The sequence below is a fragment of the Myotis nattereri genome (assembly GCF_964212035.1).
Source record: "Myotis nattereri genome assembly, chromosome: X".
Lineage (NCBI taxonomy): Eukaryota > Metazoa > Chordata > Mammalia > Chiroptera > Vespertilionidae > Myotis > Myotis nattereri.
The window spans coordinates 141539430-141675604 of NC_138078.1; the positions used below are offsets into that span (position 1 = coordinate 141539430).

At 45.9% G+C, this 136175-nt stretch overlaps 2 protein-coding genes and 2 pseudogenes across 9 annotated transcripts; 1 reads left to right on the forward strand and 3 right to left on the reverse strand.

Annotated features, from left to right (window-relative positions):
- Positions 1–12001: 12001 nt before the first annotated feature.
- On the reverse strand, positions 12002–21900 carry IRAK1 (interleukin 1 receptor associated kinase 1; the record flags this gene model as incomplete). 3 transcript variants are annotated; one of them, XM_081081451.1, is made up of 14 exons in its annotated part: positions 12002–13077; positions 13471–13614; positions 14108–14519; positions 15656–15892; positions 17506–17571; positions 18437–18644; positions 19144–19262; positions 20133–20247; positions 20416–20480; positions 20686–20871; positions 21045–21148; positions 21264–21395; positions 21495–21662; positions 21765–21900. In XM_081081451.1, the coding sequence occupies 14 exons, from the start codon at positions 21898–21900 to the stop codon at positions 13016–13018; spliced, it is 2154 nt and encodes a 717-aa protein (XP_080937577.1). In that variant the 3' UTR covers positions 12002–13015. The 3 variants fall into 3 exon arrangements, with proteins under 3 accessions (XP_080937577.1, XP_080937576.1, XP_080937575.1); XM_081081450.1 differs by having other exon boundaries at positions 20686–20874; XM_081081449.1 differs by having other exon boundaries at positions 21495–21900.
- Positions 21901–34589: 12689 nt separating this feature from the next.
- On the reverse strand, positions 34590–93998 carry MECP2 (methyl-CpG binding protein 2). Of its 4 annotated transcripts, XM_081081453.1 has the most exons (5): positions 93878–93973; positions 89028–89151; positions 56000–56140; positions 37442–37786; positions 34590–35821 (listed from the first exon to the last, which is right to left on the reverse strand). In XM_081081453.1, exons 3-5 carry the CDS (start codon positions 56050–56052, stop codon positions 34735–34737), a joined length of 1485 nt encoding a protein of 494 aa, XP_080937579.1. In that variant the 5' UTR covers positions 56053–56140; positions 89028–89151; positions 93878–93973; the 3' UTR covers positions 34590–34734. The 4 variants fall into 4 exon arrangements, with proteins under 4 accessions (XP_080937579.1, XP_080937580.1, XP_080937581.1 ...); XM_081081454.1 differs by lacking the exon at positions 89028–89151 and having other exon boundaries at positions 93878–93998; XM_081081455.1 differs by lacking the exon at positions 56000–56140 and having other exon boundaries at positions 93878–93972.
- Positions 93999–96452: 2454 nt separating this feature from the next.
- Positions 96453–97265, reverse strand: LOC308511908 (ferritin heavy chain-like; annotated as a pseudogene). The gene is made up of 3 exons: positions 97234–97265; positions 96697–97132; positions 96453–96611 (listed from the first exon to the last, which is right to left on the reverse strand). The product of its transcript is annotated as a ferritin heavy chain-like (transcript).
- A 14-nt stretch (positions 97266–97279) lies between these two features.
- LOC308511909 (reticulon-3-like) lies at positions 97280–100008 on the forward strand (annotated as a pseudogene). Its single transcript has 2 exons — positions 97280–97289; positions 99501–100008. The product of its transcript is annotated as a reticulon-3-like (transcript).
- Positions 100009–136175: the final 36167 nt, after the last annotated feature.

A 136175-nucleotide genomic window follows, 5' to 3' on the forward strand; every position in this document is an offset into this window, starting at 1 on the left:
CCTGTAATACAGTTCCTCATGTTGTGGTGACCCCCAATTTCGTTGTTCCAAATGGAACATAATTAAAGCATAGTGATTCATCACAAAAACAGTATGTAATTATATGTGTTTTCCGAAGGTCTTAGGCGACGCCTGTAAAAGGGGTTGAGAACTGCTGCTCCAGAGCAATAACACAAGTGACACACTGGAAGAAGGTGAGAAAGGAAGGACGAAGAGCAGATGGGCCATCAGACAACAAATGTGCTCTTCTACACACCAGGACGGGGAAGGGGAGTTACTGTTTAAGGGGCCGGATGATGAAAGAGGTTTGGGGTACAGGTAGTGGTGACTGGATGACACTGTGACTGCATCTACTGCCACTGAACTATACACAGATTCTTTTTCATCGTTGCTGTTTCTATCTCCCTCTCCTGTCCTCTCTGATATCAATTAAAAATATTTTTTAAAAAAAGATGGACAAAGCCCTAGCTGGTTTGGCTCAGTGGATAGAGTGTCGGCCTGTGGATTGAAGGGTCCCGGATTCGATTCCAGTCAAGGGCACGTACCTCGGTTGCAGGCTCTTCTCCAGCCCAAGCCCTGGTCAAGGTGCATGCAGGAGGCAAGCAATCGATGTATTTCTCTCACATCGATATTTCTCTCTGTCTTTCCCTCTCTCTTTCACTCTCTCTAAAAATAAATGAAAAAAATATCCTCGGGTGAGGATTTGAAAAAAAAAGACGGACAAAATGTATTCTGTAATAAACCCTCTGAAGGCATTGGAGAACAAGCAGCAAAGGCATGACTCCAAGTGCTACAATCCTTGAGATAAGGGCCCACGTAAGAGGTGGAGGCGAGCACAGAGTCACCCTGGCTTGTCCCCAAGCAGCAGAGGAGAAAGGACAGAAGCAACGTTTAAAGAGATAGTGGCTGAGAATTTTGCAAAGCTGACAAAAAGCCATGAAAGCCCAGATTCAAGAAGGTTACAAATATTAAGCAACATAGATATAAAGTCAATCCCGTAAGTTACCATATGACCTAGCAATTCCACTCCTAGAGAGATTAAAACAAGGCCACACAAACACTGTTACACAAAAGTTCACAGTGGCACTATTCATTGTAGCTCCAAATGGAAACAGCCCAACTGTCCATGAACTGATGAAGGCATTTAAACAAAACGTGGTCTGTCCATACAATGGGATATTGTTCTGCCATAAAACGGAATAGAGTACTGCCCCAGCTGGCGAGGCTCAGTGATTGAGCATGGACGTATGAACCGGGTGGTCATGGTTCCGTCAGGGCTTCTGCCCAGGTTGCGGGCTCAATCCCAAGTGTGGGGCCTGCAGGAGGCAGCTGATCAATGATTCTGCCTTGATGACATACTATTATTTGATGTTTCTATCTCTCCCTCTCCCTTCCTCTCTGAAACCTATATATATAATTTTTTAAAAAAGGAATGGAGTACTGACAGATGCTACAACCTGCTTGAACCTTGAAATCATTATGTTAAGGGAAAGAAATCAAACACCAAAGATCACATTTGAATGATCCCATTTGTATGAAATATTCAGAATCAGTAAAACCATAGAGACAGAAAGTAAGTTAGTAATTGCCTCAGGCTGGGAAGAGGACGGGAGGATGGGGAGTGACTGCTAATGGGCACCGTGTTTCCTAGCAGTGATAGAAATGCCCCGAAATAGGTCAGGATGGTGGTTGCACAACTCTGCAAGTATATGAAAACCGTCGAATTGCATGTTTTAAACAGATGGACCTTAGGGGATGTGAATTATGTCTTAATAAAGCTGTGAAAAACTCTAGCACATCTGCGCCAGCCCTCTTAATAAACACAGGAAGGGAACATACATTTAAGGTGTTACTCAAAATATATGGACTTCTTTGGTGTCGAACCCATGGAGGGTACGGGTACTGTAGTCAAGACCAGGAAACAGCTGAAGATGGCTCATATTTGGTAATGTTTCTTGTAGTGATGTTATCCTCTGGTTATTTCCTTGACCCTATTTTCTGCCAAGAAATGAAGTAATTTGAGAAAGAAAAGGAAGGGAGGGAGGGATCCAAGATGGGAGAACATGGAGAGCACCAGAAAAGGCGTATATGTGGGTAAATGTAACCAAAAATAGATATTTAAAGCAACACCAATAATATCTTTTGGGCCTGGCTGGTGTGGTTCAGTGATTGTGCATTGACCTATGAACCAGGAGGTCACAGTTCCATTCCCTGTCAGGGCACATGCCCAGGTTGCGGGCTCGATCCCCAGTGTGGGGTGTGCAGGAGGCAGCTGATCCATGATTCGCTCTCATTATTGATGTTTCTATCTCTCTCTCCCTCTCCTTTCCTCTCTGAAATCAATAAAAATGTATATCTTTTTAAAAAGCCTTTGGGGTTTAAAATGTATGAAAAAAACAGTGTTAAAGTCAAGGGGGAGGGGTCAATGCCAGGATGCAAACCCAAATGTTAGGGTGACTCCAGAGCAATAACGCAAGTGACACACTGGAAGAAGGTGAGAAAAAAAGGACGAAGAGCAGATGGGCCATCAGACAACAAATGGGCTCTTCTACACACCAGGACGGGGAAGGGGAGTTACTGCTTAAGGGGCCGGATGATGAAAGAGGTTTGGGGTACAGGTAGTGGTGATTGGATGACACTGTGACTGTATCTACTGCCACTGAACTATGCACAAATAGTTCAAATAATAGTATGTCATGTATATTTTACTATAATAAACACACACACACACACACACACAAAACCATGTCAGCAAACACTTTTAAATGTAAATGGATAACCCACCTCCCAGCCAGTGTGTGTCAGTGGTTGAGCGTCGACCTATGCACCAGGAGGTCACAGTTCGATTCCCGGTCAGGGCACATGCCCAGGTTGCGGGCTTGATCCCTGGTGGAGGGTGTGCAGGAGGCAGCCAATCAATGATTCTCTCTCATCATTGATGTTTCTATCTCTCTCTCTTCCCCTTCCTTCCTCTCTGAAATCAATAAAAATATATTAAAAAATAAAATAAAATGTAAATGGATAAATAATCATTGCCAGGCTGGATTAAAGGGAAACCCCCCAAAAAAGATGCTGCTTAAAAGAGACACAATAGATATTCTAAATTTATTTATAGATTGATTTTAGAGAGGGAGGGAGGAAGAAACATTGATTTGTTGTTCCACTTATTTATGCATTCATTGGTTGACTCTTGTATGTGCCCTGACCAGACATGGAACCAGAAAGCTTGGCCTGTCGGGATGATGTTCTAACAAACTGAGCTACTGGCCATGGCTGAGACACAATATATATTTTTAAAATAGCTTTATTGAGGTAGAGTTCGCATAAAATAAACTGCACATATTTAAAGCCTACATTTTGAAAGTTTTATCTGTGAAACTGGCACCACAATTGAATGAACACATCCATCACTCCCAAGACTTTCCTTGAACCTCTGGCCCACCCGTCCCCAGCTACCCTTAGGCAGTCACTGATCAACTTTCTCTAAGGAGAGCTAAGTCTGCATTTTCTAGAATTGTATGTAAATGAAGTCATCCTGCCCTTATGCCTTTTTCTTTTTCTTTTTTTTTTTTTTTGGTCTGGCTCCTTTTGGCCAGTGTAGTTATTCTGACTCCAATAGACTTTTGTTATTGTGTTGTTGTTGTTACTAATCAGTCTTTCGATGTGTGAACACACAATTTGTTTATCCAGCCACCTGATGGCCATTTGGGTTGTTTGCACTGTCTGGCTATTGTGAATAGAGCTGCTGTGAACATTTGTGTACAAGGCTTTGTGTGGAACTATAAATCCATTCCTCTTGCATTGGAGTGGAGCGCGTGTTATCATAGTGTATGTCAGGGGTGGGGAATGTACGGCCTGAGGGCCGTTAAGGCCCAAGAAATCATTTGGGCTGGCCCTGCCAAGCCATTAGGGGTGAGTTAATTAAATGTTTGACCAAATATAGCAGGCTAATTTTTTTTAAAAAATATATTTTATTGATTTTTTACAGAGAGGAAGGGAGAGAGACAGAGAGTCAGAAACATCGATGAGAGAGAAACATCAATCAGCTGCCTCCCGCACATCCCCCACTGGGGATGTGCCCACAACCCAGGTACATGCCCCCGACCGGAATCGAACCTGGGACCCTTCAGTCCGCAGGCCGACGCTCTATCCACTGAGCCAAACCGGCTTCGGCTATAGCAGGCTAATTTTTAAAAATATATTTTTATTGATTTCAGAGAGGAAGGGAGAGGGAGAGACAGAAACATCAATGATGAGAGAGAATCATGGATCCGCTGCCTCCTGCATGCCCCACACTGGGGATTGAGCCCACAACCCAGGCATGTGCCCTGACCAGGAATGGAACTGTGACCTGGTTCATAGGCCGACACTCAACCACTGAGCCATGTAGGCTGGGCATACCAGGGTAATTTTTGTTGGGGTCCAGCCCCAGCAGGTCCAGGGGTTCCCAAAGGTGTGGACGGAGTCGGCGAAGAAGGAATGACACGGAGACAGCGTCCAGGTGATCATCATAGCGAGGTTCTCTCTTTATTGTCCTATTACATCTATATTTATACTTTTTGATCCTATAAGCATGCCTCTATAATCACATCATGGTATGTTTTAGGTGATGTTCTACAGTTCCTTGTTTCTTATCTGACCTTTGCCCAAAATCCTGTCTCTATCTAGTTCTGTTGATTTTAATCTTGTCTAGGTTAATCTCTGTGTTCCATTACAAGGGCTATTCCCAGGTCACTGCTCTACTGATAGGCTACAAGGAAGTGACTGAAGGAGATTATCCTACCCAGTAAAGGTTATGTCCTCCCAGCCCCGCTGCTTGCCTTCCCTGGGACTGCCCTGTGTCAGAGGGTCTCCAGGGGTATAGGTTTTGGTGCTTTCTCTGGTGGGCAGACCCCTGGGGATGTGGGCCCCACAAGTCCCAAATTTATTGCCAACAGTCTTAGTCCAAGTTCTTCATGCACATGGTATTTCTGTAACACTAGGGGGATTTACTGATTTATTCTCTTCCTTAGTCCTGTTAACCCCTAACCTGGGGAAACAACCTTTCTCGGGGAGGTGGTCCTGGTTAAAACACATAGTGCTAAGAGGGGGAGCAAACATATGCCATATACGCCAGGTCCCTTGAAACATAAGCTGTGCAGATGTTTCTTCCCTGCAGCGACTGTGTCAAGCAGCAAGGGTGGATCGGCTCCTGGCAAATTTTTAAGTGAATAATTTTGCATGGTCCGAGAATGATGTTATAAATATCCAAATGGCCCTTGGCAGAAAAAAGGTTCCCCACCCCTGGTGTAAGTGGATGATATTTTAAGACACTGCCAAACCATATTCCAAAGTGGAGGAACCATTTTACATTCCCACCAGCAGTGGATGAGAATTCCAATTGCCCCATCATTTATATGGAAATGCAAAGGGCCTATAATAACTAAGACAATCTTGAAGAAGAACAAACTGTTGGAATTACTGCTAACAGAAATTAAGCCTTACTCTAGCCCAGCTGGTGTGGCTCAGTGGTTGAGTGCCGACCTATGAACCAGGAGGTCAAGGTTCCATTCCCAGTCAGGGCACATGTCTGGATGTTGGGCTTGATCCCCAGTGTGGGGTGTGCAGGAGGCAGTCAATAGATTTTCTGTCGTCACTGATGTTTCTATTTCTCTTTCCTCTCCCTTCCTCTCTGAAATCAGTAAAAATATATTTAAAACAAAACAACAAAAAACCAAGACTTATTCTAAGACTAAAGTAATTAAGCTAGTGTTGTATTTTCCAGGGACATAAAGACTGATGTAACAGGACACAGGCTACAAACAGGCCTGTGCAAATACAGTCAAGAGATAGAGGAGAAAGTCCCCACGTTGATTCAGTGGGGAAAGATTGTCTTTTTAGTAACTACTGTGGGATAAATTGGATGCCCGTGTGGGATAAATTGGATGTTCATGTGGGAAAGCAGGACATTTTGATGCCTACCTACCACCAGAAACAAAAATCAATTTGAGATGTAGCATAGACCTAAATATGTTTTTTAAAAAAATATTACAGCTTTTTAAAAAATATGTTTTTATTGATTTCAGAGGGGAAGGTAGAGGGAGAGATAGAAACATCAATGATGAGAGAATCACTGATCGGCTGCCTCCTGCACGCCTCCCACTGGGGATCAAGCCTGCAACCTCGGCATGTGCCCTGACTGGGAATTGAACAGTGACCTTCTGGTTCACAGGTCAATGTTCAACCACTGAGCCACGTCAGCCAGCTGGGCTAGACCTAAATATGAACGGTAAAGCAACTAAGTCTCTAGAAGTCAAAGGAGAGTATCTTCATGGCCTTGTGACGTTCAAGAACATGCAAAACTAATCTGTGTCCCTGGTTCTCTTGCGTGAGGAACCTTTCCAGGGTGACAGAAATGCCCTTGTACTCCTACCATCAAAAGCTGGACTGTAGCCCCGACTGGTTTGGCTTGGTAGAGTGTCGGCCCTCGGACCAAAGGGTCCAGGTTCGATTCTGGTCAAGGGCATGCACCTGAGTTGCAAGCCTGATCCCAGCCCAGGTTCCATCAATTGTCTCTTTCACATTTGCCTCTCTCTCTCTCTCTCCCCTCCCTCCTTCTCTTCCTCTCTCTCTCTCTCTCTCTCTCTCTCTCTCTCTCTCTCTCAAAACAAACAAAAAAACAACAGAAGAAATATCCTCAGATGAGAATTAACACAAAAAAAGTCACTGAACTATACATGTACAGTTTGTGTACTTTCCTGCCTTTAAGTTAAACCTCCTTAATGAATTCTATTTAAAAAGCCTACCTTTTGAGGTCTGGCTCGGGCAGCTGGGTGGGAAGGTGGTGGTAGTGCCACACAGAGACTGCAAACTGTGGCAACTGGAAATCCCAAGTTCTGTTTTGTCAGTTAAGCTATGGCGCCTGAGAGACATCAGCAGCCATGCCTGCGCAGGCATGTGGAAGTATGAAAAGCTCAGAGGGGAGTTCATTGTTGGAGATGTTATTTGGGAATGATCAATAGATAGATGGTCTTTAGAGCCATGAGAATGAGTGAGTTCACTACAAGCGTGAGTGGAGGTAGCAAAGAGGGTCCGGGGTGAGCCCTGAGGGACTCCTACCTTGTAGAGGTTGATGAGAGGAGACAGGAGAGGGCATGATGGGAAGGTTGCCAGAGGAGCGCAGTCAGAGGGGGTGTGGGCGCCAAGAGGCCCATAGGATGACGTCAGGCAAGGGTCACTGGAACTGGCAACATGATCATTGGTGTCTTTGAAACCACTTTGGTGGAATGGTAGGGTCAGAGCCAGATTAGAAGGGGTTGAAAAGATAAGAAGTGAGGAAATAGGTAATTATTTTGAGAAGTTTGGCTATAAAGAGTAACATAGAATTAGGGTTGTGATTGGAGAGAGGTGTTGGGTCAAATGACCTCTTCAAGAATGGAACATCTTTGGCCCTAACCTGTTTGGCTCAGTAGATAGAGTGTCGGCTTGTGGACTCAAGGATCCCAGGTTCGATTCCGGTCAAGGGCATGTACCTGGGTTGCGGGCACATCCCCAGTGGGAGGTGTGCAGGAGGCAGCTGATCGAAGTTTCTCTCTCATCGATTTCTAACTCTCTATCCCTCTCCTTTTTTCTCTGTAAAAAATCAATAAAATATATTTTAAAAAGAAAAAAAGAATGGAACATATTTGATGAAAATAGATCTAGGAGCAAGGGGGGAATTGATCATGCAGGAACAAGATGGAGTGACCTGAAGAGTGAAGAATTACAATGGAACCTTGGCTCTCAGACTTGATTTGTTCCGGAAGGCTTTTCGAGAAACAATTTGTTTGAAAACCAAATCATCTTTTCCCATTAGAAATAATGTAAATTGAATTAATTCCTTCCAGACCCCCAAATGATTCCATTTTGACCTTTCTTATATACAGTTCATGTGTAATGTAGTGTTTAATCTATAAACAAACACTTCTTTCCTTTTTAAAAAAATTGGTTTTTATTGATTTCAGAGAGAGGAAGGGAGAGGGAGAAGAGAGAGAGATAGAAATATCAATGATAGGATAGAAACATGGATTGGCTGCCTCCTGCATGTCCCCCACTGGGGATCAAGACCGCAACCTGGGCATGTGCCCCAACCGGGAATCGAACTGTGACCTTTTGGTTCATAGGATGACACTCAACCACTGAGCCACACCAGCTGGGCAGAAAGGGGGCTCTTGAGCAGAACCAGTTATTAGAGTGAATAAGCCAATAGTGGAGAAAAGGTAGAACATCACAAACACTTGATTAACACAAAAGTAGTCAGGGAACAAGGAACAAAGAACAGATGGAACAAATGGAAAACAAATAGCATGATGGTAGACTTGAGCTCAACCATTACATGTAAATGGATTAAACAAACCAATTAAAGGCAGATATTATCAGACTGGTTCCAAAAGTAAGCTGAAACCATACGTTATCTTATAAAGTGCACTTTAAATATAAAGACACAGGTTAAAAGAAGAGAAAAAATTATATGGCAAAACAAATTAAGTATAAAGAAGTAGGGCTGGCCCTGGCTGGTGTGGCTCAGTTGGTTGAGTGTCGTCTTGTGCACCAAAAGGTCACTGGTTCAATTCTGGGTCAGGGCACATACCTGGTTTGTGGTCAGGGTACATTCAGGAGGCAGGGAGGTAGCTGATCGATGTTTCTCTCTTGCATTGATGTTTCCCCCTCTCTCTCCCTTCCTCTCTCTTTAAAATCAATAAAAAATATAACATAAACTGATGAACAGAAACAGATCTAGAGACAGAGAAGCATTGATCAGACCGTCAACCTCAGAGGGAAGGTAGGGGAGGGTGGGGGTAAGGGGGAGAGATCAACCAAAGGACTTGTATGCATGCACATAAGCCTAACCAATGGACATAGACACCAGGGGGGTGAGGGCATGAGTGGGGGGGTGGGGGTGCAATGGAGTGATGAGGTCACATATGTAATACTTTAATCAATAAAGAAAAAAAATTTTAAGAAAATATATATATTTAAAAAAAAGAAGCTGGAGTGACTATATTCATACCAGACAAAGCAGACATCAAAAGAAGGAATATTACCAGAGATAAAGAGGGGCATATCCAGATAATTAAAAGGTCAATTTCTGAAGAAAACTTAGCAATCCTCAATGTGTATGCACCCAATGCAAAATAGATGCTGCAAAATCTGACAGAATGAGAGGAGAAAGACGCATCCACCATTACAACTGGAGACTGTGATATTTCCTCTCAGTCTGCCAGAGAGAACTGATAGACAGAAAATCAGCAAGGATACTGAAGACTTGAACAACGCTATCCACCACCTTGACCTAATTGATACTCCACCCAACTGCAAAATATATACTCTTAAAATATACATGGAACAGCCCTAGCCGGTTTGGCTCAGTGGATAGAGCATTGGCCTGCAGACTGAAGGGTCCCAGGTTCAATTCCCGTCAAGGGCACGTACCTTGGTTGCAGGCTCCTGCCGGGCCCTGGTCAGGGTGTGTGCAGGAGGCAACCAATCGATGTGTTTCTCTCACATTGATGTTTTCCTCTCTCTTCCACTCTCTCTAAAAAGATTAATGGGAAAATATCCTCGGGTGAGGATTAACAACAACAACAACATATATATGGAACATTCACCAAGCTAAGTCTCAATAATTTTAAAAGGAACAAAATCATACAGAGTAAATTCTCTGACCACGATGGAATCAAAAACACATAACAAAAAGGTATCTGCAGAATCTCCAAATATTTGGGAACTCAATGTACTTCTATGTAAGACATTAGTGAAAGAAGTAATCGCAGGGGAAGAGAACATTATGAACTGAATGATAATTAAAATAGAACATATCCAAATAAGTAGAATTCAACTAAAGCTGTTCTCAAAGGGAATTTGTAGCTTTAAATGTTTATGTTAGAAAAAAAAGGTTTAAAACCAATTATTTTAAGGTTACATTTTAAGAAGTTGGAAAAAGGTGAGCAAATGAAAACCAAAATAAGTTCTATTACTCCAAAGTAAGTAAAAGAAAGGGTAAAGAGTGGTCATTAACAAAATAGAAAATGGGTAAACAATGGAGAAAAATCAATGAAACCAAAATTGGGTACTTTGAAAATATTTGATAAAATCGATAAGCTATCTAGGACAGCGATTTTCAACCAGTGTGCTGCCAAGAATTTTCAAAACATGCAGTACCTGACTATTTAGTCACGGCACTGACCTCTTTTCCCTTAGATTGTCAAATGAACACATGACAACAGCTAACACAATAGCTATTTAGTGTGAATGAATCAAAATTATACCTATTTTTTGTCAGTTTGGCAAAAAATATTTTTGGTGTGCTGCAGAATTTTAGTAATTAGTTTATGTGTGCCATGCGATGAAAAAGGTTGAAAATTGCTGATATAGGACGATGAAAAAAAGGAAAGACACAAATTATCAATATCAGGAATGAAGGGGGATGTCACTGTAGTATCTACAGGTATAAAAGATGATAAGGGGGGGATTACTAACTTTATAATTTAGATGAAATAGGCAAATTCCTGGAAAGACACAAATTACTAAAACTGACACATGAAGCAGAAAACCTGCCGAAACCGGTTTGGCTCAGTGGATAGAGCGTCGGCCTGCGGACTGAAAGGTCCCAGGTTCGATTCCGGTCAAGGGCATGTACCTGGGTTGTGGGCATATCCCCAGTAGGAGATGTGCAGGAGGCAGCTGATCGATGTTTCTCTCTCATCGATGTTTCTAACTCTCTATCTCTCTCCCTTCCTCTCTGTAAAAAATCAATAAAATATATTTAAAAAAAAAAAAGAAAAACAAAACCTGACTGAATGGGCTGATAATTAAAGAAATTGAATTTGTAATTAAAAATCTCCCACAAAGAAAACTCCAGGTCCAGAAGCTTTCACTGGTGAATCCATCAACCATTTAAAGAAATTAACACCAAGCATATACAAGCCCTGTAAGAAAATAAGAGAAGGGAACACTTTCGAATTTATTTTATGAAGCCTTGATACCAAAACCAGATGAAGATATTACCAGAAAACTACAGATCAATATCCTTCATGAACATAAATGCAAAAATTCTCGAGAGATATTAGCAAATGAAATGTAGCAAGTGCTCTTTTTATCTAGGGAATGCAAAGTTGGTTTAATATTTAAAATCAATGGATGTGTTTCACGTTGACAAAATAAGTGTTTGACAATCCTACAGCTAGCATCATGCTTAATGGGGAAGGAGAACACTTTGCACCTACAATTGTACTTTCACCACTTGTATTTAACATTTGATTAGAGGCTCTAGCTAGTGCTGTAAGGCAAGAAAAAGACCTAAAAGGCAGATTGGAAAGGAAGTGTTAAAACTGCCTTTCTTTGCAGATGAAGTGATTGTGTACAGACTATCCCAAGGTATTTTACCAAAAAACTGCTAAAGCTAATTAAGTGAATTTAAGCAAGGTTACAGAATACAGAGCTAATAGATAAAACTCAATTGTTTTCCTATACATTACCAATGACCAATTAGAAAATGCTATGAAGGTACCATTTACAATAGTATCAAAACCCAGAAACTAGCCCTAGTTGGTTTGGCTCAGTGGATAGAGCGTTGGCCTGCGGAAAGAAGGGTCCCAGGTTCAATTCCAGTCAAGGGCACATGCCTGGGTTGCAGGTTGAATCCCCAGGAGGGGGCCATGCAGGAAGTAGCCGATCAATGATTCTCTCTCATCATTGGTGTTTTTATTTCTCCCTCTCTGAAATCAATAAAAACATATTTTTTAAAAGCCCTATAAAATATATAGGGAAAATTTAACAACCCATGAGAGTACTGATGGGTAGTGGTGTTGTGGACCTGCCACCAGTATGGTGACTTACTGGGAACAGAAATAAGAGCCTCCAGAGGATTTGTGGGGAGAGGGGGTCTGGCGTTTTGTGCTGGGCAGTCAGGAACCCTGAGTTGAAAAGCATTGAGAAAGCTTGAAGCTTTCAGTGCAACAAACTCCACCAGTACAACCAGAGATTGAAACGTAAGATTTTATTGCTGTAGTACAACTTGGACTTCACCGATGCCTAGCTTTGTGGGGCATGTAGTGTGTCATGACTGTGGACACAAAATCATTGTAAGCCTGTGCTACAGCCCTGGGCTACTTTCGACGACACTCCTTTTCATGAAACTTCACTTGCTTCTAAAACTGCGAGTCCCGTTTTCTTTTTCCTCTTTCTCTGTCTTGATCCCAACTTCTCGCCTTGGGGCTTCTGTCTGGGTAACACAGGACTCGGGCCTAAGCGAACCTTGAGAAGTGGCCCCTTTGTTACAACCAGCCTGGGCCTGATGCCGAGCCTGCAGCCTCTGGAAGGGACTTGGTTTGGAGCCTGTCTGTAGCATCGAGGGGTGGCCTGGCTGGCAGGCAGTCACGTTAGGCTGGCTCCCAGCTCCTTGGAGAAGCCTACAGACACTGGCCTGATGTGGGGCGCTGCTGGACTCTCTGGGGTATCTCAGAACACTCACTTCTAGTGGATTGAACCATCGGGCAACCACACCTGACTTTTCCACGTCGCAAGTTGCTGGGAGGGCCCGGGCCTCCCCTGCACTCTTGCACAGAGTGCCAAGGGCAAAGGGAAGGGCTACGGCCTGCTGCTGTTGGCCTGGGCTGCATATGCCTTGCCCAGCCCTCAGGGGAGCCGGCTCCCCGCTGCATCCCATTGTACCAGTGGTCCCACCCACTCTCCTCTGGCCTGGGCAGCCAGCAGCCTTCAGACATGCACTCCTCCCACACACACCCCTCCCATGACGGTGGCTTTCCTCTCCCGCAAGTGCTGGGCTGAAGGCAGGCCTTTGAGATGTCCTGCCCTACGGACGGCTTCCGGCAGCCGGCCCGGGTGGCGCTGAGTCTGGCCTGTGCCCACACCCCTACAGCACAGGGGCCCCATCCCTACTGCCCACAGGCTGCTGAGGGTTTGTGTGTGCTATGAGAACTTCCAACCATGAGAACTTTGACTTCCGGGTTTGGGGGGATCTGTCTGGGTGAAGAGATCAGCTCTGAAAGTCATCACTCTCTTCCGGGCCCCGCCTGTTTCGATGGTCCAGGCCCAAGCCTGCAGGGGGAGGAAATGCCAGTTAATCAATGGGGGAGCCTCCTTGACTGCCACAGGGCTGGGCCATGGCTCCCCTCAGCTCCCAGGATGCTCTCTGGAATGAGGGGTTTCTACTCCTTGTTCAAATCGCACCTGCGTGGAAAATGCTTGCTGGAAGCAAACGGGGGCACTGGCACCCCAGGGCTAAGGGAAGGTGCTGTTCCAGAAGAAAATGAGGGAGGCACAGGGCCAGGCTGGGCTTCCAGCCATTGTGAGACGGGGTGGGTGGCCTGCCTCCGCGCTGGCCCACACCCTGGGGGAGCGGGGGCCTCATCGGTGCGCCATCAGAAAGAACACTGCTGTTTGGGGCTGGCACGAGGCCGAGCGTCCAGCTGCAGAGTGCACACAGGGTACCTGGGAGGGAGCTGGATGACAGCAGCTGCAGGCTGTCTAGGACCCCGTCCTCATACAAGGCCAGCTTCTGCACCATCTTCTGTCGGGCTGGGTTGATGACAATCTGTGGTGGCTGGGATGATGCGGAACTGCCCAGGAGTGATCCTGGGGTAGAGAGAGAGCAATGTCTTAGCTTCAGGGGCTGTTGTCCCTAGGCGCTCCTCACAGACACTTCTGTCTCTCAAGATTTCCCAGTCCCCAGCCTAGCTTCTGGCCCTATTCAGGGCAGAAGTCCTGGGTGCCCCGAGGGCAGGGCCTAGGAGGAGCTGCCCCACGGATCAGCTCCCAGACAGGCCAGGAGGCTGGTGGCCATGAACAGAGCCTTCCTTGTCCCCAGCTTTCAGGAAGTGAGCTCCTGGCCTCCTCTCACCACCTGGGGGGTATGGCCTGGGGAGATGACAGCACCGAGCTGTCCTGTGCGCCCCTTTCCAAGGCTGGGCAGGCCACCTGCCCTAAGACAGGCCTGGAGCTGGTCAGGGAGAGAGTGAGCTTATAGCAGGCCACAGTGGCCTCATCCCAGAGGCTGGGGGTGCAAGGTATGGGGTTTGCTGCCAAAGGAGGCCCCTGGTCCCCATTCTGGGCACTTGTCCCCAGTTACCTTCCACAGCCGTGGGTCGGGGCTCTGGGCCGCTCCCCCATGACTCTCGGGCGGCACTCGAGCTGGCTTGCCCAAGGGGTGCAGGGGTCCATGTGGCGGCCCCCTGTGCAGGGCTGTCTGGCAGGGCTGGGCCCGGGGGGCAGCCTGCGGTCAGGTGCCAGGAATGCAGGGTGGCAGACACGCCAGACACACTCTCGTCACTCTCCACGGGCTGGTTGGGGCCTTTCTGGAGCCGCTCTGTCGCCGGGGCCGGGGTTCCTGAGGGCACTGCCAGGGGCTGCCAGGGACTGGCATTGCTGGTGGTGGACATGTAGGAGTTTTCCTGTGGGGAATGGGGGTTGCAGCCGGCAGCCTCTGCCTCCAGGGGCGGCCCTGCCACTGTGGCCTGAAGCTTCTCCAACCTCTCGTATACCTGTGAGGAGAAAGAGGGGTTCAGGGTGCGTGGTGGGTGGGCTCTCCCTTGCTCTTGGGCAGGCCAGTTAGGCCATGATCAGTCACAGCCCTCACAGGAGACGCTCAAACCGGAAGGCTGCTCCAGGGCATCTGCGACCTGCCTTGGGGCTTGGGCTGCCACCCCAGGCCCCGCACAGCCACTCTGGAGGCTGCGGGGCCCACTAAGATGGTATATCCTGCAGCTGGGAAAGCTCTGTCCCTTGTCCCCTTGCCCCTGCCCCAAGGAGCGCTGAGTCACAGCCACCAAAGCTAAGGACTGAGAATGACTTCTCTCTTCTAGAAAGTGAATCTCGCTTGGCCAGCGTGGCTCAGGGGTTGAGCGTCGACCTATGAACCAGGAGGTCACGGGTCCATTTCTGGTCAGGGCACATGCTTGTGGGGGGGGGGGGCATGCAGGAAGCAGCTGATCAATTCTCATCATTGATGTTTCTTTTAAAAAAAAATTTTTTTAAAAAAAATTGATTTCAGAGAGGAAGGGAGAGGGAGAGAGAGATAGAAACACCAACGTTGAGAATCATTGATTGGCTGCCTCTTACACACTCCAGCTGGGGATCGAGCCTGCAACCCATGCATGTGCTCTTGACTGGAACTGAACCTGGGACCCTTCAGTTCACAGGCTGATGCTCTATCCACTGAGCCAAACCAGCTAGGGCTCATCATTGATGTTTCTATCTCTCTCTCCCTCTCCCTTCCTCTCTGAAATCAATAAAAATATATTTCAAAAAGTGAACGTAAATCTCACTGCCCTGGTGCCCTCAAATGGGGCTTCTCTATTCTCATCTGTCAGAGGGAAAGAGGTGGAGGCCAGGGAAGGGACAGAAAAAGGCAGGTGCAATGGTGTGGTACATCCAGAAGGGGGCGCAACAAAAGCCCTTAGCCTCCATACACGAGGCAGGGTTCAGTGGAGCTCCTGCCACCCCAGGCAGAACCAACGGCTAAGTGAGAAATATATGGAGACTCAGTCTCCAGAAAGATGTCTGGCAGGTGCTGTTTGGCTCGCTCCGGGCAGTGCCAGGAATGTGGGGTTCCCAGGAGGCCACCGCCCCCATGGGCAGGAGGTGCCTCAAATGCTTTCTGACCCCTCCCCTAGGATACCTGGGTCATGGGGGGTCTCCTCTTAGCCCGGCGGTGCAGGCAGCAGCAGGCCAGCTGGCCCAGGGCCAGGCCTAGCTCCGGAGGGCAGGGCCCAGGCCTGGGGTCCAGGTGCTTTTTGTAGATCTGGGAGGCGATTGGGGCAGCCCAGGCATCTGAGGCCAGATCCGCTTGGAGTGTGGTCTGGGTGCTTTTCAGGGCCACCCCGGCATCCTCAGCTTCCTCTTTAACCAGGTCTTTCTGTGGGACAGACACTGTGAGCATGGCCACTAGGGAGGCAGTGCCTTTGGCTGAATTCCCCAGGCCCGCGGTCACTGACTCCTGTGGTCTTGCTTCGGTTGGTTAAATACCCACTGTATGCCCACCACTGCCCCAGGCCCTAGGGATACAGCGACAAACAGAACAGCCTGGGCCACCTTCACAGAGCCGACTTCCTAGAGGGGAGAGATGCCAACAACAAGCCTAGAAAAGCAATGGCGGCTCATGAGCAAGTGGCACCTGAGCTGGGCTCTGAAGGCATGGGTTAACCAGAGAGGGCAGAATCAAGAAGGGGGACATACCATGGAGAGACACCCCAGGACTGGAGGCCACTTTGAGTTCAGAGAGAGGAAGGACCAGGAGGAAGCACCTGAGTTGGGGGTGGCTTTTGAGGCCCTAGGACAGGCAGCAGGGAGACTAGCGGACAGAGAGAAGGCTGGGGGCGGCGGGCCCCGGGGAGGTGAGGCTGCGTTCAGGCATCGGGCCTTCACCCCCAGTACAGTGGAAGAGCAAAGGGGCTTCCATGTTCTCTTTACATTTTCCCTCTTCCTACTGATTTTAGAGCAGGGGTGGGGAACCTTTTTTCTGGCAAGGGCCACTTGGATATTTTTAACGTCTTTCTCAGGCCATACAAAATCATCAGCTTAACAATTAGCCTGCTGTATTTGGTCAAACATTTCATTAACTCACCCCTAATGCCTTGGCAGGGCCAGACCACATGATTTCAAGGGCCTTATAAGGCCTGCAGGCTGGACATTCCCCACCCCTGTTTTAGAGAGAGAAGAAGAGAGGGAGGGAGAAGAGAAGGGAGGGGAGCAGGGGAGGGAGAGAGAGAGAAACATTGACCCGTTGTTCCAATTATTAATGCATTCATTAGTTGACTCCTGTATGAGCCCAGACTGGGATCAAACCCACAACCTCCAACTGACTGAGCTACAGGGCCAGGGCTCTTTATGTTTTTAAACGATAATTTGGCCGCAGCACAGAGAACAAATAGAAAGGATCCAAAGAAGAAGAAAGAAAGACCCCCTGAGGAGTTGGGGGTGGTAATGACAATAGAGAGCAGCCCCAGGGGGATGTGCCCACGGGTGTGGAAGGTGAGGGAAGGAGGGCTCCCGTCTGGCTCTCTGGTTCCTGGCCGACTCGGCAATGGACAGAAACAGCCCCGAGCCAGGAGCAGAAGCGGCCGGAGGTACGCCAGTTGGTAAAGTGCTGCTCGGGAATTAAGTCTGTTTCCGCATCGGTCCAGAAAGGGGTCCAGAAAGAGCAGGCATTTGCTGGGATGCCCCCTCCCCTCCCCCCAGCCCGGGTGGGGTCTGGAAAAGCCCAGAGCATCTACAGAAGAAAGACAGGTTTCTCTTCAGCAAGGTAAAGGAAGCTGCCTGAGCCCTGCCTACTTTCAAAGGTGAGTCAGCAGCAGCAAAGGTTGGCTTCTGTGGTTGCATTCCAGAACATTCCACCCTCCAGGGCTGCACCTGTTGGTTGTCAGAAGCAGCGCCTCCCTGTCCCCCCGCCCCCCCGCCCCCGCCTCCTACCCTGTCTGCCCCTCATACTTCCTGTCTGCCTCCCTCCTTCCCCTGCCTGAGGAGGCTCACCAAGTACTTGGTCTTGGCACCATGCATCTTCACAGCCCTCTGGCCAGCCAGGGTTTCCAGAACTACCTGGAGAGAGAGCAGGATGAAGGGCACAGCAGTGGCTTCTGGGATGGTGCTGCCCCAGGCCTTGGTGGGGAGGGCTACAAGGAGAGGTGGCTTGTGGGGTAGACATACTGGCCAGGCCCTTGGATGGGCCAATCAGGACCAGCACACTACAGGGACAGAGCTAGATGTCATGGGACTGAAGCTTTGACAGTATGGAGCACCAACTTGAAGAAAAAGAATGCAAAATGGCCCTGACCGATTTGGCTCAGTGGATAGAGCGTCGGCCTGCAGACTCAAGGGTCCCAGGTTCGATTCCGGTCAAGGGCATGTACCTTGGCTGCGGGCACATCCCCAGTACGGGGTGTGCAGGAGGCAGCTGATCGACGTTTCTCTCTCATCAATGTTTCTAACTCTCTATCCCTCTCCCTTCCTCTCTGTAAAAAATCAATAAAATATATTTAAAAAAAAAAAAAGAATGCAAAATGACAGCTCAGCAGGAGTGGCTCAGTGGTTGAGTGTGGACTTATGAACCAGGTCACGGTTCTATTCCTGATCAGGGCACGTGCCCGAGTTTTGGGCTCGGTCCCCAGTAGGGGGCATGTAGGAAGCAGCCGATCAATGATTCTCATCATTGATGCTTCTCTCTCTCCCTCTCCCTTCCTCTCTGAAATCAATAAAAATTTATTTTAAAAAAGCAAAATGACAAATATGAAATGAGGTAACAGGGCCAAAGAAGGGGCCCACGCCAGGGAGGGAGGGGCCTGCAGGTGAAGCTCCGTTAGCTTCCTGCAGGTTGGCCTTGTCTCCACATGGAATTCTCCAGGCTCTTCTGCCTTGGCTGGCCTCAGCTGCCCCCTTCCAGCCAGCAGAAGGGGCCATGGCTCACCACGCCAAAGCTGAAGGTATCGGTGTCCACGGCCAGCCTCCCAGTCTTGATGTATTCCTCGGGCAGGTAGGCCAGGGTGCCGCGCACAGTCTGCGTCCGGGCCACAGTGCTGCTCTGACCAGGGTTGGCTGCTGCAAAACGGCTGAGACGGGCCAGGCCAAAGTCTCCCAGTTTGGGCATCAGTCTATCATCCAGAAGGACGTTGGAACTTAGGGGAGAAGGGAAAGTTGTGAGCTTGGCCCTGGCCCCAGCTCGCTCTACCCTCCCACACCTGCCTGGCCCTGATGTCATTGGACTCAAAGCCGCCAAACCGCACCGTGCCCACACAAATTGGTTGGTACTGTCAGAACAATCCGCTACCTGGGGGTTGCAAGCGGCGCCCAGGGCGCCCTTGCACAGTTCAGCCCCTGCACACCAGTGGGGGGCCGGCCCTTGGCTTTTGCTTCCACATCTGTCCCATGCCAGGCACTCAGGGACCCTGGCCCCCAGCTGTGATGTCCCAGGCCTCAGGGCTGCACCTTGTCCCCCACTTCCACCTTGATCAGGAGAGGGCAGGCCCATTTTCATGAGGGGCACTCGGGGCGGGGCTCCCCTGGACCACATTCCCTGCTGGTGGAAGGTTTGGGAGCATCATTGCCTTGCCATAGACTCCACTCCTGCAGCTCTCACTCAGGGGACCCAGGGGCCTGGCTGTGTCCCCTCCTTACCTCTTGACATCTCCATGGATGAGGCTGGGGCTGTCCTGATGTAAAAACTGAATAGCCCGTGCCGTGCCCAGAAGGATGTCCAGGCGCTGAGGCCAGGAGAGAGGGGAGCAGGCCTGGGTCTGGAGCAGCAGAGGGAGCAAAGGGGCACGGGGGAGGCTGGGGGCCACCGTTCCTTAACCCCAACCCTCCCTCCACCTGTCACTGTGGGATCTGGACAAATACTTCACTCCATGAGCTACTTTACAAGAGACTAAGCTATTCCACTGCTTTATTAAAGCACGCTGGGCAAGTGGCTAGGAACACGCTCTCTGTCAGCATACAATTCGGCGGTTCTCAGTTCCTGAAGTTCATTCATGTGTCTCAGGATGATCGGGACATCGTTGGAGGCTTTCTCTCCACTTCCCCTAACACAGTGTGCAGTTCACCCCTGAGTCTTGTGGGCACCTCACTGGACAGGGGCCCAAATGTGGGTCCAGAGAGTGCAGCCTGCTGCCCACTGCCCTCTTTCCTCAAGGGCAATGCTGACAACACTCTTCAGCTACCCTGTTTGCAAAGAGGCGTGGCGTAGTGGTTGAGCATCGACCTTTGAACCTGGAGGTCACATGCCTGGGTTTCGAGCTCAATCCCATGTGGGGTGTGCAGGAGGCAGCCGGTCAATGATTCTCTCTCATCATTGATGTTTCTCTCTCTCCCTCTCCCTTCCTCTCTGAAATCAATAAAAATCTATTTTTTAAAAAAGAGGAGAAGGTTGAGCCAGGTTCCTGTGAGTCAGTAACTCCCTTTTTAGAGGCACCAAGGCCCAGCTTCCGGGCATACAGGAACAGTCAGGGAGAGGCCACGGAAAATGGTGACCCACCTTGGGCCAAAGACTGAGCCCAGGCCCTGCCTGCTGGTGGGACTCACTCATGGAGGCCGAGAGCCTGGGCCTCCTGCCCACTCTGCCCAGGTGCTGCAGCTCTGGGAAAGCGTGCCAGGCCAGGTGAGACTACCTGGAAGTGGAGGCGGTCTTCCAGGGAGCCGTTGGGCAGGAAGCCGTAGACAAGGCAGTAGTAGCCACTCTGAGCACAATAGCCAGCAAAGTCCACGATGTTTGGGTGACGAAACCTGCTTGGAAAAGTGGGGCCTGAGTGCTCTGGCCCCCAGCCTCCGTCTCGCTGTAGCGGGGGTGAGCAGTCCCTACTGGTCCCCCAGCCAGGCTGGGCCGGGCAGGTTTCCGTATCCAAGGGAGCTGGTCCCGTGGTGTGTGGTCCTGGAGGGCCGCCCCAGGCTCACCGTGACAGCTGCTCCACTTCGGTCAGGAAGCTCTGTTTCACAGTGGTCCACTCCAGGTCTGCCTCCTGTAGCCCCCAGGGAAAATGGGGGGGGGCAGCATGAATCTCTTATAGCCAAGGATTGTGGCCACTCCCAGTGCCATCTGTCCTGGGCCCAGAACAACCAAGGGGCTGGGGAATTAGAGGGCTGTGTGGGAAGCAGGGGGAAGATCAGAAAGGCGAGGGTTTGCTGTCAGCCTTCCAGGGCCCCTCGCCAGGATGCTACACCCACCTCCTTCAGCTTCTTCACAGCGTACACCGTGTTCCTCAGTACAGCCCGGTACACACATCCGAAGCCGCCCTCCCCGATCTTCAGCTCCTCTGAGAAGTTGTGGGTGCCCTGGGAAATCTCATGGAGGGGCCAGCAGAATGGAGAGGGGTGGTTCCCTTGCAGGAAGGACACGGGGTTCTCTGGCCTCTGCTGCGGAAAGAGACCCCAATCAGGTGACGTCCTGTCTCTTCCCCTCAGCGCTGGCCACAAGCTCCCCCGCATCACAGCTGCCTCCCAGCTGGACTGGCTGGGGCTCCCTGGTGTACCAAAGCCTGGGTTTCTTGTTCCTTGTCTGGAACCCTTCCGGGGGACCCACCTACCTTGGTAGAAGAAGAATCTAGAGACCGTGGTGGTGGCTGGAGGGCAGCAGGGCTTGGGACAGGCCCGCACTCAGGCCCAGAATGGGTCTGGAAGCCTGGAAAAGCTTCATAAAGATACCAGTGAGAGGCAGGTAGAGACCAGCGACAAGGTCTAGAGCCATGGCCATGGTCATGGTGGCCTTTCCCTCAGGTCTATCAAGCCCACCAGAACTATCTTACCTGGGGAGAGTACAGTTGAAACTGAGGACGGCAACTTCAGGGGGCTGGGGGCCTTGGCCTCAGAGGGTGCAGGGATGGAGCTGGTCCTCGGGGCCTTGGCGCTGGAGGGTGGGAGGGGGGCGGGAGGGTGCCCTGCGACGTTAAGGAAGGAAAGGCTGGTTAGGCCCTGGCAGGGGGAGGAGCCCCATGAGAGGCCTCCAGCTCCGGGGTCCCAGGGCTGCCCGCGCTCACAGGCCGTGATGATGTCCCTCGCACGGAGCAGCTGCAAGTGCGTGAGGATGTGCACGAGGTCGGCCACGCGGGCGTTTCGGTTGATCCAGGGCCACAGGACGCTGGCAGTGCGCTGCTCGGAGCGTTCGCACAGCCGGAGTTCGGTCTGGTCACGCACAATCAGGGCGGCTGCGGGACAGGGGGCATCAGGCCTGGGCGCCGGGGGCCGGGGGCCGGCGCGCCCCCTGCCCCGCCCCCCCTCCCCTCCCCTCCCGGCCCGCTGCCACGTACCAAACTGGCACCAGTCGCTGGGCTCCAGGGCGTCCATCACTTTGTAGAAGCGGCACATGACCCAGGATGGCACCTCGTACAAGAAGTGTTGGGCGCCGGGGGCCGCGGGGTCCCCCGGACCCGGGCCCCCAGCCATGGCCGCTGTTGCCGCCGCCGCCGCCAGGCCGGGGCCTCTTGGGGCCTCGGCCGGCCGGGTCCGCGGACACTGACTCACTTCCCCTTTAAGCCAGCCTCGTGCGACGCCCGTCCTGGCGGAAGGGGCGGTGCCCCGGGCGCCACCATCTTGCCCGCCGCCGCGATCGCGGCCGCTGCCGCCGCCGCCGCCGCCGCCGCTGCCGCCCTCGGCCACACGGGGGCGCCGCACGCGGTTCCTTCCTGTGAAGGCAGCGCCACTGTGCGGGTTCAGATGGGCAGGATGGGCTTCCAGGAGGAGGGGCCATTGAGTGGGGCTCTGGGGGATGGAGAGCGGTTCCCAGCAAGGAGGACGGAGGCTGTGGCGAAGGCATGGGGCGTTCCAGAAAGGGCTGGAGCCGGGCCTTGTTGACAGTCACAGGGAGGTCCCATTGAAATGTTTTGGCTTTATTTGGGAGGCCTGGAGAGTCCTCAGAGATGCCGGCAGAACAGGGTCAGATGAGGGTTACATATACAAAGGCCCCCGGGCTGACTCCTGTCAGCTGGCCGAGTGGCTGGGTGCAGGGAGAACGTTCTGGAAACTTGTACAGCAGCCCGCCCCAACTCGGAGCATTTTCGCTCACCTCCTGTGCCGTGGATCCCGTATTTCCCTCTCCTTCAGGAACCTGCACCAGCACGTGTTACCTCTTAGCAATATCTTCCACTTTTCCTTCCTTGCTGGCTCCTTCCTACCACCACATGAACTGTGTTTTTCTCTTAAAAAAAAAAAAGGATTTTAGTTCCTGCTGTCCCTTTGCCCTCTTGTTGTTACGTTTTTGGCTCGGTTTGCACTCACTCCTGTGAGGATGGCTTCTCCCACCCTCTTTTCTGAAGCAGTGGATAGGCACCAAGTTCAGTCCCCATCCTGACTGACGACTTGGCACATTGGTCTCTCTTGCCCATTGCCACAATGCTCTGCAGCCTCCAGCCCTCCACCCTGCATCATCAGCCACTGTTTTCCTGCTGTCTTCCTGAGCATCTCTGGAGTCCATCTCCTCCCCACCTGCCCACTGCCCTCACTACTACCTGGACAAACATGCTGGCTTCCTGGCTTCCCTGCCTGTCTCTCTACCCTGGTGTTCTTCCTCAGGCACAAATCAAACCACAGAGCTTTCCTGCTTAAGACCTTTCTGTGCTTTCCGAAGCGCTTTGATGGGTCCCAGCTCTTCAGTGCAGCCTCCACCATTGTCACAATGTGGCCCCTACCCTCCCACCTCATGTCTAGCTCTCTGCACATGTCAGCAGCCTTAAGCCATCCAGAACTCCTTAGGGTTCGGAGCATGTGCCAGGGCTCCTGCAGAATTTGAACTTGCAGTTTCCTGGCCCTCATGTGCCAAGGTTGAGCTCAAACAGCTCCCAGGGTGGAAGTTAAGGTGAAAGCTCCCTAGGCCTGACAGAGCTGCCTGCAGCCTCTGCTGTGCCTGGCATCTAGGATGCATCTTTCTTGGGCCTCCCCCACTAGAGGGGGGGGGAAACCCCCACAAGCAGCACCAGGTGTGTAAGTCTTCTTTTGCTTCTCCAGATAGATGAACGCTTGCCAGGCACTAGGTCTCCTTCACTCACTATCCCCCTTGTCCTCTTGGTCCTGACCCCAGAGGGCTTTTGCCTTCCCAGAGACTTAGGGCTGTTTCCAGAAACTAGGTCCAGTGTGCAGCTCAGCATTGAGTGTTGAGCCAGGAACCCAGAGGTCACTGATTTGATTCCCAGGAGGTCATGGTTCCATTCTCGATCAGGGCACATGCCTCGGTTGTGGGCTTGATCCCGTGTGGGGAGCGTGCAGGAGGCAGCCGATTAATGATGTTTCTCTCTCATGGATGTTTCTATCCCTCTCCTTTCCTCTCTAAAAAATCAATAAAAAATATGTTAAAAAAACAAAACAGAAACCAGGTCCACCCAAATATGGGCCTCCATTGGAACCCCTTCCCAGAAGCCACAGCCACTCCCCAAAAGGCAGCCAGTCACACCCTGAGTATGGGAAATTATCATGCACACACACACCAAGCTCTAAGGGAACAGGCACTTGGTCCTACTTGCTCACTGCTGGACCGCAGCACCCGACAGGCCTGGCACACAAGAAACACTCAATACACACATGCTGAATTTTAACCCTTTAACATTCAAGTCCAGGACTTTCCAATGCACCTTCTAATGGATATACCCACATTTGCATGTGAAGCTGGACACTGAGCAGTTGTCCCCTCCAGCCCTGCTACCTGGTGAGGATGACTGTGGCGGGGCAGGTAGCTCCTGAGAGCCCACAGTCTTATGCGAAAGCCAAGAAGCACAGGCAGGGTGTGATACCTGCCAACGCAATGACAGCGCCCCCTTTGGGCAGGGAGGCAGTTCAGCAGAGGCCATGGGAGGGTCTCAGGTGATAGTGTTATACTGTATAGAATAGTAAGAAGCTGGGAAAATTCCAGAACAAGTGGAATAGAGAAATTAAGACAGTTAATCAACAGTTTGCAGCCACCTAGTAAATCCTATCTTCTCTAAACCAAAGATACTTAAGAGTAAATGGTTTGCCCTGGCTGGTGTGGCTCAGCGGTTGAGCATCAACCTATAAACCAGGAGGTAATGGTTCGATTTCAGTCAGGCCATGTGCCTCGGCTGCGGGCTTGATCCCCAGTGGGGTACGTGTGGGAGGCAGACAATCGATGATTCTCTCTCAACATTGGTGTTTCTATCTTCCCCTTGCTAAAATCAATTTTAAAAAATGTTTTTAAAAAAGAGTAAATGGCCATATCCAGTTTGGCTCAGTGGATAGAGCGTCAACCTGCAGACTGAAGAGTCCCGGGTTCGATTCCAGTCAAGGGCATATACCTTGGTTGCAGACCCCCTGGTCGGGTATGTGCAGAAGGCAACCAATGGATATGTCTCTCTCACATTGATGTTTCTCTCTCTGTCTCTCCTCCTCCCTTTCACTTTCTCTAAAAATCAATGGCAAAATATCCTCAGGTAAGGATTAACAACAAAAAAAGAGTAAATAGTTTGTACTTCTCCCCAACCGGAGGGTATATAGCTTAAATCACCCTACTCAGGGAGAAGATAGAAATCCAATTAGTGCCATTTGCCAACCACACCCAAGGACAGACAAGAGAATAAATCTGTTTGGTACATCAGCATTAAGCTGATGAATAGTCTATTGATCTGCCCTTAAGACCTCCCCTAAACACCCAACCTTTAAAACCCCTGAAAATTAAGGTCCCAGAGCTCTCCCCCCAAGAAGCAAGCCCATGCTATTCCCTCCCCCCTCAGGCATGTATCCACTAAAGTCTAAGGGACCCCAGGATATTTTTGCTACGGTCAATACATTCTTGCTTGCTTTTCTACACTTAGTCTCTTGATTGAAATCTTTCCCTCAAGAAGATAAGAAAGAACAGCCCAGATGGTGTGGCTCAGTGGTTGAGTGTCAACCTATGAACCAGGAAGTCACAGTTCGATTCCTGGTCAGGGTACATGCCTGGTTGTGGGCTTGATCCCCAGTAGGGGTGTGCAGGCGGCAGCCAATCAATGATTCTCTCTCATCATTGCTGTTTCGATCTCTCCCTCCCTCCCCTTTCCTCTCTGAAATCAATACAAATATATATGAAAAAAAAGGAGACAAGAAGGAGCCTGAGCTGGGGGGAGGGGGGAAGCGAGGTTGTATTTGCAGAAGCACCTTGGCACATGTAGACCTAAGAGGTGCCCCCTACCATGTGCTACTGTGCAGAAGGCCTGCAGCCCACCTGCCTCTGGGCCTAGGGCACAGTGGGCAGATTTGCACGCAGGAGCAGTGTGCCTGCAAAGTGTGGCCTCGGGGGACCCAAGGGGCGGCAGTGTATGGAACTGCAGTCCTGAAAGCGGTGGCTCTCCTCTTTGTTCAGGGACAACCAGACCGAATCAGGAGACACACCACCATGCTGTCCTGTGAGCTGTCAGATAATGAAAGCCCAGACCTTGAGTCACTTTCACAGAGAGATTTATCGAGAATGCTAACAGCAAAGGATACAGTACTTCCCAACAAAAGGTGCAAACGCGTCACTTAGAAAGGCATGCTGAGTAGTCTTTGCTTTCACACGTATTAAAAAACTTACAAAAATAAAATAAAACTGCGTGCTGCCCATCTTTTCAAATAGTAAAAGAACCTTATGAAAAAAATCACTTGATTTTACAACAAAAGACACAAACGGACATTTTTATGTAAATTTATAAGGCAAACTCTTTATATAATAAATAGGTTACAGGGATTCAGTGGGGGGGGGGGTGTTTTGAAACGTATACAGGTACATTCAGACAGGTTTACTGAAATGGTACAAATTTCCTTAATAAATTGCCTTTTGTTTTTAAATATATCAGTGCTTTCAGTCATTTGGCTATACACAAAGAACCTTTTTTTGAACACTACAAAAAAGCAATCAATATTTTTTTTTGTTTTAAAACGACCTACTTATTTCCTAAAGTAATTGTCCCAAAACACAAAAACTGAAGGTGAATGCAATAGAGGGCTTGTAGAGACATCTCCAGCCAAGTCTGCCCTGGGCAGCTCCCCGCGCCCCTTGCCTACCTCTCCTGCCCTCAGCAGGGCTTCCCTCTGCACAGGGTGGCTGGCTTGTGTCACTGCAACTCGAGAGGGGGCAGCCACCCTGCCTGGTTCTTCCTGCTACTAAACCCCGTGTATAGTGGTCACTACAATCGGCACTGTCATTGCCTTGCAGATGAAGGGCTGCCAGGCACTAAGGGAGCACACATCTGTCCCTGTTCTGTGAACCCAAAACAATGTCTGGTGGGGGTAACGGCTTCTCTGAGGAGGATCTGGTTTTGTCATGGAAAGGGAAGGGGGTTTCTCACATCCAAATTTTTTTTCTGGGAATCTGATGACAGCAAAGAGAGTGCACCCTCCCATCCCACCATCGTATCGCCCGGGGTGGCTGGGGATTGAGCGGTCACAGTAGTGTGGTGCACTCCAGGTAAGGGGTGGGATGTGATGGAGGTGTCCTAAACGATAATGCCCTCTGCCTGGCCTGTCTAGAAAGAGCTGCGTCAGGTGAAGAGTGGCCAGTCCGCCCTGTCAACATATACCTGACCTGTGGTTACAGGGGAGATCTCCAGGGAGATGCCCACCTTTTGTTTGAGCCACTTGGTTCAGGCCCGCTTCAGGTTGGCCCTGCTCACACCCCACCTGGCTCCCCTCACAGGAACATAAACCTTGACTGTCCTTAAAAATATCAATGATGCTAATAATCTCGGGGAGGGGAGGGGAAGGCAAAAATGTCCACTGGGTGGAACAAGATCTGGTTTTGCTCGGAATTGGAAAATGGCAACAAATCAGCTATTCGGTCTGTTGGCTTAGGCTGAATTTCTTGGGTGGCTTCTGGCTGATCTGAGCAGGGGTCATCTCTTTGGGTCTCCCCTCCTGGGGAAATAGGACAGCCCCTCTCATCTCAGTCACCATCCCCTCCCTCTGAATTCTTTTGTTTGTAAAGAAAAGGTGTCTAGAAGCATTTGTCTCTGGAACAATTACTTTAAACATGGTTACAATACAAACTTCAGTTCAAACACAGAAGAGATTTACTTAGCAAAGTTCCTTTCACCCACCAATTACACAAATATAAGCCTCAACACCACAGTTAAGAGGACCAGTAGAGAGAACCTCATGTTTGGAACACAAAAGGGGAAATAAAAACCAAACCAAACCCAAACAGAAAACCCCCAGAAAAACGAGGGGAGGGTGAGGAGAGCTAACACAGCACACATTACAGTGTCCGGGTACACAGGAGCCCAGCGCGATAAAAGGGCTCGGCACACATTGAGTAACAGTCCTGGTGATATTTGGTCATATATTCATCAACTACTGACTCTGGAGCGGCTGTTATTGATTGAAGCAGTGACAAATCAAACGGAAAAGGAGGCCTTGGTAGCAAAGGAAGGAGCAGGCTTCAAGTTCTGCAAGCCTTGTGCACTCCACTGTCCAGCTCCCCAGAAACACTGAACTGGGCGGGCCCCGCTCCAGCCCGGCGGGGCGAGGTCACTGGGTGAGGCTAACTCGGGTGCTGATTTCACATTTCAGTCAGAAAGCATGCACGTGGACACATGCGGACACCCACCTGTTAGTGGCCAAGCATCGGTGGCAACGGCCTCCTCACCTCCTCGGCCCCATTCCAGGCTGCGTGGGCAAGGACGTCATGACCCACCGCTAATACTGAATGTGGGCTGGAGTGGGCCCAAGACCAGGTCCTCCGAGGGGCCCGAGGGTAGCCCAGCCACACAAAGAGCCTATGAGTGTTTCTCTCTTGGATTCAGGCCTCAGAAGAAGTATTGACGCAGGAAGGGAAGCTTTTGGCCCTGGTGATTATAATGCTCTCTGCTTTGGAAGAACAAGTTTCTGAATTTTTTTGGTGTTTTTAATTACGTAAAAAAAAAAAACACCAATCAAAAAGAATTGTTACAGCTAAACTCTAGCAGATATTGCTCATTAAGAATTACAAAAGCAAATGCAATTACTCGCAGGATGTGGGAGAAGAGAAAGGGACATTTCTGGAGTCTTCGCTACCTCCTAGAGGGAGACTGGACTCTCTATGTGGTTCTGGGTCCCTGGCATTCTACCTGGTGCAGCTCACACGTTCAAGGACACGACAGGCCTTCTGTCTTCCCTCCAGACCCTGGACTCGGCAAAGTGGGAGCCCTACTGGTGGGGAGGCCTGCTGAGCTGACTCTCCACACATGATCACTCTGACCGGTCACTGGAAGGGGTGGGGGGGTCAGGCCACCCCCATGGACTCCAGCTGTCCTACCCAGAGGTGGAAGAGGACCAGGTGGTGCCAACTACATTCTGGACTTCGCCAGGGCAAGGGAGCACTCTCGCACCCACCCACTGAGGTGAACTGTCCTGCACCAGTATCCCCGGACCTCTCTCACAAGCACTGGAGAAACAGTGCAAAACCTGGGCGCTGCCTGGAGCCTCCTTAGCTTGGCACAGGGAAGCCCTTGAAAGAAGCGAGGAAAGACCATGGATCTGCTTGGACAGAAGAAGTGACCAGCAGACGGATTTGTCAGGTGTTTTTTTTTTGTTTGTTTTTGTTTTTATTTTCCCTTGTCCTATGCTACGGTTATCAGAAATATTGTAATTAAGCAACAGGTATTATTTTAACAGTGTGTGTGTGTGTATGTGTGTGTGTGTGTGTGTGTAGCCACAAGCAAAATGAGTTTATAATTGTGCAATATACAGATATATATATATAAAAATTCAACTGCTTTGTGTGTCTAATCGGTGCATTAAATAAAAGGGACAGAAAAACTAAAAGCAAAACTAAAAAGCAAAACAAAAGCCCAGAACAGAGAGGACCAAGCAGGCCTATGCTTATAGTCTATAAGATACTGGATATAATCAGGGTCACCAGGAAAAACAGCTTTGTCACTTGACACACAAACACTGCAGGGAGGGACTACCAGTGATCGGAGCCAAACCTCTTGGCCTTTTCATCTTATTTTCTCTCACTGCTGAGCAGGACCTGAGAAAAGGTAAGATAGAAGGGGGAGCTAGAGGAGCAAAGACAATTTGCAAGTTTCTAAAATGCTCTGAAACTCAAAGGCCAGATTTCCCCTGTGAGGGTCTCAGCTCTGCCAGGGGTGCGGACACCCATCCTCACACACAGCCTCCCCTTCTACCCCAGGGGCTGTCAAGGGTGAGGGGCGAGTGGGGCACACACCACAGTGAGTGCTCAGGCCTCTGTCCTCACCTCTGAGTTCAGAAGGAATGCCATTTCATCGGGCCCTAGACCCTGAGAGCAGAGCAGGGAATGTCCTCAGGGGACAGGCTGTGCCACAGGCAGAGGCCAAGGGGGAGACATCACCCTTTCCTTTCTAGTTACCTGGGCCCTAGTTAGAACTCATTTTTTTTTTCTTGACAAATCAGAGCTTTGGGTAGGCTCTGTGGAGATAAGAACGAAGCAAGAAACAGGTGGTGCTGGGAATGAGACTGGTGTAGGCCTTCACGAGTCCCTGTGACCACTCCGCTTCCCACACCAAGAGCTGGGCTCCTGCAGCTTTGGGCCCAGGCGGGCCACTAACCTCCAGGCCACCCCAGAGGACAGAGCTGAGGCCAAGTCCTCAGGGATGCTACCCAAGGAGATGTGGGTTCTCCAATGACAGAATGGCCCTGAGTCTCAGATCCAGTGGCTTGGGGCTGGAATCCCCTTTGCCTGCAGTGCTCACCACACATCAGGCCAAGCTCCAAGTATTTTTAGATCAGAATTTTCACAAAAGCTTGCTTTTCTTTGTTCAGAAACATTAAAATGTATTCTTTTTGCCAAATATTTTCTAGGTTTTCCTTCTGAATTGTTGAGAGTGGGTTTCAGTGTTCACTTTCCCCCCCTAAAATATGTAACTTCAGACCCTGGGAGAGGCAGTATCCTAGCTATTTATAACAATTAGGCCTTTTCTAAAGATTGATCTAAAAGAGAAAGACACAAAAATGGAGACTCAACAAAGCCCTCCAGAGTGGACGGGCTCACTGACCAAGAGCAAAGATGGACCCTTGCAGAAAGCAGAGCAAGAGCAGGAATCCAACACAGCAGGGGCATGGCCACAGGCCTGGTAATGCTGTGCTTGTCCACACACCAGCAGCTGGCACTTGGGGGACTGACACCCATTCGGCTTTCCACACAGCTTGCTTCCTGAGGTCTGGGCCACTGGTCCTAGACTTTCTGCGTGAAACTCGCATCAGGAAGCAATTCGGGGCAATGACACCAGCTAGGAATGGATGTACAAAGGTCTCCAAGAACCAGTACCTGTGACCTCCCCTGATCACGTCAGTCCAGAGAGCCGGTGGGAATGCTCCCCAAGATCCAGGCAGCCCCCTGGTGGGTTTAGTTCATAACCTTTGCTCCCTCCTGGGTTCAATCTGCTTATTAAGAGTTACTTAAAATCCAGAGGGCTGTCAGCTAAGAAACTCCTTTCCCACCAAACATGGAAGCTTGTTTCTGGCTAGTACCCTTTCATGATGGCTGTCATGACAATGACAAGCTGGGCAGAGGAGCAGCCAACAACTTGGGGCTGTTGTAGGTCTCGCTGCCACTGTTTTTGGCTCTAGCCTGAAATGATGCCACTGAAGACTGTTGCCCACACTTGCATGGGGTCTCAGTAGAAGCCAGGTGCTGGCTGTGGCCAGTGTCCCCAGGCCACCACCATGACTTTCACCTTCCAGGGAGCTGAGGGGCTGGGGTCCTTGGCTACTTTGGCACTGATGGACTGGGGACATGACATTTTTAGGTGTCTTCTATGCCAACAGAAGGGCACTGCACTAGAGCCTGGTTGTGGCCCAGTTCCCCAGTTCACTTAAGTGTCAAAGCCAGCAATTCCACTGGTAAGGACAAGCTCACCAATGGGCAGACAAGTAGGGCAGGGCTGGGCCGGGCATTGTGGGAGGAGCTCAAGGACACACAGAATTCTGTCAAGAAAGGAGGTAGTAACTAACAACTAGAATGACGGTTGGGGAGACGGAACATGATTCTCTGTGACCTAGACCCATGGGGATCTGAAAGTTGTCGGTCAATTCCTGTATTCTTCACAGTCCCTAAAAGATGCACCCCCCCCCCAATCTTCGTGGTGTTCAAGTACACACAAAATCAAGGTCACACCCCGAACTGGGCTGGACACCGCTGGTGAGAATTCCAGGGCTTAGGTTTTCCCTCCAAACTTCCACCCACCTGACTCTAGGAACAGGGGCGGCATGGCACGGGCCTCTGCCTGTCGGGGTGGCAAACCACCAAGGTGGCCTGTTTAAAGGTCACTCACTCATGATGCCCTTATTTGGGGAAGAAGAGGGAATACGGAAGGGGGGAGAGAAAACCATAAGGAGCCTCAGGCACTGCCTGAAGCTCTGGAACTCTAGGGGAAGGAGCTGGGGAGTGAGGGGGCTGCAGGTCTGGCCGGACAGAAAGAAAACGACCCTTGAAATGCTGTGTTCTTGACCATCAATGCCCAGTCAGCCCCCGAATAACTGTCATGGGTGAAAGCGGGGCCTGGTGAGCCCCACACTCCTCTTCCCAGGACCAGATAAATGAGCTGATGGGGAGGCCAGCCAGCTCCTGACAGTGGTCCCAGGAGTCACATTTCACTGGACTAGGTATATAACACATAAAAACCTGACCGACCAGAATGGACAGCGTCTCCATGACAAACTGGCTGAATGCCGCGCTCGCACGGATAGGTGTCTTTTGGGGATGCCAGGAGTGCAAGGCCACTGTGGGGTCAGGAGCCTTTTGTCCTTGGAGGAAGAGGGGTCCCGAAGGACTCACTCCCTCCTCCGACCCCTCTTCCCTCCTGGGGAGGAGTCAGAAGTGAAGCCCGGGTAGTCGACAGCAGAGTGGGGTTGCTTGTGGGACTTGCTTTTGCAGCATAAGGAAATGGATACAAAAATGCTAGAAAGGCCAACTATGACTCTACGAACAGAATGGGCAAACTCCCTTGCTTCTAACCATTCCGGAAGAGACAGACATGGTTTTTTCTTAAGCTACTGATCGGAACTGTCAACTATAGTTCCTGATCACTAAGGACTGGCAAGGAAGTGCTAGACAGTTTCTAGGATGTTTCACTCCTTCATGGTTACACCAAAGTAAGGAAGCCAGGGGACAATAACTGAAATACACGAGACAACACGCACTTGACAGTTCATGGCAGCAGCTCACATGGGACGTGCTTGTGGGTATTTCTGGAAGCATAAGACTGCTGTCTCATTTGCTACTTTGATAAGGTACTTCTCAGTTGGACAGATTTAGATATAAGAGACATCTCTGTAAACACAGAAAAGGATATACCAATATGATGAAGATATGCAGCTAGATAAGGACTTCCTGAACAGAGAGATTGAAAGGATGGGATCCCACAGCAAACCCAAGCCTCTAAGCCCCTACACCAGAACCCTGGCGTAGACGTGAAAATGTGTGCTACACTGGCCCCACCCAGTCTCCAGTAAGCGAAAGCCAAATGTTTTCCATTTGAAAAGAACTTGTGGTTAACAGAGGAGCCTGGGTGGGCTGGGGGGGGGGGAGGGGGGCCGCCCTAGGCACTGGTCCCAGCTCAGGTCTGGGGGCATCTGCATTTGTTCTGCCTGCTGCCCTGCCACATTGCACTGCGCTAGCCAGGCCTGGCAGAGGCCAAGGTCATGGCTGGGCCGCGTGATGACTGTGGCAGACCACGGGGGGCCTCTGTTCTGCCCTCAGCTCCCAAATTCAAATCTGGTCTGATTCCTCCCACCTACTTCCCTCAAGTGGAAGGTTGAGGAGGCTCAGTGTCTTGATTCTGACTTAGGAGAGCAAGACCCTGCTGGTCTCTTGCCCTTCAGAGAGACTGAGGTGCTAGGGTCAGGTAGGCTCAGCAGAGCCCGGGGCTTCCTCAGGGCTCAGGATGGAGTGAGGCTGGGCTGGGGTTGGTGGCGGGAAGGCCAAGGGTGGGGTGAGTTCTGGGGGCATGAACTAAGCAGAATCAATTTGGGGTACAGCTGTGCACTGGGGCTGCTTGGAACAGAAGGGATGAATGAGGAGGAAGGAGGGGAAGAAATGAAAGGATGAAATGACAGAAGGCAGAAATGGGAGAGAAGAGAAAGCAGTCAGGAAGTCCTTATAAAATTGCAGCAAACACTTAGAGTTTCGGAGCTTCGTGGGAACCCTATGTGCTGAGCCCACTTTAAAACAAGCGCAGGTATCTACAGATCCAGGCAGTTCTAAACACCATCGCGTCTGGTGACTTGAGGGACAAAGTGCCACCAATTCAAGCCAGTTTGCTCTCAGAGCGTGTTTGTTTTGAAGTGGGAACATGAAGACTCAATAGTGCAAATAGTTCTAAGCTGTCCCTAAGGAGTAGAATTGGAAAGTTTTGGAAGAACATTCTCCCCTCCTTCCCCTTGGCCCCCACCCCACTGAGCCTCTAACTGCCAGTCACAGATTGCTCTGAGCGACTAAGGAGTCCCTCCTGCCCCGCTGTGCTCTGCTGGCCCGGAGCTGGGCCAACCTGCCTACACCTTGTCCTGCTGCCTCCATGGCCTCTCTCTAGTGCCATCCACTGGAGGCCGGCCCCAGGCCAGCCTCTCCTCTGGCTCAGGCAAGTCTATACCTAGCAGCTCGAAGGATGACTCCCTCTGAGCCATGCCAGACTGGAGTGAACAGGTGCTACTTTCCTGTCCTGTGAAATGTCCTTGTCAGTTTTGGATTGGGGCTGGAGTGGGGCCAGATTTGTGCCACCATGAGTGGGATCACACGGGCTGTAGCCACTGGCCATCTCCAACTTCTTCTCTAAAGAATACAACTGTCTCTCCTGCCTCACACCTCCTTGGCCCAACTTGGGTGAGAGTGGGGGAGGTGGGGAAGCTGGGGCAGGGTGGGGGGAGAGGAGAGCTGAGACTGGGGCACCAATGGCACCGAAAATGGAGTGTCCTCTTAAGTGCTCTGTCCTTAGCGACCACACGAGGGGAGGTCTGGGTGGGAGGGGAGGTGCAGGCATACCCTAAGAAGCCTGGTCAACAGCTTGTCTGGTCAGTAGTATCTGCAGCAAGCCTTGTTGAAGGAGCCTAGATTAGAAAAGTGCAAAGCTACTTCTGGCCCTGGTTAGGTCTTCAACCTGACTGTGCTTGTCGGTAAGAAAAACATCCCCAATGCTCCAACTACTCCCACCCTGAAGCCACGAAACTCTAAGTTTACTGAAAGAAAAAAAAATATTTTTTATTTCAGTTAATCGGGAAGCTTTGTCAGAGCCCTACCCATAAGGAGAAGAGACAACAGCTGCCTTTATTCTTGTTGGTTTGCTTTGCAATCCACTCTGTGTAAAGTCAGCTAACTCTCTCGGTCACGGGCGTCCGGCTGTCCACAGGCTCCTCTCTGTTTGGCCTTGGCATGGAGGATGAAACAATGTCTTTGCGCTCTCCCTCCCCTCGGTGTTTGTACTTTTCTGCGGCCGTGGTGGTGGTGGTTGCGACCGTGGGCTGAGTCTTAGCTGGCTCCTTGGGGCAGCCGTCGCTCTCCAGCGAGCCTCCTCTCGGCATCTTCTCCTCTTTGCAGACGCTGCTGCTCAAGTCCTGGGGCTCAGGGGGGCTGGCGGGGTCCTCGGAGCTCTGGGGCTCGGGCGGGGGCGGGGGCGGGGGTGGGAGCAGCGGTGTGGGTGCCTTCTGGGGCTCTGAGTGGTGGTGGTGGTGGTGGTGCTCCTTCTTGGGGGGTGAGGAGGCGCTGCTGCTGCGCCCTTTAGGGCTGCTCTCCTTGCTTTTCCGCCCTGGGCTCTTGCAGGTCTTCAGTCCCTTCCCACTCTTCTCACCGAGGGTGGACACCAGCAGGGGCTTCACCACCTCCTTCACTTCAATGCTGACTGTCTCTCGGGTCTTACGCTTCTTGATGGGGAGCACGGTCTCTTGCACAGACCGGATGGATGACTCCTTCACGGCTTTCTTCTTGGCCTCAGCGGCAGCAGCTGCCACCCCACTGCCTGGCTTTCGGCCCCGTTTTTTGGGAATGGCCTGGGGGTCAGCTTCGGCTTTTCGCTTCCTGCCAGGGCGTTTGATCACCATGACCTGGGCTGATGTGGTAGCCCCAGCCCCTTCAGCCTTGCTTCCTGGCGAAGTTTGAAAAGGCATCTTGACGAGCAGCTTCCCGGGACTTTTCTCCAGGACCCTTTTCACCTGCACGCCCTCTGATGCTGTTGCCTTGGGTCTCGCGGTGCCACTCCCTTTGGGGCGTCCCCGACCTCTGCCAGTTCCTGGAGCTTTGGGAGATTTGGGCTTCTTAGGTGGTTTCTGCTCTCGCCGGGAGGGGCTCCCTCTCCCAGTTACCGTGAAGTCAAAATCATTAGGGTCCAGGGAGGTGTCGCCTACCTTTTCGAAGTACGCAATCAACTCCACTTTAGATCGAAAGGCTTTTCCCTGGGGACTGTGGGAACAAGTGGAGAGACACAAAAAGTGATTAGAAGCTTCCACAGCAATGCTGGAGATAGGGCAGAGCAGAAGGTAGTGACAAACTTTAACAGAAGAGATTCTGCAGCTGATGTACCTGATGATACTATTGAGCCAGAGTCACATTTAAGAAAAGCCAAGATGAGCTAAAACTTGAGGGGCACAGCCGCGGTTATACATGAAGCAATCAGGTTGCCGGGCAGTGGTGGGCACTATACGGCCTGCTCCTATACCAGAATAGCTTGGTGCTAGCTGCTCCACAGCTGCCACCGGCATGCCACTGAGGCCCCTTCTGAACCCCGAAGTGGTCTGACCTGGGGACCCTGCCTAGCCATTAGGCCAGGGCCCATTCTTGCTGGCTGGTGCCCGGGCATGACCTGCCAGTACAGCACCCTGTCTGAATCTGGGCATGCTGTTTAGCACTTCTGGGAATTGGTTTCCTCATATGTCAATAGGATAATGCTTTGCTCAGTCTTCTCAGACTTTCTGGGGCCAAACAAGGTTGCAAATGTCCGTAAATGTCCTTTGAAAACTGCTAACCATTTTGGGATTGTCTAAGGGGCTGAACTGAAATGTACTTATTCACTCCTCTGAAGCTCAGGCTTGGAAGTTACTGTTTTAATAGAAAATACCCAGGAAAAAAAACCACCCAGGACCTGGCCAGTGTGGCTCAGTTGGCTGGAGCATCAACCTATACATTGAAAGGTAGTGGGTTTGATTCCTGGACAGGGCACATTCCCAGGTTGCGGGTTTGATCCTATGGTCAGGACGTGTGTGGGAAGCAACTGATCAATGTTCCTCTCTCACATCAATGTCTTTCTCTCTTTCCCCCCATCTCTTGCCTCCCTCCCTTCCTCTCTCTAAGATCAAAACAAACAAACAAACAAAAACATCCGGTGACCCTCCCCTAAGGCTGGACAAATGCAAAAGGGACAGTTGAAAAGGTACATGGGGCCTATCTGTGTCTTTCCTCAGAGGCCCTGTCCGAGAGCCCCCCTTTCCCAGCACAATTCAGAGTGTACTGAGCTCTACGACTCCTCTATTTTATTTTTTCTGGTTCATGAAGCAATGTTACAGAACAACTCTCCCAGAAAGAAGATGAGGGTAACAGGTTCTGAGAAGAGCCTCTCAGCTGGATGCTCTCCAGCTGAGAAATGGCAGGAACCCCAGGGAACTCTGCTGGCCTCCTGAGCCCAGGGCTACTACATATGGCAGATCCTGTGGCCTCAGCACTTCCCAGGTGACCTCTCTTGGCATTCTCATCCCGACCCCGGGTAGGTCCTACTGCTATTCCATCTTCACACAAGGCCTCAAGGGCTGGCAGGGTAAACCACACTGTTACCCTGTGCACGTTTCACTCAGGGCAGTGACTTCCATACAGTCGTTCCAAGCATACCTAGTGGTGCCTGCAAGCAGTGCTCATTACTGAAGCCACCTTACTTAACCCAGATGGGGTTATGCACACACATTTTCTTGATCAACTAGCAGCAACTAGCTCCTACTTTAAGGGACCCCCATTAGTTTTTAGCACCTGTCCCCAGCTTCCCACCTACCCAGGGCTCCCAGCTCTGTAGAGGCAGGAGTTGCCCTTACTTACTTGATCAAATACACATCATACTTCCCAGCGGAGCGGCCAGATTTCCTCTGCTTAAGCTTCCGGGTCCAACCTTCAGGCAGAGTGGGGTCATCATACATGGGTCCCCGGTCGCGAATGATAGAGCGCCGCTGTTTGGGGGAGGCAGAAGCTTCCGGGACGGCTGGGGCTGAGCCTGACCCTTCCGAGGTCTCCGCTTTGCCTGCCTCTGCTGGTTCAGCAGAGTGGTGGGCTGGCGGCTGCAGGGGTTCATGCTTGCTTTCTTCTTTCTTATCCTTCTTCACCTTTTTAAACTTCAGGGGTTTGTCCTTGAGGCCCTGGAGGTCCTGGTCTTCTGACTTTTCTTCCCTGAAGTGTTAAACAAGTATGTAAGTATCACAGAGGACACACCAGTTTGCAGAAAAAGTGAGCATCGGAAGGCTCAAGCCGGGGCTGCCCTGCTGGTGGCTCACTCAGGTCTTGATATTCTTCCCTTCACAGATTTCTTTAGGGGCTTTGGGCTGCTAGTGGTGGTGGCCAACTGCACTCTACCTGCACTGTGGCCACCCTGAGTCCCATTCCTGGTGTGCAGGAGAGTAAGTGGCCTGCACAGGTGGCATTTTTCTGAGAGAAACACTATGTGGCTTCTCTGCATGCTGCCTTGGCAGAGGCCACTTTATGAGCGGCACCCGAGGGCTGACTTGACCACTGGGATAGGGAGCTGTCAGCCCCAAAGGGGGTGGAGCTCCTTTTCACAAAGGCCGGGCTTGGGTGCTACTATAGCTTCTGTATTTTGGGTTTTCTCAAATGTGTACTCAACAAAGAACTGCCGTGGGGCACAGTACAACTTGCTGACAGGCACACAGCGCAGCACTGCACAAAGAGCATACAGGTTTGGAGCCAGCTAACCTGAGCTCAAATCCTGACTTTGCTATTTCCAAACACAGACCTGAGCGGGCCTGTTTCCTCATCTCAACGATGGGTACCAACACCCCAGAGGAAGAAAAGTCACAAAGGCATTATATAAATCTTGGCTAACCTGGGCAACCAGAAACCGCTGCACAGGGTCCTGGCATAAGAAAAGTGACCCCAGGTCAGGTAAGCCTTGATCACCAGACCCTCCCTTACAACGCAAGGCAATAGCACAGCCTTGCTGGTGAAAGGAAAGAGCAAGGAGAAAGGCACAGAGGAGCATTCCCCATTTTCCACACTGACAGAGCAGTGCCTTCCCTACACTTCAGTTGCATCCGGTAGGACCCCTTCCTTGTATACTTCAGAAATGCTTACTTGAGGCCCTGGACCCTAGGATCAGAGTCTGACCATGATGCTCTCATGGCCGGGCTAAGAGGACAAGAACACAACTGGGGCCAGGGAAGGCTTAGGAAGAATTGTGGGCTCAGAATTAGCCATCTGCTAGTCCCTCAGTTGGCAGCTCATTATGGAAAAGGGCAAGACTATTCCTGTCCTTTGCCCTGTCTTATATAGCTCATGTGGCACCGATCACTGTCCCGTGGCTCGTCTATCCCTAGTGATGTCCCTTCCTGTCCACACTGTGGAGACGTCAATGAAGGCACTGTGGCGTGCACTCGAAACGACTCGAATGATGTGGGTAAGTCACTGAAAGCAGGTTAGCACCAGGACTCACTGGGTGCCATGAAGACATGGCCTCCCTGAACAGCTCAGGTCAGGTGTGGGGACGGATCATGGTGAGGGTGTGTCCCAGCCCTCCTCAGGCTTACTGAGTTCCCTGGACCTTCTTCAGAAGTTTAGGGCCCCAAGCATGGCTGTCAGTGTCACCCAGATTCAGCCCTTGGCTCACAGGAGACCTTTTCTTGCTGTAAAAGTGGGGTCCCTAACCTGTTCCAGCAGAGCTTATTTTTCAATGCTCCCAGTCTTAGGGAGAAGGAAAACTCTGCCAGCAGCAAAGTGGTGAATAGACTGGAACCACCACTTCCAAATAGTTCACAGTGCACTGCTGAAGTCTAGGGCTGCTCCCGGAGTCGGAGAGAAACACTGCACTGACGGAAAAGGTCTGGTTTCCTCAGAACTCTCATTTGTATTCCCTCAATACTTTCACCACCATGAGGTCAAGTACAAGCCATATCACCCAGGAATGCCTCTTAGATACAATCAGGGGTGTTGACGCAATCCCTTCTAGAAATCTACCCTGAAGAGACACCTTCAGAAAGTCAAAACAACAGAGGATGATGTTATTTACAACAGCATTGTTTTTACTAGCCCGGGACTGTGGACAACTCAGACAGCCGTCACCAGGGACCTGCTGACTAGATGACAGCAGGCCCGCACCACGGAGAGTGCCCCAAACCACTGGGGAGTGATCCCTAGAATCTACTGTAAGGTAAAAAATGTATACCGCAGGCTGCCTTTTGTGTGAGATAGAAGGGGACTTTAGGAAGCACACAGCAGAAACTAACAGAACAGCCAAGGCCTCTCTGGGTATGCCAGAACATAATTTCAACTTCTGAATCAGGTAAAAGTTTACATAACGCCAAATAAAATGAAAACAAGAGGTAACAAAATGTCACGACACTGTATATAAACAGAAACTAATAATTGTATCAAATTGATGACATACCACAGGAAAAAATGATTTATTTCAAATACTTTTGTCCCCATTGCTCTTATGTCCTTGGTGGGACATAGTCTAAGGCCAACAATGGCACCCCAGGGGCAGGGAACAAGCCTAGTGCCCATGGAAGGGGACCAGGGTGGCCCCTAGGAGAATGAAAAGGACGCAGGCACTGAGTGGAAGGGCTCCTTGTCTTGTGCAATGCTGTGACCAGGTGAGTGTTCAAAAGAATGAACTGATTAGAACACAATGAAGAAAATAATCCATGTGATGATATTAGGGGAGAAAAGAGAGAAAGACCTAAATGAAGTGTAACGGATGGTCACGTGGCCATGTGGGGAAACGGCTCCAGACAGTGGCGACATGGAGGGGCATGGCGGGCTCTGTTGGGTTTTATTCCAAGTGTGATGGAGAGCTTTGAGCAGGGGGCAGCGACAAGGGCTCTTGAAAGGATCACCCTAAACGGACTACAGGAGACCTAAGAGGAAAGCAGGGAGGGGCCCTGAGAAGCCTTTTGCAGTTGTCTTGGTGTGGCCCAGGATGGGGACAGCAGAGGATTGGGGACAAGATCCGGAAGTGAAGCGACACTGCTGGCTGATGGACTGGTGTGGGGGTGAGGGATGAGTTAAGGGCCTCGGCAAAGCCTTGAGGGTGGAGTTCAAGAGGAGAACATACATCTTTGGCTACGAAGGTGGGATATCCAGCTGTGCCCAAACTCTGATGAAATGAACTATTGGTTTGTTTTTAAGTTTTTATTGTGATAAAATGTACATAACATTAATGAACTGTTTTGTTATTAAATATTTCTTTAAAATATATTTTTATTGATTTCAGAGAGGAAGGGAGAGGGAGAGAGATAGAAACATGAATGATGTGAGAGAATCACTGATTGGCCCCACACTGGGGATCGAGCCTGCAACACAGGCATGTGCCCTGACTGGGAATCGAACCGTGACTTCCTGGTCCAGAGGTCAGCACGCAACCACTGAGCCATGACGGCCAGGCACTGTTAAATATTTTTAATTGATTTTTAGATAGAGAGAGGAAGGGAGTGGGGAGAGAGAGAGAGGAACATCAATCGGCTGCCTCCTGCACACTCTATACCAGGGATGGAGCTAGCAACCTGGGCATGTGCCTTGACTGGGAACCAAACCGGCAACCTTTTGGTGCACAGGACGATGCCTAACCAACTGAGCCACACCAGCCAGGGCAATAAATGAACTTTCATAGCACTGAAGATGATGGGGAATAAAAGGACCTTTAGCTCTATCTGTAATATTCTAATTCTAATTGAAATTACTCAAAACTACTATGACAATATGGTGATTTTCAATTCTGAGCATTAAGGGATACACAGGTGTTTGATACTTAAAAACAAATAACAAAATCCCTAAAGCCTGAAAGCCATTATGCTGGGTGTGGAGGTAAAAATGATGCAAAACAGGTAATCCAAATGAGTTTACCCCTGGCTCAGATGCCTGCTCAGTCCCAGGGGGACCTTGAAGGAGGCCTGGCAACTCCCTAAGCATCCCTCCCACACGTGCACCAGGACGTTATGGGGTTTGCTGAAGCATACACTTTTTCAAAGAAACCAAATAGCCCTCTTCATCCTCCCTCTAATCACAGCATATATATGTGCATGTGTGTGTGTGTGTGTGGACGTACGCATGCACATGCACACACATAATCCTGAGTATGAGGAGAACTGAGCACCTAGTTCACAAGTTCATATATTTTAGAAAAATCACCTATTTAATTCTTCAGTGTCACAGATGGAAAAAAAAAGGAAGTACAACCAGACAAGAGAACTTGTCTGAGGTCACAGTTGAGCCAATGTGTTTTCATTGATACCCTTGACCTGAAAGACTGCTAAGAGCTGAGATGCCAGAGCAGGATTAGCATAATTCTTTGGTCTTCTAGAGCTCCAAGTTTAGTGTACGTGTGGGGGGGAGGTGGGGAGACAGACAAAGAGGTAACAAAGAAATAATGACATCCTCCCCTGTTCCAGGCAGAGGGGAAACCCAGAGATGGGGATTCCTGGAAGAGGAAGTTCTGAGCTTGGTTTTTAAGACTCATGAGGAGTTTCACAGGCTGGTCAGGAGGGCTCAAGGCAAGCCAGGTCAGATGAGCGGAGGCAGCAAATCAATAGTCCCTCCTGTCCTCACTATGATGCCCTTCCTGGGAGGGAGACCAGAGCCGCTGGGCTGGCCCTCTCTCCCATCTTCATTTGGGTTAAGATGGTGCTTCTGACCAGCCTTCCCTGGTCTTTCCTCCCACCTCCCATGAATAGGAACACCCTATGCCCCCCTCCCCGCCCCTGTGTACTTAAAATATCCCCTGGTGATGGGCAACTCCCCCTAGATGTGTGCCTTCTTTACTGTCATTTCCCTGCTCAACACACAGTGAGTGCCAGGGACAGGAATAGCATTTAAGTCACATGCCAAGTGGCAATCACAACTCACATACTGTGGTACCTTTCCTTCTTCTTTTTAAAAAATATATTTTTATTGATTTCAGAGAGGAAGGGAGAGGTGGAGAGAGAGATAGAAACATCAATGATGAGAGAGAATCATTGATTGGCTGCCTCCTGCACGCCCCCTATTGGGGATTGAGCCCGTAACCGGGGCATGTGCCCTTGACTGGAATTAAACCCAGAACCCTTCTGTCCGCAGGCTGAGGCTCTATCCACTGAGCCAAACCAGCGAGGGCCCTTTCCTTTTTTTGATGGCTGTATCCCTGGGGCCATTAGCTTTGAGGAGCAGGGGCTAGCTTAGGACCCAAAGCAAGCAGGCTCTCAGTGACCAAATAATGAATTTCGGCACTAGCAGTAGCCTGGTGATCACTGGTGGTTTGGGGTTAGCAGGAGACGAGGCTGGGGCAGTCACCGAGGGCCTTGGTGTCACACTTGCCCAAGAGCACAGTGATATCTACAGTGATGGGGAGGGAGGGCTCACGAGGGCAGCAGCATGGGAGATGGTTGCACTGGGAGGATGGGTCCCAGGCTTCTACAGATTGCATTCCAGCAATGAGGTGGTCAGATCCACAGACACTCCTTCGAAAATTACCAAAAAGGCTGGACTGAACATCTAGAAGATGCTATAGAAGAGTGTTTAAAAACTCTTACCTACACTCACAAGCTGGCAAGAAATGAAGGAATGCATAGGCTAAAGAATAAGGGAAGGTGTCCTATTTGTTGAAGAAACCTGGCAAATGCCCCTTGACAAGAGATCAAACTGAGCACCACTGACTGTGGCCAGCCTGCAGAAGTGCTGTGAAGAGTAGGAGCATGGGCACCATCCCATCTTGGAGGAAGGGGGAACTGAGGCCATGAAGAAACAGCCGGAAGAATCCAAAGAAAGGGTCCGTTCCACACAACAATGAGCCTGGACTCTTCAAAATGGTCTGTGGCATGAAAAAAAAGGGGGTGGGGTGGGGACTGGTTTTGTTTAAAGGAGACTGAAGAGACAGAACATGCAACATGCAATCCTGGACTGGCTCCTGGGTTCGAAGGTGCTAAAAGAGGCAGTAATGAGGCATTTGGGGAATGTAAATATGGTTCCATGTTAGCTCAAAGTGAAATTCCCTCGATGTCATAACTGCATCCTGTGCTCTTAGGAAAGCCATGCTTAAGTACTTAGGAGGGCAATGTTACAATGACTGTGACTAACCCTCCAATGGTAAAGGGTTCAGGGAAAACATATGTTTAAAAGGGAGATGACATCAATATAACTGGAAGCTGTGCTGGTTGACAGTAATATTTTGAAGCAGTTTCAGGAAAGCTTTCTAACAATTAAAGAGAAAGCCTTCACGTTACACAAGTACATTAAGAGAAAAAGCTGGAAACATTGCAGAAGTACCTTCTTTTAGTGGCTCAAAGAACATCTTCCACAGCGTTAGTTCTATATGGTGAAGCTGTATGAATGAACGTATCAAGGTATTTCCCTGTGTTTAAAATAAAATCACTGCTGAAGGAAGCCTTGCTTAGGACCTGACTTTTTAAAAAATATATTTTTGTTGATTTCAGAGAGGAAGGGAGAGGGAGAGAGAGAAACATCAATGATAAGAGAGAATCATTGATCGGCTGCCTCCTGCACGCTCCACACTGGGGATCGAGCCTGCAACCTGGGCATGTGCCCTGACCAGGAATCGAACCGTGACCTCCTGGTTCATAGGTCAACACTCAACCACTGAGCCAGGCAGGCAGGGCAGGGCCTGACTTTTAATGTCAATGAAACAACTCATCTGTGCATTGTGTGGGAGGAAGCACAAGTCAGGGTTATGGTGAAAAATGTTTGGCTGATGGAGATGTTGGGTGCAAATGCCAACAGACTTCAATGGCATGGTGGTCTGTTTTTTTATACAGAATGGTAACTGGTTTTGTTAGTGAACTCTGGGTACCAAATCTCCTAGAGTAGGCATGGTCTACCCTACCTATTTTTCCCTTAACAACTATATTTTATTGTGTGATTTGTAAAACACAAGATTTTTCTCCCCCAGGAATGCATATATCGCATTTAAGCAGAAAGGTTTTCATAAATCTTAAGTATCTATGAAGCATGAGAGAAGGCTCTTGGTAATAAAACACCACTCAGTGATTCTGCTGCTACATTAGACCAAATTCTTCCTTAGAGTTGCAGAAATCTTGTTTGGGGGCCAAATCATTTTATCTCAAGGGGTCTGATGGTGAGAACTGCCTGTATTTTAATAATGAAAGTAACCTACAGTAATCCTGCAGAAGGTAGCCTTGGGAGGCTGTACCTGGTGCTCATTTGACTCAAGCCTACTGTACATTACAGGGGAGCAAGCAACCAACAGCTGGCAGGTACAGCTGGCCAGACAATGATGGGAGGACGGACTACTCAATCCCCAAGGCATTCAGATTAAAAAAAAAGGGGGGGGGCTTAAAAGCCAGGTGAAAACAGCAGCTGAAAGTTTTTCACTTGAATTGGAATCTAGCCCCTCCCCAAGTGAGCTTCATAGAAATTTCCAGAGCCCCAGCAATATCCTGACCTTTCCCAATTCCAGTCATGTTTGCATCATGCCAATTCCAGATGTTATTTCTCAGCACCTTTCATTTCCAGTCATCTATCTCATGGAGCTGCATCAAGAGCCCAAGTACCACAACAAGGTCATGAACTACAAGGGCAGGTCAGTGGCCACTTCCCCAAGACAATGGTCAGGCACCAGAGGAGAGAAATGAACTCCTTACAGTGGCTGCTTCCATCCTGAAGTGTCATTCACTTGGTGCTTCCAATTCTTTCTACTTCCTATATGAGCTGCACAATCTCAGAATCAACCCAGAGGCTGCTCTGCACAAATCAATAAAGGCAGCAGCACTTTGAGAAGCCAGCTTCAGTCCCTTTAAAGATTTGCGAGAAATCAAACTGCACTGACAGAGTCTCAGTGGTCTTTTTTTTCCCCCTCAGTGGTCTTCAGGAACAAAAGAGGGGATGGTGCTTCAGCCTGCAGGCTACAGTGGTAGAACCTGAAATTCAGTGGCCCTGCTCTGAATTCAGTGTACTTTTTAATACCCCAATTTTAGAAGACGCAAGAAACTGTCTACATTTTAAAAGCTAAATAAAACACAGTTTTTGCCACCCAAAGGTAGATCCCTCCCCCAATGAAGGCAACCAGCGCCATACGGTAAGTCTCATCTTTATACTAGGAGTCCACCACACACGGGGAAAGACAAGCAGGTTTAAACAAACAGTGCTGATGTGGAGAATAGTCAGGCAGTTCCTCAAAAGGTTACACACAGAGTTTCCATATGAACAAACAATTTCATTCCTAGATATAGACTCAAGAGAACTGAAAACAGGGACTGGAACAGATGGATACTTGCATGTCAATATTCAGAAAGGAATGATATACAGTAGCCAAAAGGTGGAAATGACCCAAGTGTACATGGACAGATAAATGGAGAAACAAATGTGGTCTATCTATGCAATGGAGTATAATTCAATCATAAAAAAGGAAATTCTGACACATGCTACAACATGGATAATTATTGGGAGACTTTATGCTCAGTGAAATAAGCCCTTCACAAAAAGACATATTGAATAATTCCATTTATATGAAATGTCCAGAATAGGAAAATCCACACAGACAGAAAATATATTAGTCATTGCCAGGGACTAGGGGTAGTATATAACACGGAATGACTGCTAGCAGGGTACAGGGCTTTGTAGGGGTGATGAAAATGTTCTGGAACTAGATAGAGGTGATACTTGCACAGCATTGTGAATGTATTAAATGCCACTCAACTGTACATTTTAAATGGATGAATTTCATGGTGTGTGAATTATTTTTTAAAAATATGTCTTGATTTATTATATATATAGAGAGGAACGGAGATGGAGAGAGAGAGAAACATTGATGAGAGAGAGAAACATTGATCAGCTGCCTCCTGCATGTCCCCCACTGGGGATTGAACCTGCAACCTCTGGTTACATGAGATGATGCTCAACCAACTGAGTCATACAGGCCAGGGATCATGGTATGTGAATTATACCTAAATTTTTGTAATACTCCACTAAAATGACAGTTGACTTCACCAATTACCCTAAATCATAAAGGTAGGCTTTATGATTCCCATGCAGTACTCAGAACCCACAGCTGGCTCCAAGGGAGCCTGTCTGGTTGCAGGCACAGAGACCAGGCAAGCAGCCCTACCATTTATCCCAGAGAAAGAGCCAAGCCCAGCATGGGGACCTAGGGTGACACGTGCTAGACTGGACCAAGCCCAGGACATGGTAACAATGCCAGTCAGAAAGGAATTTAGCTTAAGAAGTTTAATGACAAGGCATTTAGCCAAGTTGAAGGTTGTTGGCTAAATTTTCTGAGGGCATTTGATCAATTTTTTTTTATTGTGGTAAAACACACATAACATAAAATTTACCATTAGCAGCACTTAATACTTCACAATGTCGTGCAACCATCACCACTACCTAGTTTCAGAACAGTTCATCACCCATGGAGGAAACCCCAATTCCATTAAGCAGTCATTCCCCCAGTTCCCCTTACTCCCAGCCCCTGGCAACTACTAATCTCTTTTCCATCTCTATGGATTTGCCACTTCTGGACATTTCATATAAATGGAATCATACACTATGTGGCTTTTTGTGATGGGCTCCTTTCACTCAGCATGTTTTCAAGGTTCATCCATGTTGTAGTGTGCATGAGAACATCATCCCTTCTTATGGTTGAATAACATTCCATTATATGGAAATAGCACTTTTTAATCCAGTCTTCTGCTGATGAACAACTGGGTTGTTTCCTATGAACATTTGTGTACAAGATTTTGCACAGATGTATGTTTTCAATTCTCTTGGGTCTATACCTAGAGTGGAACTGCTGGGTCATAGGGGAACTCCATGTTTACCTTTTTGAGGAACTGCCAGATTGTTTCCCATGAGGTTTCCTTTGGGGGTGATGAAAATGTTCTGGAACTAGATAGAAGTAAAATGGGGCAGCAGAAACTGCTTTCACTCTGGAATGCTTAGCAGACAGGGGCAAGCTTTAAACAGAAGTGATTACAGCAAGAATGCTGGGAACAGTGCGGGGGTGTTTCATTTCACCTACTCACTCATTTAATAGCTAACATTACTAGAGCACCTTCTAGGTACCATGTAGGAGATGTGCTAGAGCCAGGGGTGTTACAGCAAGACACGCTTTCTACCTGCATCCATTTCTTCTTTCTCCTGGTGTGGTCACTCTTCTACGGCAGATAGTCAATAATGAAATCATAACTATTTTGATTAATGTTGTGAAAGGGGAGATACTAAAAACTAGGAGAACCCAATAAGGAGCCAGGCAAAAGCCCCAGAATATGGATGTGATGGTGACACTGTGACCTGAGGATGTGGGACCACTGTGGGTGGAGGAAGGATCAGGCCCAAAGCTGATAAAAGTCGTGGATCACAACTGAAACCCAAGCAGGGTGGCTTCCCCAGCTGCCCCACAAAGGCTTGTATTGCTAGACTTTGCTTTCCATTTTCTAGCCTCCCCTCATAGCAACTTCTCTTCCATCATGTTCCCCAGTGCCGTGAGCACACCCTTCAGCATGCTCATGGAGATTCTCTGTCCCCATGACAAATATCTAGTCCTCAAGGTCCCAACAGCTGGTCTCCATAGGCACTTACATGTGCCGGCCCTTTTGGTCCCCAGCAATGCATACCCACCGCTGATCCTCCCTTCACCATTTTCTGTTGACACCGTTTTCTTCTTACTTTTGTATTCTTTTATGTAAACAAATTTTACAGACTTTTATCAAGTGTCAGCTGCTTTTACTAAAGAACAGAATATTTGCCAAAATAAAATTTTAATACAGAGGCAACATATTTGGGGGATGGGTGGAGGAAGGGGCAGAAAGGAGATCTCCAGTAACAGAAGAGAGAACTCTGCATAAGAGTCAGCTTACTTGGTCTGAATATCTCATAACTAACTTGAAGTGAATGGCCTTGTTTTCATTATTGTGCCTTTTACTAGCATAGGTCACCCCACATCTGCATGCTTGGCAAGCTTTTGTTTTCTGATGATGATATCTGAGCCCATTGAAATGATCAACAAAATAGAAAACAGGGAAAATCTCTCTATCAGTGTTGGCAAACAAGAAGGGTGCCACCAATGACTGAGGCACTTTTTGAGAAACTGCTGTAAGATGTGATGCGGTAGGAGTCAATGTTAGAGAAGTTCTGCTCTCACAGTTCTACCACACTAAAACATTGGGGGGCAGGAGGACCCGCTAGGGAGGTCTAGGAATAAGACTCCTAACAGAGCCCTAGGAAATCTTCAAGGTCAGAACAACAGGACCTCGGAGCCAGGCTGGCTGAAGCGCAATTTGCTGGTGGCAAATGAAGGGCCTGGAGCCTGATAGTGCCATACATGGAAAGGATGGTGACAGGCTGAGGGGTTCCCCTGGGCACTGCTGAGAGCAGGGGAGGGGCAGAGAAGGGTTGTGGCGCTCCAGTGACTCTGCACTGCTGGAACACCCAGAAAGAGATACACAGATATGGATCCCACTTGTCTCAGCAACCTCCACAGTAGCATCCTGGGGATCCATTCTACCCCCAACCCAGCTTCTGACAACAGGGGTTCTAAGCCACTAGGAAGCAGCAGGCAAATAGCAGGGACTAGGTCTCTGTCCCATAAACAGCTCTGGGGACTGGCTAAAAAAGTAGTAACACGCTTGTGACAAGACAAATATAAACATATCAGTTACTTGTCTGTGTACAAACACTAATTGGGTAGAAAATACAACAGGAAGATTGTCCTTCCAGTCAAGATCCCAATGGAATTCCCTTTGGAACCTGACATTTACCTAGAATAAGTATCTGTGAACGGCCAAAGAAAATACGGGGGTATGGGGCTGTGAATTGCTTCTTGTGGTCAGTGCATCCAACATCACACAACAAACCTGATTTCACATGGATCAGAGACTTAGAATCAAATGACAGGTTACAACTTCCCACAGAACTGCTCTCCTAATCTCTCTCTCTATAAAAGTCTAAGCGACCACCACAACCGAAACAACCAAACGGACCAAACAGGCTGTGTGGGGCAATCAGGCCAGCAGGGGGGCAGTGAGGGCCGACCAAACGACCGAACAGCAGGCTGCATGGGGCGACCAGGCTGGCGGGGCGGGGGGGGGGGGGCAGTTAGGAGCGACCAGGCCAGCAGGGGGGCAGTTGGGGGTGACCAGGCCAGCAGGCAGGTAGGTGAGCGATTAGGAGCCAGTGGTCCCAGATTGTGAGAGGGATGTCTGACTGCTGGGTTAAGCCCAATCCCGGCAGTCAGACATCCCCCGAGGGGTCCCGGATTGGAGAGGGTAGAGGCTGGGCTGAGGGGACCGCCCCTTCCTGTGCACAAATTTCATGCACTGGGCCTCTAGTCCCTAATAAAATAAGAAATAAAACAAAGGTGGGGAGGAGGAATGTGAAGGGCAGAATTCATCACACATAGGAAGGGGTATAAAATCGAACTCAGTACATTTCAAAACCCAGCAGCCTAGAAAAGGATTCCAGAGGACAAAGCAGCAACAAGCCTGAGCTCCTGTCCTTGCCTCATCCCCAGAAGCCATGCTAGGGAGTCAACAACACCCCGAGACCTCTAAGCCAACAAAAGCTGGAAAGAAGCAACTGGGTGGGAATCAGTAACTTTTTCCTTTTTGGCCAAGGAACTACTGCAGCTCCTAACTGGGAGGTGCGGGACAAATGGGTCAAGTGCCTGTGAGCCAGGCTGGCTCTGGGGGAAGCAGCTGCTCTTGGGTACACATGGACTCAGGGAACCACCTGGAGCCTGAGGTGTCCCCATTCCTCACCCCTACAGGAATGGCATACATGTCCTTTAAGCAGCTGGAGTGAGCCTTTGTGTAAGACATTTAGCACAATTTTTAGGACAGAGAGAAGAATCTAGATACTGCCAAAGACTATCCCTCACTATAGCACCTGCAGTGTGCAGCTTCTCTCTCACCACAGGATAAAGAGCTCACCATAGCCCAGGGGGAGAAGCACTGAGAGCCGATGCCAAGAGTCTGGGAAGAGAGGGCCAAGAATTTCCCCTCTGTACCAAAGCAAACAGAATGACTGCATGGAGCCATCCAAGCCTGAGCCCAGATGACAGGACATGACATGGTAACTCTGCAAACATATTATGGCCAGAAGGGGAAAAAAGGAGACAGGGAAGGAGATGGCTCAGGAAAGGCAAAGTCCTCCACAGGGAAGAGAAGGAAAGCCCCCACCACTTTATAAGAACATGTTCTCAATAGAAGTTCAAAGATGAGATGATAAAACAGTAAGGTGAAAGGGCAAATTCCCAACCTAGAGAAACAAACTGCAGACCAAATCCCTTCATTATGGAACTCATAAATACATTTTAAAAGATCATATAACGGAATATACAGAACTGAAAATCAAATCAAACAAATAGTGAATGCAGATGAAAAAATAAAAAGCAATTAGAGCCAAGCTAATAGCTTGGAAAAAAGGCAAAGCCAATCTAACAGAAGGATAACTTGTATTCCCGTGGTAGGAGACCTCCAAAACAGAAAAGATACCATCAAAGATATTTTATAAGAGAACTGACCTGAAACGAAGACCAGCTGCATATGCAGCTCGAAAGAACACATCGTGTTCCCATGAAAATGTGATAAAGAACACTCAACAGTGACACTCTGGTCAACTTCCTCAACTTGAAGGATAAAAAAAGAATTCTTCAGGCACCCTGAGGGAAAAAGCAAATGACTTCCCAGGGGGGGAAACATCAGAAGACCAGAAGTATGTAACATCTACGAAGTTCCAAGATAGTTCAGTGCAGTGGTAAGGAACACACACACACACACACACACACACACGGTCAGAGGTGAGGTCTGAGAGATGGGCAGGGGCCTGATGCCTGAGTGAGGCCTCCCTGAAGTGAATCTGAAACCAGATCTGAAGGAAGTGAGGGATGAGGGAGGAGGTCATATAAAGAGGGGCCTAGGCATAAGGGGCAGCAAGAGCCAAGGCCCTAACCCCAGGTACAATCTGGCATTTTCCAAGAAAAGCAAGAGCGAGGGGATGGAGCAACATGATCAAGGCAGAGAAAATGCACTCAAAATGAGCCCAGCTGGCGTGGCTCAGTGGTTCAGTGTTGATCTATGAACCAGGAGGTCACAGTTTGATTCCTGGGCAGGGCATACGCTTGGGTTGTGGGTTCGATCCCAGTAGGGGGCATGCAGGAGGCAGCCGATCAATGATTTTCTTTCATCATTGATGTTTCTATCTCTTTCTCCCTCTCCTTTCCTCTCTGAAATCAATAAAAAAATTTTTTAAAAAAATGAGCCCTAACCGGTTTGGCTCAGTGGATAGAGCGTCGGCCTGCGGACTGAAAGGTCCCAGGTTCGATTCCGTCAAGGGCATGTACCTTGGTTGCGGGCACATCCCCAATAGGGGGTGTGCAAGAGGCAGTTAATTGATGTTTCTCTCTCATCGATGTTTCGAACTCTCTATTCTTCTCCCTTCCTCTCTGTAAAAAATCATATCTGTCCAGATTATTGGCGGCAAGCAATGGAGATCAACTCTAGCTGATTTAAAGACAAGGACTTGATTAAAAGGCTATTGGAAGATAGAAGGTGGTGATGTTTGCACAATATGAATGTACTTAATACTACGAAACTGTACACTTAAAAATGGTAAATTTTATGTTATATGTATTTTACCATAACAACAAATTGGGGAAAAAGGCTTACTGGGTGGCCAGAGAATCCCTAGTGTTGGAGGAACAAGTTTTGAGCTAAGTTGGCTGGGAACAATATTCCAAATCCTGCTGCCAGGCTGGCACAGGGCAGCCAGTACGGCGTCTGCCATCCTGCAGGGGCAGCACTGGCCACAGGCCACTGGGGTCCTTCCTGCAGCCCTGACACTGAGCAAGGACTTCTCTTGCTGCCCACCCTTCTTTCCTCAGGCAGGTAGGTCTGAGTGGTAGAGCCTGGGCACATGCCCATACCCTCCTGTAGGCTCAGATCTTTTTTAAAAAAAAATCTTTTAAATGTTTTTACTGATTTCAGAGAGAGGAAGGGAGAGTGATAGAGAGATAGAAACATCAATGATAAGAGAGAATCATGGACTGGCTCCCTCTTGCACACCCCCTACTGGGGATGGAGCCTGCAACCTGGGCATGTGCCATGACTGAGGATTAAACTGTGACATCCTGGGTCATGGGTAGATGCTCAACCACTGAGCTACACTGGCCAGACTGAGGCTGTTTTTTTGGGTAAAGGACCAGAGAGCAAATATTTTCTGTTTTGCTATCTGGTGCCCTGCAGGTCACATGGTCCTTGTCACAACCACTCAAATTGTGGTGCAGTGGGGAGCAAGCACGGGCAATGTTAAAGTAAGGGGTGGGGCGGGACTGCAATACATTTTGTTTTACAAAAACAGGTAGTGGGCCAGATTTGGTTTTGGGTTGTAGTTTGCTGATAGCTGCCCCAGCTGAAAGGGAACCTAGGAAGAGACTACAGTCAGAGGTCACTTGGCCTCCCATCAAACTCATAAGGTAAGATGATTCCTTCAAACACAGAATGGGGCTCAGATGTGAGATAAGGTGGCCAAGGAAAATACAATCGACTATGCCATTGATGCTGTACAAGGTGAGGGCCCGGAAGAGACACAAGGTTTCCGGGAGGGAATAACCATGTCAAAAGGAGGACTTGCCAATGGCCACAGCAATGCGGACATCCACTGGGGGCTGAGACTGTTCTGTGGAATGTGGGGAAGAAAGCCTCTGAGGAGTGGGGCTGAGCAAGAGTGGGAGGTGAGGCGATGGCATGGTGAGTAGCCAACTCTTGAAGAGCATGGCCAATGTGGGAACAGAGAACAGGGCAGGAGCGGAGGAGGCAGCGCTCAGTGAAGACAGGAAATTCTAAAACATGTTTGTAGGGGTGATGGGCATGATTCATGAGAGTGAAAACTGACAGAGTCCCAAGGAACACAGAACCTGAGAGCTAGGAGCACAGGAAGTCTTTGTCACTAGCAGAGCTATTATAGCTCCGTGGGTGGAACAGTTTCCAGTGATGACAAAGTTCAGGCTGTGACAGTGGCAGTGGGTGGCTGAGGTCACAGGAGCAGAGATGGTCAAAGAGATGGGGAGCCAGGTGTTATGAGGGCCATCTATGCGCACACTTAAGTCACCTGTGGGATGGAAAGGACTGGGTCAGAGAGACAAAGACTGTGGGTCTGGCACTGAATCCTCAATGGAGGGGACTGTTTGGGGCGGTGAGCAAGCCTATGACAGGGAGTGTGTGGGCTTGGAAAGCTGAGTGGAATGAACATCTGAGCATGCTTTAAAAAATATATATATATATTTGATTTCAGAGAGAAAGTGAGAGGGAGAAAGCGATAGAAACATCAATGATGAGAGAGAATCATTGATAGGTTGCCTCTTGCATGTCCCCTACTAGGGATTGAGCCCGCAACCCGGGCATGTACCCTGACCAGGAATCGAACCGTGACCTCCTAGTTCATAGGTCGATGCTCAACCATTGAGCCATGCCAGCCGGGCTCAGCATGCTTTTTTAAAAATATGGTTGATTTTAGAGAGGGAGGAAGGGGGAGGAGAGAAGAGGAGGGAGAGAGATAGAGACACATTGATGTGAGAAACATTGAGCAGTTGCCTCTGAGACCAGGAATTGAACCCGCAACCTAGGTATGTGCCCTGACCGAGAATCAAACCCGTGACCAGTGGGATACACAGACCATGCTCCAACCAACTGAGCCACCCAGCCAGGGCTCAGATGCTTTCTTGACAGCATGTATCATGAACGTGGAAGACACAGCTTCTCCTCCTGCCTGGGGTACATGGGCCATGACAGTTAATAGGCTGCTCTCTTGGTATGAAGTGGGAGCAAGGGAGGAGGGATCTAACCCGGATGGGGCCTGGGGGCTTGGGAAGGGCTTTCTGCAGGAAGAGATACCTGAGCTGAGTCTTCAAGAATAAATAGGAGGAGGAAATGCAGCTGGGAAAACACAGATAGAGAGTAGTTCTGTGTGGCTGAGGGGTACACCTATGAGAAAAGGGGAGGCAACAGGAGCCAGAAAGAGGCATGGGTCACATTAGGGGCCTCAACACCATTTGAAGACATGGATGCCACTCTCAGGTTTAAAGCAAGGGAGTGATATTTGACTCCAGGGACTGCATGGAAGACAGAAATGTGTAGGAGAGTGAGCAAGTTATTGTAGGAGTCCTAGAGAGAGATGAGGGCTTGAACCAGGTGAGTGGAGGAGGGATGAAAAGAGAAGTTGGAGAAATAAAGAAACATAGGGCAGGGCTGTCTGGCTCCTGGGATGTGGGCAGTGATGGGCAGGTCAGGAGACTCGGGTTCTCAGCGTGCATGACTGGTGCTGCTATCAAGTGTGACACAGAGCAAAGGACATGGGGTTTGGCTGATAGGTCTTCTGATCTAACCACCTTATATAGGGAGAGGCAGGGATGTGGTAAGGCAAGCAATGAGTTGAGAACGGGAGGGAGAAAAACGGACAAAAACCGTCAAATTTTACCTTGCAAGTAAAATATGACTAAACTGTACATACACCCCATAAGCCTTTTTTCTTACACGAAGCAAAACAAGTTCTATTTCCTTCATACTTCATTTTAGTGCTCTCTGTCGCCACCTAATGGGATGTCAGCTGAAACCCCAAGATTCACCTGGGGACTGTCAGGTGGGCAACAGAAGGCTCCTGACAGAGTAGCCGCCCAGGTCAGGCAGGCGCATGGGACAGTGCCCGGGTGGAGCTAACTTTAGACATCTGACAACACCTCTAGGGTCCTCGGACTATCTTATGGAAGATCAGAGGTACCTGGGGCTACCAGAGACATTCACTTGTTAATACCTAGTTCAACATAAGGTTATTTTCCACAGATGTGCTTCAACCTTTACTTCTCTGTACTCTCAGGATCAACCATCAAACTGAGCCATGCTCCGGGAACCACTGTGTAGATGTGCATGAAACTGGTATACGGTGGGACAAAAATTCCAGGACACTTGAGCCTCGTTGAGCTCAGTTTTTGGTTCTAGTATTTAACGTGCCACCTCTAGGTCTAGATGGACTTACTCCTTGCTGCTGCCTTCTTCCCACAGTCCCGCATACCTACAAATGTTATTCACTTGAATAAGAAGTGTAATAAAGGCCATTTTACTGTTACTAGAGGTAACAAGGGGAAGCTGTAGTGGACAAGCAGAGGCAGTCACTGCTCTCAGTGGCTTCAGCCGAGCAGGGGGCACACGCAGCAATAGTAACTTCACCATCATCTGGGACTGCTTGGAGAGAAGTTCACAGGAGCCTCAATGCAGGACACAGAGCCCAGTGCAGGGGAGGGGACAAAGAGATGAGGGCCAAAGAGTATGACCTGGTTTAACTCCCCTTTTAGCCAGTGAAGAGCTGCAAGAAGGAAATCAACATTTTCACATGCCAAGGAAAGGCACTAAGGTAAATGCTTGAGTCTGGTTAAGTTCTCACCTGCGGAGTTTGTGTAAGGATGAGTCTGCCTCTTGAGCTGGTGTGGATTCCATGAGTGGATCCTGATCAGGCAGGCAAACAGCAGCTCGTCCAGAACCACACTGCACGTGGAAGGACAGAGTAGAGAAGCGATCCTAGGGGCTGACCAACGGGGAGATGGAGATCATGAATATAAACTGGAAAGTTTGGCACAGAGAAGATGCAGGGCATCCAGAGGTAAGGGGTAGGGAGCCAACAGAAGGCCAAGATAGAAGATACGCTAAATTTGCAATGGAATTTAAGGTACATTTAAAAGGATGTTTACTGTTTTTCATAACATGGATATATTAGTCTGCTTGGGCTGCCGTAACTAAATGTCACAGACTGAGTGGATTAAACACTATAAATTTATTTCTCACAGTTCTAAGGCAGGAAGTCCAAGAGAAACGTGCCGGCAGATTTGATGTTTGGTGGACCCTCTTTACTGGCTTGCAGACACCTGCCTTCTCACTGTGTACTCATGGCACATTAACAGACAGCAAGCGAGCTCTGTGTTGTCTCTTCTTATAAGGACGCTAATTCCATGATTAGTTCCACCCTCATAACCTCATATAGCTTTAATTACCTTCCAAAGGTCCCGTCTCCAAATATTATCCCATTGGGAGTTTGGGTATCAACTTGTGAATTTGAGGGGAACATAAACACTTTAGTACCTAACAATGTTCTATTATTAAATGAAAAATATAACTGCAGGGTATGGCACTACATATACTATGTGATACCAATTAAAATTTAATCCTAAAGATGATAGTATAACAATTTGAATTTATTTAATGCTAAACTGTATACTTAAATGGTTAAGGTAAATTTTATGTTATGTGTATCTTACCACAATTTAAAAAAACCCATCTAAGAGGAGGCAAGAAAGAAAAGAAAATGTAGAAAAACTGGAATGCACAAAATGAAGTGGTATAAACAAATATAAATGCATCAGTAATTAAATACATGTCAGTGGATGAAAGACAGAATGGATTTAAAAAAAAAATCTAGCTATTTATCACTTTTCAAGAGTTACATCTAACGCATAAAGATACAAAAGGGAGGAAAACGAAAAGAGGCAGTGCTGACCAAAAACACAGGTAGTGCAGTGCTATTATTATCCAACAAAGGAAAATTCAAAGCAAAAGCACTGTTAATTATAAAGAGGGTTACTTCATAATGCCAAAAGTTCAATTTACCAGGAAAATAATATAGCTCCTAAAAGGCCTTAAAATAAATAATAAAGGCAAAATTAACAAAGCCCACGGAGAAACTGATGTGACCATCAACATGCCAGGAGACTCTGACAAATGTTCCCCAGCCATGGGCAAATCAAGCAGACAAAAATAACAGAAGAGAGGATGGACAAGGCGAGGTGATGAGCTGCAGGCTTCTACATCCCTGCCTGGCAGCTGTATGATCTATTCAAGCAGTCACGCACTTGTCAACAAGTTGCGAGGGCTGGTGTCACACATACCAAGTCCTCAGACTACAGTGCAGTTTAGCTAGAACTTGAGTTTTTAAAACAGGAACTAGGAAAAGACTACAAAGCCATGTGCTTAGAAATTTAAAAAATACATTTTTAAATAATTTGTGGTTCAAAGAGAGAATCATAAAGGAAATTATAAAAACCCTTTAAGCTGACTTAAAGTGGTAGTACTACACATAAGAAAACTTGCTGGATGCAGCTGAAATAGTTTGAGGGTCAGCTTTAAATGCTTATATTTGAAAAGAAGGCTGGAAATTAATGAGCTAAGTTTACAATTTGAGAAGAAAAAGGCCCGGCCGGTGTTGCTCAGTGGTTGCATTGACCTATGAACCAGGAGGTCATGTTTTGATTCCCGGTCAGGGCACAGCTCCAGGGTGGGGGCTCAGTCCCAAGTGTGGGGAATGCAGGAGGCAGCCGATTAATGACTCTGTCAGCACTGACGTTTCTATCCCTCTCTCTCCCTTCCTCTCTGAAATCAATAAAAAAATATTTTTAAAGAAAGAAGAAAAAACCAGAGAACATACCCCAAGAAAGTAGAAGATATAATACAGATAAAAGTAGAATTTAACAAACTAGAAAGCAGACATAGAGCAATACAGGACAATAATGCCCAAAAGTTCACTCTTAAAAGATAATAAAACTGACAAAGTTCGCCGAAACCGGTTTGGCTCAGTGGATAGAGCGTCGCCCTGCGGACTGAAAGGTCCCAGGTTCGATTCCGGTCAAGGGCATGTACCTGGGTTGCGGGCATATCCCCAGTGGGAGATGTGCAGGAGGCAGCTGATCGATGTTTATCTCTCATCGATGTTTCTAACTCTCTATCTCTCTCCCTTCCTCTCTGTAAAAAATCAATAAAATATATTAAAAAAAAAAACTGACAAAGTTCTACTAAGACAAGGAAAAAAGGGAGAAGGTGCAAGCAAAGAATTCTAGAATGAAAGAGGAGACATAAATACAGATATTACAGAGGTTTGCAAAAAAGAGATACAACTTCATGCTAATGAATTTAGTAACATAGACAAAATGGACAAAAATATACCTGACCCGAGCAGTGCAGGGAAAATAAAAATAGGTTTCCAAGTGTGTGTACATGCACATGCACAGAACATGTCAAAAACATACAAAGGATCCTGGAAGCAGCTGTACCCTAAAGAGGGGCTTGGGTGGTAGCAGGGACACTCACAGACCAATCATTACTCTAGAGTTTGCACTTTCTGAGTTGTGAACTGTGTGGTGAGTCACCTGCTCAACAGTGGATCCATATGTGCCCGCAGACAAGGAAAGGCCTCACCTGGTTGCATGTGCAGGCCGGCTCAGTAGGTGGGGAGCAAGCTGTGCAGCAGGAGCAGATCCCAGCATTAGCTGGCACTAGGTCTTTTCTTTCTGTCTTTTTAATATTTACAAATTTGGTAGGTGATAATGGCATCATCTTTGTTTTCATTTGTGTCTCTTTGATTATCACTGAGGCAGAACTCTTTTCCTACATCTTCATTAGCCACCTGTATCTCTTCTTTTATGAATTTCTTGTTCATTAGTGGTGACTAATGGTAAGTCAGTAATAAACACTGTTGCATTCATGTTTAGACTAAAAAGGAAATTTAAAAATCTGCACAAATATACTCACAATAAGTGATTGTTGAATAGCCCAAGATAACTGTCCCAACTGCTGGGTTAGAGGCACTTAATTAAGCCTAAGATGAGTCGTTGAATGGTGATATGCAGCTGAATTGTTTTCCCCAATCCAAACACTTCAAACTCGCCCAAATCCCATGGAATTACACCCAAGCATGCATTCATTCATTCACAGAACAGCCTCTGTTTGCCAAGCACTGTGCTTTGATGGGAGGCCAGGGTCTGTTGGAGAGCCTCGTTCAATGGGCACCAGCGGCACTTCCCACCCTTCTTTACCCCCTTTCCAGAGGGCCATTTTAGCTGTTATCAGTACTGCTAAATTACTAGCCCATTATTCAAATGATATAGAACCAATCCAAAAGCTCAGACCAGGACATTTTCCCAATACTTTCACAATCACTGCTTTACATACAGTCTCACTGAATGCTCAGCAACATTAAAGTAGTTAACCAAAGGCAATACAGGCTCAAGGACAGAAAAAGCACTTGACAACTAGTAGGTATAAAAGCTGAGATTTAATCCTCAGGGCAACATGGCTCAAAAAGCCTATGCTCCTCTTCTATCCTGAGATAAAAATTTGAAAGCATGTTTTTTTTTCCTTGCCCATACATCAAGGACCTGGGTTGCAAGCAACAGAAACCAACTCTAGCTAACTGCAATTACAAATGAGTTTTGTTTTGTTTGTTTTTTTGTGTGCAGATCTGGAGCTGGAGAGAAGACTAAGCCCAGAAAAGTGTTTTCTTTTTTTCTTTCTTTTTTTTAAAATATATTTTATTGATTTTTTACAGAGAGGAAGGGAGAGAGACAGAAAGTTAGAAACATCGATGAGAGAGAAACATCGATCAGCTGCCTCCTGCACATCTCCTACTGGGGATGTGCCCGCAACCCAGGCACATGCCCCCGACCGGAATCGAACCTGGGACCCTTCAGTCCACAAGCCGACGCTCTATCCACTGAGCCAAACCGGTTTCGGCCAGAAAAGTGTTTTCATAACTGAAAACTAAGCTCAGAAAAGCAGCCACACAACTGAAAACACAGCCAAGGTGCACTAAAGGCACTATCTGGTTGGGAAACCCATCCTGGGCATCACCAGATCATCTCTGGGCATTAGCCACCACTGCTTGCTTTCTGATGCATACCAGTAAGAAGAAACTGTCCCTGGAAGTTGCTTTCCCTTCCTGGGTTCAAGAACCATAGGCTAGCGAACAGATCTGAACCCCATCTTGCATCCAGAACCATTAGAGAGAAATAAATGATTGCTTTGTTATAGGCACTACTTGTTCCTCAGTTAAAAAAAAGATAGATATGGAAATGGAAATGATTGAATGGTCTGTAGGGTAAGCTGGCAAGTCCCTATTGCCCATTCCCCATGCTCTCCTTCTTTCTACCTGGAGAGGAGGATGCAATGGCTAGAGCTGCAAGTGCCATCTTGTAACTATAGGCAACCTTGAAAATGGAAGTCTCTTGCTCAGGGTGATGGAGGAAGACTGAAGGGTTCTGGATCCCAGATACTGACAGAACCACTGCAGTGGCCATGGACAGCCTGCCTCCAGACTTCAGGGCACATGAGAGAAGAGGACACCACAAGTCTCCAGTCCCATATTTAGGCTTTCTTAAGTAGAAGCCAGGGTCCACCTGTCTGTTACCTAAGATCCACACAATGTGGGTTTCTTTTCCAAAATTGTAAAAAAATTGTTGACAGAATTACAGATGTCCCCCATATCCCCTTCCTTTGCCTCCCCCCCACCCAGTCCCCGCCCTACCCCAGGCCTTAGACTATGCATATCCTATATAATAAAAGCCTAATATGCTAAGTATCCAGTCATCGGTTGTCTGTTCAACCAATCAAAGCATAATATGCTAAGGCCACTCAACCACTAGCTATGATGTGCACTGACCACTAGGGGGCAGTCAACCAGTTGCTATCACGTGCACTGAACACCAGGGGGCAGACACTCCGACTGGTAGGTTAGTTTGCTGCTGGGGTCCCGCTGATCAGGACTGAGTGAGATGGGCCAGACACACCCTGGAGCCCTACTACAGTCCCTCCCTGGCTGGCCAATCTCCTGCATTCCTCCCCGGCCCTGATTGTGCACTGGTGGGGTCCCTCGGCCTGGCCTGCACCCTCTCGCAATCTGGGACCCCTTGGGGGATGTCAGGGAGCCGGTTTTGGCCTGATCCCACAGGCCAGGCTGAGGGACCCTACTGGTGCACTAATTCGTGCACCGGGCCTCTAGTATACATATAAGCTCTTTGGTTAATCTCTTTCCATCCCCGCTCCCTGCTCCTCTGAGATCTGTCAGTTCCATGCATCCATGCATCTCGACCTATTTTGTTCATCAGTTTACTGTGTTCATTAGATTCCACATATAAGTGAGATCACATGATAGTTGTCTTTCTCTGACTGGCTTATTTCACTTAGCCTAATACTCTATAGGTCTTTTATCTCCTTGGCTAAGTTTATTCCTAGGTATCTTATTTTTGTTGTAATGGTAAGTGGAATTGTTTTTTTTTAAATTTCTCTTTCTGAGAGTTTATTATTGGTGTATAAACATGACATCGCTTTCTAGATGTTAATTTTGTATCCTGCTACTTTCCCGAATTCATTTATTAAGTCTAGTAGTTTTTTGGTGGAGTCTTTAGGGGTTTTTATGTACAATATCATGTTATCTGTGAATAATGACAATTTTACTTCCTCCTTTCCAATTGGATGCCTTTTATTTTTTCTTCTTGTCTGATTGCTGTGTCTAGGACTTCCAGAACTATGCTGAATAAGAGTGGTGAAAGAGGACATCCCTGTCTTATTTCTGTTCTTAAGGGAAACATTTTTAGTTTTTGCCCACTAATTATGATGTTGGCTATAGGTTTGTCATAAATGGCCTTTTTAAAAAATCATATATGCGCGTTTATTCCAATACTGCTGGCAGTATGGGAGAGCAGCAGGTCATCCACAAAAATCTGCTCTGCAGCCCCCCATAAGCCAGCTGCTTATATAGGATAGGACAAGGATTACATGGGGAAGCAGGGACTACAGGCATGGGGAAGTAGGAGGCTGGGATGGGACTCCATTGTCTGGGCAACAAGATTGTTAATCTTTCTAAATGACCTTTTTAAGAAAGTATATTTTTATTGATTTCAGAGAGAGAGGGAGAGATAGAAACATCAATCATGAGAAAGAACCTGCATACCCCACACTGGGGATTGAGCCCACAATCTGGGCATGTGCCCTGACCAAGAACCAAACCGTGACATCTTGGTTCTTAGGTTGATACTCAACCACTGAGCCACACTGGCTGGGCAATATGGCCTTTTTTATGTTGAGGTATATCCCACTATTTCAACTCTGCTGAGAGTTTTCATCAAAAATGGGTGCTGGATTTTTATCAAATGCTTTTTCTGTGTCTACTGATAGGATCATGTGATTTTATCTATTTTAAAAAAATATTTTATTGATTTTTTAGAGAGGAGGGAGAGGTAGAAACATTGATGAGAAACATCGATCAGCTGCCTCCTGTACACTCACTACTGGGGATGTGCCCGAAGCCAAGGTACATGCCCTTGACTGGAATCAAACCTGGGACCCTTCAGTCTGTAGGCCGACACTCTATCCACTGCCAAACCGGTTAGGGCTATCCTTCATTTTTTTATGTGATGTCTCACATTTATTGATTTGTGAATATTGTACCAGCCTTGCATCCCCAGAATAAACCTGCGTGAGTCTTTTAACACACAAAAAGTATCAAGGTGCTTAGAAGCAAAAAAAAAAAAAGGCACAACAAAATGTTCATGATAAACCATATGTAAGCTTTACTCTCTACACAGTTTTTTTCACTAAGTTATCACAATCACTATAACTCAAGCTACTGAAAAATGACAAAATAAATTCTGAAATTCTTTCTTCCTATTTCTGGTGGCTAAAAATGCAGCCTTTGAGTTGTTTATAAGTGAATACAAGAGACAAAAATAAACCTATATAATTCAGAATGTACTGAGGACAACACAAATGCCTTCTATGTGATAAGCTCCCAGCATTATTTATTCAAAGAAAACTTGCCTCACTGCAAAAATATGTAAAACTTAAAAATAAAACAATTAACAACACAACACACCACCTCCTACAATACCAGACTGCTTTCCTTTCCTTCACAGTATGGGTGTCATAACCTGACCAGAACAAAACAAAACAAAACACTGTTTGAACTGCTGAGACTCAGAAAGTTCGCTTAACTGGCCAGAGCATTTTGCTCTTCCTAACTACATCTGCCAAGCAGGGAGACAAGTGGCTCAAGCCTGCTGAGTGAACCTGGAAGAACCAGGTCCAGATAGCGGAGGTGTGTGGAAAGTCATGTCGTGAGCCAGAAACCCTGCCCCTTACTGGTCTCAGGAGAAACTCCATCAGCCACTCATGCCAGATGCCATACTATGGCAGGGGAAGGCCCTCAGAAGTTGCATGGGGTCTCTATTCCAGAAGCTCATAACCCACTAGGGAAAGAGCAACATGTGAGAAAACCATTGTCCTTTCTGGCTACAGGGGCTGCACCAGATGTCTGTAGGGGTCACTAAGGGCCCAAGGACAGAGTCAGGCCTGGGAGCTGGGGTGGGCAGTGTCAGCCTCCTCTCAGGAATCAGTTCCTGAGGTTTCGTCCAGTCAGGCGGAAAACTACAAAGACCACTCTCATGGGTACTTCAAGCAACACATCTGTTGGCAAAACACAAATGTTGTTACACAAATACCAAGCCACAGATTGGAAAGGCACCTGACAGCCTTTAAATTCATTTCTCCTGTTTTTCAAAGCTGCATTGGGAAATCATGCTATTAAACTGTACACTCATAAAGGATGTATGTTTAAAATGTGGGGCAAACTGTGTCAGTGCTATTTAGACTCTCATCAAATTATTCCTTGTTTTTTGATAAACGCAAATCCCCCAAAAGTAACTCTAACCCCACATATCTGCCCCTTATGTGTACCTTCTGACTCCAGACTGCAGGTTTGATTAACCCACAAACAATATTGTTCCTTTTGGCCACACAGAAGCTAATGGGTCAATAGCAGAGCAGGATGCAGTCTACTCTGCCCCTCTTAGCATAAGATAAAATCTTAGGACAAGGTCCCACTTCAGAATTCACTCATCCATCCATCCATTCATCCACCATGCCAATTTTAGGTGCTGGAGATACAGCAGACAAGAGGTGAAAAAAATCTCTTCCTTCATGGGGCTTAGATTCTCGTGGAAGGGAGAGAAGGAAAGGGAGGGAGGAAGGGAACACAAATAAAACCAATGAATAAAACAGCATATAGCAGATGATGAGAAGTGCTAGGCCAGGCAGGGGGAAGTGGTGGGGTAGAAGCAGGCATCAATCTTCAGGGAGGGCCACACTTGGGCAGACTTGAAGGAGACCCAAAAGGGCCCTGCCTTGGGCAAGAATGTCCCCAACAGAGGGAAGGACCCTGAGGCCAAGACCTTGAGGCAAGGGTGTACCTGGAGGTTCCAGGGGAAAGCAAGAAGGCCAGGGAGACCTCAGTGGGTGACAGGAGAGTAGCAGGAGAGGTGACTACAATGAGCCTTGTAGACCACTCTAAGGACTTTGGCTTTGACTCTGAGCAACAGGGGAGCCAACTGGAGGGTCCTGAAGAGAAGAGAATCACGTTCTAGCCCAAATATTGCAGGACTGAACAGAGACACAGGGAGCAAGGGCAGAGGCACGCTGGGTGCTTGGACCAGGATGCGACCAATGGAGATGGGGGACACCTTTTAGGGAGAATGAACAAGGTTTCTGGATAAATGGATGTGGCGTGACTGAAAAGCATTCTGGGTAACCAGCAGCAGGTTTCTGGCCTAAGGAGTAGGAAGACGGAGTTGCTGTTTAATGGGAAGTGGAAGACCAGGGAAGGAGAAGAAGGTGTGGGGGTTTGGGAGCTCAGGTTTGACATCTCTGCTCAGTTGGAGGAGCCCATTAGAAGCTGAGCAGAGATGTTAAGTCAGCACTGGGAGCACAGGTGGACCTGGTCAGCATGGAGACAAATTTGGTAGCCAGTGGTTTGCAGATGGAATAGAGAGACATGGGGCTGGATAAGATCACCTTGGATGTTAGGGTGAAGAAGTCTGAACCCGAAGCCCTCCAACACCATGTGGGGCACTGAGGAAGATCCAGACTCCATTCTAGGTACCTCTGTGAATACAGTGAACAATCCTGCCCTATGGAGTTCTGCCCCAGCAGGGACGACACAGTTAAGATAAACATGATTAGTCACCTATTTTGTTAGAAAGGGACCAAAACTGTGGTTTTGGGGAAAAATAGGGCATTCTGGGTAGGCCCCACTGAGAAGATGCACACTGGTGCAAAGGGACAGACTCATATGGTTACTGGGATCACTGATACTGATAGGTTGGGGAAGAGAAAAAGTGACAACTGGCCTCCAGGTTTAACAACACAAAGGTCATCATTCGTATCAGCAAAGGACTGAGTAGAGAGGGCTCAAGAGAGCATATGGAGAGACATAGTGGAGTCTTGCTGGAAGAGGGAGGCAGAGAAGCTGGAAGGGTGGTGGGGCCAAGAGAAGCTTCTGTCAAGGTGGGAGAGATAACAGCAGGCTTTTAGGGGGAGAGGAAGGACCCAACTTTGAGGGAGAAATCTCTAATGCAAGAGAGGGCTGGAGATGGCTCAGAACAGGAGCAGGAGTAAGGGCCCAGGAGAGCGCTGGGGAGAAGGAACGGGGCAGATGCTAGTAAGGAGATACAGGGCCTGCAGATGTTCTCTTCAGATTGCTTCCCTGCCTCTTTGGGAACTAAGAAATGAGATTATTAGCTGCAAGATGGTGTGACAGCTGATGAGGAGGGTGGTAGAAGCAAGGAGAGTTTGGGAAATTGCAGTATGATGGCTGGGCAGTGTGAAGTTCTCCTGAAGTGGACGTGAACTTGAAATGAGAACAGTCAGGGGGCCACATTCAGCTATATAGCAGAACAGGTATGGGGCAGATGGATGACTGAATTTCAGCAGGGGTGGGGCTTCGCTGGTTGAATATGACAAAGTAAGAAAGTGGTGAGGCTTGGAGGTGGTATGCCAGGAAGCATTAGGACTGCCTGGGAAAGAGATGAGGGTACGAGGGGAGCAAGGACCAGAGAGAAGATAGAACCATCAATAGTGTCTGAGTGCCACTGAAGGCAAAGGATTATGGAGTTGGGTATAGAGGCTGTGAGCTGAACACATAGGAGAACTCTTATTTTGCAGATGATAACAATGACTAGGGCTAAATTTTCTGGCACCAGCACCAGCCACTGTAAAAGTTGTTTGACTTTGAGAAAGAATGAATAAGATGTGGTTATTCTTTGGGAAAAAAAAACACAACCACATATTTTTATTGATCTCAGAGAGGAAGGGGCGAGGGAGGGAGAGAGAAAGAAACATCAATGAGAGAGAGAGAGAAAAACATCAATGATGAGAGAGAATCACCGATCGGCTGCCTCCTGCACACCCCACACCAGTAAATGAGCCCACAACCTGGGCATGTGCCCTGATCGGGAATCGAACCGTGACCTTCTGGTTCATAGATTGAGGCTTAACCAATGAGCCACATCGGCCAGGCAAGATGTGGCTATTCTTCAGAACATGTGCATCTTTTTTTTTTTTTAAATATATTTTATTGATTTTTTACAGAGAGAGGAAGGGAGAGAGATAGAAGTTAGAAATACCGATGAGAGAGAAACATCGATCAGCTGCCTCCTGCACATCTCCTACTGGGGATGTGCCTGCAACCCAGGTACATGCCCTTGACCGGAACTGAACCTGGGACCCTTCAGTCTGCAGGCCGATGCTCTATCCACTGAACTAAACCAGTTAGGGCCATGTGCATCTTTAAAAAGTTGTCCTGAATACACAGTTGTAAGTACTTTAACTTGTAAAAATATTTCATTTCCATGTTGAGTCACAGAACAAGGTACAGAAGTACAGAATGGATTTAAGGGAATACTTAATGTTTTTCTTCCTTTATTTTGTTTATATTTTATTTTGATTTTATTAAAATATATTTTTATTGAGTTCAGGGAGGAAGGGAGAAGGAGAGAGAGATAGAAACATCAATGATGAGAGAGAATCACTGATCAGCTGCCTCCTGCACGCCCCCTACTGGGGACCGAGCCCACAATGTGGGCATGTGCCCTTGATCAGAATCGAACCTGGGACCCTTCAGTCCATAGGCTGACGCTCTATCCACTGAGCCAAACAGCTAGGGCTATATTTTATTTATTTTTTTTAAATTAAATTGAATTTTTTGGGATGACAAAACCATACAGATTTCAAGTGTACAACTCAACAAAACATCATCTGCACAAAGCATCCTTCGCCCCAAGCAAAGTCTCTTTCCGTCCCCATTTATCCCCTTTGCCTACCCCACCTTTCCCTCTGGCTATCACCACACTGTTGTCTGTGTTTTACATATATGTTTTCTTGCTAAATCCCTTCACCTTCTTTCATCCAGCCTCAACCCCCTGCCCCCCCACCCCGACAGCTGCCAGTCTATTCCATGCATCCATGCCTTTATTTCTATTTTGTTCATTAGATTCCACATATAAGTGAGATGATATGATACTTGTTTTTCTCTGACTGGCTTATTTCACTTAGCAAAATAATCTCAGGTCCATCCAGGCTGTCTGTCACAAAAGGTAAGATTTCCTTCTTCCTCTTTTTTTTTTTTTTTAACAGCCAAGTAAGGGAACACTTCATTTTAACTACACAAATTTTCCAGTGAATAATGAGTTGTCCTATTATCGCTGCCAGATTGTGACAACCAGACGAGTTATGTGGGTCCTAAGGAGAAGACCACTTAGGACAAGATGACCATCTCATTAAGTCTACTGTGAACTCCTTTAGCTGAACGACTGTGGCCATGCCACACAGAATAGGACTGAATTGTCACTGCCCATCAACTTATAGCTCGGATTCCACTGCAAACAACCATTCGGTGGGGATCCTGGCCTTCCCTGGGCCCTTTTATCCTGGAGATGGACGGGCTTCTATAGTGGATTCAATGGTAGCCCCAACAAGGTACGTATATGTCTTAACCATCAGATCTATGAATGCAACTTTATTTGAAAAAGGGGTCTTTGCAGATGCAATTAAGTGAAGAATTACAAAATGAGACCATTTAAACTTAGGGTGAGAAGACACACAAGAGAAGGCCAACTGAAGATGGAAGCAGAGATTGGGGTGATGTAACCACAAGCCAGGAATGTCTAGGATTGCCAGGCAGCTGCCAGCTGCTCAAGTGGCAAGGAAGGATTCTTTGCGAGAGCCTCAGGACTGAGTGGGCCCTGTGACACCTGGATTTTGGACATCTGGCATCCAGCACTGTGCAAGAATATGCTGCTGTCCCTTTTGCAGCTGTCACATAAACTCACCAGCTTCTACTTGAGCTCTGATTCTTGCTAGACTCCTGAGCTTTAACAAAGGATCCATGTGCCTTCTATCCTCTTGCTTTTACCAAAGAGGAAGTGCCTACCCCAAGCCCGCCCTCAGGTGGTCACTCTTCATGCACGGACTCTACTCTGCAACTTCATAGGGCCCCGTGTCTCCTCTTCCTTTTTTCCTCCTTGTGCAAACACGCTCTCATAGCCACCCATTTGAAAAAGACCCTCTGCAACCCCACATCACTTTTGACCCCACCCCCATTTTTCTGGTCCTCATTACAGCAAAACTTTTCAAAAAGAGTTGTCTATAACCAGTCTCCATTTCTTCACCTCCCACTTATCCATTTATGACCTAACTCTTCAAACCTCAAAGAAACAAAGTACACAGATGTATAAAGAGGAAGAAATATTCCACAGAGATGACAGTAGGAGGGGACTTGTGAACAGATGAGATGTATTTCACAAATTTCTAGATGCTGGACGTAAGAGGAACATGTTGACTAACAGAATAGAGCAGAATGTACTACACAGGAGCTACAAAGGAGATGAGAACACCAAAGAGGTTCTTAGATCAGAGCAGACTAGGGGCAAGCAGTGCCCCTCAAACTCCCTCATGTCATACTAGTCACCTGGTGAGCGTTGCTGACCATCATATTCTGACCCAGTAGGTTTGGGATGGGCACTTCCAGCAAGCTCCCAGGTGAAGCTGATGGTACTGGGGCTAGTCAATGGAGCACACTCTGAGTGGTAAGGTGCCACTTCCTCCCACGGGCAAGAAACCAAAGGGTCTTTTCTCAATCAATGGCTGGAACTTTCCCTTCCTCCCAAGACTCCTGGTGTGGCTGGGAGCAAGCAGCCCAGGTGAAGTCCACCTCTTTCTGGTCTCTGAGGGCTGACCCGTCTTATTCCCCGCAAAGCCAAGTCTGATGGTCAACCTGCTCTGTCCTGTTCCTCACATAACTCCTACTGCAAACCTCTGCTCTGGGGAGGGACCCTGCAGAAAATGGGCAACTCCATCAGAGCAGAAGCAGTGTGCCAGATAACCAAGCCTCTTGTCTCCAACCCAAACGGCTCTTCAAAATCAGGGGAAGAGACCCAGCAACATGGAAGAAAAACTCTGTCCACAGAGTAGAAATTCTAGAAGATAATACAGCCATAAAACCAGAACAAAAACGTCCAGAACAAGAAAGAAACAGACAGATGATAAAATAATTCAGAGATTAAAAACGGGTTAGTTACAAATACAAAGAACCAGTGTGGCACTGTTTACAATAGGAAAAGACTGAAAGGGACGGAAATGTCCATCCTCAGGGAGCTGCTTGACTAAAGCATGGTTGATCTATACAATAGAGTCTATGCAGCAGGAATAAAAGAAAAATGAAGAAGGGAAAGTTCTACACTGCCATAATAAGGAGTGTATCTATGCTGATACGGAGTGACCTTCAGGACAGACGAAGTGAGAATAAACTGAAAACAAGATGTAAGCCTGACCACGTGGCTCAATGGTTGAGCATTGAAGTCAAGGTTTGATTCCTCGTCAGGGCACATGCCCAGGTTGTGCGCTCAATCCCCGGTGGGGAAGCGGGGGGGGGGGGGGGGATGCAGGAGGCAGCCAATCAATGATTCTCTCTCATCATTGATATTTCTACCTCTCTCACCCTTCCTTGTTGAAATCAATAATATATTAAAACAATCAACAACAACAACACAAGATGCAAAACAGTATATCCAGCATGCTAACTTTGTAAGAAAGGAGAAATAGAATTACTGGCTTATCTTTGCAAGAGGAAACCATAGAAGGATGAGCAAGAAACCAATAAAAATAGTCACCTATAAAGGAGTGAGGGAAATAGGATCAAGGGGATAGAGATGGAAATGTGACTTCTGAGTATACCTTTCTATTTTGGCTTGGTGTTGTGTGTTGTTGTTTTTTTAATTCAAGCCTATTATACTAGACATCAAATTACATTTCAATAAATATAATCAGGACAAGTATAACAAAAGGTAATTACAAAAACCATACACGTTTACATGTACATAAAATGTGTGTATAGGGTATTAATATAAATAAACACTAGTACAATCGTAACTTTTTGTTACTCCACTAATATAAAGAATCACTACTATAATCATAACTTTCTGATATTCCACAAACTAAACAAAGATCAATTAGTAGCAATTCCCTGTATTACATTAGGCATGATTTCTGAACCATTAAATACTTTATGTAGCCCCAAAATAGGGATAAAAAGCAAACCACAAAATAACAAATAAATCTAACTATATATCAAATCAATAACATAACCACACAGAAAAGGATTATTCCAAGTGACTTTCCCCCAACATATTGTAAAGAAAAATTCAAACATACAGAATAATTGAACAAACTGTATAAGAACACCCACATACTCATCACCTAGATTCTACCGTTGTTGACATCATTCATCCATCCATTAATTCTTCTTATTCTTTTTTTTAAAAAGTATATCTTTTTTTTCTTTTTTAAAAATATATTTTATTGATTTTTTACAGAGAGGAAGGGAGAGAGATAGAGAGTCAGAAACATCGATGAGAGAGAAACATCGATCAGCTGCCTCCTGCACATCTCCTACTGGGGATGTGCCCGCAACCCAGGTACATGCCCTTGACCGGAATCGAACCTGGGACCTTTCAGTCCGCAGGCCGATGCTCTATCCGCTGAGCCAAACCGGCTTTGGCTTAAAAGTATATCTTATTGATTTTTTTACAGAGAGGAAGGGAGAAGGAGAAGGATAGAGTTAGGAACATTGATGAGAGAGAAACATCCATTCAGCTGCTTCCTGCACACTCCCTACTGGGGATGCGCCAGCAACCAAGGTACATGCCCTTGACCGGAATCGAACCTGGGACCCTTCAGTCCACAGGCCGACGCTCTATCCACTGAGCCAAACCGGTCAGGGCAATTCGTCTTATTCTTGATGCATTTCAAAGTTCATACACCAGTACACTTACACTACTACATGCATATCATTAATTAGAGTTGAAAATTCATGTCCTTTTTTCAGGTAAAATTTACATCCACTAAAATGACAAATCTTAAGTGTATAATTTGATGAGTTCTGTCAACTGCATGCACCTGTATAAGCTAAACCCTGATATCAAGATAGATGTCACCATAGCCACATTAAGTTCCCTGGTACCACTTCCTAGTCAGCCCTACTTCACATCCCCAACAACATTTGGTGATTTGATGTTGTCAGTTTTGGCCATTGTGGTGGGTGTGTACTATTATTTCATTGTGCTTTAATTTGTATTTCTTTGATGACTAATGTTGAACACTTCCTCATGAGTATATTGGTCATAATTCAGAGGCCATAATTTGTGAAGTATCTATTAAAATCTTTTCACCTTTTAAAAATAGGTTGTCTTTTTACTATTGAGTTGTAGGAGTTCTTTATATATTCTGATACAAGTCCTTTGTCAGATATGACTTGTCTCAACTATTTTCTCAATGACTTTTTGTTTTCTTTTTTATATGTTTTTATTGATTTTTAGAGAGAGAGGAAGGGAGAGAGAGAGAAAAAAACATCGTTCAGTTGCCTTCCGCATGTACCCCTACCAGGGATTGAGCCAGCAATCTGGGCATGTCCCTGACCGGGAATCAAACTGGCAATCTTCCCATGCACGGAATGACACCCAAACAACTGAGCCACACCAAGGCTTAAATTCATTTTTATGTATGTTATGAAATAGTGTTGTGTATTAAATTGTGTCTTCCTTAAAAAAGATACGTCCTAATCCCAGTACCTATAAATGTGACCTTATTGGGAAATGAGGTCCTTGCAGATGCAATTAACTAAGATGAGTTTATCCTGGAGTAGGGCAGGCCCATATTCCAATACAACTGGTATCCTTAGAAGAAGACAGCTATGTGAAAACAGACACACACAGAGAATGCCACATGATGAGGAAGGCAGATACTAGAATGATGAAGCCGCAAGTCAAGAAACACCAAGATTGTTAGCAAACCACCAGAAACTAGGAAGAGGCAAGAAAGGATTCCCCTTGACCGGAATCGAACCCAGGACCCTTCAGTCTGTGGGCCGATGCTCTACCCACTGAGCCAAACTGGTTAGGGCCAACAGCAAATATTTTGCCACCATTTGAGGTGCTCATTATACCAACTCCTTACTCTAGAATTTGGTAATTAATTTAGTAATTAAAGGCAAAGATTTAGCATTTATACTGCCTTTTTAGAAGGAAAAATAGTTCCTCCTTACCTAATGAAGGAAAGTTCTTTACTGAATGCCAATATTAGAAGTAGAAGAGATGACAGAATTAGAAAACCCATCATTTTGTAACACCAATGTAATAACAGCTGCAGGCAAGGATCATCAATGAATGCTAAAATCATTAAGTGAATGGCTGTTGGGCAACAGGATCTTCATACGGTGCCAAAGCATCACACCACAGATTACTTATCAATTACAATAGGAAAACTGTATATCTGCAATGGAGAGATTTGGCAGTAACCTCCTTCTTCAAGCAAGTGGTAAAATGTTGCATCAAGAACCACAGGAGAACCAATCAGTCTGATGCTATTACAAAATATTCTTACCCCAAATGTTTACCTAAACAAACCCGCAGATATAACCTCTCATTTACAATTAATGTAAGGAATAATCAGCAAAAGAAACACATCTAAAATGTGGGCCTTCTGTAAGACAACTGGGCTGGTACTTCATAAAGTCAATGTCACAGGTGGACTGGAGGTAGGGAGGCTGTTCTTGTTAGAAGTGACAAAAGAAGCATATGCAAATGCAAGGTATAAATCTTAATTGGTTACTGCCTGTCTGCACCCCCCCCCCCAAAAAAAGCCCCTACAAAAACACACCACAGCTATAAAAGACACGGGGTAAATTACAATTTGGAATGGCTGTCTGGTAACATTAGAGAATTACTGTTAATTTTCCGAGATCTGCTTGAGACATTATGCTTATATTGGAAAATGTCCTGATTTTCAGATGTTTGCTGAAGTACTCAGGGATGAAATGCCATGCTGTCTGCGAATTCCTTTCAAATGGTCAGCAAAAGGATATAAAAATACACATAGCAATGCAAACCAAGCAAATATGTCAAAATGTCAACAACTGATTCTATGCAGTGGACACACAGGCTTCGCAATAAGTTAGAAAAAAAAAGATTGGGCTGAAATAAAGAATTTAACAGAAAAGGTAGAAAATAAAGTCTAGGAGATATTAGAAAATCCAGAGCAAAAATTAATAAATGCAAAATATGAGGGAAGATCAAGACAGAGGACCAATGTAAGAAGTCCAAAATTAAGCGAACAGGAGTCTCCATAAGAAAGAAAATAAAAGAATGGAAGCTAACATATTTTTAAAAAGACTTGACAATAGACAAAAGTATTCTCCAGGGAAGAAGAGAGTAAAGAAAACCACCTACAAAAGAACCACAACTAGTTTGTTTCATTAGTGACTCTGCATGCTAGAAGACAATGGTAGCAATGTCTTCAAAGTTAGGAGGGAAAATAACTTTTTTAAAATTTTCTAATATTGTCTTTATTTATTTAAAAATCTTTATGGTTGAAAGTATTATATATATGTCCCCCTTTTTCCCCCATTGACCCCTTCTAGCCCATCTCCCCCCCACCCCCAGGCCTTCACCCCACTGTCTGTGTCCAAGGGTTATGCATATACAAGTTCTTTGGTTGATTTCTTCCCTCCTGCCCACCCATTCCGGTCTTCCTTCTGAGATTCGACAGCCTGTTTGTTCCATGCTTCAATGTCTCTGAATCTATTTTGTTCATTAGATTCCACATATGAATGAGATCATGTGATACTTGTCTTTCTCTGACTGGCTTATTTCGCTTAGCATAATACTTTCCAGGTCCAGAATGGAAAATAACTTTTAACCTTGGAATCCTATTCTTAGCTAATCAAGTAGAAGAGCAAAAGAAAGGCATTTTAGACATGCAGTTACTCAGAAGACATGTCTGTTATAATGCTTTTGGGCGCAAGTAAGAGAAAAGCAAATTCAAAATAGCTTACAAAATTCAAAAGTGTATTCTTTCACATAACTGGAAGCCCAGAGCTGGGGCAGGTCCCAGGTCCCTCCTGTCTCTCTACTCCATCATCCTTGGTGAGGAAGTGCTGAACCCAGGCTTGGTCCCTCAGTCTGAGGTTACAGAGTTGCCAAGAGCACCTTCCTTGTTTACATACAGTGAGGGAAATAAATCTCCTCTGAACATGCCACTGAAGCCCCTCCCTTCAGTCTGAGTGGACCAACTGAGATCTCAGGTCCAGCCTTAATCAATAACAGTTCCTTGCCAAGGGAATGCAATGTGTGGAATGACTTCAGGATCCTTGCTGGAGTTGGGAATAATATAGAAAGATGAGTAATATCAGGGTTTTATAGAAACTGGATATGGGTAAGCAACAGTGTCCATTTCAGTTTACTACCCATGCACCCTCTCTTAGCAAGTTATTTAAAGATGTATTCCAGAAGACAAGAAGTAAACCAAGTAAAAGATATGGATTTTGCAAAACAGTAGTTCAAACCCCAGAGCTCAGAGAAGGGAAGATCCAGGTGGCAGTGTGTACAACCTTACAAAGCAAGTACTTGTCCAGATTGCAGGCCAACAGAGAGCTCTGAGAGGGAGGCCTTTAATGGTGAGCAATGCAGAACCGCAGGCAAGAAATAGCATGGCTGAGAGGATTTTTACGAGATCAGGAAATAGTAGTAAACGAAAGTGAAAAACAATCAGAAGCAGTGGGAAAAACAAAGAACTGTACAAGAAAGCCAAGGTCCAAATATAAAGCAAGAATTTTAAGCAGGTGGTAGAGTCTAAGAAAGTGAGATTGTGATTCTATCTAGACCTATAAAGAAATGTAATCTTCACATTCATTACCAAGCCTTATGGTGAACAGTAGTTACATATGTGTAATAATGTCAACGATGTTGACTTGCTTTCAATTTTAGAATTAACCTATGACCACTGGATGTGGTTGCAGGGCAGGGCATAAGCTTAACAACTGTAAGAATGGAACTGATCCAGTATAGCTTTTAGGAGGTAGAAGTGGGGGGACATGTAGAAGGAAAATCGGGTAATTAATATCCTCATCTTATACAGAGGGAAGTGCCATATGGACTAAAATAGATGGAACAGGAACTACTGTTTAAAGTTAAAGAGAAAATGTGATTATGAATCTCAACATGGGAGGTGATGTAAGCTAAGTCATCCTCTTTCATTAATCCTCACCAGAGGATATTTTTCCCCCCATCGATTTTTAGAGAAAGTGGAAGGGAGGAAGAGAGACAGAGAGAGAGAGAAACATCGATGTGAGAGAGACACATCTATTGGCTGCCTCTCAAATTCACTCCGACTGGGGTTGGGGATTTAGCCTGCAACCAAGGAATGTGCCCTTGACCAGAATCGGATCCGCAACCCTTCAGTCTGCGGACTGACGCTTTAACCACTGAACAAAACTGGTCAGGGCGGTCATCCTCTTTCACTTCAGGGAGCTAATATAATCCCCCAAAGTTGGCAAGTGAAGAAAAATGTATAAGCATATAATTTAGTTTTAAAGGTAACCATCAAAGAAACTAAAAGTAGAAAACGGTTAAAAGCTGTCATCTCTGGGTCATGGAACAGGAATGGGAAGAGGTAGACTGTTATTTTCACCATAACCTCTTTTGAGAGAGGTTATGTTGTTATTGAGTGGCTGTAATATTTTGATAGAAACTCGAAATCCAAACCTAACCCTCAATAGTTTCCTACTACTCTGACATTAACATAAAAAATCCTGCACCAAGCCTGTCAACCTTTCTGCCTGCATCTGTCACCGCCCCCCCCACCCCCCTAAAATCCTGCTCTGCTCCAGCCACACAGGGCTTAAAAGCCTCTGATGGCCAAGCTCCTGCCAGGCTTGAGGGGAGAGGGTGCTTCACACATGCATTTCTCCTTTGGAAAAAAGCCCTCATCCACTCTGCACCCTGCCCAACACTTCTGTCCCCCCTTGATTTCCAGCTTTGGCATTGCCTCCTTATCCCTCCCAAGGCTGGGCTGTTCCTCCATTACACATGATCACAGTGAGCACCGTGTATTTTTCCTTCAGAGTACTTAACCCACTGTAATGACATAATTACTTGTGAAATATTTAAAGTCTGTCTCTCCTGCCAAACTTAGGCTCCATGAGGAAAGGTACCACTAATCTCAGTGCCTGGGGTACCATACACACCTGACTCTGTCATGGAACGAATGGCTGATGACAGCCTGATAAACTGCAGATCCTTTGGCATGGAGTGGCAAGGAACTCAGTACTCAAACTGAGCTGTATTGGCCAGATGAAAAAGTTACTAAATGTGGAACAATCCCATCATTTAGAATTGAGTTTCATTTTAACAAATAATCTTATGAAACGTGTGTAGGTGAGGAAGCTGTTCAATATATCACCCAAAGTCCTACTGCATCCATCTGAGAGGTGACCTGTGGCTTGGATGGAGGTCTTAGAAGTAGAGATGGTTCTGGAGTACCTTTTGAACGTAAAGCCCCACAGGACTTGCTGGTGAATTAGAGGAAGGTGAAGGAAAGAGCAGAATCAAGGACAACTACTAGAACTTTTTATTGGTAACTGGGTGGATATTGATGTTGTTTACTGAGACAGAAAAGACAGGAGGTGAAGTAGATTTAAATGGGGGGGGGGAAGCAAGAGTTCTGTTTGGGACTTGTTAAGTCTGAGATGTCTATGAGCAACTCAAGTGGAAATACTGAAGAGGCCATCCAATGTGGGGCTTAAGAGGGAGGTTAGAGATGCAGGCAGAGTGAAATCATCAGCACACAACTATACCTGTCATTCAGAGCAATGAAAACACAGACACAATGGAAATGCCTCTAATTAAGTCAAGGCATAACTATCAATGAAATGTCAAGTGGTCATTAAAAATGATGGTGTAAAGAAAGACATTATCCAGATGTTATCTATCTGTAGATAGCAGATTTATGAGCAATTCTTAATGTTCCTCTTCCTACATTTTCTAAAAAAATTTTTTCATCAGGTATTACTTTTGTAATTAGAAAATACAACTAAGTTATTTTCCTTTTAGGGAAAAGTGATGATACAAGCCTATTTTTACTGACATGGACAGATACAACATATCATCGAGGAAAGAAGGCAAGTTACAACTGCACATACTATATGATCCCATTTATCTAAAACAATAGGCATACTAAGAATTCTTAAGCAGTTTTAGTTGCATTACATTTTACATAGTATCTGTAAAAAAACAAACATCTTCATAAAAATGTTTGATACAATAATTGGAACTAAGCTTTAAATGTCATCTTATCTCCTTTTATTGCACCTGTGCTTTAGGGATTTCCTTGGTCTCTTTTTTTTTATTTTTTAAATATATTTCATTGATTTTTTTTACAGAGAGGAAGGGAGAGAGATAGAGAGCTAGAAACATCGATGAGAGAGAAACATCGATCAGCCGCCTCCTGCACATCCCCCACTGGGGATATGCCCGCAACCCAGGCACATGCCCTTGACCGGAATCGAACCTGGGACATTTCAGTCCGCAGGCCGACGCTCCATCCACTGAGCCAAACCGGTTTCAGCTCCTTGGTCTCTTTATCCCCCACATACTGACTACTCAGTGCTGGCTGTTCTTCTATTTGAGGTTGCATGGTATAATGTACACAAAAGGTGGTTTTTTTTAAACAATGTATTTTTTATTGATTTTAGAGAGGAAGGGACAGGGATAGAGATAGAAACATCCATCGGCTGCCTAATGCATGCCCCCACTGTGGATCGAGCCCGCAACGTGGGCATGTGCCCTGACCGGGAATCAAACTGTGATATCCTGGTTCATAGGTCAACACTCAACCACTGAGCTACACCAGCCGGGCACAATAGGCATTCTTAATCTCTTTTCTGCCATGATCCTGTTGGCCCTCTGGAACCCCCTCCTGAAGAATCTATTATTTTTTAAAATATATTTTTATTGATTTCAGAGAGGAAAGGAGAGGGAGAGAGAAACATCCATGATGACAGAGAACCATTGATTGGCTGCCTCCTGCACACCCACTACTGGGGATCAAGCCCGCAACCTGGGTATGCGCCCTTGACTGGAACTGAATCCGGGATCCTTCAGTCTGCAGGCCGATGCTCTATCCACTGAGCCAAACTGGCTAGGGCAAGAATGTTTTGAAATGCATAAAATAAAATGCAGAAAAGTTTGTTAACAACATACTTTGAGAATTGGAGCTAGAGTAATATGGGCTTCTTTAGTAAACCATTAAATATCCAGATCTAGAGGTGGATCAAACAACTACCCCAAGTTTGAAGGAGTGATGAGCACAAATGATATTTCAAAACATCTGCAACCATAATACGATAGCATCTTTGATCTCTATTGGTGACAAAGTCACAGGTACTCCTAACACTACCATAGTCTGTTGCTTACAGTCACCACTGAAGGAAATCTGAATTTTCAATGAGAGGTTGGTGAAAATAAAGATGGAATGTTTTTCCCATTCAAGGTCACAGAACCCCTGAATTCTCAGAGCCCTCGGTCTAGAAAGATACACACCAAATAGTAACAGCAGTTTTCTCTGCATGGAATTTCCAGAGTAATGTCCATATGCATCTTCTTCTTTTTTTTTTTTTTTTTACAATGTTTTACTTGTGTAATTAAAAAAATAAATACCATATTCTGTTTGCTTGCTTTGTCTTAACCTGGAAGAGTGACTAAGAAATTTTATACAGTTGCTTACAAGCTACATTAACGTTTTTTTAACAGGGTGATACCACTGAAAAAAGACTTTCAACCTTCCCTCACCACTTAGGTATTGAGGACTTTAATCATTCTCATGTTCTTACAAATCTAGAAAAAAATTCACTAGAATTATTTAGAGTTAAAAGGAACAAAAAGACAAACTGTCACAACTGCAGACGTATGTCTATTTTTTTTGCCAAGTGCAATTCTCAAAACAGCTGAAAATATTAGAGCAAATTAGCACTTAATATGGACTAATACCTTCTGTTGTTTACAAAAAACACAAAAACCAGAAACACACGAAAATTTATATTTAAAAAATAAGTTAGTAAATATGCATAAATTTAAAATACAACCTGTCAAAGTAATGTCAAAACTTGACCTGGCTGGTGTGACTCGGTTGGTTGAGCATTGTCCCATGCACCGACAGGTTGCCGGTTCAATTCCCGGTCAGGGCACGTGGCCAGGTTGCGGGCTCAATCCCTGGTCAGGGTGCATGCAGAAGGCAACCAATTGATGTTTCTCTCTCACATTGATGTTTCTTTCTCTCCCCTCCTCTCTCTCTAAAAATCAATAAAAATGTATTTAAAGACAAAACAAAAACTTAACTACCACTAGAAGTCTCAGAAAAACCAAAATGCTTTAAATATTTTCAAAAATAACTCACACATACAAAACCAGTTCATGCTTAAAAATGCTCAAGTTCATATTTTAGCAGTAATGTGCAGTGTTGCAAAGGAGATTAAAACAAAGAGAAATGTGCATATCTTAGAAGCCGGCTTTGCTTTCTTTCAAATCTAAAAATAAAACCTTTAAACTGTCCTATTAATAAGTCTAGAAAATGGATGCCTTTTTTGAGGAAAGCTTTAACAAATACAGAAATAAAAATATCTTCTCGGTTAACAGGACCAAAGGACGTAAACATAAACCAGATGTCAATCCTCATTTCTCTACAATTCCATTCAGGGCTCTGGCGGGGCTTCTGCTGTAAAGCTGTTTCTACAGCACAAGGAGACACACTAAATGAATGTGTGCATAGAGCAACATGGACCAGGCTCAAAAGCTAAGTATTAGTGAAAAGAATAACTTGCAAAATGTTACATCTATAATACCACCCTGTAAATTTGCAAAAACACTTTCGAATGTTATATATTGGTTATGTGTAACAGCATAAAGCTTTCACGGAGCGTGGAGACTATCCCCACCATCTTTGGGGAACAGGCTACCTTGGGGAGGCAGGGCAGCAAGTGTAACCACAGGCTGGGATTTTGCAGTTGTCGTCACATTTGAGTTTCATAAAAGGAGGCTGATGTAAATTGGACAAACTGTTAATATTTCTAAAGTCCGAGTGAAAAGTACCCGAGTAGCCACCACTTTGAAGTCCTGCAGGATAGCAGGATAGCAGGACTTCAAAGGCAGGCACACGGACGGGCAACGAGGAAGGCTCCGATCATATCTCCTTAGTCCCTGCTCACAGGGATTACAGTGGGCCATCCACAATGGCTTGTCAGGGTGGACCTGGTCCCTGACAAGCCAGGGGCAAGCTTGTTTAAACACTGCTTCCTTCACAATGAAAGTCTTGGGTAAAAAAAAAAAAAATTCAAAATTCAAAAAACAACAACAGAAGAACTAAGCGTGAGTTTGGTACCATAGTTGACTCACACATCATACAAGCTCTTGCCCTCTCAGTATTAAAGATCAGAAAATAAAGTGTGTCGAAGAAGGGAAAGCCTTCTTTTCAAGAGTCTTCCAGGGTCTCCGGGGGGAGAAGTGGAGAGATGGAAAGTTCCATGAAGGGAACCCTCAGGGCCTGATGGGTGGGTGGGATGTCAGTTCAGGGCAGATGGCCTCCAGAGCACTGAGGGGTAGAAAGGGGACATGATGGATGGCCAGAGGGCCTCACATTACCTTCTGAGGCTTGGGAACATCTTCAAGTATGATGCAGCTTGGAAGGAAAGCTGAGACTATTCAGCACAGTTGTAAGGCTGTCTGATTTCCTACCAGCACACTGCAAACAGAACCACTCCCAACCCACAGCTTGACTTGCTCTGCCTGTCTCATTCACCTCCACACTCCGAACTCCTCAGACCCATCCAAAAAGTTCTCTCTGGCCCAAGCCTCCATATATACTGGTCTCTCCTCCACCCGGAACTAAGCTAATGTCTTGGGGGTCACTTTTCAAAGAAGTAACTTCCCTCACCCCACTCCCATGTCTAGATGGGACCCCTCTTAAATTTATATGCTTCCTCAGTGGCCAGTACTTCTCCATTGTAGCATTTAGCCCCTTGTAGAGCAGTGGCCCGTTTGTCTGTCTGGATCTTCCCCAGTGGTTCTCAACCTTCTGGCCCTTTAAATACAGTTCCTTATGTTGTGACCCAACCATAAAATTATTTTCGTTGCTACTTCATAACTGTAATATTACTACTGTTATGAATCGTAATGTAAATATCTGATATGCAGGATGGTCTTAGGCGACCCCTGTGAAAGGGTCGTTTGACCGCCAAAGGGGTCGTGACCCACAGGTTGAGAACCGCTTCTTTAGACCATTAAGATTACTAAGGGTTGTCCTGACCGTGTGGCTCAGTGGTTGAGCATTGACCTATGAACCAGGAGGTCACAGTTCGATTCCTGGTCAGGGAACATGTTTGGGTTGTGGGTTCAATCCCCAGTGTGGGGCATGCAGGAGGCAGCCAATCAATGATTCTCTCTCATCACTGATGTTTCTATCTCTCTCCCCCTCTCTCTTTCCTCTCTGAAATCAATAAAAATATGTTTATTTTTTAAAAAGATTACTAAGGGTTAGAGGCAGTCCGTAGCATCTAGGACAGTAACTGACATCTAATATATGCTCGATTAGCATAGGGAAAATGAATAAAGTATTGCAATATAAAGAGTACAATAGTGAAAGAGAAATGAAGCAACAGCAATCTGGTCCAGCAGCCACGAAGACTTTTCAACCTTGAGTCCCAAGGAGCCACTGCAACTTAGAACAGTACCAAAATTAAAATGGTCCATTTTCTTCAAGATTCACAAATGAGAACTGGCTGAAGTTCCTCTTGCCAACTAAAGGGTCCTGCCTCACAGGTTCTGCTCACATCTGATGAAATGGAAGCTTCTGACTTTACTTTCTAGTGCTGTTATAAACTGTCTTCCTAGACCAGCGGTTCTCAACCTGTGGGTCACGACCCCTTTGGGGGTCGAACAACCCTTTCACAGGGGTCGCCTAAGACCATTGGAAAACACATATATAATTACATATTGTTTTTGTGATTAATCACTATGCTTTAATTACGTTCAATTTGTAACAATAAAATTGGGGATCACCACAACATGAGGAACTATATTAAAGGGCCACGGCATTAGGGAGGTTGAGAACCACTGTCCTAGACTAATTAACAACTCTCTAATCTCTACAAATGGGCTTACAGTCATAAATTTGCATGTGTATTTACTCATATGTAGTCTTCTCTTTAAAACTAAGCAATTAAAAGATTACCCTTGATTTAGCATTATCTATTAAAGTTTAAAATGCATATACCTTTGATCCAGCAAGTCCCATCTCTAGGAATTTCTCCTATACATATACTTGCTATAAGCAATATGGTATATGTACAAGACTATTCACTACAGCATCAACGAAGTTAAAAACACTGGAAACAAAAATATCCACCAATAGAAAACTAGTTAAATTACAGTGCATCCATATAATGGACTACTAAACCAACCCTTTTAAAAAGAATGCTACGAGCCCTGGCCAGTGTGCTCAGTGGTTGGAGCATCAGACCACACACTGAAGGGTCACAGGTTGCAGGTTCTCATTCTGCAGTGCTCATTCTGGAAGATTCAAGAAAATAGTGGATCTTCACAAAAGTAGGTTTTAGATAATCTAGGAGGAAATTTAGAGGCCGAGTACAAGAGGCAACCAATCAATATCTCTCTCTCACATCAATGTTTCTTTCTCTTCTGGTTTCTCTCTCTTTCTCTTTCCCCTCCCTCCCTTTCATTCTCTCTAAAAATCAATGGAAAAAACATCCTTGGGTGAGGATTTAAAAAAAAGAAGAGAATGATATGGGTGTATAGGAACTGATACCAAACAATCTCCAAGATACATTAACTAAAAAAAGCAATCGCAAATGTGCACAGTATTTATAGTGTAAACACACACACACAAAATATATACATAAACGCACACCTGTCTATATATATAAAAGGCTAATATGCAACGTATCCCCGCAGGAGTTTGACCAGGATTTCTATCGCTCACTATGACATGTGCTGACCACCAGGGGGCAGTGCGGAACGAAGAAGGCCCCGGCTGGCAGTCGGAAGGCCCCAAGTGGCCCTGATTGCTGGCCAGGCCTAGGGACCCTACCCTGCATGAATTTCGTGCACCAGGCCTCTAGTATAATATATATAATAATATGAGGTATCCAATTTCATAGAGACAGAAAGTATAAGGGTGATTGCCAGGAGCGGGGGGAGGAGGGAGGAATGGGGACTAATGGTTTAATGGGGACAGTTTCACTTTCGCAAGATGAAAAGGGTTCTAGAGATGCACATTGGTGATGGCTGCACAACAAGAATGTACTTAAGGTCACCAAATTGTACACTTAAAATATATAAAATGGTAAATTTGATATTATGTATTATACCACAATTTAAAAATCACACACACACACACAAATAGAACTGGTAATGATGGCTGCCTCCAGGGACAGAAATGGATATCCGGGAACAGGATGGCAAGGAGATCTTTTTTTTTTTTTTTTTTTTTTTATTTAATATATTTTATTGATTTTTTTATAGAGAGGAAGGGAGAGAGATAGAGAGTCAGAAACATCGATGAGAGAGAAACATCGATCAGCCGCCTCCTGCACATCCCCCACTGGGGATATGCCCGCAACCCAGGCACATGCCCTTGACCGGAATCGAACCCGGGACCCTTCAGTCCGCAGGCCGACGCTCTATCCACTGAGCCAAACCGGTTTCGGCGAGATCTTTTTTTTTTAATGGTGTTGGTGTTTATCTCTTTTTTAAAAAAATATTTTTTTATTGATTTCAGAGAGGAAGGGAGAGGGAGAAACAGATGGAAACATCAATGATGAGAGAGAATCATTGATTGGCTGCCTCCTGCATGCCCCCTACTGGGGATCAAGCCCGCAACCCAGGCATGTGCCCTTGACCGGAATCAAACCTGGGACCTTTCAGTCCATAGACCGACGCTCTAGCCACTAAGCCAAACCAGCTAGGGCAGCAAGATCTTTTATCATATAACCTTTAATACCATGTTTTTCATTCTGTACTATATACTCAACTATTCAAAAATCATTTTTAAAAAACCCAGCCTTATATAAGAAGCCTTTTCCATCATCATTTATATACCCTTTTTATTTATTTATTAAAATATATTTCATTGATTTTTTTACAGAGAGTAAGGAAGAGGGATAGAGAGTTAGAAACATCGATGAGAGAGAAACATCGATCAGCTTCCTCCTGCACACCCCCTACTGGGGATGTGCCCGCAGCCAAGGTACATGCCCTTGACTGGAATCGAACCTGGGACCCTTGAGTCCGCAGGCCGACGCTCTATCCACTGAACCAAACCGGTTAGGGCTATACCCTTTTTAAATAAAAAATATTTTCAATACAAATCAGGATTTCACTTCGGTTTTGTGGGTATTTATTAGATTTAAATAATGCAAGTTGTAAAAAATTACACTTGTTCTCCTAAGATTATATTCACCAAAAGGCTGTCTTTATATTTATCAGCCTCTACAGGAAAGCTTCAAAATCATCATAGAAGAAAATTACCATTTTTATCAGTACGTAACTTTTATTCTATCATAACAATCAAGCTCGCTGAATATAGAACTGTTTCAACAGCAAAAAGCCCTCATCATAATTCAAGACAAAAATCAGCCTGCAATTACATGAGTTATAAAACAAACTATGCTTTATGTTGCAGTCTACCCTAAAGCTAAAACTTATATGTCAGAATCATACACACACACACAAGCACAGCCTCTGAATTTCCTCCTAGATGATCTAAAACCTACTTTTGTGAAGATGCACTATTTTCTTGAATCTTCCAGAATAAGCGCTGCAGCCAGTCAAGAAGGCAGCACTTGCAGGATCCAGTACCACCCCTGGCTCAAAGCAGGGGCTCAAGTATTTGTTGGGTGAATGAATAAATGATTATCCACTGACAGGCTTGCCACCAAGCCTCACAAAGAAAAAATTCAGAAAGAAAAAAGTAAGAGATACTTTGTTCACTTGAAGTCAGCACATGATAAAGGTGAAGACTGTATTACTGGTTCACCAAATAACTATGGCATAACTGGCTAAGTGGGCTCTATACCTCATCCTATCCTAAAGTTAAATACAAATTGTTATTTTTAAAAACCATACAAAAAACATAGGACAACTTACCTATAAGATCCTTTTGTACAGATCAAATATGCATGTGTGAATACAGCATATCAAGCTTTTTTAAAAATCAAGAAAATGTTTTTATTGATGCTAGAGAAAGAGGAAGGGAAATGGGGGGGGGGGAGGTATCAGGGGACCAAACCTGCAACCCAGACATGTTCCCTGACTGAGAATCAAACCGGCAACCTTTTGGTGCTTGGGACGATACACAATCAACAGAGTTACACTGGCCAGGGCTCAAGTTTTTTATGAAGAAAGATAATATAGATGAATATTGATGTGCTCAATAGTACGAAAGGATTTCTAAGTATAAAGTAAAAGGAGAAATCATAACAGAAATCTTATATATCAAAAAGACAAGCAGAATCAAAAGATATATGATAAAGTAGGAAAAAATATCTGCATGATGGAAGAGAATTAATATCCTTAATACATAGAGAGTTTCTACAAATTGACTTAAAAATATCTCAACGGAAGATTGAGTGCAGAACACGAACAGGCAATTCACAAAGACCAAATACAAATGACCAATGATTACTGAGGTTCAGCCTCAGTTAATAACCCAAAGAGCACAAATTTAAATGATGGCTAGCCAATCCTGGGAAGGTATGGGGAAGTGGCACCTTCTCAGACTGTCATGGGAACTGGAATAGCCATTTAGGAAGATAATGTGGTGGTACCGACCAGCAAGTTCAAGTCTAAGCAGTGGTTCTTCAAAAAGACTGACAGCCCTGACCAGTTTGGCTCGGTGGATAGAGCGTCGGCCTGCGGACTCAAGGGTCCCAGGTTTGATTCCGGTCAAGGGCATGTACCTGGGTTGCGGGCACATCCCCAGTAGGGGGTGTGAAGGAGGCAGCTGATCTATGTTTCTCTCTTATCGATGTTTCTAACTCTCTATTCCTCTCTCTTCCTCTCTGTAAAAAATCAATAAAATATTGCTGAAACCGGTTTGGCTCAGTGGATAGAGCGTCGGCCTGTGGACTGAAAGGTCCCAGGTTCGATTCCGGTCAAGGGCATGTACCTTGGTTGCGGGCACATCCCCAGTAGGAGATGTGCAGGAGGCAGCTGATCGATGTTTCTCTCTCATCGATGTTTCTAACTCTCTATCTCCCTTCTTCTCTGTAAAACATCAATAAAATATATATTTTTTAAAAAAAATCAGCCGAAACCAGTTTGGCTCAGTGGATAGAGCGTCAGCCTGCGGACTGAAAGGTCCCAGGTTCGATTCCGGTCAAGGGCATGTACCTGGGTTGCGGGTACATCCCCAGTGGGAGATGTGCAGGAGGCAGCTGATCGATGTTTCTCTCTCATCGATGTTTCTAACTCTCTATCTATCTCTCTCCCTTCCTCTCTGTAAAAAAATCAATAAAATATTTTTTAAAAAATCAATAAAATATATTAAAAAAAAAGACTGACATATGAGTAAGTTGAATCCAGTAGTATCTTTAATAGGGAACCATTGGGAAAACCAATAGGGGGACAATGCATGGCAGAAAGTTAGTATCAGACTATAGTGCTATTTAACAAAAATGAGGCAGAGAGATAAATATGTACAATACTAAATATGTATAATACTAACCTCATTTTGTTAAAACACAGAAGGTGCATATTTGTATAGCCTGAGAAGAAGATTCAGAAGGATCTACGTTAAGCTATTAACATGGTTACTCTGAGTAGCAGGCACAAAGAGTAACAGAAAGCTTTCATTTTTTACTTGATATACTTTAAAATGTATGTATGCATAAAAGTATGTATTCTTTTTATAGCTTCTTTAAAAAGAAGAAAATTAGTAAGATGCAAGCACTCATCTACTAAAGACAGGTTCTGTCCTTTGAGTATTCCCTTCAAAGTTCCTTGATGCTCACTCAAATCGCTGTCTTTCCCATTCATAAGTAATAAGAGATATTTTTTTAAAAGATCTCTTCCTTTCTATACTTTTTAGAAGAAATTGTAGAGTCATCACTGCATGTTTTATAAAATCCAGAAGAAACCCATTTACCGCCCATATTACATTTAGTCCACACAATTTCCGAGACAATGCACAAAGCGCCAGCCACACAACTCCCACCAGCATAAATACATGGAGTACAAAGACTGTCCTGTCAGCAGGGCCCAAGGCATACCCCACAGCAAAGGGGAATGACAATTTGAGTCATAGGATCAGGAGTCAAAACCAAATTTGGGACTTGGCAGCAGTGTGATGCTCTTCCCTTCCCTTCCACACCTTCTATTCTCCTCTGCCCAAACACTGCCCCTCACGTAGTCTCTAAACAGGCTAAGATGTCCACACAGCTTTAGAGTGAGATGTCAGAAACCACTAGAGACACAACAAAGTGCTACTTGGGAGTCTCAGCTGGAATCACAGTGGCAGCATATGTGTAAACTCACGTTTTTTTCTTAAGAAAAGAAATGGAAAAAATCAATTAGAATGTTTTGCCTTACCACCTGGAATGTTTAAAATACAGGTGTCAAAACATCAAATGTGGAGTGGCCACGGATTTTTAAAAAGCTTGAGATACTGAGCCTGACAATTGAGAAATTAAGGAACCACTCATTTTTACAAAACTTAAGTCCACACAAGGGCACCAAAGTAGCCAAAAGTGTGGCTGACAGAGCACCCGAGTGTCAGACCTCCAACAGCTTGGATCCCCAGCTTTTCAAAAAGCATTCATTCTGCTCTAGAGTCTCAAGAGCCAGACATGTGTCTGAGTGTTCTCTTTAGTTCCCATGGAAGGAGTGTGGCAAGTACATGCCATGAGCCATAGGCTCCACTGTTCTGTGACAGCTTTCAGGAGGCTATCCTTCCAGGGGACCATACACCAGTTCCTGTATCTGAAAATACATTACCACTGCTCACTAATGTTGACCAGAAGTCATTTACCCAAAACCAAAGCAAACAAAGCACCATGCTGAAGACCACTGGGCAACAGCAGCAGCGGCAGGTGAAAAGCTCAGTCAAAGCGCTCTCAGCTCAGCTGACCTGCCTCAAGGTGAACTGAAGTTGCAGATCACCAGTTCCGGCTCTAATCTGACGCCCGCCCCCAGATCACGCTGTGGCTACCAAGTAACCCTACCCAAACTGACCTTTCAGGGCTCAGGGAAGTGACTTTTTTTTATTATATGGCACAGTTTGGCACAGTTATGTCTTTTGTCTTTGGGGTACTTTTATACTGTCCAAGAGTAGTATATCTTATTTTTTTCCTTGTTTTTATTATTTTTTTAAAAACAGATGGCCAAACCAGGACATATACTAAAAAAAAAAAAAGGAAGGTTACTTACCTGAGCCCTAACATTCCAGCTACCATGGAATCCTGTTGGAGCTGGTCTACAGAAGCAAGATGTATTCTGGGGAGTCACATGTCACATCAAAGCAGGAACTGGTGAGTCTGTATTTTTATGGAGCCTAAAACAAAGAAAATCGTAAGTTGAAAGCCCCCATTGTGCTGCACGACCTTTTTCCCAGGGCTATTTGTGACAATTTGAAGATAAACATATAGACAAAGTACTATGCTATTTCCCAGCTTACCTAGCTAGAAACAAAGGATAAACTGCAAATTACTGGCACATAAAACACAGTGCTAAAATAAAGGAAAGATTCATGCGTTAGAATCGACACTATCACAGGTCCTTGTCACTTCTGAAGGACACTTTGACACTATAAAGCATATCATTAGTGATGATCTCCGGTAAGTATTTCTTATACCATGTCATACAGAAACACTCAGGGATAGAATGCATGTTCAAGAGAACACGCAACATTAATATCTCATCCTCAAAAGAACACGTGAAACCCAGAGGCAAAGTCTCCCTTCGTTTTCAAGCAGCTGAAGCTGCAACAAGTTGCTGTAACATCATGTAAATGGGGCTGTCACCCTAAGAGAAAAAAGCAGCATCAATGGAAACCAAGTGCCCTGGGGGATCCAAAGCCAACCTCCAAAATACACAAGTCTGACTCAGAGCAATCACTTTTTAAAAGCCTCTCGGATCAGTAAATTGCAATGTTCAACAAGCTGAGTTATTAGTTTGACAGTTTCTCTTTTGCTCTTGAACACATGTTCAAAAAAGGACTTTTGTCATCACATTTTTATCATTAAGATAACCATCATTTCCTTGTTAAAACCTAAACTGGCCCGTATTAGCTAATCTTGGATATCTCGCTGGCCCAAAAGTAGCACTTTCATCTTTACGATAAAAAAAGCCTAGTGTGTACAGCTTAGAGAGACTATTCACACTATTACCTGTTTAATCAAACGCAGAGGAAGGGCAACACAAACCAAGTCTTTTACTTACGGCTGGTCTGTAACTACCAGGATGGTTCCTAAAATTATCTATTGAGGTGCAGTGAGGCCTTACAATTCTCTTAAACAGTCGAGTCATAGAATGCTTTGAAATCCCCAAAGTCGAAGTAACAGTATTACTCAGTTAGCTATATCATAAAAATCAAACTGGTATCCTGGCTGGGAGGCCCTGGAAAAGCCACAATTTCTCACAGCCACAATTGTTTTTCTACTTATACACGGAGGGAGCTGGACTAGGTTCCTTCCAGCTTTGAAAGTTTTAAGATCTTTAATTAACCGAAGATTTCATGGGGGAAATAAAAGAGCCAGCAGATGAGAGCAGTTAGGTGAACACCCAATAAAGCAGTGATTTGCAGGTCCATATATATCACACCCCCAGCTCTTAGGCAAGGAAGACAAGTGACCGCTTCCTCAGGCTTGCTCCCGAGAGTCCAGACTTCTGCAGTAACAGCAAAACAGCTCCAGTGAGAACACATCCATATGCCAGCAGACCCACACAAGTGTGCCTTGAAAAAGCTATAAAGGCCAAGGTTTTATTCTCTAACAGAATAGTCACTTCGCCCTTTGAGTGGGGATGCCCTGCCCACCCCCAAATTCCCATTTCCGGTCAGGTCCCCTACACATCATACCTACCATCAAAGTGGTGGAACCAAGTTTTTAAGCACTGGCATGAAAGTCAAGTTTTCAATAGGTAAAGGTTCCTTGCAAGAGAAAGGCAGAAGAGAGCAGGTAAAGGCAGAGAAGCACAACCTTTGTGTGAGTGAGCTCAAATAAGAGGAACCCATTTACGTCTGTCGTAACCAAAACAAGGTAGAAGCACAGTGGTGACAATGGCAGTTTGCCTGAACAGGGCCGGTACGGAAGCATTGAGGACAAGGTCCTTCCATTGGAGCGGCAATAATGCTCTCCCCAAGAAAAAAGATTGTGCCTGTCGGCCATAGGAGGCTGGTCTCATGTCACCATAACAGAGGGCAGTGAATACAAGGAAGTGTCCTGCCAAACTCCCTGAAACTTGCCTCCATTCTAGGACTGTTCTTTACCCCCGTTCGTTTAAAATACTAGTTACTACAAACGCCAAATATCTTCTGTGATTCTCCCCTCCTCACAGATACTCAGGCAACCTGCCAGCAAACTGCTCTTAGCCATTTAAATATTTCCACTGGTATTCACCTTTATAAAAGATTACTAGTTTCAGGACACAACATTTATCATGCAAATAATCCCAGGCAGGTACATTAGCGGTGGAAACCGGCCTTGAGACCGGGACTAAAAATTTTACCTCTGCTCTTCTTTATTCTAAGTTAAAGAAGCGAGCTTCTCACTCCATCTCTATGTGGGGGAAGGAGTATCTGGGTGGGGGCAACTTAATGCTGCAGTCATCTAGCCAGTTTTGTCAAACACCACAGCTTGCCTCCCCGCCCCACTAGATTCAGCCACTCAGAGGCAGGGCAGACAGGGAAACAATGACTCTGGTTAGAAACTGCAAATAGAATGCAAAAATTGTATTTTAACCCCACCAACACAAAAACAGTAGGGTTTGACTGCATCGCGCTCTGTCAGGTGCAACAAAGTACTCTAGGTTTAAAGCATTCCAGGCAAATTTGTAACAACAAGAAATAGGACAGTGTGATAAGCCAGTACTAGCAAGAAAGCCGTCAAGCTGTTAGGACATGCTGACTTCAGATGCCACCAGGAACTTTGCAGAGAAACTATATTCTGGATGCTGCCTGTGCTGTTTAAAGGGCTGGGGGCATGACAAACAACTAGCTGGAGCGCATCTGAGGAGGCAAACACATTGCCAATAAGGACAAAACAAAGCAGAGCCCTTGTCCTGTCACATCTCAGGTTTATAAGTGCATACTTTGGAATCTTTGTCAAGTGAGGCTTGTCTGTCTGTCTGTGTGCGCGGACAGTATGCACCTCAGTGATCAGCCACCTAGCTAACATGCTACAGATGGGTGCTCTGTGGCGACTTACTTAATCAACTGTACTTGTACTAGATTGATGTGCCCTTTAAAAGGAAGTGTTTCCTAGGCTTCCTGACTAGGATTTTAAGTAGAAGTCCTAAAAAATCCCATTTCCCTGAATCCCAGAGGGAAATTCCCCGAAGACCTAAAAATCCAGACCCTGCATTTTTCATAAGGATCCAGCATATTTCAAAAGACCCAAGAGATCAGCTCAATCTTGTTATTAACTGTAGTCACTGAGATCCAGTTGAAAAGTCCAGCCACAAAACCCAAATTTCCCCTCTAGAGTAATAAATTCACCTATTAACAGCGAATTTTTACTACCAAGGTCCGACTATGCTTCGTTTTTCTACTACGCCTACAACTTGTGAGAGTTCTAAAAAGTCTAAGCCACTTAGCAACACACACGGTTTGGCTCCACGATCACCAACCACCCCCTTAATTTGATCCTATCATCTCATTATTTAGGATAGTGATCCCACACAGCAGACACAACGTGTGAACACAGCAGACACAACATGTGAATAGCTCTGCAAAGCCCATTCCTGTTCCTGGAAAAATAACCAGAAGCACACATCTGCCTGACCATGAGTCAGGAATATCAATGTTGTGGTGGAGCCCATTTCTGCTGGGACCAATCCACACCGAACACACAACAGAAGCGACTGCCACAGAGATATTCAAGAGCAAGCTTCCCCCTCTCGGGTCCATACTTAGCAATGTCATACACGGTCTCCTCTGTAAGAGCACTCTTTTAAGACTCTTCACAATGACCTCTTAAGTCTTCAGTGCAAAGCCACAGACACATTGCCACGCCACGTAAAAGTCACCTGAGTTTCAGTTTGGGTGATTCAGTCATAACCACACTAGAAAGAAAATAAACTTTCAGGGACAAGTGACAGGAACCACAGCGATGAGATGAACTTGCCCCATCTGGTATTGGTGATCTTCGCGATCCAAGACTATGGGAGCCCGTTACAGACTAGGTCCCATTCCACTTATGTAACTGGAAGATCGCCGGCGAAGGGGGGAGGATGGAAGGGCACTCATATTCTGAGGCCACAGCATCCCCAAAGACCCCGGGGACGCGCTTCCACAGAAGAGCCTCAGGTGCTGCCGGACACGCAATCCCCTACCCACGGCTCCTGATGGGAACTAGAACAGCCTCTTTAGGATGAGTTGTGGGACCAGGAGCACAATATCCAGTTCCTTTTGTGGGATGACAATAATTCGCACCTACTTGTTCCTGCTAGATAGCAAAGGAGATGGTGGACGACTCGCTCGCAACGGGGGCAGAAATTCATGGAATGGGCGAGAAGGAGGGGGAGGCAAAGCCTGGAGATGGGGGTGAGAGCGCAGGAGCCCTTGTGGCGCACTCTCTCGACAGGAGACGGACTGCGCACGCGCGCCGGTGGGGGGGGCGAGTAACGGGAGAGGGGGCGCGCGAGGAAGGGAGAGGGGAGAGCGCGAGGAAGGGAGAGGCCGGGGCCGCGGGCGCGCGACGGCGCCGCGGGCCCGAAGCCCCTAGAAGGGCACGACGCACACGCAGCCCGGACAAGTGAAGCTCTGGCGAAAGAGGCGCCCAAGGGGCTCGGGGCCGGGATGCGCACCGACGGCGGGAGGAAGCGGGACGCCAGGCGAAGGCGGCCCTGGGAGGCCGCGTCGAGGACGGACACCCGCGAGTGTGGGTGACGGGCCGGGGGGGAGCCGTCACCGGCGGCGGCGGGAGGGGGAGGGTAGAGAGGAGGGACGCCATCCGCCAGCCGTGTCGCCGACCCCGCGGGCCCCTCCCGCGCCACGTCCCGCCCCTACCCCCCGCCCCTCGGCAAGGGTCCCCGCCCGCGGCTGCGGCGGTCCCACTCACAGTCTCTCCTCCTCGCCTCCTCCTCCTCCTCCGCTTGGCGCGGCAGCGGCGGCGGCGGCCATTTTCCGGACGGCTTTTACCACAGCCCTCTCTCCGAGAGGAGGGAGCGCGCGCCTCCGACGCCGGGACCCCGCACGGCCGACGTCGCGCCCCGCCCTCCCGGCCGGCATGCGCGCAGCTGCACCTGCGCGCCTGCGTCCCGCCCCTCGGCCCCCGCAGCGAGCCCGCCCGCAATTGGGTGCGATGGCCGGGGTGGGGCGGAGCCTCAGCGGCGACGCAACCAATTGGCGGGAGTTTGTGTCCATTCTGACCAGGGAAAAGGGGGCGGGTACCCTGTCCAGCTGCCTATTGGCTGCCATTGGCCATCATTTGGTGAAAAGAGGTGGCTTCGGCACGAAGGGGCTGGTTTAGTGGGCGGAATTTGAATATTAAGGATTAATGGGCCCCTGCGGATGCTGGGGCAATTGAGGGCCTAGGCTCCGGACTCCTGGTTGCGCGGCCCTCCCTGGCTATTGACATGCTGTCCACAAATGCACCAAGTACGCTGCAATAAATGTTCCATTGCATCCACTTTTCCTAAATACCATTACCTTCAGTAGAAGCAGCAAAGTTGCCTGCCCTGGACCCTGATGTTGTTCCAGCCAAGGGATCTTGATTTAATAGGCACATTGCATTCTTTCATCTGAGCCTGCCATGAATCACATTCTCATTGAGGCAGGGAGTAAGCTGACAACAAATCACAGCCTTGGCCTTGGTGAAACACTCTCATGGGGGAAGAGGGTACATGCCAAGCTGCATGACACTTGTCATTGTTGGATCAGATGGTTTGGTGGAGGTGTGAAGAAGGGACAGTGGGATCGCAGGAGAACAGACTAAGCTCTGCCTGGAGCAGAAAGGGAAGACTTCCTAGAAGAGGTGATTTGGGAGCTAAGATCCAGCAATTCTGTTTTGTAAAAATATTTAGGAGTATGAGAAAAGTTTTAACCAATGGGGTGTTCGGGACAAGACTGCTTGTCAAAGCGACCTTACTCTGATTCCAGCCAACACCCAACTCATCCAATGCTCCTTGTGCTAGTTCTATGATTAATGAGGAACCCTCTGATTCTGAGTTGGCTCCAACCCATTCATTTATTAAACAGCCAGGCACTGTTCCAGGCTCTGGATGCACAGTACTGAACAAGACAGGAAACTAACATTATATCGAAGATTCATACTAAACATACAAATAAGTGTATACTATAATGTCACATAGTGATAAGGGCTTTGAGATAGATAAAACAAGGGTGCAGGGGTGTTATTTAGATATCCAGCCATAGCTGGTTTGGCTCAGTGGATAGAGCGTTGGCCTGCAGACTTAAGGGTCCCAGGTTCTATTCCGGTCAAGGACTGCAGGCTCGATCCCCAGTAGGGGGTGTGCATGAGGCAGCTGATCAATGATTTTCTCTCATCATTAATGTTTCTATCTCTTGCTCCCTCTCCCTTCCTCTCTGAAATCAATAAAAATATATATAAAAATATTATAGATATCCACAGGCTTTTGCCCTCATTTTATTCTCCCATATGGATATCTGGGGAGACAACATTTCAGTCAAATTCAAATGTCCTGAGGAAAGATTATGTCTGGCATGTTGGGGGCTAACAAGGAAGCTTATGTGGCTAGAGAGGGGTGGGGTGTGCAATTGGAGAAGAAGCTGGAGCAACCATGGGAACTGGGAACTTATTCTGAGATGAGAAACCCCTGGAGAATTTTGAACTTGGAGCTGACATTATCAGATCTATGTCATAAGTGCAGCATGGAGAACTACCTGTGCTAGGACAACAGTAGGAGCAAGAGCCCAGTCAGGGGTTCTGACAACAGACTAGGAAAGGTGATGGTGGCTTTAATTAGGATGGTAGCAGTGGAGGTTCTGAGAAGCTGTGAGATTCAAGGTATATTTTTAAAATCAAGCAGAAAAGATTGGCTGTAGGGTATAAAGAAAGAGAAAAAACAAGGATGATTCCTGAGTTTTTGGCCTGAGCAATTGAGTAAAGGTATGCCTTTCACCACAATGTGCAAGTGGAGATGTTGAGTAGATGGTTGGGTCAACAAGCAGTCAACAAGTCAACAAACTGAACACCCAAATCGAGAAGCTATAAAAGGAAAAGCATAGTAAACCTAGAAAAAGTAGGAGAAAAATAGGATGAGCAGAAATTGATGAAGCAGAAACAAGTGATAGAGAGAATTGAGAACATCAAAAGTTGAATCTTTGAAACGCTGAAAAACAAAAGCCAACCCTTTAAAAACCTAGATATTAGGAGAGAAGAAAGAAGTCAATTATGTATATTAGTAATGAAAAGGAGACATAGCCTACAGATACAATAGATTATACAAGAGATGATTGATAACACAGATATGTTTTTTTTGGGGGGGAGGGGGTTACCAAATTACTAGTATTTGTAGGAATGGTACCAATGAAAGACGTGAATGGATGATTTGGTACAAGTTATAGAAAAGATAAAAGTAACTATGACACGCATGTACTACTTTGGTGACCAGGGAAGTCACCCCCGTGGCTATGGGAAGCCAGCCTACAGCTTAGCTCTCATCACTGTCTCCCAGGGTGTGCTTATCAAAGAGAAACTCTGGCATGCCAGTTTCAGGGGCCCTCAACCTGCTCAAGTTGGTTTCATGGTCACCCAATTCTTTGACGGATTTCACCTGTTCATTCAGGTAGTGAGTCTTAATGAAGTCACACAAATGAGGGCCATTTTTTAAAAATTTCTTTATTGATTAAGGTATTACATATGTGTCCTTATCCCCCCATGCCCCCCCCCCATGCCAAATGAGGGTCATTTTTGTCAGTGGCCAGTTTGTACAAGTCCAGTAGTGACTGACTCATGCTTTTTTTCCAAGTGCAATGCACACTCCATTGCATTCAACCCATTCTCCCAGTCATCACGGTCTGGTTTTTTGATATCCCGAAGGAAGATTCAGCCTCATTGGTTCTGCAGCTTCATCAATTTCTCAGCACATTCCCTCTCCTCATGAGATGGTGAAGAAAATATGTTCAGCAAAAGTTCTTCAAAGCCACATCGTCATGGTCAAAGTAGTAAGACATGGACAGGTAGACATAGGAAGCACAGAGCTCCTGGTGGATCTGGCAGTTGACGGTGGCCTCCGAGTTCTGGTGGTAGTTCTGGCGCACCTGCGAGGTGGACCCAGCTTCATGGAGACTCTGCTGCACTGCGCTAGAGCGGTGGCAGAGGGCGGGCACTCTGAGGAGGTGGCAGAAGGCTGGATTTGGGCAGCTGGCTGGGATGGATCAAGCTCTGGGTGCTCTGGGTTCCGCCCAAGCACTGTTGAAGCAGGAAACTACGGCGACTCTCCGCAATGATTGTCCAGATACATTTTTAAAGGCTATTATGCATAACTGTATGTCAGTAAATTGGAAAACATAAGCACAAGGTATAGATTTCTAGAAAAGGCACAGCTTACCAAAACTGATTCTAGAAACAGAAAACCTGGATAGACCCTCTATAACCACAAAAAAATTGACTATATATTTTTAAAATCTACTTCCCAAAAAGAACAAGCTCAGAGAGCTTTATAGATGAGTTCTACAAATCTTTAATGAGTGGGCAATTCCAATCATAGGAAAGAAAGAAGTCTCTTGAAACTTTTATGAGACCAATATAACTATTATAATGAGCCAATGAAAGTATGACACAAGATGTGGAAATAGGGGTAAAAAACCTAGAAAATTAAATCCAGCAATATATAATGGTATGTCATAACCAAGTTGAGTTTTACCCTAAGAATGCAAGGATGGTTTAAAATTAGAAAATCAAAGTTAAGAGATTTAAGGGGAACAAATTATGTGATTATTCCAATCAATGCAGAAAATGGACCTGGTAAAATTCAACACCTACTTATGATTAAAAAAACCAACAAGTGCTAGCCAGCGTGGCTCAGTGGATAGAGCATCAACCTGGGACCTGAAAGGTCCCAGGTTCGATTCCAGTCAAGGGAATGTACCTCGGTTGTAGGCTCCTCCCCGGCCCGGGGGGGGGGGGGCCTGGTTGGGGAGCGTGCAGGAGGCAACCAATCAATGTATTTCTCTCACATCGATGTTTCTCTCTCTTTCCCTCTTTCTTCCACTTTCTCTAAAAATCAATGGAAAAATATTCTTGGGCGAGGTTTAAAAACACACACACACACACACAAAGAACCAACAACAACAACTTAGAGAACTATGAATAGAGTGGAACTTCCCTAATCTAATCAAAGGTATCTATAAAAAGACTTAGAGCAAACATCATATTTAATGGTATCAAGTGGAAAGAAAGCAAGAAACAGAACAAGATCTACAGTACAACATCATTCATGTAAAATAAAACACATATGTGCTTTTCCTCCCACTCTTTTAACTTTCATCCTTGGAGTTTCACCATGAGGAGAAAGACCCATCAACCCCAAGTTGATTTTCTGGTTTTTAGAATGCAGAGATGGAAATCCAGCTAGTAATTAAAAGCTGGAAAAAGAAATGGGGGAGGAAAGATTCAACTCACTCTAATTACAAAAATTACAAAACAGTTGGGAATAAACTTAATAAAAAAAGTTAAAATGTCTATTAAAAAACTCTAAAGCTTTACTGAAAACACAAAAGAAAACCTGAAAAAAAAAAAAAGAAAAGAAACTACTAAGGGAAGAGTCTACAATAATAAAGATGTCAATTCTTCATAAATTAATCTGAAAATTCTTTGCCTGAGTAAAAATCCAGGAGTTTTTATAGACTGTAACAAGTTAATGCTAGACCCAGAAGAGTAAGTATATAAGACTAGAAGTCAAGACATTTTTGAAAGAGAAAACCAATGAAGAGGGTCTTGCTAAAAAATCTTTAGTTTGAATAAATAAGAGTTAAATGATACAATTTCACCCTTTCCATCGAAAAGTAGGAAAATAAATAGAGTTTAAAGCATTTGCTAGTAGAATAAAAAATGGGTTATTTAAAAAATGGGACTATAACATTTTAAAAATGGCTCTCCTTAAAAATGGGACAATAGAAGATAAAATCCAGGAAAATGTCATAGAGATAGCAATTATCAGAAAACCAACAACCACAAGGTTTTTATGGATATGGCAGATAGAGTGCAAATTTCTACTCCATCTGTCTAAAAATTCCTTGAACTGATAGAAAATATACATTTTTTTGCCCAGTTGGTGTGGTCAGTGGTTGCGCATTGACCTATGAACCAGGTCAGGGTTCGATTTCCGATCAGGGCATTTGCCTGGGTTGTGGACTCAGTCCCAGTGTGGGGCATGCAGGAAGCAGCCGATCAATAATTCTCTCTCAACACTGATGTTTCTATCTCTCTCTCCCTATCTCTTCCTCTCTCTAAAATCAATATATATATATATTTTAAATCTCAGGTCCTACTTGAAGCCTAGCCTTGAGATGTGCCCTTGGACTGAACCCTTGGTTTCACCAGCTTCAAACCCTTACCAGCCACACTTCAGATGGTTTTGGTGTTTAATGCTGGCCAAGGCCATAGGACTATCAACAGAGATCTACTGAAATCCATCCGATCAGGAAGTGACCAGCAAACACTGATGTTACATCTGTCTCAATATGGCATTATCAAGTGCACGATCTGATTTTCTGGCGAGATGTGAAGGTTTGCCTTTGGCACCATGCTGGTCATTCTGCCTTCCCTGGCAGCTTTCAGTGTCATCAGTGTGATTTCTTACCGCATCCTGGCTCTTCTCTCTGTCACCATCAGCTTCAGGGTCTACAGGTTTGCCATCCAAGCTGTACAGAATTCAGAAGAAGGCCATCCATTCAAAGCTTTCCATAATTACGTGGGTGTACATCAACAGGGCCTTGAAACTCATTCTTTTTTCTTTCTGGTAGAAGATCTGGTTGACTCTTTAAAGCTGGCTGTCTTAATGTGACTGATAACCTTTGTGGTGCCATTTTCAATGAAATCACCCTTCTGATTCTTGCTGAACTGCTCATTTTCATGTTTCGATTGTCTGTGAGAAGTACAAGACCCAGACTGATCACTATGTTGGCATCGCTCATGGTGAGACCAAGTTGACTATTGAAAAAATCCAAGCAAAACTACCTGGAATTGTGAGTTTTGCAGAATAAGTTACATGGAAACCAGAAATGCCACAGTTACTAAAATGTCATTTAATAGTCATAATGTTGTTACCTGTACTTTAAATCAGAAAGCAGGTCTAACAAAGTAAGTCTATTCTATATATATATATATAAAAGGCTAAGTTGACTTGGGCATGTGTGATACATATAAAGCTCTCACTGGCACCAATCACATGTGTGTGTTTTGATCTGTCACTGTTGATCATAATTTGGTTGTTTTTGTTGACATTCTGAAGCCAAAAGAAAGTGGCATCATTGACAGAATATATCTGAAGACCAGCTATTGGTACAACGTACCTCTGAAGCTGAAAGAAAGTGTCATCATCATTGACAGCGTTGTCTGAAGAACAATCATTGACAAGTACTACCAATACTGGTAGGAACTGCCTTCATAGCAAAAATGAAGTAAATGAGGATGCAATTACCGAACACAGTTGTGGTAGAATGACTATTAGATGTCAATTTTGCCTATCCCTAAATTTCTCCAATGAAAAACCATCTGATGGAAAATTTACTCGATGTTGTAGCAAAGGCAAAGTTTGTCCAAATGATATAAATTTTCCAGAATACCCAGCATATGTTTAAAAATTAATGATAAACAAAGATTCTGACAGTAAAAATTTCATGGAAAATATTTGTTGTTATATCATGTTATTATTTATTTATTAATCAAGTTATATATTATTTTCATGTACATTTTACTAGTTTTCTTTCATCTCTGACAGTTCTATTACAAAGGGCAAATAGCGATATTTAAATATTTCTTCTAATTAATTTCCTTTCAATGTGCACGAATCCGTGCATTGGGCCACTAGTAAAAATAAATTTTAAAATTTTTTTCGCCGAAACCGGTTTGGCTCAGTGGATAGAGCGTCGTCGGCCTGCGGACTGAAGGGTCCCGGGTTCGATTCCGGTCAAGGGCATGTACCTGGGTTGCGGGCACATCTCCTGTAGGAGATGTGCAGGAGGCAGCTGATTGATGTTTCTCTCTCATCGATGTTTCTAACTATCTCTCTCCCTTCCTCTCTCTGTAAAAAATCAATAAAATGTATTTAAAAAAAAAAAATTTTTTTTCAAGGACAAGTCTTACATACCTTCCCATCATAACTTTGTCCTCATTTAAATTTTTTAAAAAATTTATTTTAAAGAGGAAGGGAGAGGGAGAAAGAGAGAAATATCAATCTATTGTCTCCCATACACACCCAGACTGGGGATTGACTGAAAGCTGAGTATGTGCCCTGACCAGGAATCAAACCTGTGACCCTTTGGTGCACAGGATGATGCTCTAACCAACTGAGCCACACTGGCCACTCTGCTCTTATTTTTAAGTTAAGAAATAATGGTTAACTTATGAAGAAATTATCTCAGTGGGATTCCTTCCCATGGTTTGTGTTGTTTAGCAGTCCTTGATCCCATCTTCCTGCCCCACAATGTGCGCAGCTACTCCTCATATTCCTCTTTTTTGCTTATTGATTAACTCAATTCTCTGAATAACTTATAGGTGATAGTAATAATTTCTGGTTCCCAGAATGCCATCTGATAGCCAAGAATGGAAACAGAAAGTGGGACTAGAGAAGGAGTAATCAGAAGCATTGCTGTGACCATTGCTCCCTCTCCCACTCATCCTCAGGAAAGGAAAGTGGTGTCTGGGGAAGGTGGTGTCTGTGTCATTTTGGAGACCAGTTCTGGGCTTTAGTTTGAAAACTCATTCCTGATTGTTCTTTCCTCCCTCTTCCCTATCCACCTCACCTCAAGTATGGTTGTTTCTTATTATGAAATAAGTGTCTGTAACTGTTATACACTGATGTAAACTTGTTAGAGGAAAAAAAAATCTGCGTGTGGGCACAAACAAACAAACATGAAAACAATCTCGGTACTCTCCAAAATGTACAAATCCTGCAGTTCGATCTCTGGCAACAATACAATAAAATTAAAACTTAGGAACAAAGGAATGGGCAAAAGTAAAACAAAACAAACAAAAAACCCATTCTCTATCTGGAAGTTTTAAACAGGCTTCAAGCCCAGCCTGTGTGGCTAAGCGGTTGAGCATCGACCTATGAACCAGGAGGTCAAGGTTCGATTCCTGGTCAGGGCACATGCCCGGATTGTGGGCTTGATCCCCAGTGTGGGGCATGCAGGAGGCAGCCAATCCATGATTCTCTCTCATCATTGATGTTTCTCTCTCTCTCCCTCCCTTCTTCTCTCTGAAATCAATAAAAATATATTTGAAAAATAAAACAAGCTTCAAAATAACCTTTGGTTAAAGAGGAAACCAAAACTTAAATTATAAACTCTTCAGAAATGACTGACAATGAGGGCCCTACATATTCAAATCTATGCTATGTGGCCAAAGAGGTAATCTAGGAAAAGTAATAGCCTTAAATACATTTATTAGAAATAAAAAGATAGATGAGAAATGAATTGATTCTGATATATCATGCTTGCACACACATAAACAAAGGGCTTTCCTTCTTTACCCTTAGAAGCTCACTACAAGGAAAGTATTGAGGAATAGAAAGAAATAAACCCAACAAAGTGAAGAGAACATGATGAGGATAGGAGGTTATCCTTAATGGATACATCTCAACAATGTTTTTGGAAAACAGATGGGAATTAGTTGATGAATGAGATAGGCAGGAAAAATCCTGCCTAGAATATTTGACAAGGGAACTACAGAGAAGGTGGGAGCCTATTTGCCAGATATAAACCAGAGAGTAGGCTCAGAATCAGCATGCATATGGTGGAAGGAAATAGAATTAAGTGGGACTGAACATTTGGGGATTGATTGAAGACTCCAATACAGAATGACTGTACCAGTTGGAACCTCCTCTCCTCCAACAGACAGCTGAGCTGGCAGCTGGTGCAGGCCTGCAGTGAAAATACCTGACAATTCTCTAAAGAAATTGAATGACATGTCCGTAGAGAGCTAGGGCTTCCAGCATGGATGTTGGCAACCCCTGGACAATTTTCTCCTCATTGTAGTATCTGTGGGATGTGCACTCTGTTCCTCAGCTCCCTACCCTACAAAGAAGAGTCAAAGCAGGAAAACGGGTGTATTTGTCCTAAAGCAGATTAAATTCACAATAGTTACCCAGTCCTTCTTTATTAAATACTAGAGGCCCAGTGCACGAATTCGTGTACAGGTAGGGTCCAGCCGGCCAACCCTGATCAGGGCCCACTGAGCAGGCCTGTCACGGGGAGGGGCCTCGGGTGGTTGGCTGGCCGCCCCCCCCCCCCTGGTCAAACTCCCAGTTGAACTCCCAGCCAAACTCCCAGTTGAGGAGACAATTTTCATATTAGCCTTTTATTATATAAGATAAACCAACCACTAAGGATGATCAGAAATTTGAATAAGGCCCTCAACATTGAAAATAGTCAAATATAAACTAGAGGGGGGAAATGAACTTGGAGAAATCCCAAAAAATGCAGGGAACATATGGGAAAACACATTTTAATTTACTTAGCTTATTCCGAGAACTAAGAAAATATTGCATTCACAAGACAAGAACAGAATATTATGTAAAAGGAGTGGAATTATTGGATATTAAATGTGACTATTGAAATTCAAATTTCAATAGAAATATTGAAAGATAAAACTGAAGAAGTCTCCTAGAAAACAGAACTAAACAATATAGATAAAAAATACTAGTATCAGAAAAAATATTAGGACTTTGAAGAGTGGTCTAAAAAGTCCAGAACGCAACTAACAAGAGTTCTTGAGATTCAACCCAGAAAAGGGAATAGGAGTCAGAATAAATAGCATCAGACTTCATAACAACACTGAATGATAAAAGATAGTGCAGTAACAATTAAAAAGAGATAATATAACAATGCTTTCAAACTTCTAAGAGAAAATGACTTGCAATTTAGAATTTTACACCAGCCAAAATACCCATCGAGTGTGATAATGGAATGAAAATATTTTTAGATATGCAAGAACTAAGAAAATTTACCTCTCAAATATACTTTCTTAGGAAGCTACTTGAGGATGTTCTCCAGCAAAATAAGGGTGTAAGCCAAGAAAAAGGAAGATATGGGATCCACAACATAGTGGATCTAATCCAGGAGAGCAGTGACAGGAAATAACAGGAATGCCAACTGGGCAGAAGGCCTGATTGGCAATCAGGCTTGATTGGCAATCAGTCCAGAATGGCAGGTTCTAGGAGAGAAGACTCCAAGAATTTTTTTTTTTTAAAGTCTGAGTGTATGTGAATTAAACATATTAAATGGTGTGATTGTGAGTTTGAAGAAAATGTAATATGATGGCAATCAGTATAAGAAAATAAGGAGGACAATTAGAAACAGCAGAGGAAAAAGAACTGGACAAGAAAGTTATAATCAAAGTAAAAAGCAAAGTAAAATATATCATAATTTTACAAACTGATGCTGTGTAAAAGATAATCCATGGGACCTTAATGCTAAGAAAAATCTCTTTTCAAATTAGACTTATAAAAAGAAAATGTAATCCCAACACACCTCTTCTTGATCTGGCATTCCAAAATATTTACATGAACATCATAATGTTAATTTTTGTCTTTGGTTTTCAACTTTTAGAGTCAACCTATGCACAAAACATAGAGGGACATGTTTTGTTACAGATGGGACACAGTCCTCTTCCCCTCATATGTAGTAAAGCAGGGGTCCTCAAACTACGGCCCGCGGGCCACATGCAAATACAAATATTGTATTTGTTCCCGTTTTGTTTTTTTACTTCAAAATAAGATATGTGCAGTGTGCATAGGAATTTGTTCATAGTTTTTTTTAATCTATAGACCGGCCCTCCAACGGTCTGAGGGACAGTGAACTGGCCCCCTGTTTAAAAAGTTTGAGGATCCCTGTTAAGTAAAGGGTTAACTCAGCAGGCCTGGGTGTTCCTGAGGGTGGTCTTGGGAACTCCTTACACACCATATTGGATATTCATACTATCTTTAGTTCTTTGTAAGTTTGAATAACACACTCAAACCTCTTGTTCCATTAGCTTTCAATAGTAATGTATTTTTGACAACTTGGTATCAGGTACACTTTACTTTTACATTGTCAGAATTAACATTTACAACCCGTCCTGATAAAGATAAAAAGATAATCATCAAGGGAGAGGTGGGAGAGTGGAGACAGGGGGAACAAAGGCATATTGTTGTTTGAAGGGGTTCAATAAATGATATCCATTTTCTCCCTGAGTGTCATGGAATTTGACAATATGATTCTAAGGTTCATCAGAGTGAAAATGCCCACAGACTGAAGGGTCCCAGGTTCGATTCCGGACAAGGGCAAATACCTCGACTGCAGGCTCCATCCTGGCCCTGGTCAGGGTGCATGCGGGAGGCAACCAATTGATGTGTCTCTCTCACATCGATGTTTCTCTCTCTGTGTTTCTCCCCCTCCCTTCTCCTCTCTCTAAAAATCAATGGAAAAATATCCTCGGGTGAGGATTAACACAAAACATAAAAAAAAGGAATATGTTGACTCAAGGGAAGACTTGCCTTACCAGATATCCAACGACATTCTGAAATAACATCGATGAAAATAGTGCAGCTTTGGTTCCAAAAGAGACAAATGGTCAAGGAAACAGAGTAGAGTCTTGAGGTCCAGATACAGTCCGGGTAGATCCCCCTTCTGCCTTGGTGGTAGAGCCCTGGTTATGTTTTGGCTCCCGCTGTTTTCTTGTGCAATTTAGGAAGAAATCCTTCTGTGGTGAACTGTGGTGACTGGTGACCTAGTTCTGGCCAATGAGAAGTTCAGGCAAATCCTCCAGGGGCTTCTGGGAAGCTGCAGCCCTTCTGCTCCTCCTGGACTGGGTTGGGTCTGAAGGTGACATTTGAAACAGTGGCAGTAGCTTAATCAGGCATCAGGGGGTCTCTTTATGAGAACTTTCTCAGTGGTTAAGGGTTCCCCTGCCATAACTACTTTTTCTGTTGATCACAAGTTGCTTGTGACCCCGGTGGAGGGAGGAGGCTTAAGGCCACTTCTACGAGGTCTTGGAGATTAGAGACTTCATCTGTATTTGTTATTTCCCAGGTTGGGATTTTAATTTTGTGTTATTTCCCCCCTTTCTTAGGTTGGCTATCGTTTTATCTTCTTATCTTGTTTTGGGGTTCTCAAATAACTAGTTTTAGGGTTGATTTATTACTTCTCTGGTTTCTCGGTGTTCCAACTAGTTACTTTCTGTCCTCATCCTTCCTGTTTTTCAGATGTTCTGAATTTTACTTTGACTTTTTCTTTTAAAAAAAAAAAAAAAGTTAATCACCTTTATTTATTTATTTTTTGATTGTTTGTTTTTGTTAATCCTCGCCCGAGGATATTTTTCCATTGATTTTTAGGGAGAGTGGAAGAGAGAGGGAAAGACAGAGAGACACATCGATTGGTTGCCTCCTGCAGGAGCCCTGACCAGGGTCCGGGCGGGCCAGGGAGGAGTCTGCAACCAAGGTACATGCCCTTGACCAGAATTGAACCCGGGACCCTTGGGTCCGCAGGCTGATGCTCTATCCACTGAGCCAAACCGGCTAGGGTATCTTTGACTTTTTCTTACCAAATATTTTTTAAAGGGCATTCTAAATTCTAAAGGTAGGCTTTCCTTTTCTTTTCGATTTTTTGTTATTAACATTCTGATCCAAGAATGCATTCTGTATTATTTTCTTTTCTATTTTTTGAAATTTCTTGAGGACCCTTTCCGGCGTAATATATGGTCAGTGGTTCATTCATCACTCGCCTCTGCCATTATGCCCAGCATGGGATGTTCCTTATTGTGGTCTCAGATTAGCTCTTTTATCCATTAGGGTCCTCCCAGGAAAACAGAAAACACTTCAATTTAGGGCATTGAATGCCAGGAAAGGGGCACCTAGGACTATTGGGAGGTTGATGGGGGGTAGTGGGGCAGCTTGGGGACCATGAGCAGGAAGTTGCTGCCACCCATAGGCTGGAGGGACACAGAGGGGAGACCTAGAATCATGAAGACCTCTCAGTGGGAGCTGCAGCTGCTGTCCCTGGGGCAGGGAGGGAGAGAGGCAATACCCCGGCTGTTCCCCTCCTTCATTCTCTCTCTCTTGTACCTGCCCCTCACTGTCAATCCCAGCCTGCAACCAGCTGAGCCAGGAGCCTGGGAAGGCAGGTAGAAGGCCTCATGCTGCAGGGTGAGGGAAAGGTGAGCAATGGATCTGAGGGAAAAACAGGCCTGGGGCAGGCCCATTGGTGAACTCTCTACTTTAAAGGACTAGGAAAGCCCAGTTGGCGTGGCTTGGTGGTTGAGCGTCGACCTATGAACCCGGAGATCACGGTTTGATTCTGGTCAGGGCACATGCTCAGGTTGCAGGCTCGATCTCCAGTGTGGGGTGTGCAGGAGGCAGCTGATCAACGACTCTCTCTCATCGTTGATGTTTCTATCTCTCTTTCCCATCCTCTCTGAAATCAATAAAAAAATATTTTTTTGAAAAGACTAGGAAATCAGCCGACTTATTCTTCTTGCCCCCTCCCCTCCTTCCCTGTACTCTGCTCCTCCAAACTGCTGTTTATAGAATTATTTTTATATCTTCTAGTGGTTTAATTGAAACCTTTAACTAATATATTTAACACTTTATTACCTGATGGATCAGCATTAGACAATATCTATTGATAAGAACAATTTTTATTCAAAGATCCGGAAATCATCCCGCTTGAACTCTCTCCCCCCTCTTCTCCCTCCATCCCTGATTCCATTCTGTGAATTATTGTTTCCGTATCCTCACAGTCCCGGAATTTCCATTCCCTTTTGGAAACGCTCCACGGATGCTTGGCTTCCTTACAGTTCTCTATGTTCATAGACTTAACGCTGACCGTCCACGCTTCAGAACGTTGTTGCTCCGTGTGTCTGGGTTTACTCCACTTTGTCATCAAACATTTGGGCACAGGTTTCAGAATGTTTCCTTTCAGAGAATTACTCATTTCCAAAATGGGATGATTCCACCTGAACCTGTCACTGAAGACAGCCCGCAGCCTACTTATACCCTGTGGGCCCGCCACCCCAAGCCGAGGCTTCACCAGTTTGTCCCTTAGATGTGCTCTCAGCAGTCTCCTTCCTGAATCCGTGGAAAAAGCAATAGTAGTGTCTGCCAAAGAAGAATAGTAAATGGCACCCCCCAAAGTATCATTTTATGTCGATAAAGAGAGCACTTGACAATAAAGAAGTCACTGTAATAAATCTTTTTTTTTTTTTTATTGATTTCAGAGAGGAAGGGAAAGGGAGGGGAGAGAGAAACATCAGTGATGAGAGAATCACTGATTGGCTGCATCCTGCAGGCCTCCCACTGGGGATCGAGCCCACCACCCAGGCATGTGCCCTGACCAGGAATCGAACCGTGACCTCCTGGTTCATGGGTTGATGCTCAACCACCGAGCCACGACGGCCAGCTGTAATGAATCTTTATGAACTGAGCAGTGTTTCACTGAAGCAGACAAAGTGCAATGTGCTAGAAATATGTGAAGAAGAAGTAGGCAGAAATTCAGCAGTCTTATTCTTGGGACAAAACAAAGAGAAGGAGACAAGTTGGTGTTTTATGGGATGACCAGTCAGGGGCAGGCGCAAGAGGAGACAGAGCACAGGCTTGGGAAAGGAAAGTTTATTACGCTCACGGCTCCTAGAGACCGGAGGCATATCATGCAGGGCCACGCGGGGAAGCTCCGGTGGGTCAGGAGGTGAGGAACAAGGAGAAGGCTCAGGCCAGAACTTTTATTGGAGTTTCCATGGGAAAGACATGCACGACAGAGAGAACAGTTTTGGATTGGCTGGTTTGAATGGTCTCGGCAGGCTTTGGGCTATAAGCGTGTCTCTAGTGGCATGGCACCTGGCAATGGGATGATTAAAGTGGAAGAATATTGCCTCCTGGGCTGTGGGGCCCTTAGAGGAGATATGCACTGCATTGGTCAGTTTGCATATCAAAGGCATGCTCCTGAGCTGCCCCTTTGCTATTTGCTATCTTGGAGAATTGGCTAATCTCACTCTGTAGGGAGCGGCTATAGGGTCAAGCCTCAGACTGACCTGTGGCAGAGCCACATACAAGTCCCAGCTTGGAGGGCAGAGCCCTCCTAGCACAATTAAGCTTAACTTTATAGTCCTCCCTTGTTCCTAGGTAGCTAATGGGCTGTGGGAGGTGCAGCAAGTGCTGCCAAAACAAGGCTTGAGTACTGACAGATCTGAAACTCGCAAGAACATTGTAAACATGTTGACCGCTTCCGTTGTTTTGCTTTGTGTGATCTGACTATAAAATAAAGCTTTGGCTTACAGGCTGGGTCACTGTGTCCTCATCCAGTCACAGTGATCCCACCTGGCCTCAACTGTATTCTCTTGACTGTCTTCTTTAATCCTTCACCGCCCCGCCTCAGGTTCACCCCTGGCCGTGCCGGACATGGTTCACACTCCAGCCAGGAAGATATTTTTAAGATGTTAAACATCATAATATAGAAAAAACGTAAAAATACAGTTGGCTAAAATGATAATCCATGACATTGGTTTTCTAAGTATCAAACTGTGTGTACTACAGAGAATACATGTGTTTTGTTTTGTTTAAATATATTTTTATTGATTTCAGAGAGGAAGGGAGAGGGAGAGGGAGAGGGAGAGGGAGAGAGAGAGAGAGAGAGAGAGAGAGAGAGAGAGAGGGAGAGGGAGGGAGAGGGAGAGGGAGAGGGAGAGGGAGAGAGAGAGAGAGAGAGAGAGAGAGAGAGAGAGAGAGAGGGAGAGGGAGAGGGAGAGGGAGAGGGAGAGGGAGAGGGAGAGGGAGAGGGAGAGGGAGAGGGAGAGAGAGATAGAAACATCAATGGTGAGAGAGAATCATTGATCCGCTGCCTCCTGCATGTCCCACACAGGGGATTGAGCCTGCAACCTGGGCATGTGCCCTGACTGTGAATTGAACTGTGACCTCCTGGTTCATAATAGGTCGATGCTCAACCACTGAGCTACCTGGCTGGGCTACATGTGTTCTTGGTTTTTTTAGTTCCAATGAGATATTTACAAAAAGTGATCAGAGATTACACTGCAAAGGGAATTGGAATTGATCAATTGCTAAAGTGTCCCAGGCTCAGTGAAGCCCTTCTTATTCACACACCTAAAATAGCAGCTGACACTGCTGCTCTGTGCCACTCTACAACTTGGCTCTGCCTCCCTTCAGTGCACCTCTCTCTAACGTTGCAGATTCTAGGTGCATGTTAGCTTTTGCCTCCTCTGCTGAGAGGTGAGCGCCACGAGGGCAGGGCTGCACCTTGTTTTCTGCTCTATCCGGTGTTTAAAAGGTGCTTGGCTTATTGTCAGCACTCAGATGTCAGTTGATCTAATGGATAAATTTCCCAAAGACACTTGCACCTCTATTGCCTTTGTTAACAGTGTCAATAAGGAAATGGTGTCTGTCAGATTTCTTCACTGTTCTAGATCAAGTCTAGAATGATGGTCAGTAGGAGGGTTGCAAGTTTAAACAGGGTGACAGGGAAGGCCCAATTCATAGAGATGCACGAGAAAAATGATGAACATAAAACCTGAGTGGTAGGTAAGGAGAGAGCAACCTCATGACTGTAGGGTCCAGGCTCTCTAGACAAGAGAAGCTTAGACAGACTTTCTGGGTAATGGTCTGGCCTCAGGAAGTTCCATTCTGAGGAAGCCAGTGGGCAAGGTCACAAGGTCACAAGACTGCTGGGAAACAGGGCTCCCCAGTGGGATATCTGGCAGGGCTTGGATGGGGACCAGGGACCGCATGTGTCTGTCTTTTGCGTCACACTTTTCCAATCCAGACTGGCTGCCCCCAAGCCTGGGACCTTTTGGGTGGGTCCTTCCCCTCTGTCTTCTGTTGGAGTTTGTGTCCTTGTGGCCCTTGTGTCCCTCTATCATGTTTACCTCACAGTTCAGGGGAGGAGGTCATATTTTCCAGCCTCTTCCAGAGAAAGTGTGTAAGGGAGAGAAATTTTTGAGAACTTGCATGGCTGAGAAATTCTCCATTCTGCCTTTGGATATCAGTGATAATTTGGCTACTTATAGAATTCTAGGTTGGAAATTTTTTCCCTCCAGCAACTAGAAGGAATTGCTGCATTAACTTCTTATTTCAGGGCTGACCTTTCTGACTCTTGACTATTTTTTTTTTAATTTTTTAAAATTTTTTATTTATTTCAGAGAAGAAGGGAGAGAGAAATAGAAATATCAATGATGAGAGAAAATCATTGATTGCCTACTTCCTGCATGCTCCACAGTGGGGATCAAGCCTACAACCTGGGCATGTGCCCTGACCAGGATTTGAACTGTCACCTCCTGGTTCATAGGTCAATGCTCAACTACTGTGCTGGGTGGGCTAACTCCTGACTCTTTACACAGAACTCTGGCTCCTCTATCTGGAAGCTTGTTGAATCTTCCCTTTGTCTCAGTGTTCTAAAGCAAGCATGCCAAACTTGTGGCCTGTGGGCTGCATGTGGCCCACAATGAATATTTTTGCAGGCCAGCCAATATAACGGTATGTAAGAATCATTTAATAAAAATTTCATAACTTAATTTTTACAATATCCTGTTATACATAATCTATATATATAAAAGCCTAATATGCAAAGTGTCCCCTCAAGCAGGAGTCCAACTGACTGGGCTCGCTATGACGTGTGCTGAACACCAGGGGACGGCACAGAATAAAGGGAGGCCCCGGCCGGCAGCTGGCAGCCGCTAGGAACCCTACCTGTGCATGAATTTCATGCACTGGGCCTCTAGTTATTAATAACGAACTACAACGTTTGCTAATGACTGAGTACTATAATCATGTGTTGCATTCATTTCCCTTATGTGCCTTTCGCACAGGCACACCATTTCTCTCCACTAATACTAGCAGCGAATATTTTAGCAGCCGATGGCCATTAGTCTTGGAATGACTTGCTTGGTGTGCGCAACAGGAAATATTTCATTTTTGGAGGACAAGAAAAATAGGTTTATTTGCATTATGCTTATTAATTTGTGCAGTTATTCAGTGTCTGGTAAGTTAATGTTCAAGGAAAATATTAATTTTTATTAAAATGTTCTATTATTTTATGTCAACAATGATTCATTTATTTCAGCCCTTTGTATTCCACATGTCTCTATTGAAATAAACCTACATTACAATGAAAGTTGAAGCTTTTGTTTTTTGTGGTCCACCTAAACTTAAACCTTATTTATTTGGCCTGTGTTAGCCTTTGAGTTTGACATGCTTGCTCTAAAGCAGTGATGGCGAACCTATGACATGCGTGTCAGAGGTGACACGCAAACTCATTTTTTTTGGTTGATTTTTCTTTGTTAAATGGCATTTAAATATATAAAATAAATATCAAAAATATAAGTCTGTGTTTTACTATGGTTGCAAATATCAAAAAATTTCTATATGTGACACGGCACCAGAGTTAAGTTAGGGTTTTTCAAAATGCTGACACGCCGAGCTCAAAAGGTTTGCCATCACTGCTCTAAAGTATCAGCAGGCTGTACCCTGGAGAGGGTCTGTTTTGCACCCATATCCTAGGCATTTGGTGGTCCTTTTCAGTTTGGCAGCTCCTGTCCTTCAGTTCTGGGAAAGCGACTGGAGGCACAGTCTCCCAGAGAAGACACTTCTGACACTCAGGCTGGGGGTCTGGATCAGGGTGCAAAAAGGAAGGGATCTGAGCATGCAGGCTGCAGACATTCACAGGATCACCCTGTTCCAGGTAGAACTTCACTGCCCTCAGTGGTGTCTCACAGCTCACTGACCCCTTGTTTTGCCCTCTCCAGAAAATAAAGCTCCCAATTTCTCCCAGCTCCAGCCTCTGCACCCTTGGCTCCCTCCCTGCCAGCTTGTGATCTGACGTTCTGAGCATTGCTGTCACTTCACATCCTGGCCAACACTTGGTACTATCAGAGCTGGGACTTTTAATTCTTGCCAATCTAGTGGCTGTGCAGTGGTATCTTGTTGTGGATTCGTGTTTATAAAAAGTTCTGGCCGAAACCGGTATGGCTCAGTGGATAGAGCGTCGGCCTGCAGACTGAAAGGTCCCAGGTTCGATTCCAGTCAAGGGCATGTACCTGGGTTGCGGGCACATCCCCAGTGGGGACTGTGCAGGAGGCAGCTGATCGATGTTTCTCTCTCATCGATGTTTCTAACTCTCTATCTCTCTCCCTTCCTCTCTGTAAAAAATCAATAAAATATATTAAAAAAAAAAAGTTCTGCTTTTGTGAACTGCCATTCAAGCCTCTTCCTATTTTTTAATGGAGCTGTTGGCCTTTTTCTTATTAAATTGGAATTCTTTATTTTATCTCTGAGTTCCATAGTTAGGCTGGACTGTGGGACTGTGATCCACAAACAGGAAAATTGCCTTTTCAGAAGGAAGCTGGATCCTTTTCCTGATGTTCCACATGAACGGAGCCACAGTGATGTCGGATAGAACCAGATACTTCCGTTTGTCAATGTCAGCAGCCGGAGGGCCGGAGACTTTTTCCATGCTCACTGAAACCCGGTTGGGATATTTCGCCCAGATCTTCGGGGATTCCACGCATCTGTGTTCCAGCGAGTGGTCCTCCTTAAACACCCACTTCATGGCGGGGGCGGTACTACAAGACAGTGCACTCTGTTTCTGACTGAAGCTCATAATCACGTTTCTCATTATTTCTCATTAAGATTCCCGTATCTGGCATTTCTTGGAAATATATCTGGGTCAACATGACCCAGGTTTAAGCCACACAATTCCTAAAGACATGGCAGGTTTTCAGTCCTTGGCACACTAACCTGCTTCGCACCTGTTTCTCTGCAGCTCTCCCCGAGAGCTGCACTTGACCCCAGCCTTCTGCTGGCTGCCTCGCTGCAGTTGGACATGTGTTCCTCATCTCTCTGGCTGAGACGGTTGCTTTCACAGTTTAGAGCAAGCATGTCAAACTCAAAGGCTAACATGGGCCAAATAAACAAGGTTGAAGTGTATGTGGGCTGCAAGACAACAAGAGCTTCCATTTTCATAGAAACGTGGGTTTATTTCGGTAGAGACACGCTGAGTACAAAGGACTGAAATAAATGAGTCATCGTTGACATAAAATAATAGAATATTTTAATAAAAATTAACATTTTTTTCTTGAACATAACTTACCAGACACTGAATAACTGCCCAAATTAATAAGCGTCAGGCAAATAAACCTATTTTTCTTGTTCTCCGGAAGCAAAATATTTCCTGTTGTGCACACCAAGCAAGTCAGTCCAAGACTAATGATGTGGCAATCAGATGCTAAAATATTCGCTGCCGGTATTAGTAGAGAGAAATGGTGCGCCTGCGCGTAAGTCGCTTAAGGGAAATGAATGCCACAGGATTATAGCACTCAGTCATTAGCGAACGTTGTAGTTCGTTATTAATAATTATGTATAAAGGATATTGTAAAAATGAAGTTATGAAATTTTTATTAAAACATTTCTTACATACCTTTATATTGGCTTACATACTAATATTCATTGTGGGCCGTGTGAGGCCTGGGAGCTGTGAGTTTGACATGCTTGGTTTAGAAGTTTCCTCCATGAGTCCCTCACTTCAGGATAGATGGCTGCCGTGGGAGCAGAGCCTTGGCCCTCAGGAAGTCCCAGCAGTGCAATGTTAGGGCCCTTCAGTCTCAGGCCTTGCTTCCCAGGGGGGCTGAACCTTGATTGCAGCAAATGAGCTGGTTTCTGGTCTCTTGTTTAAATCTCATGGCCACTTGAGTTTCTGGTTCCCCGGTCCATCTTGGTTAGTTCCTCTTGTCTTTCATGGTTTGAGACGGAAAGTCTTGTTTCCGTGAACCAGGACTGTGTTCCAGGACACTGACCAGATCCCTTTGGCACGTTTGTCTTCTTGGTGAGAAAGCAGAGCCTGGGTAAGGTGTCCTGTCTCTCAGATTGAAGTGACACCACTGGTGGTCCTCTCTGTGCTTCTAGTCTGAGGCCAGAGTAACTGTGTCTAAGGGCCAGCTCCAGCCCAGTAGCCCTCCCTGTGGGCCCAGGGGGTCTGTTTACACGTAGCTTCTAGCTCTCGTTGCAGAATTGGTTCTGCCTGTTTTCTGTGGTCGATGCCTGTGAGTTCTGCTCCTTGAAGTCAGTTACTACCTAAAGGGACCAGGACATGGTGCCTGTGTCCACTAAGGAAAGTACATGCAAGTAGCTGTAGAGATGGGACAGGTTTGCAAGAGAACCACCCCGTGAGAACAGCTTCCCGGGGAGGAGTTTGGTTCCTGGGAGCACCTAGGGTACCTGTGACATTTGCAGCACAGCTGTGGAGGGTCTGAGTAAGTGGAGTCTGGCCAGCTCATGAGGCCGACCTCTACCTGAGCTCCTCCAGGCTGGTCTGTCTGCTTTTTCTTTCTTTCTTCCCCTCTGAAGAACCAGAGGAATCCCAGGAAAATACACAAGCGGGCAAAGGCAGGAGAATCTGGGGGCCCCAGCTCCCCCTCTGTGTACTCCAACGAATTACCGCTATTCTGTGGTGTTGCGGAAAACAGGAGCAGCCCTCACACCTGTCAATCCACACCCAGGAGTTCCCAAGCTTATCAAAACACGCCCAGGGAGCCGGGCTGGCGTGGCTCAATGATTGAGCATCAACCTATGAACCAGAAGATCATGGTTAGGGCTCGATGCCCGGTGGGGAGTGTGCAGGAGACAGCTGATCAATGATTCTCTCTCATCATTGATGTTTCTATCTCTCTCCCTTTCCCTTTCTCTCTGAAATCAATAAACATATTTTAAAAAAGGAAAATGACAAATGTGAAAATTTTAAAAATGTATAAAAAAAACTCACGCCCAGGGAGACCCTAAAACTCCATGCCCAATGAAGACCCTCAGTTTGGGCACCGTCACAGTGGTGGCGGGGACTTCTGTCCTCACAGGAGGTCTCCTTGACAGTTTCCAGCTTGCAGGCCACTTAGAAAAGAATCATCTGCTGGGTGAGGGCAAGGCTTTTTCCTTTGTATGCATATCAGTGGGAGGAGTTTCCTGTGAAGAGCATCTTTGCGCATTTCCGGAACAAATGAACAAACAACATGCTGAGGCTCTCAGAGCTGATGGAATGCCTACTTCCATTGGTTCCAAAGACTCCCAGGCAGAAGACACTAAACCAGTGGTTCTCAACCTTCCTAATGCCGCGACCCTTTAATACAGTTCCTCATGTTGTAGCGACCCCCAATTTCATTGTTACAAATTGAACATAATGAAAGCATAGTGATTAATCACAAAAACAATATGTAATTATTTATGTGTTTTTCTGATGGTCTTAGGAGACCTTGTGAAAGGGTCGTTCAACCCCCAAAGGGGTCGCGACCCACAGGTTGAGAACTGCTGCACTAAACAATGTTTAAGCTCACACCGCTCATCCCTCAGGGTTCTGAAACAGAAGAAACCACAGGCTGGGTCAGAGCCCAGGCAGGTTTCCTCAGCGAAGCCCTCACCACAGTCCCCTCCCATCTCAGGGGCTTTCCCCCTGGTCCGGGGTGGTCCCAGGGCTGGCTGGCCTCGTCAAGTAGCCTGATTTCTCTTTGACCTTGAGGAGAGGGAGGTGCAGGAGACCTGCTCTGTCAAGGGCAGGTAGGTAGGGGAGGCTGCAACCAGGCTCCAAGGTCATCCAGATAGAACTGGGGTGGTGAGAGCCAGGACAGCAAGAGCCTGGCCAGGCTGAATGACAGCAACCCAGTGGCCACAAGGTGGGAAATGGGCCTTCTGGGCCCCCACACCCCAGGCCACACCCAAAGGGCTGGTGCCAGAGCAAGGAGCAGGGTCTGAGTAAGAAACTGCACAGGGCCCCCGCCAGCATAGCTCAGTGGTTGAGCATCGACCTATGAACCAGGATGTCACGGTTCAGTTCCCAGTCAGGGCGTATGCCCGGGTTGCGGGCTCGATCCCCAATGTGGGGCGTGAATAAGGCAGCCAATCAACGATTCTCTCTCATCATTGATGTCGCTATCTCTCTCTCCCTCTCCCTTCCTCTCTGAAATCAATAATTTTTTTTTTTAAAGAAAGAAACTGTAGAGGAAGTTCCCAAGGTGGCTTTTCTGATAAGGACTTGTGAAACAGAAAGAGACTGATTTAAATCATCAACAATAATACATTTCAACCAGGCACGCTGAAAGAAAAACTGCTTTATCCTTCTCTTCTCTCTATACAAATTATGTTTAAAAATCATTGTCATATGAAGATGTGATCAAAGAGCCCGAAGCCAAAATGTTGGAAGAAAAAGATAATACAAGTATGTCAAATGGAAAAGATAATAACACTAGTGCTTTGTTGGCTTTTGTTATTTTTGTGGTATTTGTCAGCTCTTTAAAATTTGCGATTTGTTGTGATTTATTTTCTCCTTCTACATCAACATACACTTTTGGAACTAATCTTATTTTTTTTTTCTTAACAAACAATGCAAATTGTGTAAACTTCAGGTCCCATACTATGTGGATCTGCCTTTTGGTATAGCTGTTTTGAGATTAAATAAAATTTAAAAATTAATCTTATGGAGACAATATCATCTGTGCACACAGGTAATTTTTAAATGCTCAAAAAGGAAAAGAAAAAAATCATCAAAGTCATCGAATTTTTGGTTATCACACTCTAATAACCAGTGATTTGCAATCCTTTTCATCTCATGGCACACACTAAAATTCTATGGCACACCAAAATATATTTTTTGCCGATCCGACAAAAAATAGATGTAATTTTGATTCATTCACACCAAATGGCTATTGTTGTGTTGACTGTTGTCATTTCTTTGTTTGACAATCTAAGGCAGTGGTTCTCAACCTTCCTAGTGCCGCGACCCTTTAATACAGTTCCTCATGTTGTGGTGACCCCCAACCATAAAATTATTTTTGTTGCTACTTCATGACTGTAATGTTGCTACAGTTATGAATCGTAATGTAAATATATGATATGCAGGATGTATTTTTTATATATATATATTTTATTGATTTTCTACAGAGAGGAAGGGAGAGCGCTAGAGAGCTAGAAACATCCACGAGAGAGAAACATCGATCAGCTGCCTCCTGCACACCCCCCGCTGGGGATGTGCCTGCAACCGAGGTACATGCCCTTGACCAGAATCGAACTCGGGACCCTTCAGTCCTCAGGCCGACACTCCATACACTGCACCAAACCGGCCAGGGCTGCAGGATGTATTTTCATTGTTACAAATTGAACATAATTAAAGCATAGGGATTAATCACAAAAACAATATGTAATTGTATATGTGTTTTCCGATGGTCTTAGGCAACCCCTGTGAAAGGGTCGTTCGACCCCCAAAGGGGTTGCGACCCACAGGTTGAGAACCACTGATCTAAGGGGAAAGAGGTCAGTGCCCCTGACTAAAAGTCAGGTATTGCATGGGGATTGTTTTGGTTTGTTTTTAGTTGTTAACCCGAGGATACTTTCCCACTGTTTCCAGAGAGAATGGAAGGGGGGGGGGGGGAGATGCAGAAAGAGAAACATTGATGTGAGAGGGACACATTGATTGGTTGCCTCCACCAGGGTCAGAAGGATTGAGCCTGCAACCAAGTTACGTGCCCTTGACCAGAATTAAACCTGGGGCTTTTCAGTTTGTGGGCTGACACTCTATCCACTGAGCCAAACTGGCTAGGGCTGTATTGCATGTTTTAAAAATTCTTGCAGCACACTGGTTGAAAACTGCTGCTCTAATAAGTAAAAATAAAATATATGTAAGTAACCATATAGAACCAGTTAGGCTATTAGTAAAAGTCTAAACAGTAGTCCTATTTCCTTCATACTCTCTTTCTCTCTCTAAAAAAGTGTTTCGATGAGGAGAAAATGAAAAACTGGATTTTTTTTTCTTTAATTTCCGTAATGTTATGGTTGCTAAGTTATAGGATATGGAATAAAGAAAGGCACTTTGGCCCTAGCTGAGTTGGCTCAGTGGATAGAGCGCTGGCCCTCTGACTGAAGGGTCCCAGGTTCAATTCCGGTTGGGGGCATGTACCTCGGATGCAGGCTTGATTCCCGGCCAGTGAGGGCGCATGCGGGAAGGCAACCAATCCATGTGTCTCTCTCACATCGATGTTTCTCTCTGTCTCTCCCCCTCCCTTTCATTGTCTCTAAAAATCAATGGAAAAAAATATCCTCGGGTGAGAATTAACAACAACAAAAAAGACACTTTGCTATCAAGCCAAATATTAACAGTTTTAAAGAAGCATCAGGGACCTCTTCTGTATTAAACACTCTTACCAATATTTCAAGGGCTTTAGCAATATAGGAGAGGCATAGGGAACTGGCCTGTGAGCCTGATGGGAATGGAAAAGCAGAGAGGAAGTCCCTGACCCCTGAGGTTCACTCTGCCCCACGAGCCTCTATGGACCAAGGATCCAGTGCCAACAGTTGGGAGAGTCCTCAAGTCCCTGCCAGTTACAGGATTCTAAACTGAGAACTGCATGGCCTTGGGCTGCAAAGGCCCTGGTCATTGTATTCATCGCCCAATGACGCACACAACTCATTTTTTGTGTGTGATAAAAGTTTTTGGACCCCTCTTATCAAGTTGTGGCCTTAATAAAATAAAGCCAAGAAAATAACCTACAACTTCAAGTTCCTTCAACATTTCATTGCAAGGTAAAGCCTTGAACAATTACATTGTTTTGTTCCTTTAAAAAAATAGCTCTTTCTTCTTCCCAATTTTATCTCGCTATAAAATAACATGCAAATGCTACATTTGGGTTTTTGCAAGATTTGAGATTTCTCTTTCTTTCTTTCTTTCTTTCTTTCTTTCTTTCTTTCTTTTTTTCTTCCTTTTTCTTGTTAATCCTCACCCAAGGATATTTTCCCATTGATTTTTTTTTTAAGAAAAGGTGGAAGAAAGAGGGAAAGACAGAGGGAAACATTGATGTGAGAGAAACACATCAATTGGTTGCCTCCTGCATGAGCCCTGACCAGGGCCCGGGCCAGGGAGAAGCCCGAAACCAAGGTATGTGCCCTTGACTGGAATCGAAACCAGAACCCACTGAGCCAAACTGGCTAGGGCTATTATTAAGTTCTTACAAAAAACTTTATCAAATGGAAAATTTTCAACTCGTGATACTTAGCCTATAGATCAGAAACATTATTTCTTACATTAAATGTCTATGGCTATGCAAATGTAAGTATATGAGTTAAATTAAATTGAGTTAAAATAACGAATGTCTTTATTTTAAAAATTGATCCTTTTAAATTTCCAACAAGAGCAATAATTATGTAGTCCTACAAAGCTACTCCATTTTGTAAAGTGAGTCATTTTCATTCATCAGCTATAATCATACTGCTCTTAAATGTCAACCTACTATGATTTCTAAGATTTCCTAATCCATTGATTTTGAGACCTTGGATGACTAATAAATTGAGATAATGAGCAAGCTCTATCTGAACAATTTCCAAAGTAATTACAATTCATAAAGACAGAGAATGTAGAAGCACATAGTTACTTTTTACTTATATATTCTTGTCTGTGTATAAACACAATTGCCCCTCATAACATTCTAATTGAATTCTGAAAATCACTGTAGTATAACATTGTTTTGTGCTCTGCCTGATTGTTTTAATTATATTTTAAAACCTTAGGAGCTCAAAGTCTTAGAGCTTTAAATAATATTGCCATCTGAACATCTTTTACTGTGACTGTATATAAATGTAAATTTGCATAACGCATATAAAGGCGTACTAAGTCAATAAATGTTTTAAAATCTTATGTATAATACAGTAGAGAGGCCTGGGCACTCAGAAGAAAAAGGGTCTTTAAGTAATCAATATCTTTTCAGCACAGGTATTCTACCCAGAGGGCAGGAGTTCTTTTTCACCCTAGTAGGAACTGGCAGCTCAAAATATGTCAACAGAGTTGCTTTTCTGCTGCCCCACACTAGGCATGATTATTTCACAAATGAGGCCAATTGTAAGAAAACTAGACGCCCAGTGCACAAAGTTTGTGCACTGGTAGGTTCCCTAGTGGCTCCCAGCTGCTGGCCGGGTACTCCCTCCCTCCCCCTGGCCACCTGCCGCTGCTGCCAATGCTGGCCGGGCCTCCCTCTCTTCCCCTAGCCAGCCCCACCCCTGGTCAAACTCCTGGAAGGACGAACTCCCAGTAGAGGGGACAATTTGCATAGTATGCTTTTATTATATAGGATAAGCAGGCAAACAAAGCAAGCAGCCAAGGTTCTTCCTTAGTGGAGGAGCTAAAATTCCTACTGGTTATCATGTTACTTTCTCCTATCAAATATTGTGACTCTGGTTTCACTGTCAAGGCCATGGGCATTTCTGGGTGCAGGACACCTGTGCTCTTATCAAGCAACTGACCATTTTCCTCTCACAACTCTCTTTGATACTGGCCTTCTCCTAAGATCAGTCCTCAAATTAATAGCAATGCTGACAAGGGTCTTCTCCACGCCACCATCCTTGGTAGATGGCTGCTCGGTAGTGCCAAGGTTTGCCCCTTTGCCTGGCTTGGATGATCCGTTGCAGGGAGCATGTGAATAAGGGGGGTGGGGGTGTGAATCCAAAATGAGGCATGATCAGAATGTGCCTTTTATTCAAAACAACTCAATGAGATTTTAAAAGCTACCCTATCAATTTTTCAAAGTGTCATTAATTTAAATGTGTTTGGGTAAAAAGGTATGAAACACTGATCCATGCTGCATTGTGGATGAATCTCAGGAACATGATGGTACTAGTAAGTGAAAGAACACAGGCACCAAAGGTCACGAAGTATATTATTTCATTTATATGAAATGTCCAGAACAGGCCAATCCATAGACAGCACATTAAGGCTTTCCGGGGACTGGAGGGAGCAGGGAATGGCAAGCGACTGCTAATGGTACAGGGTTTCTGTTTAGAATAATGAAAATGTTCTGGAATAGATAGTAGTGATAATTGTACAACATTGTGAATGCACTAAGCTCTGCTAAATTGAATTGTACACTTTCAGATGGTTAATTTTACATTACATGAATTTCACTTCAATTAAACAAATTAAAATATGGTTTGATAATTGCCTAACTTCTGAGGATGAATTTTAAATTGCTTATATTTTTATGTGAGAGCTAACACATGCGCTTTCAGCACAATAACTTTAATACTTTCTGAAAGATCATATTCCAAGGTTAAAATCCCCTTGTGTATTAATAGCTTTAGTGACACATAAAATGGACAGATTGTCAGGCCCAGGGTGGCTGGATGCAAATGGCCCAGCAGGACAGTGTCAGGGTGCACAGCCTGGCTACTGTATCCACATCAAGGTTTGTCAAGTAGTGACAACAGGGACACTGTTACTTGGGAAGGGGCAGTGCCACTGTCATAAACCCACACATTCCCCCATCAGAGACCACCATGCCGACTGCTTAACAATTTCATCCTGTCCATTGGGTTTTCTCTGAGATGTGGGGACTGACAGAGCACTTCTCATTGGATGGGTGGATAGTCATCAGAACCAATCCATTTAAAAGGGCCGTTCTTGCCCCACCAGCGTGGCTCAGTGGTTGAGCATCAACCTATGAACCAGAAGGTCACAGTTAGATTCCCAATCAGGGCGCATGCCTAGGTTGCAGGCTTGGTCCCCAGTAGGGGGACATGCAGGAGGCAGCCAATCAATGATTCTCTCTCATCATTGATGTTTCTATCTTTCCCCCTCCTTCTCCCTTCCTCTCTGAAATCAACAAAAATATATTTTTAACAAAATCTGGTCCAGTAATACTTATATCAGACAAAATAGATGAAAACAAAAAAACAATTGCTCCCATTCTGCATGTCTTTTTGCAATATGATTTGGTCACTCCTCCTCCCGACAAGAGACAAAGTCTACTTCCCCTTCCGTTGACCAGGGCTGGCCCTGTGATCTGCTTTGGCTAATAGAATGCGGTAGAATTGACATTGGGTAACTCCCAGGCCTAAGCCAGAAGAGGCTTTGCAGTTTCCATATTTGTTCTCTTGGAAGCCATTACCGCGGAAAGAAGAGGCCTATCTCCAGAGGCCCTGGAGGATACGACGCGATGTGGAAGAGAATAATACAACCCAGCTAGAAACAGCACCATGCCACACATGGGACCAAAGTCATCTTGGATGTTCCGTCCTTGGCTAAGCTCCCAGTGAAGTCACACGAGAGACCCCAACCAACACCACGAAGAGCAAAGAACCATCCCCCAGATCTAAGTCAACACATAAACTCATCAAAAATAACGAATCATTGTTAGTGAAGGCCACTAACTTTTGGAGTGACTTGCTATACAGCACCAGATCGCAGATATACTTGAGATCCAGACCAAATCACAGAGTGCATGTAAACCAGGAATAACCTGAAACGACCTGAAAAACCTACCTCAACCTGTAGAGAACTAAAGCTCAAGATTCCTAGACAAACCCTAACCAGAAGAAGATTTCCTGAGGTAGGCTGCTGGCCCAAGACCAGTGGAACAAGACATAATTACAAAAGACTTTCAGGGAACAAGTGAAACTGGTGAGGGAGAGCCAGCTGTCATTAACTGTCCTGGAATACTCTTGGCATTGTCCTTAGTGTCACATTTTCTAATATCATGCCCTGAAACCTTTTCTCCTTGTTCTTTCTTTCTCCATGGAGCAGGTTATGCTTCTGAGGACTGGACTGACATCAGGATCACATTAGATTTCATACATGCCACCACTGGAAAGGGAAGTATTGGAATGCAGAAAATGCTTAAGAAAACCCGAAGTCAATGAGCACAGAGCGAAATGCAGATACTCGCATAACGAATGATTCGAAAACCCACCACTAGCCTTTGATAGAGGAATTCGGGTTGAGGACATACTGACCTTGACTTTCATTCATTCAAATTTGTCTTAGCATTCTGCCCCTGGACCCTCAAAATTCATGTCCTCCTCACATGCAAAATACATTCATTCCATCCCAACAACCCCAAAAATCTTAACCAGTTTCAGCATTGCCTCAAAAGTCTAAAGTCTGGCCCGACAAGCATGGCTCAGTGGTTGAGCGTCGACCTATGAACCTGGAGATCACGGTTCGATTCCTGGTCAGGGCACATACTCGGGTTGCGGGCTCCATCCCCAGTGTGGGGCATGCAGGAGGCAGCCAATCAGTGATTCGTTCTCATCATTGATGTTTCTCTCTCTCTCTCCCTTCCTCTTTGAAATCAATAAAAAATATATATATTTAAAAGTCTAAAGTCGGATTTAAATGCCATGTAAATCAGATATGAGTCAGAATTGAGGTCTGATTAATCATGCAGCAAATTCCTCTCCAGCTGTGAACCTGTAAATCAATCAAGCCCTGCGCTTCCAAAATACAGTGGCAGAACAGGCAGAGGGAGTAACTGGAAAAGGGAGAAGTTGGAAAGGAAGGGCTGACAGGTTCCAAGCAAGTCCCAACAGTGCAAACAGCATCCAATCTAAAGGCTTGAGAATCATTTTCTTGAACTTGAGGCTCTGCTCATCAGGCCCACTAGGGCAGAGGGCCTACCTTCTGGACACACTGGGGCATCCCTGTCTCCATTGCTTTCCTGGGCATGGCCCATGTGTCAGCTCTCACAGTTTGGCATTGCATGCCTGTGGCTCTCTGAGGCTGGAATTATTCACAGGTGGTTCTACCAGTCTGGGCCCTGAGGGTGGCCCCAACCCCACGCTCCGCTAGGCATTGCCCTAGCTAAGGCTCTCTGCCAAGGTCGAAGGTCCAAGTGGTTCCATCTTTCAAAGTCCAGGTTGAAGGAGCCATTCCCCTGGAACTCTACTGGGCAGGGATTGGCTCCCACACTTTGAGCAGCACCACCCCCAGGGTCTTGGGAGGCAATGTTCCCACAGCTTTGGGTGGGAGTTGTCCGGCCTGGTGAAACCCAGGCAGTGGCCCCACCTTTGAAACCGAGGAAGCAGCGCTGATGATCTCTGATCTTTGGGGTCCTTCCCTTGTCTTGAAGAATAGCTCTATGGTGCCGCCCTGTACAATTTAAGAAGTCCCCCAGCCTTCTTCACTCCTTCCTGTCCCCTTCCGCTTCAGTTCAAATCAGCAGTAAAATTGCAATAGGAATAGGCTGAGAATTTTCCTAAACTTTAAGTTCGGTTTCCCTTTTGATTAACCATTTTATCTTTAAGTCATTTTGCTCTTTTCACGCTTTGCTGCAAGCATTCAAGAGAAGCCAAGCCACACCTTCACCACGATGTTGAGCTATTTCCTCAACCAAATACCCAATTTCATTGCTCACAAATTCTACCTCCAACAAAACACTAGGGCATGAACACAATTCAGCCAAGTTCATTACCACTTTATAACAAGAATGGCCTTTCCTCCAATACCCAGTAACATTCCTCATTTCAGTCTAAGACCGCATCAGAATGGCCGTTACCATCCATATTTTTGCTAACATACTTCTCATGACCCGTTAGGTATTCCCTAAGAAGACGGGGGCTCTCTCTACAACTCTCCTCTCTATCTTCTGGATCCTCACCAGAATTGCTTTTAAAGGTCCATTCATAGCAATGTACACTTTTTCTAGAACATGCCTCCAAACTCTTCCAGTCTCTATGCATTACCCAGGTTCAAAGCCGCTTCCATGTTTTTAGGTATTTGTTACAGCAGTACTCCCACTATTTTGGTACCAGTTTAATGTCTTAGTCTGTTTGAGCTGCTGTAACAAAATACCATACATTGGTTGGTTTATGAACAACAGAAATTTATTCCTCACAGTTCTGGAAGCTGGAAGTCCAAGATCAGGGTCCCAGCATACTGACCTTGACCTTGGATGAGGGCTCTCTTCTGGGTCACTGAAGACTTCCCATTGTAGTCTCACATGGCAGAAGGGGAACAGGTCTCTCTCAGGCCTCTTTTTTAAAAATATGTTTTTATTGATTTCAGAGAGGAAGGGAGATGGAGATAGGAGCATCAATGATGAAAGAGAATCATTGATGGGCTGCCTCCTGCATGCCCCACACTGGGGATGGAGCCTGCAACCCAGGCATGTGCCCTGACTGGGAATCAAACTGTGACCTCCTGGTTCATAAGTTGGTGCTCAACCACTGAGCCATGCTGGCCAGGCTCAGGCCTCTTTTATAAGAGAATAATCTCATTTACAAGGGCTCTGCCTTCATAATTTAACCACCTCCCAAAGGCCTCACTTCCTGATACCAGCTCATTGGGCATCAGGATTTCAACATATGAATGGGGCTGGGGGTGGGGGCACAGACATTGAGACCATAGCAAAATCATAATGCATTTATACCTGACTTTCAGCTGCAGTTTGCTGTATAACAAGGCAATGGAGAACTTAACTGAAGGCAGTTAGCTGGTCCCTGAGCATTTTGGTAGCAACAATGTGCCGCTCCTCTTCCCTGGGGCTGCTGGGATTCAGAGCAAAGCAGTTACTTGCACTGGTCAATCCAGACTGGGTCCTTTTGCCTCCCAGTGTATACCTCACCAGAAATGTCACTTGCAAAATGACATTTTTAGTCACAACCTCACCAGAAATGTCACTTGCAAAGGGAAAGCTCAGATTCAGATATCCAGCCATACAGAACAAGGCTGGGCCTCACAGGAAGTGGCCTGGGGCCTCCTCTAGCGGGCAGGGTCACAACCATACACAGAGGCAAGCAAGTCAGGCCCCCTCCCCCACTTCCCAGAGAAGGAAGGGCACCCTGCATTCGGACCCAGTGGGGACAAGCTTTCTGTCCCCGAATCAAAGGCAGTAAAAACATTTCTAGAACAATGGAAACAAAGCACATCTCTTGTTGCACTGTGTAAAAAAGATGGGACAGATGAAAGGAACACACATAATAACAGATGAAGGGAATACACACAATAAAAACACCTGGCCCCGAGCTACAGGAAATACTACTGTTAAAAAGGATTCGCCCTGGGCTTCTGTTTGGAATTCCTTCCCTGGCAGTGGTGGACAGTGAAAGGGAATCATATTGTCTGTGCACATCTTGTCGATCATTTTAATTGCATAGTATTGTGTAAGCTTTTGTCTCATTTCCACTATCTGTGACAGGGAAAATAAGAAAACAATTACCTAGACCAGAAATGTAATTGCAGACGACCATGCGAATGTATTAACGCCACTGAGTTGCACACCTGAAAATGGTTGCGATGGTGAATTTAATGTTATGTGTAGTTTACCACAATTAAAAAACCCATTTTTTCAAAGAAAAAAAAATAATGAAGAGATTTCTGGGTTCGGGTAGGAGTAGGAAGGCAACAAAACCCTGAATTCCCCCTCTTCTAAAATCACAAAAACACAGGAAGACTGCATGACACCCCACCCCACCCCACCCCACCCCAATCTACATGTTTGCTGAAACCAGGAAGCAGACAACCGAAGAATCTGTAGGACCAGCAGCCACTAGGGTGTGGCAGGGCGGTGGGGTGGTACAGCGGGTCCCTGCGCTACCCAGGACGCACTGACCAGGATGACCCCGCAGGTGGCTCCTGCGTGGGGACAGCTGTGGGCGGGTCTGAGAAGAATCAAGACAGAGACCTGTGCGGCAGGAGGGATACGGTAAAAGAAGCGAGGCGCAGAAAGCGAAAGCGACCCTGAATGGCCACGCAGTGCCATGAAGCTAGGCCAGAGGCACGGCGGCGCCAGAAGAGGGCGCCCGAGAGCTAGCGCTCAGGCCCAGTGGTGGCCCCTTCCTGCCCCTCAAGGGTCCTTATGTTTAGAGCCCGCAAGGAGCTGGCAGATGGAAAACCGGAAAACCCAAGTCGTTCAAACACAAACAGGAAACATTCTGCGTGCCAGTAGGAAGTCAGAGGCTTGCATAGGCTCCATTCCTGTCAGAAATTCTTTTCGATGCTCCATTTGTCACAAGTTTGGCCAGTGAGAGCCCGGTGGAGCTGGCTCCCGTGTCCTTTTGCCATTCCCCACAGTTTCTGGCTCCACGGAGGTGTGCCAGGCTCACCTTGCACTTCTGATAGGCAGTACCTGGAAATAGGCATAAAATATATCAATCTGTACATGAGTGTTTAAAACAATGAGAGTTCAGATTGAAATGTCTAATTAATACACAATATTATACCTCTCTCCTTTCTCTTACCCTTGAAGGTTAGGATTTGTGAAGCGAATTTCATTTTGTCTTTGTCCCAGGACACAAACAGGCCAGATGTGACATAATGATGCTAATGTGAGAAGAGAAGCCTGTGGTGGCAGCTTCTGTGCTGGCCTGCGCCTGCTGAGCACCTGTGCCTGCGTGACCCAAACACCACGTCGTTTCATTACAGTGCAAATTCTGCCCGGGTTAAGGCTTGGTTCTGAACTTGATTGTAACTATGAATCCGATTGGAAAGAAAACACTTTTTTTTTTCAAGTAAAAAGAAGAAAAATTGATTTAAAAATTAGCCCTAGCCAGTTTGGCTCAGTGGATAAAGCGTGGGCCCCGTGAACTGAAGGGTTCAGGGGTTCGATTATGGTCAAGGGCATGTACCTAGGTTTCAGTACATCTCTGACCCTCGATCTCTGACCCTGGGTGCATGCAGGAGGCAACCAATCAATGTGTCTCTCTCACATGGATGTTTCAGTCTCCTCTCCCCCCTCACTTCCACTCTAAAAAGCAATAGAAAATCCTCACTCCTCAGGATTAATTTTTAAAAAAAGAAAAGGAAAATGAAACAACAACAAAAGACAAAGCAACAAAAGCCCAACAGGTTTTTCTGGAGTAAAATCTATCTATACTAATAAAAGGGTAATATGCTAATTAGACTGGGAGACCTTCCAGACATCCTTTTAGACAAAGCCAAGGTGGCGGGGCTGAGGCAGAGGCAGTTAGGGGCGATCAGGCCGGGGTTGGGGGAGGCAGTTGGGGGTGAGCAGACCAGCAGGGGGGCAGTTGGGGGCCAGAAGGCTGGTGGGGGGGAGTTGGGGGGTGAGCAGGCCAGCAGGCAGAGTGGTTAGGGGCAATCAGGCAGGCAGGCAGGTGAGTGGTTAGGAGCCAGCGGTCCTGGATTGCGAGAAGGATGTCCAACTGCCACTTTAGGCCTGATCCCACAGGGATTTCTGTGGAGTCGGCCTAAACCAGCAGTCAGACATCCCCCAAGGGGTCCCAGATTGGAGAGGGTGCAGGCCGGGCTGAAGGACACCCTCCCGCCATGCACAAATTTCGTGCACCAGGCCACTAGTAATACCATAAAGAAATAAAACTCTTTCTCTTCTCTGGTGATCATGTGGCTACTACAGCAAATGGAACTGGGTGTGGAGGTATGATGAGTTTTAATCCATTCAAAGTTCAGATACAAATAAATGGAAGCATAAACAGTGCTTCCATGGATAAGAAGAATTAACATTAAAATGGCCATACTATCCAAGACAATTTATGGACTCAATACAATTCCTATCAAAATACCCGTGGCATATTTCACAGAATGAGAAAAAATAATCCAAAAATGTATAATGGAACCATAAAAGACCCTAACTAACCTCAGCAATCTTTAGAAAGAAGAACAAAGTTGGAGGAATCACACTGATATCAAACTATACTGCAAGGCTATAACAATCAAAACAGCATGGTACTGGCATAAAAACAGAAATATAGATCAATGGAATAGAATAGAGAACCAGCCCTAGCCTGTTTGACTCAGAGGATAGAGCATTAGCCTGCAGACTGAAGGGTTCCAGGTTCGATTCTGGTCAAGGGCACATGCCTGGGTTGCAGGCTCAATCCCCAGTAGGGGGTGTACAGGAGGCAGTCGATCAATGATTCTCTCTCATCATTGATGTTTCTATCTCTCTCTCCCTCTCCCTTCCTCTTGAAATCAAAAAAAAAAAATTTAATTAAAAAAAGGAATAGAGAACCCAGAAATAAATCCATTCCTATATGGTCAATTAATATTTGACAAAGTATGCAAGAACATATAATGGTAAAGAGAGTCTATTCAATAAATGGTGTTGAGAAAATTAGACAGATCCATGCAAAAAAAAAATGAAATTAGACCATCCTCTTACACCATATATAAGAATAAACTCAAGATGGATTAAAGACCTAAATGTACTGCTCAAAACCATAAAACCTCTACAAGAAAACAGGCAGTAAAATCTCTGACATTTCTCTTGGCAATATTTTTTATGAAGTAGCTCCTTGGACAAGGGAAAGAAAAGAAAAAGTAAACAAATGGGATCACATCAAACTAAAAAAAAATTTCACAGCAAAGGAACCCATCAACAAAATGAAAGGCATCCTACTGAATAAGAGAAAATATTTGCCAATGATACATCTGATAAGGGGTTAATATCCAAATTTTATAAAGAACTCATACAACTCAGCAACAAAAAACCAAACAACCCAATTAAAAAATGGGCAAAGGACCTGAATAGACACTTCAAAGAGGACATGCAGATGGCCAGGAGATATGAAAATATGCTTAACTCGCTAATCATCAGAGAGATGCAAATTAAAACCACACTGAGATATCACCTCACCCCTGTCAAAATGGCTGTCACTAATAAATCAACAAACAAAAAATGTTGGCGAGGATGTGGGTGGAGAAAATGGAACCCTCCTGCACAGTTGGTGGGAATGCAGACTGATGCAGCCATTGTGGAAAACAGTATGGAGTTCATCAAAAAAATAAAAATGGAACTGCCTTATGACCCAGCAATCCCACTACTGGGAATATATCCAAAGAAACCCAAAACACTAATTTGAAAGAATATATGCATCCCTATGTTTATGGCAGCATTATTTTCAATAACCCAAATATGGAAGTAACTCAAGTGCCCATCAATAGTGAATATCCATTTCCAGTGGATAAAGAAGCTGTGGTACATATAGACAATGCATTAAAAGAATGAAATCTTACCATTTGCGGCAGCATGGATGGACCTGGGTATTAAGCTAAGTGAAATAAATCAGTCAGAGAAAGATAAATACCATATGATTTTACTTAAAAGGAATCCAAAGAACAAAATAAATGAACAAGAAAACATAAACAGACTCAGATACAGAGAACAGACAGACTGATGTATGCCAGAGGGGAGAGGATAGGGGAGTGGGTGAAAAAAGGTGAGGGGCTGAAACCGGTTTGGCTCAGTGGATAGAGCGTCGGCCTGCGGACTGAAAGGTCCCAGGTTCGATTCCGGTCAAGGGCATGTACCTGGGTTGCAGGCACATCCCCAGTGGGAGATGTGCAGGAGGCGGCTGATTGATGTTTCTCTCTCATCTATGTTTCTAACTCTCTATCCCTCTCCCTTCCTCTCTGTAAAAAATCAATAAAATATATTTAAAAAAAAAAAGAAAAAAGAAAAAAGGTAAGGGGATTAATAAGTATAAATTGGTAGTTTAATCATAAAGATATAGAACACAGCATAGAAAATATCTATACTGGTATAATAAAAAGCTAATATGCAAATTGACCAGTCGCTATGATGAGCACTGACCACCATTGGGCAGATGCTCAATGCAGACGCTGCCCCCTGGTGGTCAGTGCGCACCCACAGGGGGAGTGCCACTCAACCAGAAGCCGGGCTCACTGCTGGCAAGTGCAGTGGCAGTGGCAGGAGCCTCTCCTGCCTCCGAGGCCGAGCTAAGATTATTTGACTGTGGGGGAGGGGGCCTAAGCCATCAGTCAGACATCCCCTGAGGGCTCCTGGACTGCTAGAGGGCTCAGGCCAGGGCTGAGGGACACCCCCACCCTCACCCCAGTGCATGAGTTTTGTGCACCGAGCCTCTAGTAGTCAATAATATTGTAATAACTATGAATCGTGCCAGGTGGGTACTAGAAATAATAGGGGAACACTTTGTAAAGTATATGATTACCTAATCCCTATGCTGTATATCTGAAACTAACACAAAATCATATTAAAGGTAAACTTTAATTGAAAAATAAAATTTAAAAATGATTCATATGGTACATTTGATGTTATGTATATTTCATTACAATAAAAAAAGTCAAAGGCAAGTGGCCAAGTTGTTCCTTGCCTTGTCGTTGTAGCAGCCACTGACTGCTGGCCAAAGCCAGAGATGAATCATGGTGACAGCCAGCCCCCAAGGCTCCTAATCATGGCCCCTCCCAGTTGCTTAAGAGTAGTTGGATTAGACTAGTTGGCCATCTGATCTTCCAGCCTGGCTTGCTGCCCCAGCTGGCAGCAAGGGAGGGAGAAGGTGGGGGGTGCACAGTGGAGGGCCTCTCCTATTTCTCCTGCTGCTCTTCACGCACATTTCGCCCCCTCCTTGTTCTTCATCTTCTCAAGTGCTGCTCCTCTTTCATCCACCATAGGGTGGGACACGAGTGAGCTTTCACTGGGCCTCGGGGAGCGCACGTGTGGGGCCAGGTGCTGGGTGACTTTCCAGGGCAGTAATCTGCTTTCTGCTAAAACAGGACTTGATCTTCTGTTAGCCCTAATCATCAATTAGCACCCTACTCTGCAGAGACAGTGATGGCCCAGGACTCACTCCCATCCCCACCTCCTCCCGCCTCTGCCATCTCCCCTCCCCTTCCCCAGGATCTTGGGGCCAACCCATGACTGAGCTCAGTGATTAGTGTGATGCTGGGCAAGAGTGGGCCTAGCAGGTGGTGGGCAACTTCCAGGGCTCAAGCTGGAGGCTTCCTCCAGATGTCCTGACCCTCCTCTGCTAGACTCTCCCTGAGATGGCGCTGCACATTGTTCTCAAAGGGCTTCCGACCAACATGGCAGCCCCATGAGGCCAGAGTTGGGGGGAGGCAGGACTAGCCTTCTCCCTTTATTTTACTTTTTATGTTTTAAATAAGTTTTATGGATTTCAGAGAGAAGAAGGGAGAGGGAGAGGGAGAAACCTCAATGATAAGAGAGAATCATTGATTGGTTGCCTCCTGCACGCCCTCTACTGGGGATCAAGCCCGCAACCCGGGCATGTGCCCTGACCAGGAATTACTAGTAAACTGCGATCTCCTGGTTCATAGGTTGACTCTCAACCATGGAGCCAAACCGGCTGGGCATAGACAGAAGGCGAACCTGGCCCAAAATGGCAAGATCACCCCATCCAAAGCCACCCAGCCTGTCCATGGTGGTGCCAGGAACAGGTGGTCCTGTGTCCAGTGCTCAGAAGGGACCAGATGGGACAGGTGATCTCAGAGGAAGCCCATTTCCAGCTCTCGCATCTTCAGATGCTCTGATTCTTTGACCCTGGTGGAGACAGGCAAACAGAGCTCCCTGCAACCCAGGAAGAGAGAAAAGCGTGGATTTGGAAGTCACAATGACCTGGGGTTGACTTCTAAGGATCTGACATTGTCACATTAAGCTACACTGTGAGCTGTTTGAACATGTTTCCGCTATGGGCCCCCGCTTTCACTTATTTTGGGTATATACCCAGAAGTGGAATTGCTGGATCACGTAGTAATTCTATTTTTAATTTTTTGAGGCATTGCCAAACTGTTTTTCCACAGTGGCTGCAGCGTCACAATCTAATTTTAGGATATTTCCATCACCACCCAAGGAATCCCTGTCCCCATTAGCAGTCATCCCTCATTGCCCCACCTCCAGCCCCTGGCAACCACTCATCTCCTCTCTGTCTCTGGATTTGCCTATTCTGGATATTTCATATGAATGGAATCATACACTATATGGCCTTTTGTGACTGGCTTCTTTCATTCAGCATCATTTGAGGTTCATTCATGTTGTGTCATGGGGCAGAACTCCATTTCTTGTTATGGCTGAACTCCATTGTCCACATTTTGTTTATTCATTCACCTGTTGATTTACTTTGAGACTGTTTCTATCTTTTGACTTCTTATGAATAGTGCTGCTATGAGCATTCTTGTACAAGTTTTTTGTGTGAACATGTTTGTTTTTTTAATATATATTTATTGACTTCAGAGAGGAAGGGGGAGAGAGAGAGAGAGAGAAACATCAATGATGAGAGAGAATCATTGATCAGCTGCCTTCTGCACACCCTCTACTGAGGATCAAGCCCACAACCCAGGCATGTGCCCTGACCATGGAATCGAACCGTGACCTCCTGGTTCATAGGCCAATGCTCAGCTACTGAGCCACACCAGGTGGGCTGTGTGTGCATGTTTTCAGTTCTTTGGGGTAGATACTTAGGAGTGGAAGTGCTGGGTGAACTTTCTCATGCAGTTAAGGGAACACAGCTTTCCAGGTGTCCTTGGCAGCGAGCCCAGCTTTCCAGGCTGCCAAAGGGCCCTGGCAAGGCTGTGGCCAGGACTCTTTCCTTTAATTTCACGCTGAGCCTCTAGCCTGGCACCTGGCACATGGCAGGCACTGACCAATGCCAAGAGCCATTCTTGCTATGGGTGGCCCCGCTGGGGCTGCACGCAGCTCCCGCCCTCAGCTTGGCAGCCAAGGCTTTCCCTCCACCTGCGGGCGTGGCCGTATCACCAGGAACGTCAGTGCGGAGTGCTGAAGAGTCATGGCACTGAGAACGGGTCAGTCAGGCCATCGGGCCTTGGCTTTATTGAGCTTAAGGCCAACGAACAGGAGGTGGCTGAAGGCAGCTGGATTTCAGAGCCGGCAGAAGCCATGAGAAAGGGTGTGCTCCTTAAGGGGGGGCCTTTGGAGAAGGGTGGAGGGTCCTCAGTAAAAACAGGTACCTGGACAGTGTGGCTCAGTGGTGGAGCATCAAGCTATGAACCAGGAGGTCACGTTTTGATTCCCGGTCAGGGCACATGCCCGGGTTTCGAGCTCGGTCCCCAGTCGGGGGTGTGCAGGAGGCAGCTGAACAATGACTCTCTCTCATCATTGGTGTTTCTATCTCTCTCTTCCTCTCCCTTCTTCTCTGAAATCAATAAAAATATATTTTTTAAAAAAACAGGTAAGCCCTAGCTCAGTGGATAGAATGTCGGCCCTCAGACTGAAGGGTCCCAGGTTCGATTCTGGTAAGGGCACATACCTCGGTTGCAGGCTCAATCCCTGGCCTGGTCTGGGCATGTGCAGGAGGCAATCAATCGATGTGTCTCTGTCACATCAATGTTTCTCTCTCTCTCTCCCCCTCCCTTCCACTCTCTAAAAATCAATGGAAAAATATCCTCGGGTGATTAACAATAACAACAACAACAACAACAACAAAAATAGGTAAGGCTGCAGAATTGGGCAATTAGCAGGTAATTGGTGCCCCTGCCAAGTGCAGAGCCAGCAGCAGCCAGACTACAGTGGCTGAGGAGGGACAGAAGAGCTGACTCATCTGGAACACTCTGTGGAGAGGTTTACCTTTGAAGGCAAGTCTAGAGGGAGGCTGTAGTCAGGGGCAGTGCAAGGAAAGGTCGTGAACTCAGGGGAAGGAGACTTGAACAGGGGGGTCTGAGTGCCTGTAGGCACCCTCAGATGCTGCGGGAGGGTGGCCTAGATGAGCTCCCTGGTAACTGAAGGAGCTGCAGTTCATGGCGAGCAAGGAGAGGGGAAGAAGAAAGCAAGATGCACAGTAGACTCTCCCCACCCCCAGGCTGCCCCTCCCCTCCTGGGGGAGGAGCCCCCAAAAGTGCAACTTGCATGCACATGGGCATAGTGAGATGGCCTGACCCTCAAGGAGGCTCCATTTCCACGCCTGAGCCTTGCAAAGCCTCCCAGCACCCCCCACCTCCAAGGGCTCTGGGGCAAACCAGCTGGGAAAGGCAGATTTGGGCTTCGGGCTGCTCCCCTTATCTGAAAATCCTGACTCTTGGGCCACCTGACCTAAGAGCAGGTGCGGGCCCAGCTGGCGCTGCTCAGTGTTTGAGCGTCAACCCATGAACCAGGAGGTCACGGTTCAATTCCAGGTCAGAGCACATGCCCAAGTTGCAGGCTTGATCCCCAGTGTGGGGTGTGCAGGAGGCAGCCAATCAATGATTCTCTCTCATCATTGATGTTTCTAGCTCTCTCTTCCTCTTCCTTCCTCTCTGATTTATATATATATTGATATATATATTGATATATATGATATATATATGATATATATATATATGATATATATATATATTCTTTAAAAAATGGGTGTTGGATGCCAGGGCTGACCAGCATCCCCTGAATGATGGATGAACAGATTACTCTGACAATTTCGCAGTGAAAGAGAAGGCTAAGGGACGGCCTGGCTGAAAGAGCCAGGCAGCCTGGATTGCCTGCCTCGTTAGGCCTTTATTGGAATGTTTATCTTTAGATACAATCAGTAGGGTGAGTAATCTTGGGAGGACACATGTGTTTATTGTCCTCTAGGTAAGGGCATCCAGGGGTTAAGCATAAGGATTCCAGTAAACACCTGGGGGTCTGCACATGCACAGACTTGTTTAGAAAGTTCAAGAAATAATTAGGGGGGCCGCCTTCGACACTCTGCTAAGTCTCC

Coding starts and splice junctions, on each gene's coding strand:
- MECP2 (XM_081081452.1), bottom strand. CDS start 93,939: ATGGCCGCCGCCGCCGCTGCCGCGCCAAGCGGAGGAGGAGGAGGAGGC. Junction 37,787..93,877: donor GGAGGCGAGGAGGAGAGACT/GTGAGTGGGACC, acceptor TTAACACTTCAG/GGAAGAAAAGTCAGAAGACC. Junction 35,822..37,441: donor TATGATGTGTATTTGATCAA/GTAAGTAAGGGC, acceptor TTGTTCCCACAG/TCCCCAGGGAAAAGCCTTTC.